The sequence below is a fragment of the Lolium rigidum genome, chromosome 7 (genome assembly GCF_022539505.1).
Source record: "Lolium rigidum isolate FL_2022 chromosome 7, APGP_CSIRO_Lrig_0.1, whole genome shotgun sequence".
NCBI lineage: Eukaryota > Viridiplantae > Streptophyta > Magnoliopsida > Poales > Poaceae > Lolium > Lolium rigidum.
The window spans coordinates 31426808-31540586 of record NC_061514.1 but is presented as its reverse complement, the minus strand read 5'-3'; the positions used below and the strand labels follow the sequence as shown (position 1 = coordinate 31540586).

Sequence of the window (113779 nt, the reverse complement as noted above, 5' to 3'; positions counted from 1 at the left end):
GGTGTAGTTATTATTTGGAACTCCTGTAGTATTGTTATATTGTTTAGGAAAATTAGATTCATAGTTTTGACTCTTCCATGGAGGGTTATAAGGATTTCTTGCTATGGAGTATACTTCCTCGACATTAGAGTTGGTGATGGCATTAAGTTGGGTGATTTCCTTACCCTTCAAAATATTTATAAGCTCATCTACCTTTGAAGTAAGCTCTTCATTGTTACCTTCGGTGATTGCATTCACCTTTCATGATGAGGATGTTTCTACATGCCATTGGGCATGGTTGCTTTGCATATCATCTAAAAGCCTCCTTGCCAGCTCAATTGGCTTGCTCATGAATGTTCCTCCAGCTGCAGTATCAAGCATAGACTTTGACATTGGGTTAAGGGCATTATAAAATAAGTGCAAGATTAACCAATTCTCCATTCATGACTTGGATAGTTCATGGTGGCTTCCTTCATCCTTTCCCATGCAAGCGCTAGTACCTCACGGTCTTCTTGTCTAAAACCTGTAATGTTAGAATGCAGCTGCATAGTCTTTGCTGGTGGAAAAAACTTAGTCATGAATATATTAGTACATTCATCCCATGAAGTTATAGTTCCTTTAGGCAAAGCTAGCCGTCATTTTTTTTTGCTTTTCCTCTTATTGAAAAAGGAAACAAGCGTAATTTTACCGCATTAGGGTCAACATCTTTAATGCGCATCATATCACATATTTGAGTGAATGTATTTAAGTGCATATCTGAGTCCTCAGCGGCCGAGCCTCCAAATTGGTTCTGTTGAACCAAACTCAAAATTTTAGGCTTAATTTCATAGTTCTCCGCTGTAACAATGGGCTGAGTTATGGGTGCACGAATAAAATAAACCATGGGGATATGATACGTTGCAAACGTATCTATAATTTTTGATGCCCCATGCTTGTTTTACACCAATTTCTATATGTTTTGTTCACACATCGTTGCACTTTTATACATTTTCCGGCACTAACCTATTAACAAGATGCCACAGTGTCAGTTCCCTGTTTTCTGCTATTTTGTATTTCAGAAAAGTTATACAGAAAATATTCTCGGAATTGGACGAAACAAAAGTTGAAGTCAATATTTTACCGTAACGAAGACAGAGTCCAGAGGGGGGGGGTGAAGAGGCGCAACCGGGCGGCCAAACCACCCCATGGCGTGGCCAAGGGTGGGCCCGCGCCAAGGGGTGGTTTGGGCCCCCAGGTTGCCACCGACCTTGCCTTTCCGCCTATTTATTCACGATCTCGGGAAAAACCTAAACACCCAAGCCTCCATCCACGAAAAATTCCGTCGCAGCCGCCATCGACCCTAGCTCGGGAGGGTTCTGAAGCTCTTCCTGGCACACTGCCGAAGGGGAAGATCATCACCGGAGGCCTCTACATCGCCATGCCCGCCTCCGAAGTGATGCGTGAGTAGTTCATCCCTGGACTATGGGTCCATAACAGTAGCTAGATGGTTGTTTTCTCCAACTTGTGCTTCATGTATCGATCTTGTGAGCTGCCCTACATGATCAAGATCATCTTTATGCAATCCTCTATGTTTGGTTTGCTGGGATCCGATGAATATTGATTACTATGTTGAGATTGATTATATATTTGTCATATGTTATTTGTGATCTTCCATGCTCTCCGTTGCTAGTAGTTGCTCTGGACAAGTAAATGCTTGTGACTCCAACAACAATGTTTTATCCAAGGGTAAATCTATTGTTTACTTAACACACATTGCTTAATGCGATAATCTGTTGCTTGCAACTTAATACTGGAAGGGGTTCAGACGATAACTGGAAGGTGGATTATTATTCATAGACACAGTTGGATTACGGTCTATGTATTATGTTGTAATGCCCAAACGAATCTCATAGTAATCATCTTGTCATGTATGGTCTTTATTATGTCAATTGCCCAGCTGTAATTTGTTCACCTAGCATATTATTTATCTTTATGGAGAGACACCTCTAGTGAACTGTGGACCCGGTCCTTTCTTCTACACTAATAAATTCATCTACTGCAATCTTGTTCTGTTTACTTACTGCAAGCACTGTTCTCTTTAATTCCACTACAAATATCTCTTTCCACTCGATACGTTTAATCCTTTGTGTTCAGCAAAACCAGTGAGATTGACAACTTCACTGTAAGTTGGCGCAAAGTATTTTGGTTGTGTTGTGTGCAAGTTCCACGTTGTTGCTGACGCTGGTAGTGCACCATGCCACAAGTCAGCTAGCAACACCTTCAGAAGTCACGCCTTTCTCCTACTGGTCGATTAAACCTTGGTTTCTTACTAAGGAAAAACTTGCTGCTGTGCTCATCACACCTTCCTCTTGGGGTTACCCAACAGTGTGAGATCTACTCTACGTAAAGCACCATCAGGATAACATATTCGTGATACGTTGCAAACGTATTGATGTAGTAATTTAGAAGTAGAAATTATCGTATCCACATGGACTAGGCGTCATCAATTTTGCTCAGCTAAATCTAGGTAACATGAAAAGTGGTTTGGGTATTGCAAAGAAATAAATCTAATCTAACCACTGAATTGAAATACATCTTTTTGTATTTTCGTTTTACTAATTAACACTAAACTGAACTATTGTCTAAAGACACACAAGCACTAGCATACATTAGAGATTGAGACAGAAGCAATTTTATGGGAATGAGGCAGAGAACAAAACGACAATACAAATCACATGAACAAATGCACTAGAAAACACTTAAGGTAGGTGAGGAAGCAAAGATTAGGAGATGGAATATATTACGAGGACATGTAACACGGAATGGAACTAAACACGTTCATGCACTTGTGCATGATGCAGAGTGACGAAAATAACCATTACGTACACACATATAATATAACAAGACACAAGGCAAGGCAAGATCAAAGGAAACAGCAAGCGCCTTTGATCTGCACTTTCGCGAGCACTAACAAATATGGTCACTACACAGTACTAACCACAATTCGATTCACCGTACGGCACTAGCTCAAGGGAATTGCAAAAAATAAAGTGGGGAGAAGAATCGATGGAGTCAACCAAGGGTAGGCTTCAGATTGTTGGTGACGAGGATCAGCACGGGAGTCGAAGATCGAGTTCTTCTGGTCGCTCTTGATCACCAGCAAGAGAGTAGAGGTAGTAGAGCAGCAGGGGACGCAGGGGAAGGAGCCGTTCTGGTCGTGGCCGTCTTCATCGTCGACACCGAAGTTGGTGACGAGCAGCGGGGTCGGTGATGCAGGGACGTCGCTGTGGAGGATCGATGGTGTAGTGGTAGATGACGGCGCGGTGGTGGACCGGTGGCTCGCCGCCACGCTTGGTGATACGTCTCAAACGTATCTATAATTTCTTATATTCCATGCTAGTTGTATGACAATACTCACATGTTTTATATACACTTTATATCATTTTGATGCATTTTCCGGCACTAACCTATTAACAAGATGTCGAAGCGCCAGTTCCTGTTTTCTGCTGTTTTTGGTTTCAGAAATCCTACACAGGAAATATTCTCGGAATTGAACGAAACAAAAGCCCACGGTCTTGTTTTGCACGAAGCCTTCCAGAAGTCCGAAGAGGAGACGAGGCGGCCACACCCTAGGGGGGCGCGGCCCCACCCTTGGGCGCGCCGCCCTATGGGGTGGGCCCCTCGAGCGCCTCCCGACTCTGCCCCTTCGCCTATATAATCTCCTCGTCGTGAAAGCCCTATTACCAAGAGCCACGATACGAGAAAAGTTTCAGAGATGCCGCCGCCGCCAATCCCATCTCGGGGGATTCAGGAGATCGCCTCCGGCACCCTGCCGGAGAGGGGAATCATCACCGGAGGGCTCTACATCACCATGGCCGCCTCCGGATTGATGCGTGAGTAGTTCATCCTTGGACTATGGGTCCATAGCAGTAGCTAGATGGTTGTCTTCTCCTCTTGTGCTATCATGTTTAGATCTTGTGAGCTGCCTATCATGATCAAGATCATCTATTTGTAATGCTACATGTTGCGTTTGTTGGGATCCGATGAATATTGAATACTATGTCAAGTTGATTATCAATCTATCATATATGTGTTGTTTATGTTCTTGCATGCTCTCCGTTGCTAGTAGAGGCTCCGGCCAAGTTGATACTTGTAACTCCAAGAGGGAGTATTTATGCTCGATAGTGGGTTCATGCCTCCATTGAATCTGGGACAGTGACAGAAAGTTCTAAGGTTGTGGATGTGCTGTTGCCACTAGAGATAAAACATCGATGATTTGTCTAAGGATATTTGTGTTGATTACATTACGCGTAGTACTTAATGCAATTGTCTGTTGTTTGCAACTTAATACTGGAAGGGGTGCGGATGCTAACCCGAAGGTGGACTTTTTAGGCATAGATGCATGCTGGATAGCGGTTGATACGTCTCCAACGTATCTATAATTTCTTATGTTCCATGCTAGTTTTATGACAATATCTACATGTTTTATTCATACTTTATATCGTTTTGATGCATTTTCCGGCACTAACCTATTAACGAGATGTCGAAGAGCCGATTGTCGTTTTCTCGTCGTTTTTGTTTCAGAAATCCTAGAAAGGAAATATTCTCGGAATCGGACGAAATCAACGCCCAATATCTTTTTTTTCCCGGAAGCTTCCAGAGAACCGAAGAGGAACCAGAGGGGAGCCAGGGGCCCCACCCCACAAGGCGGCGCGGCCAAGGGGGGGGCGCCCCTATGGTCTGGCTGCCCCAGGGCCCCTCCGACTCCGCCTCTTCGCCCATATAAGCCTTCGTGACCTAAAACTTCGAGGAGAATAAGCCACGATACGGAAAACCTTCCGCAGCCGCCGCCATCGCGAAGCCAAGATTCGGGGGACATAATTCTCTGTTCCGGCACGCCGCCGGGACGGGGAATTGCCCCCGGAGTCATCTCCATCGACATCACCGCCATCTTCATCGCCATCGCTGTCTCCCATGATGAGGAGGGAGTAGTTCCCCCTCGAGGCTAAGGGCTGTACCGGTAGCTATGTGGTTCATCTCTCTCTCTCATGTACCTCAATACAATGATCTCATGAACTGCCTTGCACGATGGAGATCCATATGATGAGCTTTGTATCACTATTAATATATGTGCTACTCTATTGATGTTATTAAAGTAGTCTATTCCTCCTTCATGATGTAAAGGTGATGGTGTGTGCATCTTGTAGTTCTTGGCGTAGGTTATGATTGTAATCTCTTGTAGATTATGGAGTTAACTATTACTATGATAGTATTGATGTGATCTATTCCCCCTTTCATAGCTTATTGGTGACGGTGTGTATGATATGTTAGTACTCGGTCTAAATTGCAATGATCTATTATGCTCTAGAGGTTATTTAAATATGAACACCGAATGTTGTGGCGCTTGTTAACTCCGGCTTGAGGGATCTCTTGTAGCCCTACACAATGAATGTTGTTTGTTATCAAACAAGAGTATATGTAGCACAAGTGAGGAGAAGTTATTTATTTGTTATGTGATCAATGTTGAGAGTGTCCACTAGTGAAAGTATGATCCCTAGGCCTTGTTTCCAAATACTGCAAACATCGCTTGTTTACTGTTTTACTGCATCTTTACTTCCTGCAATATTACCACCATCTATACCACCCGTGTTTTACTATCTCTTCGCCGAACTAGTGCACCTATACATCTGACAAGTGTATTAGGTGTGTTGGGGACACAATAGACTTCTTGTATCGTAATTGCAGGGTTGCTTGAGAGGGATATCTCCTCCCTGAGTTCGATAAACCTTGGGTGATTCACTTAAGGGAAACTTGCTGCTGTTCTACAAACCTCTTCTCTTGGAGGCCCAACACTGTCTACAGGAATAGAAGCGTGCGTAGACATCAAGCTATTTTCTGGCGCCGTTGTCGGGGATCTGAAGAAAAGTTACACCACAGAGAATTGCCTCCCACGGCAACAAGCTATTTTCTCGGCGCCGTTGCCGGGAGGTAAGGTAAAAGGTATTCACATCCTCCGACTACTAAGATATTTCCTAGCACTGTTGCCGGTGTGTGAGTGCTCGAAGGTATCTCCTTTAGATCCTGCAATTATATCTTTTTGTTTCTTGTTTTCACTAGTTAGGCTTAATGGAAAACAACAACAAAATGAGAGATCTTTATGAACTTTATCTTGAATTAGGACATGATGTGTTTGAAGAGAGAATTAAAAAACCCATGGAACTTTATATGTATGCTAATGGGAATGTTATTAGTATGAATGCTTTGAACACCATTGTTGCTAATGCTATGGAAAATTCTAAGCTTGGGGAAGCTGGTTTTGATGAGCATGATATTTTTAGTCCCCCAAGTTTTGAGGAGAAAATTTTCTTTGATGATACTTTACCTCCTATTTATGATGATTATAATGATAGTGGTATTTTGGTGCCACCTACTATGGAGGATAAAGGTTATTATGATTATACCATGCCTGCAATTTATGATGATATTTTCAGTCCACCTACTATTGAGGAGAAAATTAATTATGATTACAATATGCCTCCTATATATGATGATTATGGTGATGAGAATAATAATGAAGGCTATCTTATTGAATTTGCTCCCACTACAATTAATAGTAATGATTATGCTTATGTGGAGAGTAATGATACTTTTACGCATGTAGCTCATGATAAGAATGTTTCATGTGATAGTTATATTGTTGAGTTTGTTCATGATGCTACTGAAAGTTATTATGAGAGAGGGAAACATGGTTATATGCATCTTAATAATATTAAGTTTCCCCTCTTTATGTTGAGAATTGTGAAGTTACTCTTGTTTTATCTTGCTATGCTTGTCACTTTGTTCTTCATGAATTTATTTGTGTACAAGATTCCTATGCATAGAAAGTGGGTTAGACTTAAATGTGTTTTGAATTTGCTTCTTGATGCTCTCTTTTACTTCAACTCTTATTTCTTACGCGAGCATCATTAAAATTGCTGAGGCCATCTTAATGGCTATAAAAAAGCACTTCTTGGGAGATAACCCATGTCTTTATTTTGCTACTGTTTCGTTGTGTCTTGGAAGTTGTTACTACTGTAGCAACCTCTCCTTATCTTTATTTTATTGCATTGTTGTGCCAAGTAAAGTCTTTGATAGTAATGTTGATACTAGATTTGGATTACTGCGTAGAAACAGATTTCTTGCTGTCACGAATTTGAGTAGAATTCTCTGTAGGTAACTCAGAAAAATCTGCCAATTTACGTGCGTGATCCTCAGGTATGTACGCAACTTTCATTCAATTTGAGATTTTTCATCTGAGCAAGTTAAGTGCCCCAGAAAAATTCGTCTTTACGGACTGTTCTGTTTTGACAGATTCTCGCCTTTTATTTCGCATTGCCTCTTTTGCTATGTTGAATGGATTTCTTTGTTCCATTAACTTCCAAGTAGCTTTGGGCAATGTCCGAAGTGTTAAGAATGATTGTGTTACCTCTGAACATGTGAATTTTTGATTATTCACTAACCCTCTAATGAGTTTGTTTCGAGTTTGGTGTGGAGGAAGTTTTCAAGGGTCAAGAGAGGAGGATGATATACTATGATCAAGAAGAGTGAAAAGTCTAAGCTTGGGGCCACGTGGTTCATACCTGCATATTTCAAGAAGACTCAAGCATCTAAGCTTGGGGATGCCCAAGGCATCCCCTTCTTCATCGACAACTTATCAGGTCACCTCTAGTGAAACTATATTTTTATTCAGTCACATCTTATGTACTTTACTTGGAGCGTCTGTGTGCTTTTATTTTCGTTTTGTTATTTTCATTCTATGAATAAATTCATGCTTATGTGGGAGAGAGACACGCTCCGCTGTTTCATATGAACACTGGTGTTCTTAGTTCTATCTTTAATGTTCATGGCGGAGTTGAAAACCGCTTCGTTAATTGCTATTTGGTTGGAAACAGGAAATGCTTCATGTGGTAATTGGTATAATGTATTGAATAATTTGATACTTGGAAATTGTTGTGCTCATATAGATCATGTTTAAGCTCTTGCATCATGTACTTTGCACCTATTAATGAAGAACTACATAGAGCTCGTTAAAATTTGGTTTGCATGATTGGTCTCTCTGAGTCTAGATATTTTCTGGTTAAGGTGTTTGAACAACAAGGAAGACAAGTGTAGAGTCTTATAATGCTTGCAATATGTTCTTATGTAAGTTTTGTTGTATCGGTTCATACTTGTGTTTGCTTCAAACAACCTTGCTAGCCAAAGCCTTGTACTGAGAGGCAATACTTCTCGTGCATCCAAAACCTTGAGCCAAAAACTATGCCATTTGTGTCCACCATACCTACCTACTACATGGTATTTTTCTGCCATTCCAAAGTACATTACTTGAGTGCTACCTTTAAAATTTCATTCTTTGTCTTTGCAATACATAGCTCATGGGAAAATAGCCTTAAAAACTATTGTGGTAAATAATATGTAGCTTATGTATCTTATTTCTTATAAGTTGCTTGTTGAGCGATAACCATGTTTCTGGGGACGCCATCAACTTTTACACCTTTGTTGAATATCATGTGAGTTGCTATGCATGTTCGTCTTGTCTGAAGTAAGGGCGATTTTCATGATCAAATGGTTTGAGTATGCATATTGTTAGAGAAGAACATTGAGCCGCTAACTAAAGCCATGGATCATGGTGGAAGTTTCAGTTTGGACACTAATCCTCAATCTCTTATGAGAATATTATCTGTTGTTGAATACTTAAGCATTAAAAGAGGAGTCCATTATCTGTTGTCTATGTTGTCCCGGTATGGATGTCTAAGTTGAGAATAATCAAAAGTGAGAAATCCAATGCGAACTTTCTCCTTAGACCTTTGTACAGGCGGCATAGAGGTACCCCTTTGTGACACTTGGTTGAAACATATGTTATGCAATGATAATCCGTGTTAATCCAAGCTAATTAGGACAAGGTGCGAGCACTATTAGTATTCTATGCATGAGGCTTGCAACTTATAGCATGTCTTATACATAACACATATGAATTATTACTACCGTTGACAAAATTGTTTCTATGTTTTCAAAATGAAAAGCTCTAGCACAAAAATAGTAATCCATGCTTCCCTCGCGAAGGGCCATTCTTTTACTTTATGTTGAGTCAGCTTTACCCACTTCTTTCTATCTTAGAAGCAAACACTTGTGTCAACTGTGTGCATTGATTCTTACATGTTTACCTATTGCACTTGTTATATTGCTTTATGTTGACAATTATCCATGAGATATACATGTTGAAGTTGAAAGCAACCGCTGAAACTTATAGCTTCCTTTGTGTTGCTTCAAAGCTTTCTACTAAGAATTTATTGCTTATGAGTTAACTCTTATGCAAGTCTTATTGATGCTTGTCTTGAAAGTACTATTCATGAAAAGTCTTTGCTATATGATTCAGTTGTTTACTCATTGTATTTACCATTGCTTCGAATCGCTGCATTCATCATATGCTTACAATAGTATTGATCAAGATTATGATAGCATGTCACTTCAGAAATTATCCTTGTTATCGTTTACCTACTCGAGGGCGAGTAGGAACTAAGCTTGGGGATGCTTGATACGTCTCCAAAGTATCTATAATTTCTTATGTTCCATGCTAGTTTTATGACAATATCTACATGTTTTATTCATACTTTATATCGTTTTGATGCATTTTCCGGCACTAACCTATTAACGAGATGCCGAAGAGCCAGTTGCTATTTTCTGCTGTTTTTGGTTTCAAAAATCCTAGAAAGGAAATATTCTCGGAATCGGACGAAATCAACGCCCAATATATTATTTTTCCCGGAAGCTTCCAGAGCACCGAAGAGGGGCCAGAGGGGAGCCAGGGGGGCCCCACCCCACAAGGCGGCGCGGCCAAGGGGGGGGCCTATGGTCTGGCTGCCCCAGGGCCCCTCCGACTCCGCCTCTTCGCCCATATAAGCCTTCGTGACCTAAAAGTTCGAGGAGAATAAGCCACGATATGAAAACCTTCCAGAGCCGCCGCCATCGCGAAGCCAAGATTCGGGGGACAGAAGTCTCTGTTCCGGCACGCCGCCGGGACGGGGAATTGCCCCCGGAGTCATCTCCATCGACATCACCGCCATCTTCATCGCCATCGCTGTCTCCCATGATGAGGAGGGAGTAGTTCTCCCTCGAGGCTAAGGGTTGTACCGGTAGCTATGTGGTTCATCTCTCTCTCTCATGTACCTCAATACAATGATCTCATGAACCGCCTTGCATGATTGAGATCCATATGATGAGCTTTGTATAACTATTAATCTATGTGCTACTCTAGTGATGTTATTAAAGTAGTCTATTCCTCCTTCATGATGTAAAGGTGACGGTGTGTGCATCATGTAGTTCTTGGCGTAGGTTATGATTGTAATCTCTTGTAGATTATGGAGTTAACTATTACTATGATAGTATTGATGTGATCTATTCCCCCTTTCATAGCTTATTGGTGACGGTGTGTATGCTATGTTAGTACTCGGTCTAAATTGCAATGATCTATTATGCTCTAGAGGTTATTTAAATATGAACACCGAATGTTGTGGCGCTTGTTAACTCCGGCTTGAGGGAGCTCTTGTAGCCCTACACAATGAATGGTGTTTGTTATCAAACAAGAGTATATGTAGCACAAGTGAGGAGAAGTTATTTATTTGTTATGTGATCAATGTTGAGAGTGTCCACTAGTGAAAGTATGATCCCTAGGACTTGTTTCCAAATACTGCAAACATCGCTTGTTTCATCGTTTTATCGCATCTTTACTTCCTGCAATATTACCACCATCTATACCACCTGTGTTTTACTATCTCTTCGCCGAACTAGTGCACCTATACATCCGACAAGTGTATTAGGTGTGTTGGGGACACAAGAGACTTCTTGTATCGTAATTGCAGGGGTTGCTTGAGAGGGATATCTCCGACCTCTACCTCCCCGAGTTCGATAAACCTTGGGTGATTCACTTAAGGGAAACTTGCTCGCTGTTCTACAAACCTCTGCTCTTGGAGGCCCAACACTCGTCTACGGTGAATAGAAGCGTGCGTAGACATCGGCGGTCTATGTTATTTGTCGTAATGCCCTAATTAAATCTCATAGTAGTCATCATGATATATGTATGTGCATCTCTATTTGTCAATTGCCCAACCGTAATTTGTTCACCCAACATGCTATTTATCTTATTGGAGAGACACCACTAGTGAACTGTGGACCCCGGTCCATTCTTTTACATCTGAAATACAATCTACTGCAATCTCTGTTCTCTGTTGTTCTTTGCAAATAAACATCATTCTCCACACCATATGTTTAATCCTTTGTTTTTAGCAAGCCGGTGAGATTGACAACCTCACTGTTAAGTTGGGGCAAAGTATTGTGATTGTGTTGTGCAGGTTCCACGTTGGCGCCGGAATCCCTGGTGTTGCACCGCACTACACTCCTCCACCAACAACCTTCACGTGGCCTTCATCTCCTACTGGTTAGATAACCTTGGTTTCTTACTGAGGGAAACTTGCTGTTGTACGCATCACACCTTCCTCTTGGGGTTCCCAACGGACGTGTGCTTCACGCGCCATCAAGAATTTTTCTGGCGCCGTTGCCAGGGATCTGAAGAAAAGTTACACCCCAGGGATTTCCAACTCCCACGACAACAACATTTTTCTGGCGCCGTTGTCGGGGAGATCAAGACACGCTGCAAGGGGAGTCTCTCACATCCAATCTCTTTACTTTGTTTATTGTCTTGCTTTACTTTATTTTATTTTCTGTCTTGTTTGCATTCTTTATATTAAAAACACAAAAAAATTAGTTACTTGTTCTACTTTATTTAATTCGGTTTTGCTTTGTTTATTTTTACTATTGCTAAAATGAGTAATCCTGAAGTTGAAGTTCGTTATTTTAAGCAACAAGGGGGAGAAAGTTTTAAAGATGCTTGGTATAGAATTAGTGATGCTCATCATAGGTGCACTAAGAAACACTCCACTATTATCCTCCTTAGGAACTTTTATGTTGGTATATCTAGCTGGAATAGGTATGTTCTTGATACTCTTTCAGGGGGTAATTTCCTAGGTACTCCTGTTTTAGAAGCTAGTTGCATCATTGAGAGTCTAGTTGGAATACCACCTGCTAATGAAGCTAAAATTGAAATCTCTCTTGAGGATGTCATGAAAAAATTGGAAGCCATAGAGAAAAATCTTCCAAGTGTTGAGACTAAATTGGGAATATTACTTGATAATACTGATAAACTTGATAAATCCCTAGGAGGAATTAATGAAAGAATTGCTATTTTAGAAACATGTGCTATCCATGATAATCAAACCCATATGATTGGTGAACTTGAAGAAGCTATGGGAACCTTGGGTTCAACTTTTTCTTCTCTTAAATTTAAGGAGAAAGCTTATGTGGGTAAGGAGCAAAAATTCATGTATGTCTCTAAGGTGCCTAAGCCAAAGAATTATTATAAGCCTAAAATTGATAAAACCCTTAGTACCACTATGGGAAATTTAGATAATGGAGCATCTAAGGTACCCTCTGCGACAAGTTGTGTTTGTAAGGAAAATTATGATGTTGATGCTTCTTCTCTTGATAATACTTGATTTGCACTTTCTGCGCCTAGTTGAAAGGCGTTAAAGAAAAGCACTTCTTGGGAGATAACCCATGTATGTTTTTATTACTGTTTTGTTGAGTCTTGGAAGTTGTTACTACTGTAGCAACCTCTCCTTATCATATTGTTGTGCCAAGTAAAGTCTCTGATAGTAAAGTTGATACTAGATTTGGATTCCTGCGCGAAACAGCATTTTTACCTGTCACGAATTTGAGTAGATCTCTCTGTAGGAAACTCGTAAAATGCTGAAAAGTTTCATGCGTGATCCTCGGATATGTACGCAACTTTCATTAGTTTTGAGCTTTTTCATCCGAGCCTCGTTAAGTGCCTCTAAAAATTCATCTTTACGGATCGTTCTGTTTTGACAGATTCTGCCTTTTATTTCGCATTGCCTCTTTTGCTATGTTGAGTGGATTTCTTTGTTCCATTAACTTTCAGTAGCTTTGGGTAATGTCCGAAGTGTTAAGAATGATTGTGTCTCCTCTCGAATATGTGAATTTTTGATTATGCACCGACCCTCTAATGAGTTTGTTTTGAGTTTGGTGTGGAGGAAGTTTTCAAGGGTCAAGAGAGGAGGATGATATACTATGATCAAGAAGAGTGAAAAGTCTAAGCTTGGGGATGCCCCCGTGGTTCACCCCTGCATATTTCAAGAAGACTCAAGCATCTAAGCTTGGGGATGCCCAAGGTATCCCCTTCTTCATCGATAACTTATCAGGTCACCTCTAGTGAAACTATATTTTTATTCCGTCACATCTTATGTGCTTTACTTGGAGCGTCTGTTTGTTTTTGTTTTTGTTTATGTTTGAATAAAATCGGATCCTAGCATTCCTTATATTGGAGAAAGACACGCTCCGCTTTTTCATATGAACACTGGTGTTCTTAGTTCTACTTTTAATGTTCATGGCGGAGTTGAAAACCGCTTCGTTGATTGCTATTTGGTTGGAAACAGAAAATGCTTCATGTGGAAAATGGTATATGGTCTTGAATAATTTGATACTTGGCAATTGTTTTGAGCTCTCATAGATCATGTTTAAGCTCTTGCATCATGTAGTTTAAACCTATTAGTGGAGAACTACCGTAGAGCTTGTTGAAATTTGGTTTGCATGATTGGTCTCTCTAAGGTCTAGATATTTTCTGGTAAAAGTGTTTGAGCAACAAGGAGACAGTGTAGAGTATTATAATGCTTGCAATATGTTCTTATCTAAGTTTTGCTGTACCGGTTCATACTTGTGTTTGCTTCAAACAACCTTGCTAGCCAAAGCCTTGTACTGAGAGGAAATGCTTCTCGTGCATCCAAAAACTTTGAGCCAAAACTCATGCCATTTGTGTCCACCATAACTACCTACTATGTGGTATTTCTCTGCCATTCCAAAGTAAATTGCTTGTGTGCTACCTTTAAAATTTCATTCCTTGTCTTTGCAATACATAGCTCATGGGAAAATAGCTAAAAACTATTGTGGTATTGAATATGTCGCTTATGTATCTTATTTCTTATAAGTTGCTTGTTGAGCGGTAACCATGTTTCTGGGGACGCCATCAACTTTTTACACCTTTGTTGAATATCATGTGAGTTTGTATGCATGTTCGTCTTGTCTGAAGTAAGGGTGATTTATCATGATTAAATAGTTTGAGTATGCATATTGTTAGAGAAGAACATTGGGCCGCCAACCAAAGCCATGTATCATGGTGGAAGTTTCAGCTTGGACATTAATCCTCAAATCTCTTATGAGAATATTATCTGTTGTTGAATGCTTAAGCATTAAAGAGGAGTCCATTATCCGTTTTCTATGTTGTCCCGGTATGGATGTCCTCAAGTTGAGATCTATCAAACCGAGAAATCAAATGCGATCTATCTCCTTGGACCTTTGTACAGGCGGCATGGAGGTACCCCTTTGTGACACTTGGTTGAAACATATGTAATGCAATGATAATCCATGTAAATCCGAGCTAATTAGGACAAGGTGCGAGCACTATTGGTATTCGATGCATGAGGCTTGCAACTTATAAGAGGTCTTATGCATAACACATATGAATTATTACTACCGTTGACAAAATTGTTTCCATGTTTTCAAAATAAAAAGCTCTAGCACATGAGTAATCCATGCTTCCCTCTGCGAAGGGCTTTTCTTTTACTTTATGTTGAGTCAGTTTACCTACTTCTTTCTATCTTAGGAGCAAACACTTGTGTCAATGATACGTCTCAAACGTATCTATAATTTCTTATGTTCCATGCTAGTTATATGACAATACTCACATGTTTTATATACACTTTACATCATTTTGATGCATTTTCCGGCACTAACCTATTAACAAGATGCCGAAGCGCCGATCCTCGTTTTCTGCTGTTTTTGGTTTCAGAAATCCTACACAGGAAATATTCTCGGAATTGGACGAAACAAAAGCCGAACTTCCTATTTTCCTCGGAGGGTTCCAGAACACCGAAGGAGAGACAGAGAGGGCCCACGAGGTGGCCACACCACGTGGCGGCGCGGCCAAGAGGGGGGCACGCCGCCCTATGGGGTGGGCCCCTCGGGCGCCTCCCGACTCTGCCCCTTCGCCTATAAATTCCCTCCATCGCGAAAACCCTATTACCGAGAGCCACGATACGAGAAAAGTTCCAGAGACGCCGCTGCCGCCAATCCCATCTCGGGGGATTCAGGAGATCGCCTCCGACACCCTGCCGGAGAGGGGAATCATCACCGGAGGGCTCTACATCACCATGCCCGCCTCCGGACTGATGCGTGAGTAGTTCATCCTAGGACTATGGGTCCATAGCAGTAGCTAGATGGTTATCTTCACCTCTTGTGCTATCATGTTTAGATCTTGTGAGCTGCCTATCATGATCAAGATCATCTATTTGTAATGCTACATGTTGCGTTTGTTGGGATCCGATGAATATTGAATACTATGTCAAGTTGATTATCAATCTATCATATATGTGTTGTTTATATTCTTGGATGCTCTCCGTTGCTAGTAGAGGCTCTGGCCAAGTTGATACTTGTAACTCCAAGAGGGAGTATTTATGCTCGATAGTGGGTTCATGCCTCCATTGAATCTTGGACAGTGACAGAAAGTTCTAAGGTTGTGGATGTGCTATTGCCACTAGGGATAAAACATCGATGCTTTGTCTAAGAATATTTGTGTTGATTACATTACGCGCAGTACTTAATGCAATTGTCTGTTGTTTGCAACTTAATACTGGAAGGGGTGCGGATGCTAACCTGAAGGTGGACTTTTTAGGCATAGATGCATGCTGGATAGCGGTCTATGTTATTTGTCGTAATGCCATAATTAAATCTCATAGTAGTCATCATGATATATGTATGTGCATCTCTATTTGTCAATTGCCCAACTGTAATTTGTTCACCCAACATGCTATTTATCTTATTGGAGAGACACCACTAGTGAACTGTGGACCCCGGTCCATTCTTTTACATCTGAAATACAATCTACTGCAATCTCTGTTCTCTGTTGTTCTTTGCAAACAAACATCATTCTCCACACCATATGTTTAATCCTTTGTTTTCAGCAAGCCGGTGAGATTGACAACTGATACGTCTCCGACGTATCGATAATTTCTTATGTTCCATGCCACATTATTGATGATATCTACATGTTTTATACACATTATATGTCATTATTATGCGTTTTCCGGAACTAACCTATTGACGAGATGCCGAAGTGCCGGTTCTCGTTTTCTGCTGTTTTTGGTTCCGTAAATCCTAGTAAGGAAATATTCTCGAATTGGACGAAATCAACGCCCAGGGTCCTATTTTTCCACGAAGCTTCCAGAAGTCCGAAAGGGAAACGAAGTGGGGCCACGAGGTGGGGACATAGTAGGGCGGCGCGGCCCAAGCCCTGGCCGCGCCGGCCTAGTGTGTGGCCCCACCAGGACTCCATCGACCTTGCCCTTCCGCCTACTTAAAGTCTCCGTCGCGAAAACCCTACCACGTTCGATGAAACCAGAGAAAACCTTCCAGAGCCGCCGCCATCGCGAAGCCAAGATCCGGGGGACAGGAGTCTCTCGTTCCGCACGCCGCCGGGACGGGAAGTGCCCTCGGAAGGCTTCTCCATCGACACCACCGCCATCTTCATCAACGCTGCTGTCTCCCATGAGGAGGGAGTAGTTCTCCATCGAGGCTCGGGGCTGTACCGGTAGCTATGTGGTTCATCTCTCTCCTATGTACTTCAATACAATAATCTCATGAGCTGCCTTACATGATTGAGATTCATATGATGATGCTTGTAATCTAGATGTCATTGTGCTAGTCAAGTGGATTTTACTTATGTGATCTCCGGAGACTCCTTGTCCCACGTGTGTAAAGGTGACAGTGTGTGCACCGTGTGGGTCTCTTAGGCTATATTTCACGTAATACTTATTCACCGTTATGAATGGCATAGTGAAGTGCTTATTTATATCTCTTTATGATTGCAATGTGTTTTGTATCATAATTTATCAGTGTGCTACTCTAGTGATGTTATTAAAGTAGTTTATTCCTCCTGCATGGTGTAATGGTGACAGTGTGTGCATCGTGTAGTACTTGGCGTAGGCTATGATTGTGATCTCTTGTAGATTATGAAGTTAACTATTGCTATGATGGTATTGATGTGATCCAGCCTCCTTTCGTAGTGTGAAGGTGACAGTGTGCATGCTATTTTAGTACTTGGTTTGGTTATGTTGATCTGTTATGCACTCTAAGGTTATTTAAATATGAACATTGAATATTGTGGAGCTTGTTAACTCCGGCATTGAGGGTTCGTGTAATCCTACACAGTTAGTGGTGTTCATCACCCAACAAGAGGGTGTAGAGTCTAGCATCTATCTATTTATTCTGTTATGTGATCAATGTTGAGAGTGTCCACTAGTGAAAGTATGATCCCTAGGCCTTGTTCCTAAATATCGCTATCGCTGTTTGTTTACTTGTTTTACTCGCATCTATACTTCCTGCAATTTTACTACCATCAACTGCACGCCAGCAAGCACTTTTCTGGCGCCGTTACTACAGCTCATATTCATTCATACCACTTGTATTTCACTATCTCTTCGCCGAACTAGTGCACCTATTAGGTGTGTTGGGGACACAAGAGACTTCTTGCTTTGTGGTTGCAGGGTTGCATGAGAGGGATATCTTTGACCTCTTCCTCCCTGAGTTCGATAAACCTTGGGTGATCCACTTAAGGGAAACTTGCTGCTGTTCTACAAACCTCTGCTCTTGGAGGCCCAACACTGTTTACAAGAATAGAAGCACCCGTAGACATCAAGCACTTTTCTGGCGCCGTTGCCGGGGAGGAAAGGTAAACGGCACACACACTCCGGACCCCGGCAACCAAGCTATTTTCTGGTGCCGTTGCCGGGGAGGAAAGGTAAAAGGCACTCATACTCCGGTCCCAGGTAAAGTACTTTTCTGTTGCCGTTGTGTGTGTGCTCGAAGCTATTTCCTTTAGATCCTGCAATTGCATCTTTTTGTTTCTTGTTTACACTAGTTAGGCATAATGGACAACAATGAGCTTCTTATTCTATTTCCTGATTTAAGACATGGATGGTTTGATGTGAAAATTAAAAAACCTATGTTACATATTAGTATGAACGCTTTGAACACCATTGTTGCTAATGATATGGAAAATTCTAAGCTTGGGGAAGCTGCCTTTGATGAGCATGATATTTTTAGTCCCCCAAGCATTGAGGAGAAAATTTACTTTGACGATACTTTGCCTCCTATTTATGATGATTATAATGATATTGGTCTTTTAGTACCGCCTCGTTATGGAGGATAAATTTGATTATGATTACAATATGCCTCCTATATTTGATGATGAGAATAATAATGATAGCTACTTTGTTGAATTTGCTCCCACTACAACTAATAAAATTGATTATGCCTATGTGGAGAGTAATAATTTTATGCATGAGACTCATGATAAGAATGCTTTATGTGATAGTTATATTGTTGAGTTTGCTCATGTTGCTACTGAAAGTTATTATGAGAGAGGAAAATATGGTTGTAGAAATTTTCATGTTACTAAAACACCTCTCTATGTGCTGAAATTTTTGAAGCTACACTTGTTCTATCTTCCTATGCTTGTTACTTTTTTCTTCATGAACTTGTTTATTTACAAAACTCCTATGCATAGGAAGCATGTTAGACTTAAATTTGTTTTGAATTTGCCTCTTGATGCTCTCTTTTACTTCAACTACTATTTCTTGCGAGTGCATCATTAAAACTGCTGAGCCCATCTTAATGGCTATAAAGAAAGCACTTCTTGGGAGATAACCCATGTGTTTATTTTGCTACAGTACTTTTATTTTGTATTTGAGTCTTGGAAGTTGTTACTACTGTAGCAACCTCTCCTTATCTTAGTTTTGTTGCATTGTTGTGCCAAGTAAAGTCTTTGATAGTAAGGTTCATACTAGATTTGGATTACTGCGCAGAAACAGATTTCTTTGCTGTCACGAATCTGGGCCTAATTCTCTGTAGGTAACTCAGAAAAATATGCCAATTTACGTGAGTGATCCTCAGATATGTACGCAACTTTCATTCAATTTGGGCATTTTCATTTGAGCAAGGCTGGTGCCACTTTAAAATTCGTCTTTACGAACTGTTCTGTTTTGACAGATTTTGCCTTTTATTTCGCATTGCCTCTTTTGCTATGTTGGATGAATTCCTTTGATCCATTAATGTCCAGTAGCTTTGTGCAATGTCCAGAAGTCTTAAGAATGATTGTGTCACCTCTGAACATGTGAATTTTTGATTATGCACTAACCCTCTAATGAGTTGTTTTGAGTTTGGTGTGGAGGAAGTTTTCAAGGATCAAGAGAGGAGGATGATATACTATGATCAAGAAGAGTGAAGAGTCTAAGCTTGGGGATGCCCCGGTGGTTCACCCCTGCATATTTCAAGAAGACTCAAGCATCTAAGCTTGGGCATCCCCTTCTTCATCGACAAATTTATCAGGTTCCTCCCCTGAAACTATATTTTTATTCGGTCACATCTTATGTACTTTACTTGGAGCGTCTGTTTGTTTTTGTTTTTGTTTTTGTTTGAATAAATACATGCTTGTGTGGGAGAGAGACACGCTCCACTGGTTCATATGAACACATGTGTTCTTAGCTTTTAATGTTCATGGCGAAGGTTGAAACTGCTTCGTTAATTGTCATATGGTTGGAAACGGGAAATGCTACATGTAGTAATTGATAAAATGTCTTGGATAATTTGATACTTGGCAATTGTTGTGCTCATGTTTAAGCTCTTGCATCATATACTTTGCACCTATTAATGAAGAAATACATAGAGCTTGCTAAAATTTGGTTTGCATAATTGGTCTCTCTAAGGTCTAGATAATTTCTAGTAAAGAGTTTGAACAACAAGGAAGACGGTGTAGAGTCTTATAATGTTTACAATATGTCTTTTATGTGAGTTTTGCTGCACCGGTTCATCCTTGTGTTTGTTTCAAATAAACCTTGCTAGCCTAAACCTTGTATCGAGAGGGAATACTTCTCATGCATCCAAAATCCTTGAGCCGACCACTATGCCATTTGTGTCCACCATACCTACCTACTACATGGTATTTCTCCGCCATTCCAAAGTAAATTGCTTGAGTGCTACCTTTAAATTTCCATCATTCGCCTTTGCAATATATAGCTCATGGGACAAATAGCTTAAAAACTATTGTGGTATTGAATATGTACTTATGCACTTTATCTCTTATTAAGTTGTTTGTTGTGCGATAACCATGCTCCTGGGAACGCCATCAACTCTTTGTTGGATATCATGTGAGTTGCTATGCATGTTCGTCTTGTCTGAAGTAAGGGGGATTTACCACTCATTTAATGGTTAGAGCATGCATATTGTTAGAGAAGAACATTGGGCCGCCAACTAAAGCCATGAATCATGGTGGAAGTTTCAGTTTTGGACATATATCCTCAATCTCATATGAGAACATTAATTGTTGCTACATGCTTATGCATTAAAGAGGAGTCCATTATCTGTTGTCTATGTTGTCCCGGTATGGATGTCTAAGTTGAGAATAATCAAAAGCGAGAAATCCAATGCGAACTTTCTCCTTAGACCTTTGTACATGCGGCATAGAGGTACCCCTTTGTGACACTTGGTTAAAACATGTGTATTGCGATGATAATCCCGGTAATCCAAGCTAATTAGGACAAGGTGCGGGCACTATTAGTATACTATGCATGAGGCTTGCAACTTGTAAGATATAATTTACATGATACATATGCTTTATTACTACCGTTGACAAAATTGTTTCATGTTTTCAAAATAAAAGCTCTAGCACAAATATAGCAATCGATGCTTTCCTCTTTGAAGGACCTTTCTTTTACCTTTTTGTTGAGTCAGTTCACCTATTTCTCTCCACCTCAAGAAGCAAACACTTGTGTGAACTGTGCATTGATTCCTACATACTTGCATATTGCACTTGTTATATTACTTTACATTGACAATATCCATGAGATATACATGTTATAAGTTGAAAGCAACCGCTGAAACTCAATCTTCCTTTGTGTTGCTTCAATACCTTTACTTTGATTTATTGCTTTATGAGTTAACTCTTATGTAAGACTTATTGATGCTTGTCTCGAAAGTACTATTCATGAAAAGTCTTTGCTTTATGATTCATTTGTTTACTCATGTCATTACCATTGTTTTGATCGCTGCATTCATTACATATGCTTACAATAGTATGATCAAGGTTATGATGGCATGTCACTCCGTAAATTATCTTTGTTATCGTTTACCTGCTCGGGACGAGCGAGAACTAAGCTTGGGGATGCCGATACGTCTCCGACGTATCGATAATTTCTTATGTTCCATGCCACATTATTGATGATATCTACATGTTTTATACACATTATATGTCATTATTATGCGTTTTCCGGAACTAACCTATTGACGAGATGCCGAAGTGCCGCTTCTGTTTTCTCGCTGTTTTTGGTTCCGTAAATCCTAGTAAGGAAATATTCTCGGAATTGGACGAAATCAACGCCCAGGGTCCTATTTTTCCACGAAGCTTCCAGAAGTCCGAAAGGGAAACGAAGTGGGGCCACGAGGTGGGGACACAGTAGGGCGGCGCGGCCCAAGCCATGGCCGCGCCGGCCTAGTGTGTGGCCCCACCAGGACTCCACCGACCTTGCCCTTCCGCCTACTTAAAGTCTCCGTCGCGAAAACCCTACCACGTTCGACGAAACCAGAGAAAACCTTCCGCAGCCGCCGCCATCGCGAAGCCAAGATCTAGGGGACAGGAGTCTCCGTTCCGGCACGCCGCCGGGACGGGGAAGTGCCCCGGAAGGCTTCTCCATCGACACCACCACCATCTTCATCAACGCTGCTCGTCTCCCATGAGGAGGGAGTAGTTCTCCATCGAGGCTCGGGGCTGTACCGGTAGCTATGTGGTTCATCTCTCTCCTATGTACTTCAATACAATAATCTCATGAGCTGCCTTACATGATTGAGATTCATATGATGATGCTTGTAATCTAGATGTCATTGTGCTAGTCAAGTGGATTTTACTTATGTGATCTCCGGAGACTCCTTGTCCCACGTGTGTAAAGGTGACAGGTGTGTGCACCGTGTGGGTCTCTTAGGCTATATTTCACGGAATACTTATTCACCGTTATGAATGGCATAGTGAAGTGCTTATTTATATCTCTTTATGATTGCAATGTGTTTTGTATCACAATTTATTTGTGTGCTACTCTAGTGATGTTATTAAAGTAGTTTATTCCTCCCGCACGGTGTAATGGTGACAAGTGTGTGCATCGTGTAGTACTTGGTGTAGGCTATGATTGTGATCTCTTGTAGATTATGAAGTTAACTATTGCTATGATGGTATTGATGTGATCCAGACCTCCTTTCGTAGTGTGAAGGTGACAGGTGTGCATGCTATGTTAGTACTTGGTTTGGTTATGTTGATCTGTTATGCACTCTAAGGTTATTTAAATATGAACATTGAATATTGTGGAGCTTGTTAACTCCGGCATTGAGGGTTCGTGTAATCCTACACGCTTAGTGGTGTTCATCATCCAACAAGAGGGTGTAGAGTCTAGCATCTATCTATTTATTCTGTTATGTGATCAATGTTGAGAGTGTCCACTAGTGAAAGTATGATCCCTAGGCCTTGTTCCTAAATATCGCTATCGCTGTTTGTTTACTCGTTTTACTCGCATCTATACTTCCTGCAATTTTACTACCATCAACCGCACGCCGGCAAGCACTTTTCTGGCGCCGTTACTACTGCTCATATTCATTCATACCACTTGTATTTCACTATCTCTTCGCCGAACTAGTGCACCTATTAGGTGTGTTGGGGACACAAGAGACTTCTTGCTTTGTGGTTGCAGGGTTGCATGAGAGGGATGATACGTCTCCGACGTATCGATAATTTCTTATGTTCCATGCCATATTATTGATGATACCTACATGTTTTATGCACACTTTATGTCATATTCGTGCATTTTCTGGAACTAACCTATTAACAAGATGCCGAAGTGCCGCTTGCTCGTTTTCTGCTGTTTTTGGTTTCGAAATCCTAGTAACGAAATATTCTCGGAATTGGACGAAACAAAGACCCGGGGGCCTATTTCGCCACGAACCTTCCGGAAGACCGAAGAGCATACGAAGTGGGGCCACGAGGTGGCCAAACCACAAGGCGGCGCGGCCAAGGAGGGGCCCGCGCCGCCCGTGGTGTGGGCCCCTCGTCGGCCCCCGACTCGCCCTTCCGCCTACTTAAAGCCTCCGTCGCGAAACCCCCGATGCGAAAAACCACGATACGGAAAACCTTCCGGAGACGCCGCCGCCGCCAATCCCATCTCGGGGATTCTGGAGATCTCCTCCGGCACCCCGCCGGAGAGGGGATTCATCTCCCGGAGGACTCTACACCGCCATGGCCGCCTCCGGAGTGATGAGTGAGTAGTTCACCCCTGGACTATGGGTCCATAGCAGTAGCTAGATGGTTGTCTTCTCCTCATTGTGCTTCATTGTTGGATCTTGTGAGCTGCCTAACATGATCAAGATCATCTATCTGTAATACTCTATGTTGTGTTTGTCGGGATCCGATGGATAGAGAATACCATGTTATGTTAATTATCAAGTTATTACATATGTGTTGTTTATGATCTTGCATGCTCTCCGTTATTAGTAGAGGCTCTGGCCAAGTTTTTGCTCTTAACTCCAAGAGGGAGTATTTATGCTCGATAGTGGGTTCATGCCCGCATTGACACCCGGGACGATGTGACGAAAGTTCTAAGGTTGTGCTGTGTCTGTTGCCACTAGGGATAAAACATTGGCGCTATGTCCGAGGATGTAGTTGTTGATTACATTACGCACCATACTTAATGCAATTGTCTGTTGCTTTGCAACTTAATACCGGAAGGGGTTCGGATGATAACCCGAAGGTGGACTTTTTAGGCATAGATGCGGTTGGATGGCGGTCTATGTACTTTGTCGTAATGCCCAATTAAATCTCACTATACTTATCATGACATGTATGTGCATTGTTATGCCCTCTCTATTTGTCAATTGCCCGACCGTAGTTTGTTCACCCAACATGCTTTTATCTTATGGGAGAGACACCTCTAGTGAACTCGTGGACCCCGGTCCATTCTTTAATACCGAAATACAAATCTGCTGCAATACTTGTTTTACTCGTTTTCTCTCGCAAACAATCATCTTCCACACAATACGGTTAATCCTTTGTTACAGCAAGCCGGTGAGATTGACAACCTCACTGTTTCGTTGGGGCAAAGTACTTTGGTTGTGTTGTGCAGGTTCCACGTTGGCGCCGGAATCCCCGGTGTTGCGCCGCACTACATCCCGCCGCCATCAACCTTCAACGTGCTTCTTGGCTCCTCCTGGTTCGATAAACCTTGGTTTCTTTTCGAGGGAAAACTTGCTGCCGTGCGCATCATACCTTCCTCTTGGGGTTGCCCAACGAACGTGTGAAATACACGCCATCAAGCTCTTTTCTGGCGCCGTTGCCGGGGAGATCAAGACACGCTGCAAGGGGAGTCTCCACTTCTCAATCTTTTTACTTTGTTTTTGTCTTGCTTTATTTTATTTACTACTTTGTTTGCTGCATTTATATCAAAACACAAAAAAATTAGTTGCTAGATTTACTTTATTTACTGTCTTGTTTGCTATATCAAAAACACACAAAAAATTAGTTACTTGCATTTGCTTTACTTATTTCATCATGTTTCCTTTTAATTTTACCACAAAAAACATACCGGTAGGACGCGGGTCTATAATTGGGAGGAACAATTTAGAAGAATTTTCCACCCATGTTAGTACCGTTGAAGATTTTGAAGATAGACACTTGGTAGAACTTGCTCCTACTTATGAAATTGCTGCTGCTGCTTTAGTTCGCATGTTGGAAACTAAATTTGTTAATCTCAATCCTATAATCCAACACATGTTTCTTACACTTGGTGATATGGAAGAGGGGGAAAAGAAAGATTTTGTTTTAGAAACCCTTCTTAGAGAATTTGATGATCTAGCAAGAGAGGCTAGAAAGGTCTTTGCTAAATTTAATATGCTTGGTTCTCATACTAATTTTGTTGGTCTCCTTGAAAAAATGGACATGGATAGAATAAGGTACACTAATAATATTAATGATGGTGGGGAGATCAAAGCACCAATACCATGTAAACTCCTAGCTATGAATGATGCACTAGAACATAACTATGCTTGGCTTGTTCCTGAAAATTTGTTCGATGAGAGTAGCAAGCCCAAGACTAATGAAAAGGGAGACGCTGAAACTTATGTATCCAATATACTATGCATGGTTGAGAAAACTCCAAACCCCGCTGTAGGTGCACCACCCTTTGATAACACTTGATACACTTTCTGCGCCTAGCTGAAAGGCGTTAAAGAAAAGCGCTTATGGGAGACAACCCATGTTTTTACTACAGTATTTTTGTTTTATATTTGAGTCTTGGAAGTTGTTTACTACTGTAGCAACCTCTCCTTATCTTAGTTTTGAGTTTTGTTGTGCCAATTAAAGTCTTTGATAGTAAAGTAAGTACTAGATTTGGATTACTGCGCAGTTCCAGCATTTCTTTGCTGTCACGAATCTGGGTCTACCTCCCTGTAGGTAGCTCAGAAAATTAAGCCAATTTACGTGCATGATCCTCAGATATGTACGCAACTTTCATTCAATTTGAGCATTTTCATTTGAGCAAGTCTGGTGGCCTAATAAAATCCATCTTTACGGACTGTTCTGTTTTGACAGATTCTGCCTTTTATTTCGCATTGCCTCGTTTCCTATGTTGGATGAATTCCTTTGATCCATTAATGTCCAGTAGCTTTATGCAATGTTCAGAAGTGTTAAGAATGATTGTGTCACCTCTGAACATGTTAATTTTTATTGTGCACTAACCCTCTAATGAGTTGTTTCGAGTTTGGTGTGGAGGAAGTTTTCAAGGATCAAGAGAGGAGTATGATGCAATATGATCAAGGAGAGTGAAAGCTCTAAGCTTGGGGATGCCCCGGTGGTTAACCCCTGCATATTCTAAGAAGACTCAAGCGTCTAAGCTTGGGGATGCCCAAGGCATCCCCTTCTTCATCGACAACATTATCAGGTTCCTCCCCTGAAACTATATTTTTATTCCGTCACATCTTATGCACTTTGCTTGGAGCGTTGGTTTGTTTTTGTTTTTTGTTTTGTTTGAATAAAATGGATCCTAGCATTCACTTTATGGGAGAGAGACACGCTCCGCTGTAGCATATGGACAAGTATGTCCTTAGGTTCTACTCATAGTATTCATGGCGAAGTTTCATCTTCGTTAAATTGTTATATGGTTGGAATTGGAAAATACTACATGTAGTAACTCTAAAATGTCTTGAATAATTTGATACTTGGCAATTGTTGTGATCATGTTTAAGCTCTTGCATCATATACTTTGCACCCATTAATGAAGAAACACTTAGAGCTTGCTAATTTGGTTTGCATATTTGGTTTCTCTAGAGTCTAGATAACATCTAGTATTGAGTTTTGAACAACAAGGAAGACGGTGTGAAGTCTTATGATGTTTACAATATGTCTTTTATGTGAGTTTTGCTGCACCGTTCATCCTTGTGTTTGTTTCAAATAACCTTGCTAGCATAAACCTTGTATCGAGAGGGAATACTTCTCATGCATCCAAAATACTTGAGCTAACCAGTATGCCATTTGTGTCCACCATACCTACCTACTACATGGTATTTATCCGCCATTCCAAAGTAAATTGCTTGAGTGCTACCTTTAAAATTCCATCATTCGCCTTTACAATATATAGCTCATGGGACAAATAGCTTAAAAACTATTGTGGTATTGAATATGTACTTATGCACTTTATCTCTTATTAAGTTGCTTGTTGTGCGATAACCATGTTTCCGGGGACGCCATCAACTATTCTTTGTTGAATATCATGTGAGTTGCTATGCATGTCCGTCTTGTCTCAAGTAAGAGAGATCTACCACCTTAATGGTTGGAGCATGCATATTGTTAGAGAAGAACATTGGGCCGCTAACTAAAGCCATGATTCATGGTGGAAGTTTCAGCTTTGGACACACATCCTCAATCTCATATGAGAATAATAATTGTTGCCACATGCTTATGCATTTAAGAGGAGTCCATTATCCGTTGTCCATGTTGTCCCGGTATGGATGTCTAAGTTGAGAATAATCAAAAGCGAGAAATCCGAAATGCGAGCTTTCTCCTTAGACCTTTGTACGAGCGGCATGGAGGTACCCCATTGTGACACTTGGTTAAAACATGTGCATTGCAAAGATCCGGTAGTCCAAGCTAATTAGGACAAGGTGTGGGCACTATTAGTATACTATGCATGAGGCTTGCAACTTGTAAGATATAATTTTCATAACTCATATGCTTTATTACTACCGTTGACAAAATTGTTTCATGTTTTCAAAATAAAAGCTCTAGCACAAATATAGCAATCGATGCTTTCCTCTTTGAAGGACCATTCTCTTTACTTTTATGTTGAGTCAGTTCACCTATCTCTCTCCACCTCAAGAAGCAAACACTTGTGTGAACTGTGCATTGATTCCTACATACTTGCATATTGTACTTGTTATATTACTCTATGTTGACAATTATCCATGAGATATACATGTTACAAGTTGAAAGCAACCGCTGAAACTTAATCTTCCTTTGTGTTGCTTCAATACCTTTACTTTAATTTATTGCTTTATGAGTTAACTCTTATGCAAGACTTATTGATACTCGTCTTGAAGTAGTATTCATGAAAAGTCTTTGCTTTATGATTCACTTGTTTACTCATGTCATTACCATTGTTTTGATCGCTGCATTCATTACATATGTTTACAAATAGTATGATCAAGGTTATGATGGCATGTCACTTCGAAATTATCTTTGTTATCGTTTTACCTGCTCGGGACGAGCGGAACTAAGCTTGGGGATGCTGATACGTCTCCGACGTATCGATAATTTCTTATGTTCCATGCCATATTATTGATGATACCTACATGTTTTATGCACACTTTATGTCATATTCGTGCATTTTCTCGGAACTAACCTATTAACAAGATGCCGAAGTGCCGATTGTCGTTTTCGCTATTTTTGGTTTCAGAAATCCTAGTAACGAAATATTCTCGGAATTGGTCGAAACAAAGACCCGGGGGCCTATTTCGCCACGAACCTTCCGGAAGACCGAAGAGCATACGAAGTGGGGCCACGAGGTGGCCAAACCACAAGGCGGCGCGGCCAAGGAGGGGCCCGCGCCGCCCCATGGTGTGGGCCCCTCGTCAGGCCCCCGACTCTGCCCTTCCGCCTACTTAAAGCCTCCGTCGCGAAACCCCCGATGCGAAAAACCACGATACGGAAAACCTTCCGGAGACGCCGCCGCCGCCAATCCCATCTCGGGGATTCTCGGAGATCTCCTCCGGCACCCTGCCGGAGAGGGGATTCATCTCCCGGAGGACTCTACACCGCCATGGTCGCCTCCGGAGTGATGAGTGAGTAGTTCACCCCTGGACTATGGGTCCATAGCAGTAGCTAGATGGTTGTCTTCTCCTCATTGTGCTTCATTGTTGGATCTTGTGAGCTGCCTAACATGATCAAGATCATCTATCCGTAATACTCTATGTTGTGTTTGTCGGGATCCGATGGATAGAGAATACCATGTTATGTTAATTATCAAGTTATTACATATGTGTTGTTTATGATCTTGCATGCTCTCCGTTATTAGTAGAGGCTCTGGCCAAGTTTTTGCTCTTAACTCCAAGAGGGAGTATTTATGCTCGATAGTGGGTTCATGCCCGCATTGACACCGGGACGATGGACGAAAGTTCTAAGGTTGTGCTGTGTTGTTGCCACTAGGGATAAAACATTGGCGCTATGTCCGAGGATGTAGTTGTTGATTACATTACGCACCATACTTAATGCAATTGTCTCGTTGCTTTGCAACTTAATACCTGGAAGGGGTTCGGATGATAACCTCGAAGGTGGACTTTTTAGGCATAGATGCAGCTTGGATGGCGGTCTATGTACTTTGTCGTAATGCCCAATTAAATCTCACTATACTTATCATGACATGTATGTGCATTGTTATGCCCTCTCTATTTGTCAATTGCCCGACTGTAATTTGTTCACCCAACATGCTTTTATCTTATGGGAGAGACACCTCTAGTGAACTGTGGACCCCGGTCCATTCTTTAATACTCGAAATACAAATCTGCTCGCAATACTTGTTTTACTCGTTTTCTCTGCAAACAATCATCTTCCACACAATACGGTTAATCCTTTGTTACAGACAAGCCGGTGAGATTGACAACCTCACTGTTTCGTTGGGGCAAAGTACTTTGGTTGTGTTGTGCAGGTTCCACGTTGGCGCCGGAATCCCCGGTGTTGCGCCGCACTACATCCCGCCGCCATCAACCTTCAACGTGCTTCTTGGCTCCTCCCGGTTCGATAAACCTTGGTTTCTTTCTCGAGGGAAAACTTGCTACCGTGCGCATCATACCTTCCTCTTGGGGTTGCCCAACGAACGTGTGAAATACACGCCATCGGGGATATCTTTGACCTCTTCCTCCCTGAGTTCGATAAACCTTGGGTGATCCACTTAAGGGAAAGTTGTTGCTGTTCTACAAACCTCTGCTCTTGGAGGCCCAACACTGTCTACAAGAATAGAAGCTCCCGTAGACATCAACAACCTCACTGTTACGTTGGGGCAAAGTACTTTGATTGTGTTGTGCAGGTTCCACGTTGGCGCCGGAATCCCTGGTGTTGCGCCGCACTACACTCCTCCACCAACAACCTTCACGTGGCCTTCATCTCCTACTGGTTCGATAACCTTGGTTTCTTACTGAGGGAAACTTGCTGCTGTATGCATCACACCTTCCTCTTGGGGTTCCCAACGGACGTGTGCTTCACGCGCCATCACTTGGCCTGGCCGCGGCGGCGGCCGGAGGTGAGCATGAGCAAGGGGATTAGGGATAGAAAACCAGGCCTGCCTCGACATGGAGATGCAGTTAGGGATTTGAGGCCCCGATCTGATCTGTTTATTTTGCACGTACGTCCCTCCACTTATCTCTGTTTAGCACAAGTTGATCCATTCCCTTTTCACATCATCCCTTGCTCCACATGAGGTCCATCAACGAGAGCCCTTTTTACTCCAAAGTGCAGAAATGAAGAAGTTTAGAGTGCCTTGACGCACTTTTCTGCAAAATAATACAAACAGACTGTAACTTGTTGTTTCGACAACTTTTAGTATTTTAGCATGCATTTGCACTCGGAATGATGCCCAAAACAAATCTCAAATGCAATATCACTGCTAGAAAATGCTATATATATGATGCTTATCACGTATCTATAATTTTTTATGATCCCTGCTTGTTTTACACTAATTTCTATATGTTTTGTTTACACTTCATTGCACTTTTATACATTTTTTGGAACTAACCTATTGACAAGATGCTACAGTGCCAGTTTCCTATTTTCGTTAATTTTGTATTTTAGAAAAGTTGTACAGGAAATATTTTCGGAATTGGACCAAGCAAAAGTCGAAGTTCCTATTTTCCTGTAACAAAGACGAAGTCCGGAGGAGAGACAAAGATGCGCCCCGAGGCGGCCACACCTGGCCTAGGCGCGGCCCAGGCCCTGGCCGCGCCTATGGATGGTGTGGGCCCCTCGGGAACCCACCGACATCGCCCTTCCGCCTATTTATTCACCTGTTCAGTCGCGGTCGCCATCACCGGCCCTAGCTCTGGAGGGTTCTGAAGCTCTTCCCGGCACCCTGCCGGAGAGGGAGATCATCACCGGAGGCCTCTACATTGCCATGCCTCCCTCCGAAGTGATGCGTGAGTAGTTCATCTCTGGACTACGGGTCCATAGCTGTAGCTAGATGATTGTCTTCTCCAATTAATGCTTCATGTTTAGATCTTGTGAGCTGCCTATCATGATGAAGATCATCTTTATGTAATGCTACATGTTGTGTTTGCTGTGATCCGATGAATATTGAATACTATAGTTGAGATCGATTATATACTTGACATATGTTATTTGTGATCTTGCATGCTCTTCATTGCTAGTAGATGCTCTGGCTAAGTATATGCTTGTAACTACAAGAGGGGTTATTTATGCTTGATAGTGGGTTCATGCCTCTAGTAATCTGGAAGAGTGACAATAACTTCTAAGGTTGTAGATGTGATGTTGCTACTAGGGAGAAAACAACAATGTTTCGTCTAAGGATAATTCTATTGTTTACTTTACACACATTGCTTAATGCGATAATCTGTTGCTTGCAACTTAATACTAAAAGGGGTGCGGATGCTAACCGGAAGGTGGATTATTAGTCATAGACGCAGTTGGATTGCGGTATATGTATTATGTTGTAATGCCAAAATAAATCTCATAGTAATCATCTTATCATGTATGGTCTTTATTCTTTCAATTGCCCAGCTGTAATTTTTACACCCAGCATGTTCGAGGACGAGCAGGAATTAAGTTTGTGGATGCTGATACGTTGCAAACGTATCTATAATTTTAAAAGCTTCATGCTTGTTTTACACCAATATCTATATGTTTTATTTACACTTTTATATATTTTCCAGAACTATTGACAAGATGTCACAGTGCCAGTTCCCTGTTTTCTGCTGTTTTGTATTTCAGAAAAGTTGTACAGGAAATATTCTCGAAATTGGACGAAACAAAAGACGAAGTTCCTATTTTACTGTAACAAACACGGAGTCCGGAGGAGAGACGAAGAGGCTCCACGAGGCGGCCACACCTGGCCTAGGCGCGGCCAAGGCCCTGGCCGCGCCTAGGGGTGGTGTGGACCTCTCGGGCACCCACCGACCTTGCCCTTCTGCCTATTTATCACCTGTTTTGAAAAAACCGAGATATCCGGGCCTCCATCCACGAAAAGTTCCGTCGCGGCCACCATCACTGACCCTAGCTCGGGAGGGTTCTGAAGCTCTTCCCGACACCCAGCCGGAGAGGGAGATCATCACCGGAGGCCTCTACATCACCATGCTCGCCTCCGAAGTGATGCGTGAGTAGTTCATCTGGGACTACGGGTCCATAGCAGTAGCTATATGATTGTCTTCTCCAATTTATGGTTCATGTTTAGATCTTGTGAGCTGCCTATCATGATCAAGATCATCTTTATGTAATGCTACATGTTATGTTTACTGGGATCCGATGAATATTAAATACTATGGTTGAGATCGATTATATACTTGTCATATTTTATTTGTGATCTTGCATGCTCTCCGTTGCTAGTAGATGCTCTTGCCAAGTATATGCTTGTAACTCCAAGATGGAGTATTTATGCTCGATAGTGGGTTCATGCCTCTAGTAATCTGGAAGAGTGACAATAACTTCTAAGGTTGTAGATGTGTTGTTGCTACCTGGGAGAAAACAACAATGTTTTGTCTAAGGATAATTCTATTGTTTACTTTACACATATTGCTTAATGCGATAATCTGTTGCTTGCAACTTAATACTGAAAGAGGTGCGGATGCTAAACGGAAGGTGGATTATTAGTCATAGACGCAGTTGGATTACGATCTATGTATTATGTTGTAATGCACAAATGAGTCTCATAGTAATCATCTTGTCATGTATGGTCTTTATTCTATCAATTGCCCAGGTGTAATTTATTCACCCAGCATGTTATTTATCTTTATGGAGAGACACCTCTAGTGAACTATGGACCCTGGTCCTTTCTTTTACACTGCAAATACATGTTCTTTTATTGCCAACTCCAACAGCAACAAATCTTTTAATGTTCTCTTTAATTTCACTACAAACAAACATCTCTTTCCACACTATACGGTTAATCCTTTGTTTTCAGCAAAACCGGTGAGATTGACAACCTCACCGTAAGTTGGGGCAAAGTATTTTGGTTGTGTTGTGTGCAGGTTCCACGTTGTTGCTGCCGCCGGTAGTGCGCCCTGCCAAAAGTCAGCTGGCAACACCTTCATAAGTCATTCATTTCTCTTACTATTCGATTAAACCTTGGTTTCTTATTAAGGGAAAACTGCTGTGCTCATCATACCTTCCTCTTGGGGTTCCCCAACGGTGTGCAACTACAGAACATTATTTCCCCAAGCTTCTTTTCCACCATAGTGATTATCTTTTTGTATTTTCTTCTATGATTGTAAAAGAATAAGTAACTATTTTTTTTGGGTTTTATAGTAAAGAATAAAACAATAAACTAATAACATTAAATAAAAGTTAAAACTAAAAACAAAATGACTAACAAGGTCTCTAGTAACCTTACTGGAATAGCGAAATTTCTTCCCCGCAACGGCGCGAGAAAAAGGATTGATACCTTGGATCCAGATTACAGATTGTAGTATGATGAGTTTTTTTCCCTAGAAGACCTAGGTTTAATTAAAACTTGGAAAGCACTGCTAAATGGTGTCAAGGAAACGTCTACAAGACTTGCTAGTTTATTTTATTTTCTGTTTACCGGACCTTTCTAGTTTACTTTTAGGGAGGTTGTGTTCAATGAAGAAAATAGGCTAGGGTTAAGGTTTCTCCTGTAGCTATGCATACATATATAATTGAAGCACATATGTGTAACAAATAAAATAGAGATAAGAGATTTGTGAGTAGCACATCCGTAAATACTCTTGCCTCTAAAGCCAGAGGTGACAAGAGCTCTTGGTCCAACCACTTTCTTTACAGCCGCAAGCAATAATAGTTATTAAGTAAATGAATATAGACCAAAACCTTGATGGCTCCCAAGTGTAGGAGATCAAGTGCAGTACTTTTCAATAAAAAAGGTTGTCAAATCCATGCAAAATAACAAGAAATCAATAATAATAAAATGACGTTTTTTTGTTTTGGGTATATAGTTTGCAATAAAAATAAAGTGCGGAAAGTAAATACCAAATAAGTAAATGCTCTCAATGAGAGAAAAGCCCAATCCTCTATGCAGCAAGATGACAAGCTCAAGTGTGTGTCTGCTTATATGAGACAAAGGTTCCCGAGAGCGGCATGGATTCACTACCATCTGAGTTCTAAAAAACATGGTAAATATATTGTCAAGTTTTATTCAATTAGGGGCGGAGCCTTAATTAGGTGTAGCCATAAGCATGAGTAAATACACCCCTTATGATGGGTCCTAGAGCCATTTTTATGTACATAAAGGAATCATTAAAACATAAATGTCCCATCATAGCAATAAGATTTAGGGTCCCCGACATAAACCCCTCTAATGCAACCCATAGTGTTGGAAGACGGTTTTTGTCATTCCGACCCCTCCAACACTAATGCATTACATCAAAGTGCAACCCTATGAGTCCATATAGGTGAAGTAATATCCAGTCGAACTTCACATAAAACCATCATAGAACAACATAAAAGATAGAAAAGTTGACCAAATACTCATTGCACATCATATATAATCATAGCCAGATCATCCTATGCCCTCATGAACGTGGGGAATTACTCACAAGTGAAAAACATAATATGGACCAGAGGCATAATGGTTCCAACATAATCTGAATATATAATCTCCCCACCAAATAATGACAAAGTACCAATCACAAACATGCAACAACACTAATAACAATATTGAGGGTTCAATTCATCACAAACTATAAGGGGGATGATGTCGATCTCGTAGATGGTGATGGTGATGATGATAGTACTGGTGGAGATGTTGATGGAGATGCCTCCTCCAAAGCCAAGGAGGAGTGGGGATGTCGAAGGCGTCGCTTTCCCCTTCACTGGAGGCACCGGTATAGTAGAATCTGTCCTCTCCCGGAGTAGGAGAGGACTTTCGCCTCCGCCGCCGCCTCAATAAATCTTGAGAAAAATATTGCTAGGTTTTTCGGCGAAATGGAGCGTTTGGGATAAAAGAGGGGCCGAAAAGATGTCCGAGTTGCGAACGAGTGTAGGTGGCACGGCCAGGAAGTTGGGCCGGACCACCTGTGCTCGTTTGCACCTCGTGGCCCTTCTCGCTTGTTTCTTTCGCTCACAACCTTCCTTCGAGTGAAAAACTGATCAAGTAATTTTTCCTCGAATTTTGGCGATCCAGAAAGTCCTGAAACAAATAAAATACGAAAAAGGAGGTTTTCCGCCTCCCAGGAATTAAATACCAATGAAGGGGACTTTGTAGGAAAGTCCCGGAAATCATATAAAAATGCATAAATAATAATGTATGAAGCTAATAACAATGAAAACTAACCCTATATATAGCAATAATGATGATGCAAAATGCATGTATCAAGCCTTAAGCTAGATGATTGTGCCATGATCCCGAATGAATCACTAAACATGTACCATTACTTTCCCCTTTCTGTCACTGAGGTTTCACGGTAGCATGCCGTTCTCCACTCATCCCACCTCTTCCCTTGATCGAATCGAATAATATGGGTACCACCAAATCACCGAAACGAGGCAAAGAGACAAGGATACAAGATTGCAAAACTCCTACTCAATCCTTACACATACAATAAGATTATATGCACATAAACACTGCGAGGATTCACCCCAACCCGCAGCCTGTGAGGACTACTCACACATAATATCAAGATCAATGTCAAACATAGAAATCATTGTGCAAAATACTTAGATTAAAATCACAATATTCTTACAATGGTCGCCAATTCTCAAGGAGATCTCTATTACAATGGTGATGACTATGGCTATGGAGGAGATTGGAGATGGGATGGATGAACTATGGTGGTGGATCTCCTTCGAAGTGGTGCAGATGGTTCTGATGGATGGCTGCTTTGTTTGGCGACGAATGACTCTCTGTTTGGCATCGGTCCCTTCATGAAACTTGTAGGGTTTGACCTCGGGAAGGCTGCGGCACAGGTACGGGTGGGGCTTGCCCGTACCGATGCCCGTTAAAACCCCTAGAACCGCCTCTTCGAACATAGTCAACTTTGCTATGCTCCTGACGCGATTTTCTTCCGTAATTGCATGTCCATTTGTCATTATGACGTGATTTCCTGCACAACATCTAAAAATAGAAGAGATTGCACATCTTTGCATTAATTAGTTATTAGTGGCAAGTTGAGAGGTAAACTTAGTCAATTTGTTGACTTAGCTAAGGGTTTAAACGCGAGAAAAATTGGCGTATTTCACAGCCATCAATAATCCTTCCACAAAATCAAGACTGATCTTTGACCACTTGGATTCCGGTATTGGCAGAGGTGTAAGAAGGTCTGGGTAGTGTACCTTTTCAGTCTTGGATACCTAGCATATAGGGCACTTCGCTACTTGTTCTGCAATGTATTGCTTGAGATGAGGCCAAAAGAAGAGACTTTTCAGTCGATGGTGAGTGACTATGTTCCCAGAGTCGCCTCATATAGCCGAGGAATGGAATGCTTTGACGATGCATTGCTTCAAGTCAGTGTTGCTGCCGATGTATAGTCTACCCTTGTATCGCAGAACACCATTTTGCAGAGAATACTTAGGGTTGTTGGTATTGTCAATTGCTAATTCCCGCAGAAGCTTGGTGCAAGTAGCATCTCCTTCATAAGAGGTTGCAATTTCAGAGACCCAAGCTGGAATGGCTTGTGTTAAGGAGGAGCAGGAATCTTCATCATTTTGCTGAAATTGTCTGGAGAGGGCATCTGCAGCAGTATTGTCTATGCCCTTTTTGTACTCAATTGAGTAATAGAAATCCAATTGTTTTAGCATCAGCTTGTGTTGAATGCCCTCGATTAATCTTTCATAATTGTTGGTTGTACATTTACAAAACCCGCTGGTTGTACATTTACAACTCTTCTTCAATTCCAGTATTAGAAGAAGATGCGGTTTTGTCAATCCTTCATTAATTCTCATAATTGGAATAATTGAAAACTAAATCTTTCTTCAAGTATCATAATTAAAATAATTGCCCGTTAAATCCTTATGACTCAAGCATTGCTACATAAATGTAGCCAACCTTTTGAATTTGTCAAAACATATGACAATCATGCTTCATGTCTTTTAACGAACTTTCCATTTCTTCTTCTGAAGAATATTAAATAACACCTTTGCTTAATAAGATCAAGTATCATAATACGTTATAATCTAGAATGTAATTCAATTCAGGATTTCATGACTCTTAAGTCATTTCTCGTACTTGGGTCTACCATCGTTTTCTTGTAGTTTGTAGGTATGTCTTTACTCCAAGACAAGTAAATCAAGAGTATTATTTCGCATCGCATCATAATTAATTATTGAATCCTACTTTCTATTATTAAAACTCAAACTTTAAGATTTCATGATCATTATCATTTAATCTCTCCTTTATAATGGACCTTTGCCTTGAACATGTTCCCAGGGACGGAGACAAGGGGGGACGAGGGGGGGCTCAGCCCCCCCTATGGTTTGGATTTTATGAAGAATACTACTCACTAGAACTGTAATTTCTTGCTGATTTAGCTTACTCTGCCCCCCTCATGAAGTTTACAACACTATTTTGCCCCCCTTAAAGTTGAAAGCTGGCTCCGTCCCTGCATGTTCCATTGCGCAACTCTGATATATGGAGATAATATCAATTACCTTGGCTTAGTTTCACTTTCTCCCATTGTGCATTCGATGAGAAACATGTTTATCTAGAAAGCACCAATTCAGGCAATACAGGTTTTGCTTATTGGAAAGAAATGTATATGCTGGAGACTAGAGACAAGCTACTTAATGTAGTGTTCTGGCATTGACGTCGAGGTCCTGGATTTACTCTCTAAGTTTGGTGAACTCATACGTGTGGAGATTTTGGTTACTATGTGGTGGACTTGGTGGAACAACCGAAACAAAGTTCGTGGGGGTGGTGATGCTCTGACGGCAATTGAGATTACACATCGAGCTCTCGTGCTTGCTGCTGATTCCCTAGAGTTTGGCAAATCGGAGAGGGAAAAATACCCCGATTGATGTTTGCAACAGGGAACCGCCTGGAATCTGATGCTCTTAAACTGAATGTTTATGGTGCTTATAAGCCTGGAGACTGTTTTGCATGCTGGGGCGTGTCATTGCAAGGGACCATGAAGGCCATGCTATTTCAGGAGCTGCAGGGCGTGTCGATGGCATTCGGGATGTCTTCATGCATGGCTGAGCTTAAAGCGGATTTACGCCCAGCTGGTGGCAACCAGTGTGATCATTGAGACTTACGCCCAGCTGGTTATGTTCGCCATGAATAGCATAAAAGCGGGTTTCTCCTCAGCTGCAGGAATTCTAGAAGAATTCAAGCTACAGTGGCGGACATGGTTTTCCAGGTGCTTGGTTATCTATTGCAGGAGAAGTGTCAAAGGTGCTGCTCTGAGCTCGCCAAAATCGCTGCTCTGAGTAATTATATTCCAAACAGAAAGAAATGCAAAGAAAGCATTGTAAAAGTCAACCCGTTTATTTGTGTTTAATCGATCCCCTCAATAAAACTTAGAAACTCCAGACAGACGTGAACCCACATCTTGGCAGCTTTTGTACGGCCAGAAGAGTCTAATATCTTATCCCACGTTCAGATGGCGCCACGATAAACGCTACTAGTAGTTTAATTATCTTCATAACCTCGAGACCTAATGATTGATCCGTTCAGGTTGTGATTATCGCATTACTTTTGTTTTTGAAACGATGGAGCACACACACATTCAGATGGCCAAATTAACACTGCCGACCGATCCCCTTCCCTTAATGCGTGCGACCATTTCTGGCTGCAAGACGTGCATGGCTCAAACAGCCTAGTTCGTCTCCCCTCTTCCCCCTACGTGCCAGGCACCACGCACCACCATGTCGGTCGCGGCCGGCCACTCCTTGATCCACGAACCCCGTATAAAGCCCTGCCAGTCGCGCCGGACTCTCCATCACCACGACCACGGCGACATTGCCCCCTAGAAGAACGAGATAGCCATGGCGCGACTGACGATGGCATCGGCGGCGGTGGCGCTGCTCCTCCTCGCGGCATCGTCGGCGTCGGCCTCGCCGATGGACTACGGCGGCGCGTTCGACAAGTGCCTGCAGTTCTTCGAGGCGCAGCGGTCCGGCAAGCTCCCCGCCGAGCGCGCCGTCAAGTGGCGCGGCGACTCCGGCCTCACCGACGGCTACCTGCAGGGGGTACGCGCGCGCGCACTGCTCCTAATTAACCCGATCGATGGTTTGCCGATTTGCTCATGGAGAATGTGGCAATGTGTGTAGGTTGATCTTGTGGGCGGGTACTACGACGCCGGCGACCACGTGAAGTTCGGGTTCCCGATGGCGTACGCGGTAACCATGCTGTCGTGGGGCGTGCTGGAGTTCGAGAAGGAGATGGTGGCCGCCGACGACCTCAACCGCGCCCTCGACGCCATCCGCTGGGGCACCAACTACTTCCTCAAGGCCCATACCGAGCCCAATGTCCTCTGGGTCCAGGTACCATTACATCACCGCTTCTGAATTAAGCCCAGCCGATCGAGATCATAGCCAGCCCAGAATCACACTTACGTTTTTTTTGAATCAATCAAAGGTGGGCGACGGGGACAGCGACCACCTGTGCTGGGAGCGCGCGGAGGACATGTCGACGCCGAGGACGGCGTTCAAGATCGACGCCAGCCACCCGGGCTCCGAGGTTGCCGGCGAGACGGCCGCCGCGCTCGCCGCAGCCTCCAAGGCATTCCGGCACTACGACTCCATGTACGCGGACCTGCTGCTCATGCACGCCAAGCAGCTCTTCTCCTTCGCCGACACGTTCAGGGGCAGGTACGACGACTCCCTTCAGTGCGCCAAGAAGTTCTACCCCTCCGCCTCCGGGTACCAGGACGAGCTTCTGTGGGCGGCGGTGTGGCTGTACGAGGCCACCGGCGACGAGACCTACCTCGACTACGTCGTCCGGAACGGGGAGTACCTGGGCGGGACCGGGTGGGCCGTGCGCGAGTTCTCCTGGGACAACAAGTACGCCGGCATCCAGGTTCTCCTCTCCAAGGTGCTCCTCGCAGGCGGCGGCGGCGACTACGCCGACACGCTCAAGCAGTTCCAGGCCAAGGCCGAGTTCTTCGTGTGCGCCTGCATCCAGAAGAACGGCGGCAACAACGTCAAGACCACCCCGGGGGGCCTCCTCTACGTCGCCGACTGGAACAACATGCAGTACGTTTCCTCGGCGTCGTTCCTCCTGACCGTCTTCGCCGACTACCTCGCCGAGTCCGGCGACACGCTCAAGTGCCCCGACGGCGAGGTCAAGCCGGCCGAGATCCTCGGGTTCGCGAGGAGCCAGGCGGACTACGTCCTGGGCAAGAACCCGCTGTCGATGAGCTACATGGTGGGCCACGGCGACAAGTTCCCGTCGCACGTGCACCACCGCGGCGCCTCCATCCCGTCGGTCGACGCCGTGAGCGACACCGTCGGGTGCATGGCCGGCTTCGACGCCTACTACAACAGCCCGGGCGCCGACCCCAACGTGCTGCACGGCGCGCTCGTCGGCGGGCCCGACTGCAACGACGGCTTCCTCGACGACCGCTCCAACTACCAGCGCGCCGAACCCACCCTCGTCGCCGCCGCGCCCATGTGCAGCGTCTTGGCCCGCCTCGCTGCCGAACCCGCCTCTTCCGGTGCCGGTGACAGCACCACTGCCTACCAGCCACCGGCGTCGACGTCGCACGAAGGAGGCGCGCCGCTGGAGTTCGTGCACACGGTGACCAACTCGTGGACGACCAACGGCGTGGAGTACTACCGGCACGCCGTGACGGCAAAGAACACGTGCGGGCAGCCCATCACGTACGTGAAACTGCACATCAAGGAGCTCACGGGTGCCATCTATGGTGTCTCCGCCACTCAGGCCAAGGAGATGTACGAGTTCCCGTCGTGGCTCAGCAGGCTCGAGGCCGGCGCCAAGCTCGACATCGTGTACATCCAGGAGGGCGGGCCCCCGGCAAAGATCTCCGTCGTCGACTACAAGACGGGCTGAGATGTCATGGAAGTGCCGTAGGGATCATCGTGACATGTTCTTTTTATTTTCTTTCTTTACCTTTTCCGGTTTTATTTTGCGCCCACCTTTTCCTCTCTGTCTGTACCATTATATGAGGTTGAAATCGAGAAGAACATCTTCGAACTGTTTGCGTTTTACCGTTTGATTTAAGAATTAAGACGAGTGCTAATGACAGGATTGCATTTTTATGCCGGATGCAAATTTTATGTTTGTCGAGAAGACATAAAAAAAGGAGGTGATGTGATAGGTGAACTAGTACTTGCGTGAAGTGGTTAATGGCGTGTAAGACACACGTCCGTTGGGAACCCCAAGTGGAAGGTGTGATGCGCACAGCAGCAAGTTTTTCCTCAGTAAGAAACCAAGGTTATCGAACCAGTAGGAGTCAAAGAACACGTGAAGGTTGTTGGTGGCGGAGTGTAGTGCGGCGCAACACCAGGGATTCCGGCGCCAACGTGGAACCTGCACAACACAATCAAAGTACTTTGCCCCAACGTAACAGTGAGGTTGTCAATCTCACCGGCTTGGTGTAAACAAAGGATTAGATGTATAGTGTGGATGATGATGTTTGTTTGCGAAGAACAGTAAACAACAATTGCAGTAGATTGTATTTCAGATGTAAAGAATGGACCGGGGTCCATAGTTCACTAGTGGTGTCTCTCCCATAAGATAAATAGCATGTTGGGTGAACAAATTACAGTTGGGCAATTGATAAATAAAGAAGGCATAACAATGCACATACATATATCATGATGAGTACTATGAGATTTAATCGGAGCATTACGACAAAGTACATAGACCGCTATCCAGCATGTATCTATGCCTAAAAAGTCCACCTTCAGGTTATCATCCGAACCCCTTCCAGTATTAAGTTGCAAACAACAGACAATTGCATTAAGTATGGTGCGTAGTGTAATCAACACAAATATCCTTAGACAAAGCATCGATATTTTATCCCTAGTGGCAACAGCACATCCACAACCTTAGAACTTTCATCGCATCGTTCCGGATTCAATGGAGGCATGAACCCACTATCAAGCATAAATACGCCTCTTGGAGTCACAAGTATCAACTTGGCCGAGCCTCTACTAGCAACGGAGAGCATGCAAGAACATAAACAACATATGATAGATTGATAATCAACTTGACATAGTATTCAATATTCATCGGATCCCAACAAACACAACATGTAGCATTACAAATAGATGATCTTGATCATGATAGGCAGCTCACAAGATCTAACATGATAGCACAATGAGGAGAAAACAACCATCTAGCTACTGCTATGGACCCATAGTCCAGGGGTGAACTACTCACACATCGATCCGGAGGCGATCATGGCGATGAAGAGCCCTCCGGGAGATGATTCCCCTCTCCGGCAGGGTGCCAGAGGCGATCTCCTGAATACCCCGATATGGGATTGGCGGCGGCGGTGTCTCTGAAAGGTTTTCCGTATCGTGGCTCTCGGTACTGGGGGTTTCGCGACGAAGGCTTTAAGTAGGCGGAAGGGTAGGTTTAGGGGCGGCACGAGGGCCCCACACAACAGGGCGGCGCGGCCCCAACCTTGGCCGCACGGCCCTGGCGTGGCGGCGCCTCGTCGCCCTTTCGATTTTCTGGAAGCTTCGTGGAAAAATAAGACCCTGGGCGTTGATTTCGTCCAATTCCGAGAATATTTTCTTTGTAGGATTTCTGAAACAAAAAACAGCATAAAACAGCAACTGGCTCTTCGGCATCTCGTCAATAGGTTAGTGCCGGAAAATGCATAAATATGACATATAATGTGTATAAAACATGTGAGTATCATCATAAAAGTAGCATGGAACATAAGAAATTATAGATACGTTTGAGACGTATTAAGCATCCCCAAGCTTAGTTCCTACTCGCCCTCGAGTAGGTAAACGATAACAAGGATAATTTCTGAAGTGACATGCTATCATAATCTTGATCAATACTATTGTAAAGCATATGAGATGAATGCAGCGATTCGAAGCAATGGTGAAGATAATGAGTAAACAAATGAATCATATAGCAAAGACTTTTCATGAATAATACTTTCAAGACAAGCATCAATAAGATTTGCATAAGAGTTACTCATAAAGCAATAAATTCTTAGTAGAAAGCTTTGAAACAACACAAAGGAAGATATAAGTTTCAGCAATTGCTTTCAACTTCAACATATTTATCTCATGGATAATTGTCAACGCAAAGTAATATAAGAAGTGCAATAGGTAAACATGTAAGAATCAATACACACAGTTGATACAAGTGTTTGCTTCTAAGATAGAAGTAAGAGGTAAACTGACTCAACAATAAAATAGAAGAATGGCCCTTCGCAGAGGGAAGCATGGATTACTATTTTTGTGCTAGAGCTTTTCATTTTGAAAACATAGAAACAATTTTGTCAACGGTAGTAATAAATCATATGTGTTATGTATAAGATATCCTATAAGTTGCAAGCCTCATGCATAGTATACCAATAGTGCTCGCACCTTGTCCTAATTAGTTTGGATTAACATGGATTATCATTGCATAGCATATGTTTCAACCAAGTGTCACAAAGGGGTACCTCTATGCCGCCCGTACAAAGGTCTAAGGAGAAAGTTCGCATTGGATTTCTCGCTTTTGATTATTCTCAACTTAGAAATCCATACCGGGACAACATAGACAACAGATAATGGACTCCTCTTTAATGCATAAGCATTCAACAACAGATAATATTCTCATAAGAGATTGAGGATTAATTGTCCAAACTGAAACTTCCACCATAATTCATGGCTTTAGTTAGCGGCCCAATGTTCTTCTCTAACAATATGCATACTCAAACCATTTGATCTAGAAAATCGCCCTTACTTCAGACAAGACGAACATGCATAGCAACTCACATGATATTCAACAAAGGTGTAAAAGTTGATGGCGTCCCCAGAAGCATGGTTACCGCTCAACAAGCAACTTATTAAGAAATAAGATACATAAGTACATATTCTTCACCACAATAGTGTTTAAGGCTATTTTTCCCATGAGCTATATATTGCAAAGACAAAGGATAGAATTTTTAAAGGTAGCACTCAAGTAATGTACTTTGGAATGGCAGAGAAATACCATGTAGTAGGTAGGTATGGTGGACACAAATGGTATAGTTTTTGGCGCAAGGATTTGGATGCACGAGAAGAATTCCTCTCAATACAAGGCTAGGCTAGCAAGGTTGTTTGAAGCAAACTCAAGTATAAAAGGTGCAGCAAAGCTCACATATGAACATATTGTAAGTATTATAAGACTTTACATCGTCTCCTTGTTGTTCAAACACCTTAACCAGAAAATATCTAGACTCTAGAGAGATCAATCATGCAAACCAAATTTTAACAAGCTCTATGTAGTTATTCATTAATAGGTGCAAATTACATGATGCAAGAGCTTAAACATGATCTATATAAGCACAACAATTGCCAAGTATCAAATTATTCAAGACATTATACCAATTACCACATGCAGCATTTTCTGTTTCCAACCATATAACAATGAACACAGCAGTTTCAACCTTCGCCATGAATATTAAGAATAAAGCTAAGAACATATGTGTTCATACGAAACAGCGGAGCGTGTATCTCTCCCAAACAAGGAATGCTAGGATCCGATTTTATTCAAACAAAAACAAAAACAAAAACAAACAGACGCTCCAAGTAAAGCACATAAGATGTGACGGAATAAAAATATAGTTTCACTAGAGGTGACCTGATAAGTTGTCGATGAAGAAGGGATGCCTTGGGCATCCCCAAGCTTAGATGCTTGAGTCTTCTGTGAGGCAAAACTTTGCGAAGGTAAGACCCCAGATCCATTCTGTGAGGCGTGGCGCCGTCTCTGACGTCGGTTTGCTACTTTTATCCGTATCAACAGATACGAAGAAAAATCCTAACGGACGCGTTAGGTACCCGATAAATATGACCGGGACTCGACGGAATGGTAAGACCTTAAACGGCACCTGTCGAAGTTTACACTGAATCCCGAAATCATGTCCGGGGACGTGATTTTGAAGTAGGTTTTTGCGGATTGCCACTAGAGCGATTAACTAGTACCTGATCCGTCAGATGAACTAGCCCCAACTACCATTATCCCTGTACAATATAGAAATTTATGTAAAGAAATATAGACAAGTTTTAAGTTGTCGAGTAAAAATAAACAGTGGAGATTTTCCCTGATTCTACGATTCAAGCAAAATCTCGGGGGCTACTGACATAGGCATCCCCAATGGGCCTGCCGAAGATAGTACCCGGGGTTTACTGAAGGCCCACTACCCGAAGAATAAGAAGATTCGGAAGCCCAAGATATTATTAAGGAAAACTAGAGTTGTAATAAGAAGCAGTATTTGTAATCTTGCGGGAGGAGTTAGAAACCTTCCCGGACTCTGTAACTTGTACAATACGAATCCCTCGGCTCCACCTCCTATATAAGGGGGAGTCGAGGGACAAAGAAAGCATCGAATCGTTGTTTCTAAAACCTTAGTTTCATAATCTTCGAGTACTTTTCGGCTGAAACCTTCGAGATCTACTTGCCCTCTACTTCCAACTAAACCCTAGTCTACAACCCGTAGGCATTGATAAGTTAATCCCTTGTCACCAGGACAACATAGACAACAAATAATGGACTCCTCTTTAATGCATAAGAATTCGACAACAGTTAATATTCTCATAAGAGATTGAGGATTAATTGTCCACACTGAAACTTCCACCATGAATCATAGCTTTAGTTAGCGGCCCAATGTTCTTCTCTAACAGTATGCATACTCAAACCATTTGATTGTGAGAACCGCCCTTACTTCAGACAAGACGAACATGCATAGCAACTCACATGATATTCAACAAAGGTAAAAGTTGATGGCGTCCCCAGAAACATGGTTACCGCTCAACAAGCAACTTATTAATAAATAAGACACATAAGTACATATTCTTCACCACAATAGTTTTTAAGCTATTTGTCCCATGAGCTATATATTGCAAAGACAAAGAATAGAATTTTAAAGGTAGCACTCAAGTAATGTACTTTGGAATGGCGGAGAAATACCATGTGGTAGGTAGGTATGGTGGACACAAATGGCATGGTTATTGGCTCAAGGATTTGGATGCACGAGAAGAATTCCTCTCAATACAAGACTAGGCTAGCAAGGTTGTTTGAAGCAAACTCAAGTATAAAAGGTGCAGCAAAACTCACATGCGAACATATTGTAACTATGATAGGACTTTACATTGTCTCCTTGTTGTTCAAACACCTCAACCAGAAAATATCTAGACTCTAGATAACAATTATGCAAACCAAATTTTAACAAGCTCTATGTAGTTATTCATTAATGGGTACAAGGTACATGATGCAAGAGCTTAAACATGATCTATATGAGCACAACAATTGCCAAGTATAAAATTATTCAAGACATTATACCAATTACCACATGCGGCATTTTCCGTTTCCAACCATATAACAATGAACGAAGCAGTTTCAACCTTCGCCATGAATACTAAAAGATAAAGCGAAGAACACAAGTGTTCATATGAACCAGCGGAGCGTGTATCTCTCCCACACAAGCATGAATTTATTCAGAGAATGAAAATAACAAAACGAAAATAAAAGCACACAGACGCTCCAAGTAAAGTACATAAGATGTGACCGAATAAAAATATAGTTTCAAGAGAAGTGACCTGATAAGTTGTCGATGAAGAAGGGGATGCCTTGGGCATCCCCAAGCTTAGATGCTTGAGTCTTCTTGAAATATGTAGGGATGAACCAGGGGGCATCCCCAATCTTAGACTTTTCACTCTTCTTGATCATAGTATATCATCCTCCTCTCTTGACCCTTGAAAACTTCCTCCACACCAAACTCGAAACAAACTCATTAGAGGGTTAGTGCATAATCAAAAATTCACATATTCAGAGGTGACACAATCATTGTTAACACTTCTTGACATTGCTCAAAGCTACTGGAAGGTAATGGAACAAATAAATCCATCCAACACAGCAAAAGAGGCAATGCGAAATAAAAGGCAGAATCTGTCAAAACAGAACAGTCTGTAAAGACGAATTTTAAAGAGGCACCAGACTTACTCAGATGAAAATGCTCAAATTTAATGAAAGTTGCGTACATATCTGAGGATCATGCACGTAAATTGGCAGATTTTTATGAGTTACCTACAGAGAGGTAGATCGAAATTCGTTACAGCAAGAAATCTGTTTCTGCGCAGTAATCCAAATCTAGTATTGACTTTACTATCAAAGACTTTACTTGGCACAACAATGCAATAAAATAAAGATAAGGAGAGGTTGCTACAGTAGTAACAACTTCCAAGACTCAAATATAAAACAAAAGTACCGTAGTAAAATAAACACATGGGTTATCTCCTAAGAAGTGCTTTCTTTATAGCCATTAAGATGGGCTCAGCAGTTTTAATGATGCACTCGCAAGAAATAAGAGTTGAAGCAAAAGAGAGCATCAAGAAGCAAATTCAAAACAAATTTAAGCCTAACATGCTTCCTATGCATAGGAATCTTGTAAATAAACAAATTCATGAAGCATGATGCAACAAGCATAGAAAGATAAAACAAGTGTAACTTCAAAAATTTCAGCATATAGAGAGGTGTTTTAGTAACATGAAAATTTCTACAACCATATTTTCCTCTCTCATAATAACTTTCAGTAGCATCATGAGAAAAATCAACAATATAACTATCAAATGAAACATTCTTATCATGAGTCTCATGCATAAAATTATTACTCTCCACATAAGCATAATCAATTTTATTAGTTGTAGTGGGAGCAAATTCAACAAAGTAGCTATCATTATTATTCTCATCATCAAATATAGGAGGCATAGTATAATCACAATAAAATTCACTCTCCAAAGTAGGCGGCACCAAAAGACCACTATCATTATAATCATCATATATGGGAGGCATATCATAATCAACATAAACTTTCTCCTCAATACCCGGAGGGCTAAAGAGATCATTTTCATCAAAACCGACCTCCCCAAGCTTAGAATTTTCTATATCATTAGCAACAATGGTGTTCAAAGCGTTCATACTAATATCATTGCTACTAGCATGCAAATAAGGTTCCATAGATTTTTTAATTTTTGCATTAAACCATTCATGTCTTGACTCAGGAAATAGTGTAAAAAGCTCACAGATGTTTTCCATTATGCCTTACTAGTGTAAAACAAGAAACAAAAAGATGCAATTGCAGGATCTAAAGGAAATATCTTCGAACACTCACACAATGGCGCCAGAAAAGTACTTATTACCTGGGACCGGAGTATGAGTGCCTTTTACCTTTCCTCCCCGGCAACGGCGCCATAAAAGTGCTTGATGTCTACGGGTGCTTCTATTCTTGTAGACAGTGTTGGGCCTCCAAGAGCAGAGATTTGTAGAACAGCAGCAAGTTTCCCTTAAGTGGATCACCCAAGGTTTATCGAACTCAGGGAGGAAGAGGACAAAGATATCCCTCTCAAGCAACCCTGCGATCACAATACAAGAAGTCTCTTGTGTCCCCAACTCACCTAATACACTTGTCAGATGTATAGGTGCACTAGTTCGGCAAAGAGATAGTGAAATACAAGTGGTATGAATGAATATGAGCAGTAGTAACGGCGCCAGAAAAGTGCTTGCTGGCGTGCAATTGATGGTAGTAATATTGCAGGAAGTAAAGATGCAGTAAAACAGTAAACAAGCGATGATTGCAGTATTTGGAAACAAGGCCTAGGGATCATACTTTCACTAGTGGACACTCTCAACATTGATCACATAAATAAATAAGTTCTCTTCCTTTGTGCTACATATACTCTTGTTTGATAATGAACACCATTCGTTGTGTAGGGCTACAAGTGCACCTCAATGCCGGAGTTAACAAGCTCCACAACATTTGACATTCATATTTAAGTAACCTTTAGAGCATAATAGATCTTTGCAATTTAAACCGAGTACTAACATAGCATGCACAATGTCACCATCACACTACGAAGGGGGAATAAATCACATCAATACTATCATAGTAATAATTAACTCCATAACCTACAATAGATTATGATCATAGCCTACGCCAAGTACTACACGATGCACACACTGTCACCAATACACCGTGAAGGAGGAATAGACTACTTTAATAAAATCACAAGAGTAGCACATAGACTAATAGTGATACAAAACTCATATGAATCTCAATCATGTAAGGCAGCTCATGAGATCATTGTATTGAAGTACATAGGAGAGAGATTAACCACATAGCTACCGGTACAGCCCCGAGCCTCGATGGAGAACTACTCCCTCCTCATGGGAGACAGCAGCGTTGATGAAGATGGCGGTGGTGTCGATGGAGAAGCCTTCCGGGGGCACTTCCCCGTCCCGGCGGCGTGCCGGAACAGAGACTCCTGTCCCCCAGATCTTGGCTTCACGATGGCGACGGCTCTGGAAGGTTTCTCGTACCGTGGCTTTTCCGTGTCGAAGATTTAGGTCAGGGACCTTTAAATAGGCGAAGAGGTGGAGTCGGAAGGCTGACGGGGCGACGACATAGTAGGGGGGCGCGGGCCCTAGCCTGGCCGCGCCGCCCTATCATCTGGGCCCACCAGGGCTCCCCTCTGGTGGCTCTCGGGTGTTCTGGAAGCTTCGTGGAAAAATAGGATGCTGGGCGTTGATTTCGTCCGATTCCGAGAATATTTCCTTACTAGGATTTCCGAAACCAAAAACAGCAGAAAACAAGAATCGGCCCTTCGGCATCTCGTCAATAGGTTAGTTCCGGAAAACGCATAATTATGACATATAATGTGTATAAAACATGTAAGTATCATCATAAAAGTAGCATGGAACATAAGAAATTATAGATACGTTTGGGACGTATCACCCGACGCTGTAGGCGTTCTCGGGTTCTCGTCCATTCAGAAGTGCACCGCCGCCATGAGGATGCTTGCATACGGAGCACCTGCCGATACACAGGACGACTACCTTCGCATGAGTGAGTCTACTGCCATTGAGTGCATGTACAAGTTTTGCCGAGTTGTGGTGGGAAAGTTTGGCAAATACTACTTGAGAGGGCCAAGCGAGGAAGAGATCGCAAGGATCATGGCACAAAATGCTGCCAGAGGATTTCCTGGAATGCTTGGAAGCATCGATTGCATGCACTGGGCATGGAAGAACTACCCTTTTGCTTGGCAAGGTATATACAAAGGGCGTCATGGATATTGCAGTGTGGTGCTTTAAGCTGTGGCAGATTATGACCTGTGGATTTGGCATTCTTTCTTTGGCATGGCGGGATCACACAATGACATCAACGTGTTGCAGCGGTCTCTGGTGTTCAGCAGACTAGTGGAAGGGCATTCTCCACCATGCAACTATGAGATCAATGGACACCAATATACCAAAGGCTATTATCTAGCCGATGGTATATATCCAAAATGGGCCACTTTTTTCAAAACAATCTCGAATCCATCAGGTCTGAAGAATTCCCACTTTGCTACACGACAGGAGGCTTGCATGAAGGATGTCGAGCGGGCATTTGGTGTGCTTCAAGCATAATTTGCCATTGTCCGGTACCCTGCTCTAAGCTGGTCTCACGACCAAATGTGGGAGGTGATGCAGGCTTGTGTGATCATGCACAACATGATCATCGAGGATGACCGCAAGAATCATGTTAGGTCACATGTTGGTCCCTATGAGTGTCAAGGCCCTCTTGCGGAGGTTGATCATGAGTTGCCTGCAGATTTTGATGATTTTCTCGCCATGCACGCAGAGATCCGTGACAGCAATGTGCATGAGCAACTTCAAGCTGATCTCGTTGAGCATTTGTGGAGGATCAAAGGAAATACTGTGGCACCTTGATGTATCATCTAGCCCTATTTATTATATTTGATTACTCGTTTTATTGTTTGTTGTAATTTAATTTGAAAACAATCCTCGCAAACATTTTTATTCATATGCTACATTTGATAAATGGTTTATTATGTGTTAAAAAAGTATTTTAAATGTTTGTGGGCGGCGTTTGGGGGACGCGAATGGGGAGCGACGTCCCCCAAAGGCGGCACGAACAAAACACGTCCCCCAAACGCTCAATCCGGCGCGGTTTGGGGGACGGTTTGGGGGACGCGACTGGAGATGCTCTTACCTCCTCCCCGCGCATCTCCCTCAAGTAGCGCATGTGCCTCTCCTGAGAGCAAGCCGGCCGCGCGGCCCGCGCCCCCGCACCGCGTCCCGCGCGCATGGCCACACCCGCGAACTCCTCTTCCGCGCCAGCGGCCGCCGCCCCGCGTCGCTCTCCGCGACCTCCTCGCCCCCCTACTGCGCCCTACTGCCGCTCCTCACGATGGGCGGCGCTTCCGCGAGGTTGCCCGCACGCCGCCCTGCCTGCGTCTGGTCCAGCACGCCCGCAGCAGCTTCCTGCGGCCGCTCATCTCCCGCGCATGGCCGGGCGACTCCCGCGCTCGCGTCCCAGCTTCCGCACGTTGGGCTTCCTCGTTCTCGCCATGTTGCCTCCCGTGCGAGCACCCGTCTGTTCTCGTCATGCGCCCGTCGGCCTCGGGGCTACATCCTCTGCCCCTCGCAAGGTTGCGGCTCCCGCGTGCGCCCCTGCAAGTGCCTCCTCTGGCTTCAGCCCGCCGCTCCCTCGAGCGAGCCTCGTCTTGTATTTTCCTCGACATGCGTTGCCCCGCGCGCCCATGTCCGTGAAGACGCCGCCCGCGCCGCCCCCTCCGGACCAGCGCCATATGCGTCCCGCGACGCCCTTCGAACCTGCAGCGCGTAGCCGTGCAAAGTACCGCACCCGTGCTCCTCGCTCCCCTGTGCACCAAGGCCGCGCGCCCACCGCTGGCGCCCCGCTCGCGGTGTTCGGCCCCACACCACGAGTTCTGCATCTCTGCTGGTTCGGCCACGCACGCGCCCAAGGCTGCCGCTCCGCCCACTCCTCGCCCGGCGCCGCCTCGCGTTCCATGGCCCTGCCGCTGTCCTGCTCCCGCGCCCTCCGGCTGCTCCGCATGCTCCACACCAAACTCCGGCTTCGGCGCACCCCGTCGCTCTGCTTGCGCCTCCTACTCCCGCGCCGGTCCTCGATGCGCCCGACTGCTCCGCCTTGTTGTGCCCACTAGCTCCGGCGCTTGCTGGAGCCGGCTCACGGCCCTCGGCCTGGCCGCTCCCCTCACGCCATGCTCGACCGGCCGACCTCCAGAGATAGGCAGAGAGAAGGATCCTTTCATCATCTGGCACCAGCGCCATGATTCTGCTCACCATTCCAATATATTTGTGAGGAAAAAGAATAGGAGCGGGCCACTGCGATGGGAGGAATAGAGCAAAAAGTTTGTTTGGGTTGTGGATTCTTCTGGTTGCAACGCATCGTGAAGTATCGGTCTATTTAATTGTCTCATCAATCGGTGGTGGTGGGGCCATCAGCACCGCTTTGACCAAAACGGTTGGAAACCTCAATCGCCGGAAGAAACCTCATCAATCTATGCATGAAAGAAGGAGAAGGGCCGGTAACCGGTTGCCCACCAGACCAAAAAAAAGAAAACAAAAATTACCAAGCGCTGAACCAGGTAAGAAAGAGAAGAGGAGGATGTAAGTGTCTATAGTTAATTGGAGATAAATAGCTGGTGAATAGTAGCCAGGGCAAAGAAAGTGCTCTAAATCAGCCACCCTTTATATAGGGTATAATAGATTAGGTATAGATATATATGTATAGAATAGGAATACATATATATAGATATAGATAGATATTTTATTAAATCTTATGAAAATTTTATTATAAATGTAGCCAACAATGTTGACTCCTCTGCTACGTGTAGGCCGCATCTCCTTGGCTAGGTTTTGAATTTGCTTATTTATAACCAACATTAATTGTTGACTCCTCTGCATATACTACATATCTTGTATTATTATTATTATCAAATTTACGATCTATACGTGTAAGCTCTATAAACTGCGACGGAGGGAGTAGAACCCATCTCTTTGGCTAGGTTCCGGAGCACGTACTTTTGTATTTTACCGGTGGATGTCTTGGGCAGGTCGTCGCGAAACACGACGGTCTTTGGCACCATATACCCCGCCATGCGCTCCCGACTCCACGCGATGAGGTCGGCCGCGGTCACCTCCGCCCCCTCCTTGAGGCTCACGAACGCACACGGCGTCTCCCCCCAGAACTCGTCGGGCCGCGCCACCACCGCCGCCTCGTCCACCGCCGGGTGGCAGTAGAGCACCGACTCCACCTCGACGCTGCTGATGTTCTCCCCGCCGCTGATAACCACGTCCTTGGACCGGTCCCGGATCTCCAGGTACCCGTCCGGGTGCATCACCCCCACGTCCCCCGTGTAGAACCACCCGTCTTCCCGGATCGCCGCCCTAGTCGCCTCGCCGTCTTTCAGGTAGCCGAGCATGACGCTCCCACCGCGGAGCACGATCTCGCCCATCGTGGCGCCGTCCCGCGGCACGCTGCGGCCGGTCTCGCCGTCCAGGATGTCCACCTCTGCCATGAAGGGCATGCGCACGCCCTGCCTCGCCTTGAGCCGCGCGCGCTCCGAGGACGGCAGCCTGTTCCACTCGCCCTTCCACGCGCACGACAACACCAGCCCCGCCGTCTCCGTCAGCCCGTACGCGTGGCTCACGTCGAAGCCGAGGGCCTCCGTGCGGTGCAGCACGGCGGCCGGCGGGGGCGCGCCGGCCGTGAGGATGCGCACCTTCCCCGGGAGCGGCTTCCGCACGCCCTCCGGCGCGTTGGCCAGCATGTTCAGCACGACCGGTGCGCCGCAGAGGTGCGTGACTCTGTGGCCCGCGATGGTGTCGTAGACCTCGCCGGCGTCGACGCGCCGGAGGCAGACGTTGGTGCCGCCCACCACGGCCACCCCCCACGGGAAGCTCCACCCGTTGGCGTGGAACATGGGCAGCGTCCACAGGTACGTCGGCCGCTCCGGCACCGCCCAGCCGACCAACGTATTCAGAGTCACCACGAAGATGCCGCGGTGGCAGTGCACGACCCCCTTGGGCGCCGACGTGGTGCCGGAGGTGTAGTTGAGTATCATGGGGTCCCACTCGCTCGCCGGCCGCACCCACGCGAACTCCGGGTCGCCCATCTCAAGCAGCCTCTCGTACGTAAAAGCCGGCGCCGGCGCAGGGCGGAACTCCCTCTCGTGGGGGTCCTCGACGAGCACGATGCTCGGGGCCGGGTGGCCCGGCGGGAGGAGGCGGAGCGCATCGTCGAGGATGGAGAGCATTGCAGGGTCGACGAGGACTATCTTGGAGCCGGAGTGGCGGAGCTGGACCGACACCGTGCGCGCGTCGAGGCGCGTGTTGATGCTGTTGAGCACGGCGCCGCTCATCGGCACCCCGAAGTGCGCCTCGTACATGGCCGGCACGTTCGGCAGCAGCACCGACACCTGGGGGAATCAAAACAATGATCACCGACGAAATTCGAGTTCACTCCTGATCCTGTCCTGCCGCCGCGAAGAATAGAAGAGTACATGCAGAGTCGATCGACGGAAGTAACTAATGTCAGGGATATATGTGTGCTTACGACGTCGCGGCGGGAGACGCCGAGGGAGACGAGGGCGGAGGCGAGGCGGAGGCAGCGGCGGTAGGTCTGGGACCAGGTGAAGACGGTGCCGTGGTAGACGACGGAAGGGCAGTCGCCGTACACGGTGGCGGCGCGCTCCAAGAAGCCAAGCGGCGTGAGAGGGCTCGAGTTGGCCGGGTTCGCGCCGAGCTTGTCCATGGCCGAGTTGGCTGAGCAAGTGAAGTGACGAGAGGCTCGTCTCCCGCCATAAAAGAAGGGGAAGCGAAGCACTACACGATCGAGCCGCCGCTGAGTAGTTTCTAGTACGCTGATGTACACGTACATGATCACCGACTTAGCCATAGAGCCTATGCCATTTCGTCTGGGATGCCAAACTCGACTTTCAATTGTGCTCGGGTGCTTCACCTTTTTTGGACGTGTGTGCTTTATTCATTAGCAGAGACGACCGGCTCTCGCGTAGCACCTTCATCGTCCGGCGGCGCCGGCCGTCGTCGGATCTTAGCCAACCCCAACAGGTTTCAACATACACGACGTAGGACGGTAGTTAGTTAGTTGGGATGATTACCTGGTCACATGATATTTTTTTTCTAACTCGATGTATAAATACCGTATGTATATAGACGTGTATATGGATATGCATGGGTTGAATATATGTTTTAACGGGCCTAAGGTAGGAAAAAACTCAAATATAACCCCTTAACTTTTCGGGCCCGTTTCCAGCCTTTCCTTGAACTTTCTCATGGGTTGTAATACGGTTGTGTGCCGACCTGGTCAGCAGCAACCAGGCGCCGCACACCCCTCAGTGTTTGGGCCGGCCCACTATTCCTCTGATCTACTTTTTTTTTGTTTTTTTTGTTTTCTCCTTTTGTTTTCTTTATATGTTTTTCAAAAGCAAAAAAAAACTAGAATTTTCGGAAATCGGAAAGTTTTAAAAAATTCTGAAATTTTCAAAATCTAAATATTTTAAATTTTGAACATTTTTTAAGTTGTATTTTTTTTCCAAATTTTGAACTATTCTTCAAAATTTGAACTTTTTTTTGAATGTGAACATATTTTAAATTTGATCATTTTTTGAAATCGATTAATTTTTACATTTGAACGTATGTCAAATTTGAACATTTTTAAATTTAAATTTAAACATTGTTAAATTTCAACTATTTTTTATTTTGAACTTTTCAAATTTAAAAAATAGAAACGGTGTAAAAACAAAAAATAAAAAGAAACATAAAAGAAAAATGAAAAAGAAAGAAAAAGAAAAAACGAAAAAAAGGAAAAAAATGAAAAAGAAACAGAAAACAGAAATAACTGCAAGTTGGGCCGACCAGACCGGCTCATACAGCGCGTGGGGGTGTGCGGCGCACGGTAACGATCGACCTGGTCGGTGTATAGGAATTGCCTTGTAATCATGCCCCTACAAATCTGATGGAAAACCAAGACGAGATTTCCCCAAACAGCAGCCGCCGCTTAGCACTCCATCATTTGTCCTCTCCCCTAGTTTCTTCGTCCTCCCAGCCCCCAATCCCTAGGCTCCGCGCTGCTACTATCCATCTCAACCGTCCTTTCCCTCCTCCCTTTTCTGTCGGGTACGGGAGCAGACGATGGCATCAGGTAGATGGCGTGAGTGTGCGGTAGCAACACCGGCCCTCATCCTCATCAAAGGGGAGGGGTGGAGGGATCGAGTGCCGCTGTTGTTCTGACTAGCCTTCCTCTTTGGCGTCCGCACACCTCCTTCCTCTTCTAGCTTGGAATCCGGTGACCATGGTATACATGTATAGCTCCGCAGCAAGACCATTAATCACGAGGTGATTTTGCGAGCATGGCCACATTGAAGTTCCTAAAAGCTCTAGGTGAGTTTTTTTTGTTGGAGATATGCCCAAGAGGCAATAATAACGTGGTTATTATAATATCTTTGTGTTTATGATAAATGTTTGCATACCATGCTATAATTGTATTAAGCGAAACATTGATACATGTGTGTTATGTAAACAACAAGAAGTCCCTAGTAAGCCTCTTGTATAAGTAGCTTGTTGATTAATGGATGATCATGGTTTCGTGATCATGAACATTGGATGTTATTAATGACAAGGTTGTGTCATTAGTTGAATGATATAATGGACACACACCCAAATAAGCGTAGCATAAGATCAAGTCATTAAGTTCAATTTTCTATAAGCTTTCGATACATAGTTGCCTAAGTCCTTCGACCATGAGATCATGTAAATCACTTACATCGGAAGGGTAATTTGATTACATCAAACGCCATTACGTAAATGGGTGGTTATAAAGATGTGATTAAGTATTCGGAAAGTGTGAGTTGAGGCATATGGATCAATAGTGGGATTTGTCCATTCTAATGACGGATAGATACACTCTAGGCCCTCTCGGTGGCACGTCGTCTGAATAGCTTGCAAGCATGTGATTAAGATCACAAGAGATGACATACCACGGTACGAGTAAAGAGTACTTGTCGGTAACGAGGTTGAACAAGGTATGGAGATACCGATGATCGAACCTCTGACAAGTAAAGTATCGCGTGACAAAGGGAATCAGTATCATATGTAAATGGTTCAATCGATCACTAAGTTATCGTTGAATATGTGGGAGCCATTATGGATCTCCAGATCCATCTATTGGTTATTGCTCGGAGAATAGTCTCGACCATGTCTGCATAGTTCACGAACCGTACGGTGACACGCTTAAGGTTCGATGTCGCATAAGTAGATTCAGAATATGAAATGGAGACCGAAGTTTGTTCGGAGTCTCGGATGGGATCCAGGACATCACGAAGAGGTCCGGAATGGTCCGGAGAATAAGATTCATATATGGGAAGTCATTTTCCGGGGTTCGGGAAAGTTCCGGTATTTTGACCGGAGCTTCTAGAATGTTCTAGAAGGGTCACTAGTGGGCCCACCACCCCGGGAGAGGCCACATAGGCGCCACATGGCATGGTGGGTCCTGCCCACTATGACATGTGGGCCCAGGCCGCCCCACCCCTAGAGATAGAATCTATCTCTAATTTAAATGGTTCAAATTTAGAGATAGAATCTATCTCAAGATTAAAGTGTTTAAATGAAGAGATAAAGGGGAAGACTTGGGGGGAAGACTTCCCCCCTCATGCGCCGGCCAAGGAAGAGGTAGGGCCAGGGGAAACCCTAGGCCGACCCCTCCCCCTATATAAAGAGGGGAGGGGGTGGCCGGCCACCACACCCATCCTTCCAACCCTAGCCGCCCCCCTCTCTTCCTCCTCCATACGCTGCTGAGGCTTAGGTGAAGCCATGCAGTATTTCTTCTCCACCACCACCACCACGCCGTCGTGCAGCTGGGATTCCGTGGAGATCTACCACACCTCCGCTGCCCGGGAGAGGACGGGCTTCATCGACACCGTACGCGCGACCGAGTACGGAAGTGCTGCCGGATTGCAGCACCAGGACGATCGTCTACACCAACAACGAGATTAATCTCGTAGGCTTTGGAATTTTCGAGGGTTAGTCTCATCTCCATCTCGTTGCTCCGATCTTGTAGATTAGATCTTGGATTTTTCATAGATTAGATCTTGGATTTATTCGTCTTTGCGGTAGGAAATTTTTTGTTTTCCATGCAACGAACCCATCAGTGGTATCAGAGCCATGTCTATGCATAGTCGTGTTTGTGTCGTTTTTTTCTAATTAGGCTGGAGGATTCAATGACGACGTGCGTAGAGGCTGAATGTATAGGGTGGGCCTGGTGGGTTGTGGCCTACTCAAAAAAAATTAAAAATTCTACCTCTATTTTAGGAAATATTGACTACATGCATTACTTATTTTATTTGGATTTTTTTATCACAATTGAGGAGCCCAAAAATGTAGAGATGTGCCCCCTCCTAACTATTTTCTGTGTCCGCCACTGCTTGCGGACAAGATGAGCCCCACAAGGCCACAACCCACAAGTACAGGGTGTCCATCTCGTACCGGTTGGTTAGTACTACCTCCGTTTCAAGTAATAAGGCGCACGCGTATTCTAAGACGAAGTTTTACCATAAAAATTGAGCAGCAAAATTTTGATTATATTATATGTAATTAGTATCGTTGGATTCGTATTGAAAAACACTTTTTAATGATATTAATTTCATATAAATATTTTTTATCTATTTGAAGTAATACTTGGTCAAACAAAAAACACGTAAAACGAGGACGCCTTATTCCTTAAAACGGAGGTCCATGCATGAATCGTTACTGAATTCAACACAAACAAGTAAGACAATTATAGAATTCAATTTTCAAATGCCAACTCCTAACATTTGTTTACACCTGTCTCACTGTAAACTGAAAAAAAATGGTGTTTGTCTAGTTATCCGGTATGAGAAGTATTGACCCGGAGGTCTTCCTGGCCTCGAGGTCAGCGTGTGCACGGGCCGCTTCGGACAACGGGTATGTGTGATTCATGCGGATGCGCAGCACCCCACTTGCCACGTTTGCGAACACCTCGCCGGCCGACTGGAGCAGCTCGTCGCGGGTGCCAGTGTAGCTCGATATGCCAGGCCTAGTTAGGTATAATGACTTGGGAGCCAGGTCGCTGATCGAGATGGGATCGGGCGAGCCAGAGGACTGCCCGAACAAAACCATGTAACCGTGGGAAGCCAAGGAGTCTAGAGAAGCCTGCAGATAGAAAGAAATAGGCTGCGTGTCATTCCTCGAATCAGGATGATATTGTGAATCTGTAGATTCGCACGGAGACAAAAGAATGTGCAACACTAATCAAGGCCTAGGAAAACAGCCTTACCTTGTATGTATCTTTTCCGACAGAGTCGTAGACCACATTGACACCTTTTCCATCTGTGATCTCTTTGACTCTCGTTGCGACATCTTCTTTGGTGTACAAGATCACATGGTGACACCCATCTTGAGTCGCATGCCCGGCTTTCTCTTCGTTTGAGACGGTTCCGATGACAGTGGCTCCAAGGGCATTTGCCCACTGGCAGAGGAGAGAACCAACTCCACCTGCAGCGGCGTGGACAAGAACAGTATGGCCGACCTCGACCTGCAGGGTAACCAAAATGTAGTCAACCTACCTGTCATGGAAATGGGTACTTTCCTGAAGTACTGTTAAAACAGCCTGACAATCTACCATGCATTTCAGCAGCTTAAATAGTTTATTAGGGCTTCAACAAGTAACATGTAGCCAATAGCTATCATGTCATTAGATGTTCTGATGGACCTATGCACAATTCTTAACTTCAGGAATTTAGTGTGCCAAGAAAACAATCCGCCGGCTCGGTCTTCCGGAGGTGCTCATAGGGGTAGGGTGCGCGTGTGTGCGTTCATAGGGGTGAGTGTATGCGCGTGTATGTGAACGCCTGCGTTTGTACTGTGTTTCTCAAAAAAAAAAACAGATAGTACCAATGAAGGTAAAAGTAGAATTGGAGGCTAGATACTATCAGAAAGCACACTGAGACACCGATACTGTAAGCTAGATGATGAGGAGAGTGCTATCTGTAAAAGGACATCTGCACCTTGTTGGATTGCCAAGCAGACAAAATGAAGGATATGTGGAACCTCAGACAGTAAAGGGACTGAAACGCAAGGAAAGAGCAAGATGGAATTTACCTTGAATACACGGCGCAGTAAAACATGGGCAGTCATTCCCTTGAGCATGATAGCGGCTGCCGTCTTATGATCTATCGAAGGCGGGATAGGGACGGCGACATTGGCTGGAAGAATCTGCTCTTCGGCATAAGAACCCATAGGCATGCCTGCATATGCGACGACATCCCCAACTTTCCTGCCAGTCAGACCTGGCCCTACGGCGGTCACCACGCCAACAGCTTCCATGCCTGGAGACAGATGGGCGCAGATCATCTAGCTAGACGAAGTAGTAGTGTGATAAAAATCGTAGTGGTAGTACACGCCGGCCCATGGATACAAGGATACTCCGTTATTATATGTCACCGGATAGCACAATAGAGCGCCAATTTTGAACAGTCAATCAAAAAATAAATCCGGTCTTATGATCAGTATTCAGTTCAGTTCATCAGCAGCTTACTATCAACAATCTAGTCGAAATTGTGCTCGTTCTAGTAAGAGTGATACAAGAGGTGGATCGATTTCCCGATTCAAAAGAGGTGGATCGATTAACTGGATGCCGTACCGGGTGTGAAGGGAAGTGGGGCGGAGTAGACACCCTTGCGGAAGTAGACGTCGATGAAGTTGACGCCGATGGCGGTGTTCTTCACCCGGATCTCGCCGTCCTTGGGCGCCCCCACCTCCAACTCCTCCCATCGCATCGCCTCGGGCCCGCCAAGCTCATGGACCCTGATCGCCTTCACCATGTCCGGCGTGTCGGCGGTGGAGCAGCAGCGGCGGCCGATGTCAGGAGGAGCAGGAGGGCGCGAGTTGAAGCGGTTTGTGGTGGTCAGAGGTGGGGCAGGAGCCTGGTGGGGAGAAGAAGGGGAGTGGGAATGGTGGTTGAGTGTGATGGGAGCAGGGCACCAAACTTCAGGCATCTTTGCCTCGATCGTTTGTGCACCAGACTTCAGGGCATCTTTGCCTCGATGGTTTGTTTGGAGCGCGAAGCTTGGAGATGTCTACCTTTGGACCTCGTTTAATTAGTTTTTCTCTTTGCTCTTGTAGTGGTTTAGGTTTACTTTCCCTGCATGCTTTAGCTTTGTATTTGAACTTTGTAAGGCTTCTTTTCCTATGAAACGGAGCTGGAGAGAGAGAGGGTTGCTCCGGTGCTCCCCCCTAAATAAAGTTGAAGAGTCATAGTTGGATTTTTTTTTCTATGTTGGGTTCGCCGAAACCCATATCCAACCAATGTATATCCGTCTATTGATACGGTATGTGTACGTCGCGTAAGAAAAAGAGAGAGGTCACGTGAGCAAGATCTTTATAGGATCTTTCTATTTTTGCACACACACGTGACTGTAGATACGTACAAAAACAAGGTACACCACAACACGGGCCATACGGGCCTGTACAGGGTTGTACGGACGGTGCACATACACTAAAATTATAATCGTGCCCTCGCTTATGAACATGTATGGCAAGATCTCCATCGTTATTGTGTTTGATGGGCCTAAAAAAATTTCAGGGGAGGAGCACCGGAGCAGAAGTGGGAGAGAGAGGTCAAAAAAGAAAAATCTTTGCATCGATGGGATCCGAACACGAAATCAAGCTCCGACACGTGGACTGGTTTTGTTCACACACCCGAAATGCCTCCAAAACTCATTGGTCGTCCGACTTCGTTTTGTTTCGTTTGGGTTTGGCCATGAAGTCGAGATTGGCATGATGCATTTTACACTTGCACGTTTATTTTGTGACGGGAAATAGCTTTCATGAAACCTTTTCATCACAGATGGATAAAAAAGAGGGAGTACATAATTCATTCATCATATGGATTGAAAAACCTAGTACGCAGTGAAGGTTGCATCGTCGGAGTCGATTGGGTTGGGCGCACGTGCCACCAGAGGCCACCGACAGCCGCCTATTCTTCCTCTTCGGAATCGAGGGCGACAATGCCGTCCTCTGTAGCCGACTGAATGAATGATACATGTTGGGCGTTCTCGATGGTGTCTTGACGGTGTGACCAGGCATTGACTAGAACCATGTCCGCTAGTCTTTGTTCTTCTCCGATGGTGGATGGTCAAAGGTGAAGCAAATTAGTGGTGCCTCCGTTCCTTGTAAAAAAAAGCGTCCACCAGTAGTCGCTATCATCATCACACTTTGGATCGAGCCATAACGCGTCCTTATGTGTGTGGCGGAAGAAATTGTGGACGTCCTTGCATGCAGACAATGGAGGCACGTGAATTCCACCCAAGCTGATGGCCCGACTACTCGGCACGCTTTTGGCGGACTGAGGATGCCATATTTGGTGATCTCAGTGGTCTCGTGCCAGTCCAGACAGTTCATGTCCATGGCGACTGTGAGGTGCAATTTTCGCAAAAAAAGAAGACATAGATTTATGTAAATTCAAATATATTGAGACACTATACATCGAAATTTAGGCAAATCAGCGGTAATTTTTTTGGGACCGGAGTACTAAATAAAAGCCCTCCCTCCCGTGAGGCTGAGCCGGGCCACACCGGAGCGCCCCAGATCTGGCCAGCCTCATGCCCCCACCCGTCTCCCCTGCCTTCGCCGCTAGCTGGTCGTCATCGGGGAAAGCCCTGGCGGCGCGGTGGAGGTGGGGCGCCCTCCTACGCGCGGGATCTGGCGGCCCGGCTTCGGCGCCCTTTTTTGGCTGTTGCGGCTCGGGGGCTGGCCGGACGGCGGTGGCACGAGGCGGCGCGGCTGCTGCGTGTGGTGGCTGCTCCGGTGGTCTCCTCCGTAGAGGGTGGTGGGGGCTCTCGGGCGGCGACCCACGGTGGGTGTTGGTGGTGGCGGCCGGCGTGGCTGTGTCGGGCAGGTCGGGAGGTGCTGTTGCCTTGGTGTGGTGCTCCTGCCAGCATGGTGCTGGCGGAGCCGCCGTCTCTGATGTGGTTTGCCTCCACGTGGTGTGGTGGTGCTGGTTCGGATCGTCGAGCTCTCCATGGGGCTGGCGGGTGCCGTGGTTTCGCAGTGGCGGACACAGTGGTGACATGCTTCCCACCCGAGGGGCGTCGTGGGTAGGTGTGGAGCCCCTATCAGTGGCGGACGCTGCTTCCGTCTGCTCTGGTGTGCCCCATGGTTATGCAGATGGCGTCCATGGGTGCGGTCTCCCCTTCGATATGAGGTGAGCCGTGGCAGTGGTGGTGGTGGCGTTTTATTGCCGGTTGCTGGGCTTCGGTGTCGGGTCCTTGGTTGGGGATCTTGGACGCGCGGCGGGTGCTCCATGCGAGAGTAATCTATGAGTGTCTCTGCCTTTTGATGCCCTTCGCCTCCAGCCGGTTGCGCACATGCGCCGTGGCGTCGTCTCGGTCGCGTGCGACCTTTCGGCCACACCCTCGACACAGGTGGTGTCGGTGCGTAGTGCGGTCTCGGATGCGCGCTGCCCTTCGATTACGTCGATGGTGCACTGCTGGTGCTGGGTCTCGGTGGACCAAGGCCGTTCGACTACTCCGGCGAGTCCTCGAGCTGGTTTGTCGCTCCTTCGTGTCCTTGGGGCTCTTCCTCGTGATTGTTGTGCCTAGGTCGCGATGAGAATTCTCATCGGCCAACTGTCCCCTTGATTGAGGGGTGGCCACTTTGTTTTTCTTTCTTTAGTCTTGTGTGTAGGTGGTGTGCTTTTTTATCATTTCTTCTTCTCCTTGGTAACCTTACTCTGGTTCATTTAAACCTATCTTGTAGAGCCTGAAAAGCTTCATAAGTAACTTAGCTGAATATATGGCTCACGTCCGCCATAGTTATAGTTAAAGAAAGTAATAAATAAAATATGAGCTACCAATAAAACAATTATGAACGGACTAAGAGTTAACAACCACGCGCTGCACGAGATTAGGATGGCTGGTACCCTAGCCCTTTCCCCGAAAAATATATAAGGGATGGTTTGGGGCGGCTAATAATTTATTTATTACCGATCGTTCATATCCTACCGATCGTTCATATCTTCGAGCTTTGCCGTAGCTTACACAAAACCTGGTGCCAATCAAGTACTTTATGCATGCTCCCCCTTGAACACATATACCCGTGAGGTGCTCTATTAATTGACTCCCTTGGCCTGCACACTGAGCTGAAAAAGTCTACAACTAGTATAGCGCACACAAGTGAAAAAACTAGCTAGCTTCCCTCCCGGCCAACCATGCATGAACTGCTCTCCTTCTTGCTGCCCTTGATGCTAGTCGTCCTCATCGTCATCCTGCTGCATGCGCCACAAGCGCCCAGCAAGCTGATGCACACCGTCAGGTCTGTTCTAGTTCGGAGGCTGTCGCAACCTGTTGTCGTTGTCAGGGACCGCGTGACCGCGCACCATCTTCTAGTCCGTGGCAGTGCAGGGGGCTTCTTCTCCGATCGTCCGGCCTCCACCGTGGCCAGCGCTGTCCTCTCACGCCGGCGCTACCACAACCTAAACTCGGCACCCTACGGTCCGCTCTGGCGCGCTATACGCCGCAACATCACCTCCGACGTCCTCCACCCTCTGCGCCTCCACCGCTATGCGTCCTCACGCCGCCGCGCGCTGTTAGGTCTCGTCTCGGACCTTAGCCAGCAGCGCAAGTCCAGACCCAACGGAGTAGTCCTCGCGGCGGAGAGTATTCGCTCGGCCATGTTCGGCCTGCTCGCGAACATGTGTTTCGGCGACGGTGTGGACGAGGAGCGCATCCGCGCCATGGCCGACGCCCAGAACGACCTCGTCCAACTCTTTCCCGAGCTGCGTGTCTTCTCACTGCGTCAAGTACCCAGATTGCCGGCACAAAAAAGTGCCGGCAAAGGTACAAAAAGTGCCGGCAAAGATTTTTCAAGGCACAAAAAAAAGTGCTGCGTTTATTCCAGTCGAGGTAGGTCTTTGCCGGCATTTTTAGAAAAGTGCCGTTAATTATATTTTAAGGCATTTCCAAAAATGCCGCTAGTTAGCATTGCCGGCACTTTTGAAAGATGCCATGGAATCTTTTTGTTGGCACTTTCCGAAAATGCCATAGAATTTTTTTGCCGGCACTTTTCGAAAAATGTCACGAAATCTTTTTACTGGCACTTTTCTAGGGATACCATCTAAACTTTTTGCCGGCACTTTTAAAGGATGCCTACAATTACTTTTTTAGGCTTTTAATTCTGGTGTCGCTGATTATTTTCTTAGCCATTTTTAAGGTTGCTATACTGCCTGCAAACATTCAAGCAATCTACAATCAAGCATACATCACACTCAAGAAGTCAAGCAATGTTTAAAACCAATATTTCCAAGCAATCTAGGTTTGAAACCAACATTTTGAAACATTCAAGGATTCACAATCCAGGCATCTAACTTACATGACCAACAGGGTTCATCTCCACATCATGAACAACATGGTTTGAAACCATTAGATAAAATACACAACAGGGTTGATCTCCTCATCATGAACAACAGGGTTCATCTGCCGCCGAGGAAGAAAGTTGTCATGGAGTTTGGGCCCTGCCTCGCACGCTGCGCGGCCAGATGCCTCGTCGTGCGGCCAGAGGAAGTTAAGTTGCGCCAGCTGCGCCAGCTGCGCCATGCATCCGACGCCACAGCCAGGTTCACGTCCCCGACGCCAAGCCCTCTTCATCGTCGAGCATGATGCCAGAGCACCGGTGAGCGCGCCCTCCGCCCTCCACCCACCCTCCTGCAGTTCACTGAAAATGTTCCAAGTCCTTCATTCTTTTGATAGTAAATATGAAGATAAAACACCCACGGAATAACTGTGCTTGGATCTGCCTCAATGGAGCGTGCAAGAAGTAAAAGAGCCTACAGAATGTATGTTCCGAATTAGAGGTAAGTTGAGTAGCTGAGAACACAATAAATCCAATTCATGTTTGATTGTGTAACCGTAACATGTCCCTAAGCAGTAAGCAATACAATGATCACCTTTAGCCTGTCAGGTTTGTTTACTTTTCCATAATATAAACCAAGTGCAGCCTTTAAGAATAGTTCTCCCTATACAATCTTATTCTACACAACAAAAGGTTAAATAAAAACTAATCAAAATATAAGCAGATCAGAGAGCAATGAACTAGTACAAGATTCAAAGGAAAGTGTCATGTCATTAAATGTGAAAAGAAATGCAAGTGAATAAGACTGGACATCGTCGACAAGCAGGTTGAATGTTTTTTGTCAACCGTTGATTAACTCGTCCAAAGAATTTCAATTGCCAATCTTTTTTTGTAGGGGGTAGCATGAAAAGGGTGTGATATAAGCAAGCAAGTATTCCTGTGTTCCCTATTAATTGACTCTGATTTAGTAAAAAGTTGTAATAAATCGAGTCGGTTAATAGGGAACGGAGGGAGTACAGTAATAAGAGCTAATTCAACATTCTACATGGGAACACAAGAAAGTGATGAGCAGCAAACTTCTAAGAGTAAGTTTACTGTTTGGAACCAGATACTGATATATATGGTAAACTTCTAAAATTTATGGGAGTGTGTTATGATATGGCCCCAGCCGGATTTCAATATGTGCGTGGCACTGGATGAAGGACCTCCAAGTCAGTATGATGTACTATCTAACTAAGAGGATATACCAAAAACATATTTTTTGTAAAAACCAATATATTAGGATGCACTACCTATGTTCTTCAACAACCATGTACCTAAGTGGCAACAACACAAAAACTTAGCAGCTTAGAATAGGCAATGAAATACGAACTGGTGTTTTGTCTTTTTTTCCTACATACTTAGCAGTCCATTAGTTAACATTCACCAAGAAATAATAAGAACAAAAAAAGAGCACATCACTCGGCAGTTCATAAACCTTTGAAAGGCTACATAAATATATTTTCTAATTTCTAATGCAAATAATGGCTAGATAACATTTTACATCACTAATACATATATTCAGCAGGGCTTAGTTCAATGCAGCAATCAACTTGTAGTACGATACTCCTGTTGCATATGCTCAACTAAATGTATTGTGAGCTAGCCATGCATAACAGCAAGCTAATATTACCGTATAAAGTACCGCATATAGAAATTTGGAGCACTACTGCCAATAATCAAGGAATTGTGTACTCCTCGAATATCTTCGCCTTGGTGAGGCGTTGGTAGAGCCGATCCACAAAATAATAATACTGGGGCATTTAGCTCAACCTCCGGCCTTCAGATCCAGCACTTGGAGAGCGTCATCCCCACCCTCCCCCGCCACCCGTAACAAACAGAACTTGCGGATAAAAGAAAGAAAAAACATTATCACCAATACGAGATATAATTTCATCAGCGTGCGGACTCAGCTATCATCAGTGTGCCTCTGTTTACATTCCAAAATCTCAAACACAAGGGAACTACATAGAATCGACTAGCCAAGCCCGTAAAGCTACAGTTAAATTTCTTAGCAAACAGCAGAGATTTTTCACAAATTCAGATAACTCACTTTACATATACCAAATTAACAAGTTTATGGCATCACTTTTGTAGGTGGACTAATCATGTGATCTATTATAATATAGTGCTAACTATGCAACAGGAATCTCTCCTCTCAACCATGGAGTAACAATGATCCGCAAAATCCACCAATCATATACAATGTACTTGCAATAGCGAGCAAAAATTTCAAAAGAACTTTAATCCATGATGTTGGTGATGCTAATAAAGAAGCACGGGCTCAGCGAGTAAAATAGGCCGGACATACTAACCTCAGGCTGCAACTCCACAATATTATTGAAGTCGGCGCCATGAGCTAGTTCATCGGCGTTCTTCGGCCGGATCCTTCCCGCGACCCTTACTCGCACACATCTGAGAAGCGCACCCTTTATCAATTCCGAAAACGATCTAGAAATTGTAAATGGTAGTAATAAGAACAGTAATGTGCCAGCTATCATGATGTAACTAATTCGCAAAAAAAAGGTATCATGATGTAACTGAAGAACACGGATTGACAGCCTAACGGTAATATATGCAAATATATTCAGGTAACAGTGATTAATTAGTAGTATCATCGAGCTGCCACTGATGCGGTGCGCGTCTAACCTATGGCATTCCGGTTACCAGAAAATATCCCCTTTCTAGCAGCAGAACTCTACTGCCGCTTCCAGCATCTCCTCTGTCTTTGCGAATTAGTTACTATTGGTATGAGTACCATCAAATGTTGACAGTAGGTTGACAGTATAGTTCTCACACTAATTCAAGATGTGGTATTCGAATTCAAGTGAACAACCTATACACAAATTGCTCTAGCCTCTTTGAAGAAGAAGCCGAGAATAAGGCTGTTTGGCAAACGCCTCAGCTCTTTTTGTGTCTATTGTCTAAAGATATTGGCACATGCACAGACAGTATATGTATATGTCAATTTCAAATTAATGAACTTGGAACTGTCTATGATGTACTTTTACTGATAGAAAACTGAAGCTCCTTGGGCAGCGAAACCAGATACTATAGTCTTCGGAACATAGTTTGTGTGTCCCACTAAGGTACAATAAGAGGCTTGTATGTTGTGAAGATCATAGCAGTAATCTTGTGATCTGCTGAGTCAATTGCAATGGAGCGAGCGCAATCAGGTTGATATTGTACAGAGTAGACATTTACCATTGCTTTGACAGTGCCAACACTACCAACCTACAGAGTGCATCGGAAAATGTTACTACAATGTAGGGCAAAATTACCACCATCACATGCAAGCTCGATAACCACATTGTCATAATTCAAAAGTTGGCATACAGACAAGTGTAATAATAGAATTGCCTGATTCATATTCCACAGCGAACCATCAGCACTCCCACTAACCAATTTGGTTGGATCTGCAAGTGAAAAGTCTACTGATCACACTCATGTTCCCTTATTTTAGTTAGATGGTTACGTACACAAGAACCATAAATTCGTTCAAACCTGATACTGCAAGAAGCGATGGACCACGCAGCTAGCAACATACTACATTTGTGCTTCCTGGTGGTAAAGTTTGAAAATGATTCCATCAGCATACTGCATAGATATTAAGATGGAATCATAGACACAATTAAATGATTCCAAATTTAATTCTTAAAAAAATAATCTACTGAAACAAATTTAAGGTGAAGAAGAGCAGCAAGAAAATCTATATTTGGAAATCAGAGCTTCTAAAAATCAAAATTAGACGAGCCCTTGAGCAGCAAATGAACCAAGAAAGCATATATACATGAAGATCGTCTTTGCAACAAGATGATGTGTCTGTGATTTGAATTGCCTACAGATATATTTGCACGTCACTGCTGGGGATCGCCATGGCGTGCGTCTTATAGCGTAATTACATAAGTAGGGGAACACATGATAGAAAGCATACATGATGTAAAAAAAATGAATCCTGCTTGACAAAACATTGTAGTGGTGACCAGGAATTTTGTGGATAGGTTCAGGGTTACTTACCATAAGAGGTTGTCTGGTCATGTCCAGGAATGACCTTCTTGGCAGAAAAATAGTGTTGTATTTTAAAATGTATATACATGTTAATAACCTAGGTTGACCACCGATTTTCTTTCCATATTTTCTAATAACAAAAAAATCCATTTTCCCATGTGTTTGTAATAACCTCACTCATAATGGAACATGAATGGGCACCAAGCGATCAGCACTTCAAGAACTAAGTTAGCAAAAGAGAAAATCTGGAGTATCTTAAATTCATATTGTATAATCTCCTGACGAAGAAGACTCATTAATATCAATGGCGTGATCAAATACATGAACATTCAGGGAAGAAATCTGATATACTTATACTTAAAAGTTAAAAAAAGGACATCAGGAGCAAGCCTGTGACTGCTGTCCTCCCCGTCCATTAGCAAGCTTGTGGCTGCAGAAAAGTGCCCAGCTTAGATGATAGCATCACGAGATCTGGACACCACACATTGTGAATTTGGTAGTATAACAGAAAACATCAATCTACCGAGCCCACCCAAGGTGCATCTACTGAAACTTATTGTTAGGCATCAAAGCATGGAAACGACATTCATATGAGAGCCACTATCTGAAGATGAGGGGATGAGAGGTCTCACCAGCTAAGTGGGTGGTCTGGTCGGCGATGCTCGATACGAACCGCTGGTTGTCAACGATTAGGCCTTGATTGTCGTGGTCCCTGGCGATGTTGCGGTCCTCGAGGGCGCCCACGGCGGGGTACAGCGCAGGACCCCGCGTGGGATGGGGACGATGGCGGTCGTGTGAGGGCTCGTCGCAGCCGGCGCCAAGCCACATGGCAAAAAGACGGAGGAGCAGGAGCACGCGGTCGGGGGCGGGGGCGAGAATCATGCCGCGTATGTGGTAGGGGAGAAGCACGAGGCGTGGCGGCGCGGGAACCGCGGCGGCGACCGTGCCGAACCATTGCTAGGGTTAGCCGTGGCGTCCCTCTCGAGGTGCGTAACGGCGGGGCGCGAGTCGGGATCCAGTGGAGGGGCACAAGACGCAGTTCGCTCAGTGAGTAGAGGCGGTGGACGCGGCCGGCGTCGGACGGCACGGCGGCGGCGCATCGTGGACGGAAGAGAGAGAGGTGGGTGGGGGAGAGTACGGAGGGGAGAGGAGTGTGAGAGAATTGGGTCGGGTCACGGGTGGGATGTCTGTTCGTTTTTGCATTTAGACCCTAAAATTTTCGGAAAATAATGCCGGCACTTCGATAAATGCCAGTAATAATCAAGCACTGACGGCAACGTCCAAAAAGTGCCGCTAATTAGGTAGTAATCTAAGGCACTCACCAAAAAGTGCCCCTAATCAGTAGCATTGAAGGCATATTTCTAAACTGCCGGCAAGAAAGTGCCGGTAATCCGGACACGTGCTGCCAGGCGGCATTGCTAGGATAATGTACCGTGAACGGTGGAACAAGCTAGTCACGCTGCGGCAGAAGCAGGAGGAGATGTACCTTCCGCTCATCGACGCCCGTCGCGGCCGGCGCCACCATTCTGGCGAGCCGCCGGCGTATGTGGACACACTAATTGGCCTCCGGGTTCCAGGCGAGCACAGCCAAACTTACTCCGGCGGAAAAGCTCGCACGCGAAGGAGGGTCCTGGCGGACGGGGAACTCGTAGGCATGTGCTCCGAGTTCCTTGGTGCTGGCACAGAAGCCGTAGCTGCTGAAGTGCAGTGGATCATGGCGCACCTTGTGAAGCGTCCAGACATGCAGGAGGCCGTCCGGAGAGAGATCGCCGCTGCTGTGATCTCTGATGCCGAGGAAGTCGCCGAGGGAGTTCTTGGGAAGCTGGAATATCTGAACGCCGTCGTTTTGGAGGCGCTCCGGCTACATCCCACCGTGCCCTCGGTGTTCAGGCAGGTAACTAGACTGACCCCAGAACCCTCAAAAAACAAAAAAAAGAACCCTCAAAAAACTAGACTGACCCCGAACAGCAGCTGCTATTAATTAAACTAATTAATGGGCCTCGCGTGTTTAACTTATCTCATCTCTCTTGTGCTGACAAGGTGATGGAACGTGACCACGTCATTGTTGACGGCCGACGTATTCCGGCGGGCACGGTGGTGGTCTTCCCGCCGGGCACTCTAGCGCGAGACAAGACAGCCTGGGCGGACCCCAATGAGTTCAATCCAGAACGGTTCCTGGCGAGCGGTGGTGGAGAGAAGATGAGCCTCTTGGCTGCGGCAGGGAGCGCAGGGGAGATCACGATGATGCCGTTCGGTGCCGGCCGCCGCATGTGCCCCGGTATGGCCGTTTCGATCCTCCACATGGTGTACTTCATTGCAAACCTCGTGAGGGAGTTCGAGTGGAGGGAGGCGGAGGGGGAGCTCGCCGTGGATCTCAAGCCGCATGTCGGGTTCTTCACTGTCATGAAGCGACCGCTGCGTGCTCACCTTGTCCTTCGTCGGGAGGACGACAAGAATTAATTCCGTGAGATCTTGTATTAGTACGGCAACCCTGAATAAATTGTAGACGTGACTACAAAGTTGTTACGGTTTTGCTATGTCTCAGTTAAGTCTAAGTCACTTACAAAAATATGCTTTGAGTTGCACTTTTCTGTTTAAAAAGTGCAATTGCACTTTTCTGACAGAAATGTGCAACTGAACCAAGTTACACTTTTTTTTAACTGTAGTTACACTTTTATGAGTTGACTGAGACTTAAAAAAATCTCAGTCAACTGAGACATAGGCACACCCAAGTTGTTAACCACCTTGTTACCTTACAGTGTATGAACATGTAGCCGTCCGGGTACCCGTCCGGGTGCATCACGCCCACATCGCCCCTGTAGTCTCCCTGAGCCTACTTTTCAGAAGTTGGATCGTGTCCTTACGGATTTTAACTAGGAATCTAAATACACAATGGTTTCTGTACGGGTAATCCCACAAGTTGAGGCTTTGTCGGATCTTGCTCCCACTAATCTGCACTGGATTGCATAGATTCCCGAGTATACGTGGTTCGATCAAGTTTTAACTTGGATGGCTCCAGAGGGATGGTTTTGCAGACTTACTGTGAACGGTGAGGGGGCTAAGACTAGTCACAATGGGAAGTATCATACACTAGTATCATGTACACGATACTAGTTTATGATACTACCTCCACAATGCATAGTATCATAATATAGTATCATACTTATATCATATTTAATGTTTTGTAGAATCTCAATATAAATGTGTGTACATGATGTATTTGTCATGAAGTTTTCTAGGTTTATGTGTCATGATACGGTATCATATTATGATACTACTCTCATCTCTACCTCATTAATTGATGTGACACATCAGATTTTTACCAACATGACATGTATGATACTACTTATAATACTCCTATTGGGGCTAGTCTGAAGCCCATTGCTAGTCAGACTCTCATCCAAAGATAGAATAATAAACTATGTGCCAAGCGTAGATTCCTAGGTGGATAGGTGAGACACATGTAACTAAAAAAATAGAATCTCGACCTATCATGCACTACTGATAATTTAGAGCCAATCACGAAGGTGAGACCGTTAACAACACAAGAAATTGAACTGAAAGGTCAATCAAATGCAAAGTTGGCGGGCTGAGAAGAGGAACTCAAATGGTACCAACGATCTAAAGCCCTATTCATGTTAGAAGCATATGCGAATACGAGATATTTCCATAGTGTCACAAATGGCAAACACAGGAAGAAACTCATTCATTCTCTTACACAGGATAAGGGTACAACCGTACAATCAAAGGACATGAGCTGCTTACGCCATACATTATAAGTTATTACGAAGGTTTTTTTGGGTATTCTGTGGAGAGTAATCTATCGATGGATGAATCCAGGGTTGACGATATTTCTCAGGTTTCACATGAGGTAAACGCCGTTCTTACGTACCCCTACTCCGAGGATGAGGTTAAGAAGTCTGTTTTCCAAATGGAACATAATAAAGCCTCATACCCGGATGGTTTCTCAGCAGAGTTCTATCGTAACTTCTGGGAGATCATCAAAGAAGATCTCATAGAGCTTTTCTCCATGCTACATGTGGGTCAGCTGGAGCTTTTTCATATTAACTTTGGTGAAATATTCAGAAAGGATTCAGTGGTACAGACTCATATGTCTCTTAAATGTTAGTTTTAATATTTACAAAAGTTATTAGCAGTTAGGCTGAATTCAGTCTTCAACCATGTGGTTCATATACTCACCCGACTTTTATGCAAGGAAGATATATCCTAGATGGATTATTCACCTTGCATGAAACGATTCATGAGTTGCATTGTAAAAAGATGAATGTCGTAATCCTAAAAATTGATTTTGAAAAATCCTATGATAAAGTTAAATGGTATTTCCTTCAGCAAACACTCTGGATGAAAGGTTTTTCATAGAGTGGCGCGCTCTAATAAATAAATTTGTTTTTGGGGGAAGTGTCGCCATCAATGTCAATGATGACGTGATGCCCACAAGTATAGGAGATCGCTGAAATCTTCTATGTGAAGTATTACCCAAATTTATAGTTCTACTAAAGGGGAGCATAAGAATACCAATAAGACATTAGCAATTGAGACTCTCAATCACTTCTGTATATCAATAAACTCACGAAGAGAGTGGTGATTTTATAGCAGTTTATTCAAAGCAGTAAAAGAAAATAGTAAATAAAAGCAGCAGATTTCCAGTTTTCACCGGAAGAAGTATTGTGAAACTTTTAGTGGCTAAAAGCGTAGGCATGAGGCAGCAATGGCGTAATGTATGGATGCTATTGATCATGTAATGTAATCCAACTAACATAGCACTCATCTATAATTCAGTTGTGTGTAGATGTGTGATCCAAATATAGTTATGCATACGAACTAAGAGAATTTGCATAACATCGTTTTGTCCTGCTTGCCCATTTCACCGGGGCCAACTTGGAACTACAGGAAATTAAGGTGTACCCTTTCAAATGGACTTGAACAAAGCATTAAGATTCATGAACACACATAACCCTCGAATTATCACATCGTCCCTTTGTTTTTCCCCATCTGTCACCTTAGGGATTCGCAGGGTCAGCATAATAACAAGTAATACACTTTACAGATAAATACCGACCTCATATATATGATAAAGCAATATAGGTTCAGTACTGAAATCATGTCACTCGGGCCCTAGTAATAAGCATTAATCATAGCAAATGTGTACCAACACTCATACAAGAATATCTTCAAGACAAACACCTAAAATCTCGATACATATGGAGGATTACATGATCAATCTCATCCAAAACCAATGTTAAGGAAATCGGTAATCGTTAACTGCTCGGTTGACTTGGGAGCAGCGATTAATCGGAATTCGGATGATTAACTGATTTAATCGGTCGGCTATTAGTCGGTGCAAAATACACAAATTAGCACTTAAAATAGTTTATATAAGAAAAATAATAGTATATGAGCCTCTATATGCCCGACCCTACTTGTCTAGAGCTTAAAATCTCAGAAAAACATGTACTCTTCTCCTCCGTGACCTAATCTTCAAGGCCACGAGCGCATCAGGATCCACTAGCTGAAGTTGACATAGGCATCCCAAATGGGCCTGCCAAAGATAGTACCCGAGGTTTATCGAAGGCCCACTACCCGAAGAATAAGAAGGTTCGAGAGCCCAAGATATGTTAAGGAAAGTAGAATTGTAATAGGAAATGTTGTTTGTAAATCGGCGGGATGAGTTAGAAACCGTCCCGGACTCTGTAACTTGTACAAAACGAAACCCTCGGCTCCACCTCTTATATAAAGGGGGAGTCGAGGGACGAGGAGATCATCGAATCATTGTCTACAAACCCTAGTTTTCATAATCGTCGAGTACTTTTCTAGCTGAAACCTTCGAGATCTACTTGCCCTCTACTTCTAACTAAACCCTAGCCTACAATCCATAGGCATTGATAAGTTAATCCCTTGTCAATTGGCGCCGTCTGTGGGAATTAGAGGCGTAAGGATCTGATCTCGATGGCACGTTCAAGATCTTCGACATCGTCAACCGGAAGCAACACTATGGATCGAGGTAAACAGATCGCTACTGGTCTTGTTGATTTTGTGCCTCACCCACCCTCCCGTTTGGATGCATATGCGTATCTGGCGGAGCCCTTGGAGATGACGTTCGGAAGGTTCCACTTTCGCGTCGAGAAAGAAGGATCGTATCGTGTCGAAATTCCGATTTCGTCGGGATCGTCGGCGGTCGATTCTGATTTTTCAAGCTATGCATCGTCAACCGAGTCGAAGAAGAAACTTCGGCAACACGTTACGTCAGCATCAGGACAAGAGAGAAACTCGCCAAGATCTTCAGCGACACATCGTTTGAGTCATCTCACGGACTCATATATAAGCGATGGCTCAAGCGATGTCGACAGTTACGACTTCATCGACAAATCCATCACAGTGGGCAAGGTCTCCATCAATCTCAACAATGATGTCACCAAACCCAAGATAGATCTGAGTACCAAATATCATCAGATTTATGCTACCGAAAATCAAGAGGAAACATCGGAGGCTTTCGACGAGTTGGGTAATCCTTTTGTCGATCCCTCAGATTTAAGGAGAGGTATGGGCACCAAATATGTCGGGCCCACACCACGCGTTAGAGTTCAACTTCCACAGGCAGCCTGGGATAGAGCGGCAAAAGCCCTAGATGGTTCGGAGCCAATGACGACAACAGCTACAGCTCAAGAACTGCAAGCTTATCAATATAGGCTCGCACGAACTGCTCGAGAAATAGAAAAACAGATGACCTGAGTTGAACAGAGAAAGGAGGCAGCCTTCGCATCCAGCAGGAGAAGGGCAGATCTAAGTGGACAATCTAGAGTTTCGGGTGATAGCCACAGGGAGGCTCGGAACAGAGGAAGATCAAGGTTACAACACATACCCGAAGCGGAAAGAGAGCACTTGGTTCAAAACCTCGACATGTCCTTTATGTCGATAGATACAAGAGGAAATATTATCCCTAAGACACCGTAAGCTGGGTATATGGCGACACAAGCTTACATCCTCGCATCCGTACCACCCCGAGAGATCCAAGGGAAACATTATACAACATGGCGTTAGCAGGGGTTGGAGCTATGGGGACAGCGTTCGTAGCAACGCCTCCCGAAGGAGCGGCAAGGCAAAATAGTCCACGACCTGCGGCAGCAACGGCGGCAGTTCCTGAAGGACCAAGTGGAGCAAGAGATACAGGAGCACAAGCAAGGGTCGATAGAGCGAGGCAAAGCAGAAGGGATCATCGGCAGTCCCCGGAGCTTAATGACGAGGATATGTGCGGTCTACCGTGCTTCACAAGGAGAGTACGAAAAACTCGAGTCCCGTCGGGATTTAAGTTACCCGATCACTTCAAAAAGTTCGACGGCCTGCAAGATCCAGAGGACTGGCTAATTGATTACCTCGAGACAGTAAAACTAACTGGAGGAACTAGAGCAACAGCCATGCAAAGTATTCAGGTGCACTTAAGTGGAGCCGCACGATCTTGGATCAAAAAACTTCCGCCAGGATCCATCGACAGCTGGGAAAGTTTCGAAGACGTATTCGTCAAGAACTTCAGGTCCACGTGCAAAAACCTGCGTCGTTAGAAGAGCTAAGGGCATGTCGACAAAAGCCGGATGAGTCAATGAGAAAATATATCCAAAGGTGGAACATCATAAAAAACTCTGCAGAAAATATATCCGACGAGAGAGCAATAGATGCGTTTGTCACAGGAATTAGGCGTGGAGATTTTGTCGAGGACTTGGGAAGGACCAATCCAAAAACAAGATCCGCGTTGATGGAGATAGCAAATAGATGGGCAGACGGAGAAGACGCTGTCCACAATAAACGACACGTATCGCCGAGAGGAGGACCGTGGTCGAAATTATCAATCGAGGCGACGATTTCCTCGGCAGCACTCGTAACTACGACGCTCCAGTGGCAAATTTCGGCTGGATTCCGAGCCAGCGCAGGAGGAAATAATAAAGATGATTATCGCAGAAGTAATGAGCAGAGAAGCGATAACGTAGACGACTCCCGCAATAGACAAAATAGTGGGCCGAGGTTTCCAAGACCTTTCGTGTCCCCCGAATAAATGCCGAACGGACCGTGCCGATGCACTTCTTCCTCGACAACGAACGGGAAAAGACAGTCAGTGGCACCTGCAGAAAGACTGTCGAAATTTTCAGGCAATGTTCAGATACGCAGAAAATGCACACGCTCGAGCAGCACAGAGAAATCCTCGGGAGCCCAGGAGTGAAGTCCACCTACCGCCACCTCCCGCGATTACAGACGACAATCGGCACCAGCTCAGAATAGCGGCAGCACCCCCACCACCACCTTATGTTGATCCTAACTCAAACGGAGCAGTGTCGATGATTCAGAAGGGAAGGCCGTCCAACAGAACTCAAAAAGTAATCTCGAGACAGGTGTTCATGGCAGAGAAAATGCCTCCACCAACAGCTTGAGTACCTCAATTGGTCGTGGCAAGACATCGGCTTCACCATAGCGGACCACCCACAAGCAAGTTCCTCGACTAGTAGGGCCAAGCACTTATTCTCGCCAAGCAGTTATTGCGGGCTTTGATGTTTCTCGAGTATTCATAGATGGTGGCAGCAGCTTAAACCTTATGTATGCAGATACATTGAGGAAGATGAACATATCCTTAGCAAACTTGAAGCCAACGGACACAAGGTTCCACGGCATCACACCGGAGAAACCAAGTTACCCATTGGGAAAGATCAACCTCGACGTTCAGTCCGGAACCCGAGAAAATTATAGAATCGAGAAACCGGAGTTTGAAGTCGTGGATTTTCCATCACGCATCAAGCTTTGTTGGGACGACCAGCATACGCTAGATTCATGGCAGGACCACACTATACATACCTGTTATGGAGATTGCCCGGACCCAAGGGACCAATCACGGTCAAAGGGAGTTTCGCCTTAGCCGATAAGTGCGACAAGGATTTCCATCGGTTATCGAAACCTTCGGGATGCAAGCTGAATACTTGGCGTCGAAAAGCATGACCGATTACGACGTACCGCCGTACGTTGGAAGGCCAAATAAAGAATCAACTTTCAACACAGAGAAAAATTCTAAGGAGGTGCGTATTCACCCGACAGATCCAAAAAGACGACATCCATTGCAAACAACATGGATATCGCATAGGAAAGCGCGCTCGTCGAGTTCCTCCGTGAGAATTGGGAAATCTTCGCATGGTGTCCAGCTGACATGCCAGGAGTACCCAGGGAACTTGTCGAGCACCACCTAAATTTGGATCCAACAGCGAGACCAATCAAACAACCTTTGCGGCGTTTTTCGGAACCAAACCGTAAAGCTATGCTGTCAGAAATCAATCGGCTACAAGAAGCTGGTTTCATCAAAGAGATATTCACAGAAGCCACATGGGTAGCAAATCCCGTGATGGTGCCAAAGAAAAACACTAAGGTCCTTCGCATGTGCGTCGACTTTACGTGTCTCAATAAACATTGTCCAAAGGATCACTTCCCCCTCCCGAGGATCGATCAAATTATCGACTCCACGGCTGGATGCGAACGTCTTTCCTTCCCGGATGCATATTCTCGGTTACAACCAGATCAGGTTAAAAGAAGAAGATGAAGTAAAGACCGCGTTCATTACACCTTATGGCGTGTTTTGTTACAAAACGATGCCCTTTGGTCTGAAAAACGCGGGAGCAACATATCAGAGGATGATGCAGAAGTGTTTGGCGACACAGATTGGGAAAAACGTGCAAGTATACATCGACGATGTCGTCATTACATCAAAAGAAGGAGAAACACTGATAAAGGACCTCAAGGAAACGTTCGACAACCTCAACAAATTTTGCCTGAAGTTGAACCCGACGAAGTGTTCCTTTGGGGTCCCAGCAGGAGAACTCTTGGGGTTTCTAGTCTCAGCAAGAGGGATTGAGGCAAATCCCGATAAAATACAAGCTATTGTAACAATGCGAAAGCCAACAAAGTTGAAAGAGATACAACAGTTAACTGGGCGAGTCGCAGCTTTAAGCAGTGTTCGTCGCCAAGTTAGGAGAAAAAGCGTTACCATTTTACGCTTTGATAAAACAAGGAGATAAGTTCCAAGTGGAACGAAGAAGCCGACGAGCTTTCGAAGATTTGAAGCGCAAAATCTCGACACCACCAATCTTGGTGGCACCGAAGGAAAAGGAACCTCTCCTCGTTATATATCGCAGCCACGCCCCAAGTGGTAAGCACGGCGCCGGTTGTCGAAAGAGAAGAAGAAGGAAAACTCCACTGAGTACAGAGGCCGACCTACTTCGTCGTTGAAGTTTTATCGCCGTCAAAACAAAGGTACCCTCAGCACTCGAAGCTAGCATACGGAGTGTTCACAACAGCACGAAAATTGCGCCACTATTTTTTGGCACACCCGATCATAGTGGTCAATGAGGCTCCTTTGTCAAATATACTAAACAATCCAGAAGCTACGGGTCGTGTCTCCCTTTGGGGAATAGAACTTTCCCCTCGGGACATCACGTATGAAAAAAGAAAAGCAATCAAGTCGCAAGTTCTGCCGGACTTCATCGCAGAGTGGATGGAGCTGCAAAACACAGGACCCCCAGACCTGTCGAGAACCTGGACTATGAATTTTGACAGGTCCAAAAGAGTAGAAGGAGCTGGAGCAGGAGTCGTACTTATATCACCTGAAGGCGACAAATTGAAGTATATCCTTCGGATGACTTTCCCTAACGCATCTAACAATGAAGCAGAATATGAAGCCCTCATACACGGGATGAGGATGGCGAAAGCGTGCGGTGCAACTCGACTAAAAATCTTTGGCGACTCACAATTGGTGGCCCAGCAAGTTATGAACCAATGTGATGCAGTCAATGATAGCATGATAGCATATAAGGAGGTGTACAATGAACTCGAGAAGCTATTCGATGGATGCGAGGTAAACCACATCGTAGATTGAGCAACGATGAAGCCGACGTCCTCGCAAACATCGGGTCGCAGTGTCTCCCAGTCCCGCCAGGAGTGTTTTGGGAAGAAATATCGGAGAGATCTACAAAGTCAAAAAAGGTGCAGAGAAAAGAAAAAACCTCGCCACCCCTCGCAGAAACCATGGAGGATGAAGATGAACAAGAACTTGTGATGATGGTACAGGTTCCTTGGATGCAAGCATATGTATCATACATCCTCAGGAAAGAAACACCCGACAATCCAGTTGAAGCAAGGCGAGTAATTCGACGGTCTAAAGCCTTCACGGTGGTCAAAGGAGAACTATACAAGCGAAGTATTTCAGGTGTTCTGCAAAGGTGTGTAACACCCGAAGAAGGAAGAGTAATTCTGAAGGACGTGCACGAAGGAATATGCGGCCACCACGCGAGTAGTCGAGCTATCGCGGCCAAGGTTTTTCGGGCAGGCTTCTACTGGTTGACAGCAATCGAGGACGCCAAAGAAATAGTAAGGACTTGTGATGCATGTCAAAGGTTCGCCGCAAAACCTCACTCTCCAGCAGCAGAACTAGCACCAATACCTTTGTCGTGGCCCTTTGCACAATGGGGACTCGATATGGTGGGCAAGTTACACAAATCATGGCCAGGAGGAAAGGAATACATGTAGTAGCTGTCGACAAATTTACAAAGTGGATAGAAGTGAAGCCGATAAATTCGCCAGACGGAGCATCCGCAGTAAAATTAATAAAAGGCCTCGTCTTCAGATTTGGAGTGCCTCATAGCATCGTCACGGACAATGACAGTAACTTCACATCCAACGAATTCAAGGATTACTGCAAAGAAGTGGGTATCAAGCTGCACTTTGCGTCAGTTGCACATCCTCAAACCAATGGGCAGGTCGAGAAAGCCAATGGCATTATCTGCAATGGCATCAAGAAACGTCTGTTGGGACCTTTAGAAAAAGCTCGACATACCTGGCCTGAAGAACTACCAAGTGTGCTGTGGAGCATCCGAACAACACCAAATACGGCGACACAAGAAACCCCGTTTTTCCTAGTCCATGGCGCGGAAGCAGTACTTCCAATAGAAATAGAGCACGACTCCCCTAGAGTCACAGAGATATGATGAAGAAGCGTCAAAGACAGCATTGGAAGACGATGTAGACGCACTCGATGAAGCTCGAGACGAAGTATTATCAAGGGTCACCAAATATCAACAGGACTTGAAGAATTACCACAGTCGACGTTTGCGGCCAAGATCTTTTCAAGTGGGGGACTTAGTTCTTCGGCTCACGCAAAAAAGTCATGAAAAACTCGAGTCACCATGGCTTGGTCCCTATATCGTCACAGAAGTAATTGGAGGAAGAGCATACAGAATAAAGGACAAGAAGACAGGGGTGGAGGAGCAAAACCCCTGGAACGTGGCGCAACTCAGGCGGTTCTACGCCTAGAGCTAAAATATAGTCCTTGAAAAAAAAAACTTCAATGTACTGAAACGCCCACGAGTTTTCAGACGCACTCTTTTCCTTTTTCGGGGCACCGAGTGGGGCCGGGAAAGGTTTTTAATGAGGCGGGCTCGTGGTGCTGCAATATAATAAAGATAGTGGAGATATACTTCTTATTGTTCGACACGCTCGGGGGCTCAACGCCCAAGTCTCAAAATACATACAATATAGATTCACTGAAATATTTCGCCTTGGTACCTTAATACCTCGCTAAATATAACAAAATCGAAAGCCAGCAATCATAAATATAGTGTACACATCAAAAATCGTAAGTGCCTTGGTTTAAAAACCTCGCCCTGTAAACATAGAACTTCGACATCAAAGATACTCGAAGATTGGCAATCCATCCAAGGGACAAACAAGGATGTCTTATTACAACAGAAAAGATAGATTTCAAGGAGGGAAAACAATGCAACCTTCGCTCAGTTAGGCTCGGGGGCTTCAACAATATAAAGGACCTCAGCAATATACAATAAATTCCTTCGGAAATATAAAAAAAAGAGGAGGGAAAACAAAAAGAGTAAGATACAAAGTTTCCAATATAATACAAGTCAGTTAAATCCCAAGATAGTATCTACGGACAAACCCCTGGTTGTCTTATGTTCAGCATAAGAACCCTTGGTAAAAAACTCCGAGTCCATCCGAAGAAGTTCATCTATCATCGATTCAGCTACAGGAGCTACCATTGCATCGATTGAGTCAATATCATTTTTTCGACGCGTCTTCTTGGCCAGGCAACCAGCAACAATCTTCGTCAGGTCCAACTTTGGATAACAAATGTTTATCATAATCATAGAAAATCTCGCTCCAGCAGTGAGTTGAGCCCGCACAAAGTTATGGATACGAGGAGCATCTCTGAATACCTCCAATAATTCGGGAAGAGTTTTTGGAACCTCGTTTCGCGGAAATAGATTCCTATAGACAAGGGTTAATGTCGCCGTGCAAAACCGAGAAAATCGCGCACTCGACAAGCACGATCTTGGAATCTAACAATTTGTTGGGTTCGCTCGAGAGTGGACCGTAACAAACACCCATGATTAAGGGAGAGATTAACAAGAAGATTTGTCCTCTCATTTACTCTCTGATCTTCGGCAGCAGAATCAAGAACTGAGCCTGTTAAAAGCGACATGACAAGAAATTGGAAGAAAGGCACAGCAAGATAAAGAGGAGGCATCCAAAGAAAGCAAAAACGTACCTAGCATATCTGTGCTAGCTTCCAAAGATTAGCTCAAGCATACTATTTTCTCGGGTTGTGGCTCCCTTTGCTTCCAAGATACAGAAGATCCCTAGCAGCTATAGCTTCTTTGGCTTGATGAAGAGCAAGTTTTTCTCCTTCAGAGGCTCTCCGAGATTGTTCCATCATGGTCAAAGTTTGTTTCTTCATAGATTGAAGTTGTTGTCGAAGTTCTTGCAAATCTTCCGACAGATGTCCGCTTGATGAACTCTCGAGGAGATTATGATCGACTAGTACTTTCTTCGAGAAGGAAGATGCAGGTGAAGCAGCGGCAGAACGAGGAGGGGTTGAGTAGTTATCAAATATTAACTGGAAAAGAAAGGCCCAGGATCAATGAAAAGCACGAAGAGAAATTTCATTCCTTGCTAGAAAATTTACACAGATATTACAAAAGAAAGTTTTCCAGGGGGACTAAGAGGGTAATTGTCGCCAAGGCTAAAATGGCGACAAGAGCAAAAGAAACAGAAAAAGAAACAAGGAGGCATGCAACTAGACCTCCGGCCTCGAGGAGCTAGGAGTCGAAGATGGCTTGATCCCGAGATACGCCAAGATCTTCTTCGTGTTGGGCTTGGCCGCCTTGATCAGCGACCTCCATCTCGACTGCTCTATCTGATCGGTGTCGCCAACCTTCATCCAATCAAGCGTCTGTTGGCTGTCAGCAACCAGGGCAACAGTATTCTCGACAGCAACCTTCATATTCTCCTGACGCATCTTCAGTCCAAGGTCTTCCGACGAATTGAAAAGCTTGGCAAGGGCGAGGAAAGTCGAAGGTTCCTCTTTCTTCGGGAAGAAGTAGGGGAACAACGCCGACAAACCCGCACTGGCATTGGCCACGCCTTCACGAATTTCGCGCCCATGGAACTCCAGAAGAGAAAGTGCGTCAAGGAGAGGGTCATTGACGGGATTCTCCAGATCAAAATCTTGGTTAGTTTGGGCTGCCACACGAGACAAAACATTAGTCGAAAACCAAGAAACAAGAAATACAATAAAATAGAAGGGACGGGTGATATTACTCAGCGTACGTCGACTTTGCGATTTCAAACGCTTGATGATCCCTTGCTCTCGAGAAGCTTGTGCAGCTTTCTGCTCGTCTAAAGCAGATTCAGCATCTTTGAGCCTTCTCTGCAGTTCCTCGACACTAGCGGCCTTTGCTTTGGCATCATCGGCCTCAGCTCTAGCTTCGCTAGCAGCAAGTTCGGCTTTCTCGCGAGCCGCCTCACTATGCTCTAGTTTGTGAGCAAGAGCGTCGGCACGCTTGTTGGCCTCTGCAAGTTTCTCTATCAAGATAAAAAAGGGGAAAGAAAGATCAAAAAATAGCGACAAACAAAAAGGAGCAAAACTCAGGAAGGACAGTAAGTATAAAAGTTACTACCTTCGGCTCTGCTGGCATACTCGCGGTACCCAATAAATTGGGACCCGATGCGGATAAGATCCTTGATCATAGGCTGTCAAAGAAGAAGAAAGAAGGGGAAAACATCGGCATTAAAAAAAGTAAGGGTCCACAAAAGCAAAATAGAAGAAATATAGACATCGACAAACTTACATCATCCAAGAGCTGCGACGAAGAGCTGCTCAATTGAGGAGGTGGCTCAACGATCATTTCAACCCTTGCCCTTTTTGGCGAAGGGACAAGGGGGCTTGAAGGAGGAGTAGATGTATCAACATCTCTGTTGAGGAGGCGACGATTCTTCTCCTTCAACAGGTTTCTCTGAAATAACTAAAGTGTGTGACGTGCTCGTCCGAGGAGCTACGTCACGAGCTGGTACTTCTTCCTCGTCATCACTGCGAGTAAGGATCAATAGCATAAAAAGCAAGACAAGAAAAGACTTCGATTACAGAAATAAAGAGGAAGCCGAGGAACTTACGAGCTGACGAGGGATGCAACATAAGGATCATAAGTTGCCTTCGGAGGAGAAGGAACAACTTCTTCGGCTTTGGAAGTGCCGGAATCTTCGACATCGTTCCTCTTCCTTTTCCTTTGTGGGGAAACAGCGGGAGGAGGAGATTGGATCGACGTGGTGTCCTCGGAAGATCCCGCAGACTTTCGAGAATCCACGGGATCATTCACAAAGGACGGAGCTTGATTGTCGTCAGTAACAACGCCCATTTCTTCGACTTCTCCATCCTCAGGAAGAGGAGGAAGGGACGCCATAGTAGGGTGATTCTACAAGAAAATAGCGACAAAGGGAAAAATAGAGAGATATCAATGCAATGAGATGCAGGGAAAATTCAGAACAAGATAAAATTCGAGAAGACAAAATACCTCAGGGAGAGGATTGGTGGAGCTGTAGGGTCCCACGCGACAAGAGGAAGGAATAGGATCCTTCTTACTCAGCGAGGTAATTCTTCGAATAAGCTTCTCCAAGTCCTTCACAGAAAGATCATTGGAGAGCCTATTGGCGTCATTGGCACCAGAGTACGTCCAAAGGGGATTTTTGCGAGCCCGAAGAGGCTGCACTCTAATCCTAAGAAAATAGGCAGTGATTTGGACACCAGATAACTCTTTGCCTCGAGTATTTTGAAGCCGATGAATACGAGACATAAGAGCTTCGTCGCCTTTTTCTCTTCTTCGGAAGCTTCGGCGTCCCAGGAATAGCGGCGTTGAATTTTTGCGTTTCCGTCGAAAGGAACTATGTTGTGTTCCACGGAATTGGCGCTTTCTTCATGTATATAGAGCCACCTTTTGCGCCATCCTTGGACAGAGTCAGGAAATTTGACGTCGAAATAATTCGACATCGGTTCGGACACAGATAACTACGCCACCTATGTTGTAGGTGGCGTTGTGAGCGCCATTGCGGCGAAGGCAGAAAATGCGCTTCCAGAGAGCCCAATTGGGAGCAACTCCAAGAAAGCATTCGCAAAGTGTGATAAAAATAGAAATGTGAAGGATGGAATTGGGGGTCAGCCGGTGCAGCTGAATCCCATAGACAAAGAGAAGACCGCGGAGGAAATCATGGATTGGGGTAGAGAGACCGCGGATGAGATGATCAACGAAACTAACCCGATACTCCATTGGAGGATTGGGGTAGCTTTCTTCGCTAGGAAAGCGGATGGCGTCTTCCTTCTTCATCAGGCCGAGCCTCTTCAGCATATTGACATCTTGGTTGGAGATTTTGGATCTCTCCCATTCAAGATCTTCAGCGGCCATCTTGGATTCCGGAGTGCTGTGGCGAGTCAGACGCGCACGCGGTGGCATCAACGGCAATGGGCAGAGCAATGTATGCGAGTGCGGAAAATTCGAGAGAGTTGGGCGCAGGGGAAGATTTGCGAAGAGGAACAGGTGAGCGGCGCAAGCGAGGGGATGAACGGAGGTTGAAGACAGGTTTATATAAGAATTGGGTGAAGCAGTGGGCCGTTGGATGAAGAAATCGTGTGGTGAGAATAGATCTTATAGATACAAGGGCAAAAAAGTATTTTTACTGAGATAGGCGTTACCGTACGTGCGCCAGAAAAAGCGGAGGACGTGTGTCCCCCACTTGCACGACGTGTCAACATGGTAGGAACAATGGTCCCACAAGGCAGAAAAATTTCGACTATTAACAGAGCTGAAGAGAATTTGACAAAGTAAAATATGTCGACAAGGAAAATAAAAGGAGAATGGCGACAGGAGAAGTTATTTGAATATTTCGGGAGCCTTTGGTCAGAAACAAGTTTTTGCCCAAATGCTCTGGGGCTACTTCGAGAAAAGTAAAATTTCGATCGTGGCAAATATAGAAATTGTGGGAGCCTACAACCAAGGACAAGTTCTTGGCTGTAGCCTCGGGGCTACTCCCATCGGGAGCGCTGTTCGCGCACCCGAGAGATAAAAAAAAAGAAGAAAAGAGAGAGAAAGAATATCGGGAGATAATGGCAATACAGCGACAAGGTGGACTAAAATGTTGAGCCTACAACCAAGCACAAGTTCTTGGTTGTAGCCTCGGGGGCTACTCCCATCGGGAACGCTGTTCGCGTGCCCGATGAAATATAAAAAGGAAAAAGAAAGAAAGATAGAAAAGCAAGAGAGTATATTTCGAGTTATAATTAACTCTACATATACTCCCATCGGGAAATTAATATAATTCATATTTGACTCGATAAAATGTGCCATTCCAACAGCCGGAAAAGCACTCGACAATATATTCTCAGAACGCCAAAGTTGCGATCAATTTCTGAATGCCGCGAATTTGCGAAGGTAAGACCCCAGATCTATTCTGGCCGGGCGTGGCATCGCCGAAGATCGCGCTCGCTACTTTTATCCGTATCAACGGATACGAAGAAAAATCCTAACGGACGCGTTAGGTACTCGATAAATTTGACCGGGACTCGACGTAATGGTAAGACCTTAAGCGGCACTCCGTCGAAGTTTGCACCGAGATCCCGAGATCATGTCCAGGGACGTGATCTTGAAGTAGGTTTTTGCGGATTGCCACTAGAGCAGCTTAACTAGTACCTGATCCGTCGGATGAACTAGCCCCAACTACCAATATCCCCGTGCAATATAGAAATTTATATAAAGAAATATAGAAAAGTTTAAATTGTGGAATAAGAATAGCAGTGGAGATTTTCCCTGATTCTACGATTCAAGCAAAATCTCGGGGCTACTGACATAGGCATCCCAAATGGGCCTGCCAAAGATAGTACCCGAGGTTTATCGAAGGCCCACTACCCGAAGAATAAGAAGGTTCGAGAGCCCAAGATATGTTAAGGAAAGTAGAATTGTAATAGGAAATGTTGTTTGTAAATCTGGCGGGATGAGTTAGAAACCGTCCCGGACTCTGTAATTTGTACAAAACGAAACCCTCGGCTCCACCTCTTATATAAAGGGGGAGTCGAGGGACGAGGAGATCATCGAATCATTGTCTGCAAACCCTAGTTTTCATAATCGTCGAGTACTTCTCGGCTGAAACCTTCGAGATCTACTTGCCCTCTACTTCTAACTAAACCCTAGCCTACAATCCATAGGCATTGATAAGTTAATCCCTTGTCAGAAGTCGCGTTCCTTCCTTCCACTTCTTCTCCTCTCACCTCTGAAGTTTGTCTTCAACCACCACCTACCTAGGGTACGATCTCTCTTACACCTATTGAAGGCATCCTCGAGCTCCTGCATGAGCTCCTGTATCTGAGGTCTGGACAACTGCAAGTAACTGGTCTAGGAGGGAAAGTACCTAGTTGGAGATAGTGGAAATCGAGTTGCTGGAGGCTGCAATCAAGCGGGAGCTTCACAAAACCTAATTTATTGGGGAGGGGTAGCACCTATACTAGCAATATGCATTGAAAATTTTATAATTTTTTTTACCAAGTGTAGCAGCTTAATCGGGAACATACCTAGTAATCGGACTTTCGGTATGATTAATCAGACTAAAGGATTAACACAAGAGATTAATGGTAATCGACACGGTCATGCCCCTAGTAGCGATTAATCGGCCTAGTAATCGCTGAATCGGCCTAGTTTTTGAACAGTGTCCAAAACCCATCCACCTCTTAAGCCTACAGAGAACCACTCACTCATGGTGATGGAGAGTGAGTCCATGATGGTTGGTGATGATGTCGGTGGTGGTAATGATGAAGAGGTCCTCGAAATCCCTCTCTCCGGGGTGGAGAGCAGGATCAATCTGACCCCCGAAACGAAGATCGTGGTCTTGGCGGAGCTTTGTTTCGTCAAACGTCGTGTCCTTCCAGTGGGATAAATTTTTAGGGTATATAAGGCACCTCACGAAAGGGGAGGTGAGACGACGACCGAGGGCCGAATGGGCCTGGGTGGCGCGCCCAAAGAAGTAGGACGCACCACCTGGCCTCGTCCGGGCCTCGTGGCTCCCCTCTCGTGATCCAAAGCTCCAGGTCCCTTATTTTGGTGAAAAACTTTCGTGGTATTTTCCCCGATTTTATTTCCTGTGAAAACTTGAGTCTAAAAATAGTATCAGATCCAGCAGTTTTTATCCAAGTATAGTGAGATTCCGGAGTAAATCATTGAGCAAAGTACTTGTAAAAGTAGATACATTTGAGATGTATCATGACGTTTCTAAATACTTCCAGATGGAAAAAGGTTTAAGGCCAGGCGACCCATCATCACCAATGTTATTTAACACCGTGGCTCGTATGGTAGCTATCATTATAGCGCGTGCAAAATCTGATGGACAAATTGAAGGGGTGTTCCCCTATCTGATTCATGGTGGACTATCTATTCTATAGTATGCTGATACATTTTTTATGGAACATGACCTAGAGAAAGCAAGAAATCTGAAATTAATCTTATCAACGTTAGAGAAATTTTCAAGGTTAAAAATTAACTTCGAGAAAAGTAAATTGTTCTGCTTTAGCGAGGGCCAGGACGACGCCGACCTATATGGTCAGCTTTTCGGCTGTGGGATTAGCCAGTTTCCGATAAGCTACATAGGTATCTCGATTCATTTTCGCCGAATGGAAACGTTGAGGAAAGACTCCAGAAGGGACTTAGCGGCTCGTAAGGCAAATTGCTACCTCTAGATGAAATATTGGTTCTCATTAATTATGTACTAACGAATTTGGTACTGTACATGATATATTCTTCTAGTTGCCTAATGGAGAGACCGGGGTGTAATGCTTACCTTTTAAGTAATAAAATGTTAATTATTAAAAAAAACTAATGTACAACATTGACTTGGACCTGAAACCCAAGCAAGGTGAGGAGAAAGTGAGACAAGCACGTGTATCAGGGGTGGCAGTATAATCTCATGATTGGTTCATAGCCATCTTCGGAGTTCACCGCCTTCATGTTGCCTTTTTGTTTCTTTTAAACTTTTGGTGAATGGTTTGTGTGTGTTTGCGTCCTGATTATGCAGAGATCGGGGTGTAATGCCTACCTTTTAAGTAATAAAACGTTTATTATTAAATAAAAAACTAAAGTACATCGTTGACTTAGACCTGAACCCAAGCAAAATGAGGAGAAAGACAAGGACGTATATTAACCTTCTAGATTTCCTATTCAGTCAGTCGGAGGGGGGGCGCGCGCACACACAGATATTAGCAATTCATAACTATGATTGAAGAAGCATGTGTATCACAATAGTAAGTATTGTTTTCCCCATGATCAGCAGGGCGACAGGCATCATGCACAAAACTGAATCTTGCATTTGCAGCAGACTTGCAGATCTCAAGAACAGATATGCCAATGCCAACTACGACGACAACAACCCTGTCTGAATTAAGAAGGAAATCCAATCGCAAGCAGAGGACGACCTAGTCACAATCTACATCTTGCTGCTGCTGACGCCCCGGCGAGTTGGTCCCATCTCCTTGGCGAGGTTCCGGAGCACGTACTTCTGAATCTTGCCGGTCGACGTCTTGGGCAGCTCGGCGCGGAACACGACCGTCTTGGGCACCATGTACCCGGCCATGCGCTCCCGGCTCCACGCGATCACCTCCGCCGCGCTCACCTTCCCCGCCGACCCGTCCTTGAGGCTCACGAACGCGCACGGCGTCTCGCCCCAGAACTCGTCGGGCCGCGCCACCACCGCCGCCTCGTTCACCGCCGGGTGCCCGTACAGCACCGACTCCACCTCCACGCTGCTGATGTTCTCGCCGCCGCTGATGATCACGTCCTTGGACCGGTCCCGGATCTCCAGGTACCCGTCCGGGTGCATCACGCCCACGTCGCCCGTGTAGAACCAGCCGTCGTCCCGGATGGCCGCCCTCGTCGCCTCCTCGTCCTTGAAGTACCCCATGGTGACGCAGCCGCCGCGGAGCACGATCTCGCCCATGGTGGCGCCGTCCCGCGGCACGCTGCGGCCGGTGTCGCCGTCCACGATGTCCACCTCCGCCATGCCGGGCGTGCGCACGCCCTGCCTCGCCTTGAGCCGCGCGCGCTCTGCTGCGGGGAGCCGGTTCCATTCGCCCTTCCACGCGCACATCAGAACCAGACCCGCCGTCTCCGTCAAACCGTACCCGTGGCTCACGTCGAAGCCTATCGCCTCCGTGCGGTGCAGCACGGCGGCCGGGGGCGGCGCGCCGGCCGTGAGGATCTGTACCTTCCCCGGGAGAGGCTTTCGCACGCCCTCCGGCGCGTTGGCAAGCATGTTGAGCACGACCGGCGCGCCGCAGAGGTGCGTGACTTTGTTGCGCGCGATGGTGTCGTAGACCTCACCGGCGAGGACGCGCCGGAGGCAGACGTTGGTGCCGCCCACCACGGCCATCCCCCACGGGAAGCTCCACCCGTTGGCGTGGAACAGGGGCAGCGTCCACAGGTACGTCGGCTGCTCCGGCACCGCCCAGCTGACCAAAGAATCCATGGTCACCACGAAGATGCCGCGGTGGCAGTGCACGACGCCCTTGGGCGCCGACGTGGTGCCGGAGGTGTAGTTGAGTATCATCGGGTCCCACTCGCTCGCCGGCCGCACCCACTTGAACTCCGGGTCGCCCCTCTCCAGGAGCCTCTCGTACGTCAGAGCCGCCGCTGGCGCCGGAGGGAACTCCTTCTCGTGCGGGTCCTCGACGAGCACCACGCGCGGGGCCGGGTGGCCCGGCGGGAGGAGGCGGAGCGCGTCGGCGAGGACCGGGAGCAGAGCAGGGTCAACGAGGATGAGCTTGGAGCCGGAGTGGCGGAGCAGGACGGACACGGTGCGCGCGTCGAGGCGCGTGTTGATGCTGTTGAGCACGGCGCCGCTCATCGGCACCCCGAACTGCGCCTCGTACATGGCCGGCACGTTCGGCAGCAGCACGGACACCTGGCCAAGTTCACGCCATCGATGACCAAATCAAAATTCGATTTCACTCCGGCAACTCAATTCAATACGCGGGATCGGCGGAGGTGTGGCAACTTACGACGTCGCGGCGGGAGACGCCGAGAGCGACGAGGGCGGAGGCGAGGCGGAGGCAGCGGCGGTAGGTCTGGGACCAGGTGAAGACGGTGTCGTGGTAGACGACGGAGGGGCAGTCGCCGTACACGGTGGCGGCGCGCTCCAGGAAGCCCAGCGGCGTGAGCGGGCTCGAGTTGGCCGGGTTCGCGCCGAGCTTGTCCATGGCCGCCGGCAGGGATCGATCCGGCCTAGGGAGGCTCCCGCGCGCGCGCGACGACTTCACCTACGACCACGGGCACTCACTCGTGGCTGGTGAGGGGACAGAGCACACTCACAAGATCAGACAGAGCAAGTGAAGTGACACAAGTCTCCTCTCCCGCCGTACAAGAAGGGGAGCGGGGCACTGCAGGAGCCGCTCGATGGGGAATCAACGGTTGCTGCCAGGATCCTCTTTTGATTTCTGCCACATTGATTCCACTACGATTATTTGAAAATCTAATATTAATAGGAGACATAATTCATACAGATATATCCATTCTTTCTTAGCAGATGCTGGAGCAGTTTCTATTGCAAAACCATATCTTCTCCGGCCTCTGGATAAACATATCTATCTTTATCCATATCTATACGTAATAAAAGTAATAAAATGTTTTTCTAAAATTTATCAGTTTCTAGAGCAAAGCCATATCTTTTGTGATCTCTGGATCTCTGCGAGGCCCTGCTTAGTCAGTGGATATATACTCGTATACCTTCGAAATAAGTGGTTCATCTTTATCTGGATATGGATATATCTTTTCTTTCACGCTAAGATATGAATATACCTATATATATCTTACCTCAATAAATTTTAGCCATTTATTTCGAATCAGAGAGGGTATTTTGCCACTTAGAGCACGTGATCACTCACAATCAGATTAGCACTTAGTTGGATTCCGCCAACTTGGCACGTGCCATTTTATCTAGGATGCGGAACTTGACTTTTTCTTTCGTGGTGACATTTCAACATTTAAGATAGACCATGTTAGACTATAATGATCGGTCCTCAGTTTAGTTCAGATTTTTAGCAGTGTTGGCTAGTGCATGAATGTTCATATGGTATAATAGCTTAGGGTGTCGAGTTTGAGTATTTGTTCTCGCAATTTATTCTATGAATTTTTGTAGCCCTCCTCTTTGTACACGTATTGGCCTAATCATTCATATGTGCGATTGTTCTTCTTCTATTCATGTATCAACTTTCTCTTCTCTCCTTCTGTGGAGAAAGGCAAAGTTGCGAAGTGTATAAGTGAATCACACTATCCAAGTGGCAAAATACCGAAGTTCAAAGTTTAATATCCAAGTCACGCAATGAAAATATGTTGGGGCATGTCCCCATTTATACTGAACACATCAAGACACAAAAATAAAACATAGACGTGAGAGAAGTACAATGGCCACTCTCTCAGTTCGGGCTTGTGGTTATACGTTGGCTAATGCATGAAGACTCAAAAAAAAGGAGCGTAGACATTCATGAAGCTTGATAATCCAACATCTCTTTTGTCCCGTAGATACTACCTCCTTCCTATTTAGTAGAATGTACTCCGTATATTAGTTTTGGTCAAAGTCAAATTTCATTAAATTTGGAAGGAGGGAGTATATTGACATCAGCTACCACCTCGTCTTCATTTTTCGAATACTGATGACCTCATTTTTTATCTCTCTAAAAGGCGTTTTATTACTTAAATACATTACTTTATAGGGTGCAAATAATACTTTTCAATATCTAACTACCGACACATACATGAGTAATTATCTTGAAATTTAGTACTTTTGGTGAATTCATTATACTACTATTAAGAAACCAGGATCTACAATTCTCGAAAAAAAGAAACTTGTGATTGAGTGTGCTGATATCCATACGGTTTATGAGGTACGCTGCTGTCATCACTGCCTCACTCGAGAAATTCTTTGGCACATTTATCTAAAACATAAGTGACCGTGCCACCTCCTGCAGATGTCGGTTCTTCCTTTCCCTTTATCTATCCAACCCGAGCTCTATTGGTCATGTCTAAACTCTTCTTCCCAGGCTCATTGTTATAGGACAACTTCTAGTGAAGCTGAGAGGGAATTGGAACCTTCATTGCACATATAAATAAGAACCTTTAGTCCTCCACTCACTTTAATTGGAATTTTTTTTCTTGGCGGAGTGGGCTTATGTTGTGATGGAACTACGCATTTTTAGCTTGGGCAAGACAAAAAATATCAGGGTAGAAAATATCCTAAAATTTCTCATAGATTTGAACTTTCTATGACCTCGAGACGATTCCCCTTTGACGACATGATTGACAAGTGGCGATTGGTGTGGTTGTCTTATAACTGTTTTATGGATTGGTAGTGTTTGGATTCTAGTGAAATTTGTGACACATAAAGTTATCTTCTATTATTCGGTTTTGCTATCTCTCAATCCCTTGGAAATTTATCAGGCATTTGTGGGCGCCAAGAACCGTCATTTACTGCAATACAAGAACAAATTTGTCATATGGTATCGTAAATATGTTATTTTGGATGTGTGTAAACTAATATTTCAAATCTTGAGTAATTTTTTGAAATGTATGAGCAAATTACTGTTAAATAACACTGTGAGTATTCTATTTGATATGTATATATAAATAAATGTTTCAAATCAAACTAGAATTAGCAAATCATTAGTAAGCGGATCAGCTGACAATAGTACATTTCTTGTGCTGGATGAACAAAATAATGCAATCGGTGAAATTTTCTCATACTCGATGTTACGCAAAACGAACTTCAAAAGACGTTTCTTTTTTGTTTCTCCTTTTCCCTTTCTAATAGATGGTCATGAGTTCATGACAGGCAGTACCAGTCTAAGGGATGAGCTCTATCCAGTACTTAGGATCAACCAGACACGTCTCGGCCACGACGTGCCATGCCTATCGCCCTATCGGGGGCACATGATGCACGGAAGTGTTGCTTTCGGAGTTCCGTGAGTTGGGATCTTCGTCGTTTTTGCTAATTCTTTCTGTAGCTATCTTCGTCTCGCCGTCAGATTGTGCAGATAATAATGGGAGAATCATGCTTCGTCCGACACCTGCCGCTGAGTAGTAATCTGTGCTGGTTGGAGGCGTGGAATTCACGAGGGTCGGCGTCGTGTGGTCTAGGTCGTCCATCGCCGCAACGGCAGGAGACGAGGAGGAAGAAGACACGGAGTTGCTGTATTGTGGCGAGCAGGAACGCGCAGCGTCCTTGTCATTTGCAGTTCAGGCCGACAGCGATCGAGGCTCGTGTTTCCAGCTGTCGGGTCGATCGAGGAGTACACTGGAGCCGAATTGAATTTTCCTTTCCGGAATCGCTACTGTGGTAATTATTAAGTAGCCCTGTTTTGTATTTTCGAGTTGGTTTATATCAGTTGGCATGTGGATTGTAATGCGAACCTCGAGAGGCAGCTGATTATTGTTGGTCGCAGATTGGATTGCAATGCGATTTGCAACTTCTCGTCCGACGAAACTGAGGCTCCTCCCCCTCGCTGGTTAGGTAGTCTTCTGATCGGAGAAGAGCAAAAGCGTGACTTCAGTTCCCTTGCGGTCTTCGATTCTGTTCTGTAGAAGCTTCTCGTTCCGGCTTCAGTCCTTAAATGGATTTTTTTTCTCACGTCAGTCGTAGCTTTGCAAGGTCGAATTTGGAGAGATCGTCCTGATTAATATCTGACTTATGGTTCCTCACGGTCTTCATTTGACATTCTAGAACGCGGAGGCTTTTTTTTTTCCCTTTCAGCATCAGTTCTGAATTTCTGTCTAATAACAAAAGGCAGGCCGGTGAAATGTATCTAGTCATGCATTTCCCACTCGATCAGGCCACGCGCGGTGGGAACGCGATTGACCGCCCTCACTTCCAGACTTTGTTGACCAACAACTTTAGCAAACAATTCAACGATGCATGTTCATCTCAATTTCTAATAGACCAATAGGCTCCCCGCGTCGCTCCCTAGGGAGGCGCTAGGGGAGAAACCCTAGTCGGCGTTAAAGCTTCCTCCTCACGACGTGTCCCCGTCTGCCGCTGCCATTGGCGCTCCACAATGGTAGTGGCGGGTTCGGCGCGAAAGATGCCCGGCCTGGAGGCTTGCGACAACAGCTCTTGGGCATCGCTGTGGCGATTCCCGTGGAAGGGTTGTGTGCAATAGTCGAGGAGGAGCATCCTAGCTGTGCACGATGGCGGCCCACCACATGGTTGGCGGTGTCTGATGTCTGGTGGTGAATGGAGTTGACAGCCTTCATGCGCATATTTGTCGTCAATATGGTCCATGGTGGGTCAACACCGCGTGGAGGGGGTGGTGAGGGGCTATTGGAGCCTTGTCGGTTCCCGCGGTTATGTTCACCTTCGGGGTGCGGCACTACATGGGTCCAACTGGTTGCGACTTGGGAAGGCGAGACAGCAAGTGAAAACAAAGCTCTGACATAGGTCATGGTGTGCGATGGCGGCATCTTCAGACCGTTACCTTTTTGAAGGCATCATCATTGTAACCTATCATCTCCTCGCTTGGGTTGCTCCTAGGTCTCTCAAATCGGACGATGGCGACATGTGGCGTTGTTCTCCCTCCTGTGAGCATCGACTTGGGAGCATGTGTTGTCTAGAAGGCTCACGAGGTGGATCGGTGTGGTTTCTTTCGCGTCAAAGATAATGAGTCTCGGTTGCGTGGCACAACAGGTCTTGGTGGCGGTGGACGCGTGATGATGGGAGTGCGAAGGTTGGTGGCGTTGTTTGTCATCGTGTTGGCGTCGACAGTAGGTCTAGCAACAAATATGGGGATCTCTTCCCTAAAGATTGCTCCACCATTAGATAGCGGTGACGACTTCAAAAGCATGTGCGCTAGGTGCTCGTTGATGGTCTGTTTGACCGAATATATGCTCCCAGTTTGTCATAGAGTGACTCGGTGATGACATCGGTACCTAGCTAAGGCGTTTGTGTTTTAACGGTATAAGGCCGTGATGGCACGATCTTTACCCATTATCCGTAAGTAGGTGTTGAATGGTGTCTTCTGAGCATTTTAATATGTGTTTTTCTCGTACCTACGTTTTTTGATAATTAATATCACATATATTCATAATAACAAATAGTACATGGTATAGATACATGAGCTGTCTCCAACGATTACAAAATAGTTTAAAAGATACTAGCAAATTTTTAAGGTCTTCAAACTCTTTTTTCTTCCAAGACACAATCTTGTACTTTTCTGAAGGCAACCAAAAATAGATAATAAACCATAGACCAGTAAATACCAATGAAAATTCTCCCATAATTTTCAATGCAGAGGCGGGAGCCGAGAGGTCTTAGCATCCTGTTTGAAAAAAAAAAGTAGAACAAGCAAGCGGGTGGGGCAGGGAAGAAAAAAGTGGGTGAAAACACAGCCGTAGCTGGTGCATCTCCTAGATCTATCTACCGCACCGCGGATCACGGGAAGCAATTATTCATCACTGTGGTGACCGAGCGAGAGCGATGTGATCCTTCTGTCGTATTTGAACAAAATAAGATTACAGAAGCAAATTGTACAAACCATTTGTTATTGATGCCTTGCACAAGCTATTCATTTTACGTGTATCATTTTTTCCGATAAAAAGCATAAATTAATACTTTACGCACAAAAAGATACCTTATGTGTAATCTGTACATAGGTCTAAATCTGGGGTCGTTATGCTGTTTAACAAGAAATATGATGGCTAGGGTTCACAAGTCAGTGATGATGTGACGTCCATGGTCACCAACTTGCCTTTTTTTCAATTTTTTTTTTTTTTTTGAGAAACACAGTATAAACGGAGATACTCACATACACGTGGATACACACCTCTATGAACGCACACACGTACACATTACCCCTATGAGCACATTCGAAAAACTGAACCAGCGAATTGGATCTTGAAATTGACGAAGTCACCACAGGCGCCTCGTTGTCAATGGAAACATCGCATTCCACTGAATGAATATTTCGCCTTTATGAGACACACAAATGTAAAATCTGGGGTTTGAACTCTGTTGGGCTAGGGTACAACCATCATCCTAACCACCCAACCTCCGATTAGTTCTTATTTTTTCAAATATATTCAAAAATATAAAAAATCTTAGTAATTAAGAAAATATTAACTAACAAATCTGAAAATTGTTTGAAACAATCTACAGCATCCTTTATAATATTTATTATATTTACGAGGTTCTGCCAAATATGTATGACATGTGGATGCCACATCATCGTTGGCTTGTGGGTCTTGGCTATCAGATTTGTTGTTAAAAGGTTTAGTCTTAGAATTTGAACCTCTTTGCAACCGATTACAAATATAATTATTAATTCATACAAAACAGTAACGCAACACCAGGATAGTTATCGTGCTTTCGTGACGATGAACAATTGATTTCCAAACAAAGCAATAAAAATCCCTTAGTTCCATGGAGGAGAACCGACTGTTTTTTAGGAAAGAAAGGCAAGATTCGACCAAACCAAAGCCTTTAGGGCTCGGCGGAGAGGAATGATAGAGGAAAAGTAGGTAATGAAAAAAAAATGTAAATTGTATTGGGTAGTATCGGTTGGCTAGGCTTGGCTGGGCTCTTTCAATCGTCCGTTCGCCTATTTATATGGGGCGCTAACTGCACTTTGCGTAGGATTAAAACTGAAACGGCGTATGATTTTCTGGCTCGATTCAGTTCCATATATGAATCAAACCTGCCTAATCTATTTGTTAGGGCATGTATAATGGTAGAGAAGACATGCCTTTCCTTACCCCGCCACATTAGCTAGAGAAAGCATTAGATATAAGTCATACAATGTATTATCTCTTACAACAATCTCTAGCAATTAATCTGAATAATTAAATTTTGGTAGAAAATTTGTTGCTAATGGAAGACATATGTGATACAATGGAGAAAATGAAAATAATCTTTCCTTATTTCCGAAGAGATGATCCCGTAGCTAAGGGAAGGCAACATTCTCTCTTTCCATTCTCTCTCCTCCAACTAAGCAAATATCAGACGTGGCATCTCTAAGGGAAGGCTGACATCATCCCATTGTATGTGTCCTTACCAGACTTAACAAAGGCAAACAAGGTCTTACAACAAACATGCCTAATCTATTCATAACTGATTTGATGGTATTGCTTGAGTGCTTTCAGAAAGGTGACCTACCTTGTATAAATTGAATTTTGGAGTGATTACTCTACTCCCTAAAAAGGAAAATGCGACTTAAATTCAGCAATATAGGTCAATTTGCCTGCTTAATGTAAGTTTTAAAATGTTCAGTAAAGTTGCGACAAACCGTATTTCTAATGTAACTCATAAAGTGATTAGACCTACACAAACAACTTTTATTCCTGGGAATACATATTTTAGGAGTGGTAGTCCTTCATGAGACGATACACGAAATGCATAGGAAAATTTTTGATGGGGTGATTTTTAAAATAGATTTTGAAAAGACGTGTGATAAGGTGAAATGGCCCTTTCTGCTACAAATTCTACGTATGAAGGGTTTTGATCCTATTTGGTGTGATAGAATAAAACAATTTGTGCAAGGTGAGAGTGTGGGAATAAGGGTTAATGATGTTACTAGTCATAATTTCCAAACTAGAAAAGGACTACGTCAGGGTGATCCTCTATCTCCGATTTTTTTTAATATTGTCGCTGATATGTTAGCGATTCTTATTGCCCGTGCTAAAGATGAGGGTAAAGTGGGGAGTTTGTTACCACATTTGATTGACGGGGGATCTCCATTCTTCAATACGCGGACGATACAATATTATTTTTGGAATATGATATTGCTAAGACCGTTAATATGAAACTTATCCTACGCATTTTTGAACAGTTACCGGGTTTAAAAATTAACTTTCACAAGAGTGATTTTTTTTTGCTTTGGTAAGGCAAAGGATATGGAGGACCAATATAGAAATATTTTTGAGTGTGAATCTAGATCCTTACTGTAAGGGTACATTGCCCCTATGTGTGGTTTTGGTAATTAATGACAACCCCTATGGACTAATATTTTCATTGAGTTTATATGAAGGAATATTCCATAGGTTCTACTTGCTCTCCATGTGTTGGATTCAAGTATGGATGTCATGAAGATAAAGGTATACCTTGTGTGTTGGCATCAAGATCATCGGTATGAAGATATGATCAAGAAGAAGAAATGAAGATGGAGTTCTTATGTGGAACTCAATATTAGCCATGCTCTATCTTATGTGAGTATGAGAAGATACAAGGTTGAGTTGGGCAAGTTCAAGATGAGCATCTTGAGTGAATCACATGCTTGAAGCTTGCCGTCCATTTGGTGATAATGGACATGTGAAGATGTGCATCAATGGAGCTTTCCCATCATAGTGTATGGGGGAGTATTTGTGAGTCTTCACGAAGCAACATTGATCAAGTGAGGCATTCCGGCTTGAGTAAAGCTTGAAGAGTTATCATCAAGATCAAGCGGGATGCGCAAGGCAAAGGTATGGACTTGCTAGGTTTTCCTTTTACCGGTCTCAAGGTGGATGTTGGGAGACCGGATTATAGGATAGATAGCCGCACTATTAAGAGGGGCTTTCGGTTAAGTAACTTGATCACATCGTCTTAGGGAGCTCAATCCTTTGCATACTTTGCATATCCTTATTGCTTCTTGGTGTTTCTCTCGTGTGAGGTTCTTGAGCTTGTTGCTAGCTTTACAACAAGCCCAAGTTCATCGAAAACGGAATCCGCATGCATCTTCTATTGCGTTTTCGAGTTTGGACGTCTTCACCGTTTCTTGACGGTGGGAGACTCCCTCTCTAAAAATCATCTAAAATGTTCTTTGAGGAGTCTCCATATTTGTCGTTATCTTTCCAACAAAATTGGTTTCATGTTAATCGGAGTTCGGGAGCAATAGTTATTAAAGAAAAGGTAAAAGAAGAAAAAGAAAAAGAAAAGAAAAAAAAGGGGACGGCTGCCCGGTTTCCGACCGGTCGACCGGACCGCACGCCGGCCCACCCGGTCGACCGGGCGGCCACCGGCCCACCAGCCGGGCAGCCCAGCTTGCCCTCCGGTCCGACCGGACTTTAACCGGGCCGCCGCCTCCCCCGGCCCAGGCGCCGGTTTCCTACCGGGCCGCTCGGCGGCCACTCCGGCCGGACCGGCCTCCTGGCCGGACTGGGCCTCTCCGCTCTGACAGCCCACCCCGCGGCCTGGCCCTTCCCCCCGCGCGGCCTAAGGCGTTTCTGCCGCCCAGCGCGCCTCTGCCCAGCCCCGGTCGGTGGGCCGGTCCGACCGGGCAGGCCACCGGCCTCTCCGGCCCAGGCTCCGGTCGACCGGCCTGCTGGCCGGCTGGGCTGTCTTTTTTAGCCGTTTTCTGCCCGTTTTTCTTGTCTTTTTCTCCCCAACAGTTTTATTTGCTCCCATGCTATAAATAGCTCTTCTTCCACCTTGAGCAACTACTTCTTCCCCATTCTCTCACCTCCATTGTTGCATTTGAAGAAGTTGCTCTCTCTCTTGTTCCCCGGCCCCCATGATTCTTGCTCATATTTGAGGATTTGAGAGAGGAAATCTAGATCTACACTTCCACCAAACCAATTCTTCTCTAAGTGAGGGAATCTCTTGGGATCTAGATCTTGGAGTCTTTAGTTGACTTTCCCCCTTGTTCTTCCTCTCCAATCTCATCCTAGCATTCGTTGCTTTGGTGGGATTTGAGTGTGAAGGACTTGAACACCTCCGGTGTTCTTGCTTTGCATCATTGCATAGTGTTGAGCTCTCCACCACGATTAGTTCGAGTGAGAGACCGTGAGCTTGTTACTCTTGGAGGGAAACCTCCTAGTTGGCTTGGCGGTTGGTGCTCCGGTGATCTCTTCAAGAAGATTGTGAAGAGGCCCGGGCTTCTCCTTCGTGGAGCTTGTGAAGTGGTTGTGGAGCTTGCCATCTCCGGAGCGGAGGAAAAGCTAACCATAAGGAAAGGGCCATTATCCTTCGTGGGTGTGGTTCGGAGAATAGGGTGAGCCTTCGTAGCGCGGGGAATCCTTCGTGGGACCTCCACTCCTCCAAACGTGACGTACCTTGTTGCAAAGCAAGGGAACACGGGAATACATCCTCGTCTCCGCGTGCCTCGGTTATTTCTATACCCGAGCTCTCTTTCCTTGTGATAGCCATCGTGCTTGAAGTACATATATCTTGCTATCACTTGTGCTACATATATCTTGTGCCTATCTTGCTTAGCTCTAGTTGCCATTGTCACACTTAGTTGAGCTTAGCATATTTAGGGTTTGTGCTTGTAAACTAAACATTAGTTTAATTCCGCATTCTTACAAGACAAATCCGCAAGAGTTTGTAATTGCCTATTCACCCCCCCCCCTCTAGGCGACATCTCGATCTTTACCTTTCAAGTATCTGGGTATTCCTATACATTATAGGACACTTCGGAATGCGGAGTGGAAACTGTAAGGGTACATTGCCCCTATGTGTGGTTATGGTAATTAATGACAACCCCTATGGACTAATGTTTTCATTGAGTTTATATGAAGGAATATTCCATAGGTACTACTTGCTCTCCATGTGTTGGATTCAAGTATGGATGCCATGAAGATAAAGATATACCTTGTGATTTGGCATCAAGATCATCGGTATGAAGATATATTTGTGATATGATCAAGAAGAAGAAATGAAGATGGAGTTCTTATGTGGAACTCAATATTAGCCATGCTCTATCTCAAGTGAGTATGAGAAGATACAAGGTTGAGTTGGGCAAGTTCAAGATGAGCATCTTGAGTGGATCACATGCTTGAAGCTTGCCGTCCATTTGGTGATAGTGGACATGTGAAGATGTGCATCAATGTAGCTTTCCCATCATTGTGTATGGGGGAGCATTTGTGAGTATACACGAAGCGACAATGATCAAGTGATGGGATGCGCAAGGCAAAGGTATGACCTTGATAGGTTTTCCTTTTACCGGTCTCGAGGTGGTTGATGGGAGACCGGATTATAGGATAGATAGCCGCACTATCAAGAGGGGCTTTCGGTTGGGTAACTTGATCACATCGTCTTAGGGAGCTCAATCCTTGCATGCGTTGCATATTCTTATTTCTTCTTGGTATTTCTCGGTGTGAGGTTCTTGAGCTTGTTGCTAGCTTTACAACAAGCCCAAGTTCATCGAAAACGGAGTTCACATGCATCTTCTATTGCGTTTTCGAGGTTGGGTGATTTTACCGGTTATTCATGATATAAGGTTCTACCTTTTATATTCATGATAAAATCCCCTCCTACAGATTCTTGGGTTTTCACTTTCTATAAGATAGCATTTGTTGTTATCTTCCAAACAAAATTGGTTTCATGCGATTCGGAGTTCGGGAGCATTAGTTATTAAAGAAAAGGAGAAAAGAAGAAAAAGAAAGAAAAAAAGGGGAAGGACCCAGCCGGCCGGACCGGGCCAGGCGCCGGCCCACCCGGTCGAAAACCGGCCTGGGAACCGGTGCCATCCGGGCTGATCCAGTGGCCTTTGGGCCCGTGTCCGGTCGCAGGCCCGGTGGCCGACCGGCCCGCCCGGCGCGCTTCCCGGTCCGACCGGGCGCCTCTCCTGGGCCGCCTCGCGCCGCTCGCCCCCGCGCGGCCTGAAGCCTCCGCGCCGCCGTGCGCAACTGGGCCGTTGGCTCCGCCGGCCCACCCGCGCGCCCTTGGCTGGCTAGCCTCCTGGCCGGTGCTGGGCCTCACCACTCCGCCGGCCCAGCCGCGGCCTGGCTTCCCCGCGCGGCCTCAGGCCTGTCCGCCGCCCAGTGCGCCTCCGGCCGCTCCCGGTTGCTGGGCCGGTCGGACCGGGCCACCGACCGGGCTCCTCGGCCCAAGCCGGTCGGCCGGCCCGGCAACCGGCCGGGCTCTTTCTCGGGCGTTTTTTATGCGATTTGCACACAGTTTTTTCTCCAACGGTTATATTTTCTCCCATGCTATAAATAGACCCTTCTTCCACCTTGAGCAACTAGTTCTTCCCATTCTCTCTCCTCCATTGCTACTATTTTAAGAACTTGCTCTCCCCCTGATTCCTCCAATCATTCTTGCTCATATTTGAGGATTTGAGAGAGGAGATCTAGATCTACACTTCCACCAGATCGATTTCTTCTCTAAGTGAGGGAAACTCTTGGGATCTAGATCTTGGAGTCTTTGGTTGACTTTCCCCTTGTTCTTCCTCTCCAATCTCATCCTAGCATTCGTTGCTTTGGTGGGATTTGAGTGTGAAGGACTTGAACACCTCCGGTGTTCTTGCTTTGCATCATTGCATAGTGTTGAGCTCTCCACCACGATTTGTTCGAGTGAGAGACCGTGAGCTTGTTACTCTTGGAGGGTGACCTCCTAGTTGGCTTGGTGATTGGTGCTCCGGTGATCTCTTCAAGAAGATTGTGAAGAGGCCCGGGCTTCTCCTTCGTGGAGCTTGTGAAGTGGTTGTGGAGCTTGCCATCTCCGGAGCGGAGGAAAAGCTAACCATAAGGAAAGGGCCATTATCCTTCGTGGGTGTGGTTCGGAGAATAGGGTGAGCCTTCGTGGCGCGGGGAATCCTTCGTGGGACCTCCACTCCTCCAAACGTGACGTACCTTGTTGCAAAGCAAGGGAACACGGGAATACATCCTCGTCTCCGCGTGCCTCGGTTATTTCTATACCCGAGCTCTCTTTCCTTGTGATAGCCATCGTGCTTGAAGTACATATATCTTGCTATCACTTGTGCTACATATATCTTGTGCCTATCTTGCTTAGCTCTAGTTGCTATTGTTACACTTAGTTGAGCTTAGCATATTTAGGGTTTGTGCTTGTAAACTAAACGATAGTTTAATTCCGCACTCATACAAGACAAATCCGCAAGAGTTTGTAATTGCCTATTCACCCCCCCCCTCTAGGCGACATCTCGATCTTTCAATTGGTATCAGAGCAAGGTCTCTCCTTGTTTTAGGCTTCACCGCCTTGAGAGTAAAGATGTCGGCTAGTAATAGTGCACAATGACACAATTTTCTTTGTTGGCACAAATTATCTTTTGTGGCGAAATTGCTTGCTTTGCAAACTTCGGACCTTGTGTCCAAACATTGAGCAATTTCTAGATGTAGGTTTTTCTCCTCCGATGGACCCTCAAAATCTATCTTTAGAGGATGAGAAAAACTTACATCTTGAAGCTCAAGTATCTAATGAGCTTGTATTCTCTTTGAGACCAGATTTTCATAGGTTCTTGATAAAAATAAAGCGAAAATCGTCTCATGAGATGTGGATCAAGCTCAAGGAAATGTTTGGTGGATCCACTTCTAAATTGGTCGGTGGTGACTCCGAGGAGCTCTCTTCCCCTTCACATCATGAAGAGCTCCAAGTTGCTTCCACCTCCGGCCATGATGAGTTCTCATCTTCTTCCACTTCACCAACGTGTAGAAAGACACGAGGTAATGATATGGTAAGTGGTGAGGAAAATTGCAATGATGATATTGTGCTCAATAGTGATGATTCTTCATCTATATCCCATTGCATTGTTTCTTCTTTGGACTTGAACACATATAGCACTAAAAACAATCTACATGCTTGTGTTGATAGTCCTTGCATATCATGTGTGAATTGCTTGCATAAATCCCATGATGATATGCTTACTTTGTCTTCTTGCCATGAACAAAATGCTTCTATTTCCTCTAGTTGCTTGTTGTCTAACAATGTAGAGGAAATTGAACAATATATGAGGCATAAGACTCTCATGAATGAAGATTCCGAAACATCTTCATCGTCATCCTCCGGTATGCACATGTGCCTTATGGCAAAGGGACCAAAGGTAACTCCTACCTTGAATCCCAACACATCTTCTAATGATGAGAGTGATGATGATGAACAAGAAGAAGTTGCTAGGCTTAAGGAACTCTTTAATGTTAGATGCACTCTTCGTGGTAATGCTCTTGTCAAATTCGATTACTTGATGGACACACTCAAAGAAAAAAATGAGTCCATTGAGGAGTTGGAATCTCATATTGAAAATGAGCAACGGAGATTCAATCTCCTTAGACAAGAGCTGAAAGACGAAAGGTGCATAACTCATGGTCTTAAGCAAGAAATGGAATCTTATGTGCATGAAAATGAGAAAACTATTATTGATGCTTGTGCTACTAACTCTAATTCTTGTGAAGCATCTATCTTAAAGGAGAATGTTGAGTTGAGGGCTCATACTTGAGTTGCTAACTAGCAATTATAGGGAATTGGAAGAAAGTCATAAAAAGCTCTCGGGCTCTCATGATGACCTTCTAATTTCCTATGATGGGCTAAAGTTAGCTCATGAGGCTAGCATCACTAAGGTAACATCTTGTGAGCCTCATGTGGACATTAGCACAATCTCTACTACAAATGCTATATTGCCATGTGCTAGTCCTTGTAATCCATCTAGTCAAACTAGTGATACACCTTGTGTTGGATTACTTGCCTTGCCTTGTTGCTCTAACAATGAAGCTTCTACTTCCTCTAGTACTTGTATTTCTACTAACCATGTAGAGGAAATAAAAGAGCTCGAGGCCCAAGTCCTTTCTTTGAAGAAAGACTTGGAAAAGCGTCATGAAGGGAAATCCACACTTGACAAGATGCTAAGTGTGCAACAATCCCCCAATGACAAGAGTGGACTTGGATTCAACTCCAATAACAAGAACAAGTCCAAGAGCAAGAACAACAAGAAGAAGGGCCAAGACAAAGTCAAGGATTCGGCCAAGTTGGTTTGCTTCAAGTGCAAGGTTGAAGGGCATCATGTTAGATCATGCCCATTGAAGAAGAAGAAGCACTTGAGTGAGAAACAACAAGGGAAACGGCCACAAGGTCAAGGTCAAGCTCATGCTCGACCTCAAGTTGAAGATAGGCCACTTCCCAAGAAGAATCAAGATAATGTTCCCCAAGAGAAGAAATCAATAAAGAAGAGAAAGGGGAACACTTGCTACTTATGCCGTGAGAAGGGGCACTTTGCTTCTTCTTGCTTAGGTGGTACCTTATCTAACCCTATAATTGTTGATGATGATTATTCTCTAGGGAAGGATAAGGATGGCAATGTGTTTGCCAAGTTTGTTGGAACTCAAAGTGGTTTCAAGAAAAGAACCATTTGGGTTGCCAAGCCTATTGTGACTAATCTCTTAGGACCCAACTTGGTTGGGGACCAACAATCTCAAACTTGATCAATAGGTACAACTGGAGGGCATTGGAGACTTGGCTACTTCATGAAGAATTAAGGGATCTTCATATATTATATTTTTACCAAGCCAAGTCGTATGGATTATCATCTATATCTTATATCCAATGTTCCTCTTTGCGGTAACTTATACTTCAACTCTTCATGTTTATTGTAAGTTACTTGCCCCTTTGCATGTTTGGTTTTGTACCAAATATGTGTATGTATGTGTTGTGTCTTACTTGCTTATCTTGTGTATTCAAGTATGTTTGTTTGACTCACCATATACTTGTGTATTGTTTTGAGCCTAATGCACCTTGATGATATCTTATTTGGCTCTCTTTGAAGTGGTTAATGGAACATCCCATTTTGGGGGAGTGATATGCTTTATGCATCTCTCTTTCTTTAAAATGTGTGTACATGGGTACCACCACTTAGTATTGATATTGCAAGATTATCTAGTCACTATGTGGTGTGCCATACTCATGAGAAATTCAAATTCTAAATATCCATTAATCATCTCTAGTTGAATTTTAGTTGCCTCTTATTTAAAAGAAATGTTTTATCACATTATGGGGGAGTAATATGTTTTGTACATATCACAAGCCTAGAAAATGTGAACATATGAGGTTATGCCACTTAGAGTTGATGCTCTTAATTATCTTGCTCCTAGGTGACATGTTTGCTCAAACAAGCTCCATTCCTAATAAAAATATTTTATTACTCATCTTGTGGGCTCTTGTTTGAATATGAAATTCTTGGTGCGGTTTTTCCTCAAATACATATCTCTATATCTTATTTGGGACACCGTTTGCTTCAAGTTATTCTAATCATTGCCGTGCGTGATTGTGTGACTAGTTGAAGTTATCAAGAATCTTCATCCGTGCATAGTGCATAATTCTATATACTTACCCTATGCCTTTTATTGTGAAGTTGATCCTTACTATCATTGTCAATACTCCACCGGAAATTATTTCCAATATACTCATTGTCTTTGACAATTGATAACCTTGTATGTGGTTGAATTTTTGGATCATCCTCACCTTGGATTGTTTCTTACTTCCTTATTTTATTCCAAGAAATCTTTATAACTCCCATATGTCTTCCTTGTTCCTTTGGAAAATCTTTTGATAAATCCCCTTGATTCATATCAAGTGTTTGTTTTGGAATACATACCTTTTCCTTACAGTACATTGTGCCATTGTGAAAAGTGAGGGTTTGGTTTATTTGTTCGAACCTTGCTCTTTTGGGGAGTTTGCTATCTCATTCCTTCTTACATATTTTATTAGCTTGAATGAGATAAATCTTTGAGCATGTTTGCTTTATTTCATCCTCTATGCTCAATGGTTTCTTCTTAGTTCACTTGTTGAACTTTGTTGAACAAATCTTTTGTGATTTGCTTCTTAGATATAATTTGGACAACAAATTTGTTTTGTGACACCTCTATGCCTTATTTAATTCTTTTGGTGTTTTGTCCAAAGTATATCTTTCTTGGATCTTTAAAAGTTTTGGTGCATGCTTATATGTAATTTGTTTATGCTTGTAGCATGCTTGCTTTCTTTCGATCCATTATGTAGGATATACTCCATCAAATCCTAAATGGCTAAGATGTGCATGAAATTCGAATTTCATCTAAATATGCACATGTTTATATGGAGTGTGTTCTATATATTGTGGTTAGTCTAACCATGTTGGACCCAATAAGTTTGGGGACCAAGATGTACTTGAATGATGTTTTAGGTACATTGGAGATGCAATGGAGGCTTGTCTCATCTATAAGGAAGGTGTTGTCACCATATGAGGATTGGAGTCAAGCTAGGATGATCGATGAACTCTTATCCACTACATCAAGCCATTGCCATCTCGGTAACAAGTATCTTATTCATGCACTCTCATATAGCATCCAACCTCTTGTAGGTTGTATCTTGGCATGAAATTATTTATTTCGAAAATATTGCGGTTCTTGAAAAACCCTTTTAAAGTAAAACTTCTTATTGAACACTTGAGTAATTTGAGAAGATGCATATGATAGGTTATATATATATATATCATATTTTATGATTCACCTATCACAAATATGCCCTCTAGCAATTTATTGCATATCAATTCCTCAAAGAGCTCTTGTGTACAATATTGATGAAATTGTGAAATAATTCCGTATTTGTGATACTTGTTGCCTCTCTCAAAACATTCCAACTAGCTTTACTTCCCTTATTGTTAGTTGTGATGTTTTTGAGATTTTCTTGGTTGAAGCTCATTCATATACCACAAGTGTGTAAATTGGAGCCATAGGCTATAATATGCTTTTTAAGCAAACATCCTTGGTATATTTTATGACTTCATCTTGGATATCATGTCTTATTTATTTTGTTAACCTCTTGTGTGTGCATGTTTCTTTATGGATCACTATATCCACTTTAGAAACTTATATACATGAGAGCGTTAATCCATCAACTTGATATCCTTGTTCCTTGCCAATCATCTTTTACCCTTTTGCTTTTAGTGGTGTTGGTAAAGAAGATTTATGAGTGCTTGGTTTACTTGTTTTTCTTCATGCACTCATATCTCGTAATTGTTGGACTCAAGTTATTCTTGATAAGCATTTTATTTTTATCTTGGGTATGTTCTAAATAATATAGAGGGAGTGAGGATTCCATGTTTGTGCATATTGTATTCAAATGCAAACATTATAAATTGTGCACGAACCTTGGGGAGCTTTCTTATTTTATTAAGAGCACTATATCTCTCTTATCATGATATCTTTGTTTGTCCAATTGGATCTTTGATTGCTTGCTTTACTTGTTGAAGCTCACTTCACCATGCTATCTTTATGCAATCTTTGATCCTCAATATAGTTTGATTTCCTTCAAGTATTCATCATTGGATATGTGCACTTGATTCCACTCAAATTATGAGAAGTGCACACTTTGGGGAGGAACTCACATTATATTGGCCTTCTAAATTTTTCACCCATTTTGACAATCGATGCCAATGGGGGAGAAGTTTAGAGGGTTTAAGGGAATGGTTTTATACCTAAGTTTGGTTTGTGCTTAAGTGTTTTGCCTCTCATGCATTCCATATTTATATGTCTTGCATGGTTGTATATATATAGTGGAAACTATCCCAAAGGTTAATCTTGACAATGTATGCAATGAATTCATGTTCATCACACGTGCATACATTGTGGGGGAGCTTTCTCTATATATATTGGTTCTACTCACATCCGTTGCATTTGTTGTAGTTGTGTGAGTAGAGCCGGTTTTGATATGGGCTAGTAGCTTTGTGTTACTTGACCATATCAAATACAACCTCTTGTATACAACTTATTCTCGGATAAGTTGCGTACTTGTCACTAATATTCATTATATAAACCCTCTTATTGTGGTTGTCATCAATTACCAAAATGGGGGAGATTGTAAGGGTACATTGCCCCTATGTGTGGTTATGGTAATTAATGACAACCCCTATGGACTAATGTTTTCATTGAGTTTATATGAAGGAATATTCCATAGGTACTACTTGCTCTCCATGTGTTGGATTCAAGTATGGATGCCATGAAGATAAAGATATACCTTGTGATTTGGCATCAAGATCATCGGTATGAAGATATATTTGTGATATGATCAAGAAGAAGAAATGAAGATGGAGTTCTTATGTGGAACTCAATATTAGCCATGCTCTATCTCAAGTGAGTATGAGAAGATACAAGGTTGAGTTGGGCAAGTTCAAGATGAGCATCTTGAGTGGATCACATGCTTGAAGCTTGCCGTCCATTTGGTGATAGTGGACATGTGAAGATGTGCATCAATGAAGCTTTCCCATCATTGTGTATGGGGGAGCATTTGTGAGTATACACGAAGCGACAATGATCAAGTGATGGGATGCGCAAGGCAAAGGTATGACCTTGATAGGTTTTCCTTTTACCGGTCTCGAGGTGGTTGATGGGAGACCGGATTATAGGATAGATAGCCGCACTATCAAGAGGGGCTTTCGGTTGGGTAACTTGATCACATCGTCTTAGGGAGCTCAATCCTTGCATGCGTTTCATATTCTTATTGCTTCTTGGTATTTCTCGGTGTGAGGTTCTTGAGCTTGTTGCTAGCTTTACAACAAGCCCAAGTTCATCGAAAACGGAGTTCACATGCATCTTCTATTGCGTTTTCGAGGTTGGGTGATTTTACCGGTTATTCATGATATAAGGTTCTAACTTTTATATTCATGATAAAATCCCCTCCTACAGATTCTTGGGTTTTCACTTTCTATAAGATAGCATTTGTTGTTATCTTCCAAACAAAATTGGTTTCATGCGATTCGGAGTTCGGGAGCATTAGTTATTAAAGAAAAGGAGAAAAGAAGAAAAAGAAAGAAAAAAAGGGGAAGAAGCCAGCCGGCCGGACCGGGCCAGGCGCCGGCCCACCCGGTCGAAAACCGGCCTGGGAACCGGTGCCATCCGGGCTGATCCAGTGGCCTTTGGGCCCGTGTCCGGTCGCAGGCCCGGTGGCCGACCGGCCCGCCCGCGCGCTCCCGGTCCGACCGGGCGCCTCACCGGGCCGCCTCGCGCCGCTCGGTCCACGCGGCCGCTCGCCCCCGCGCGGCCTGAAGCCTCCGCGCCGCCGTGCGCAACTGGGCCGTTGGCTCCGCCGGCCCACCCGCGCGCCCTTGGCTGGCTAGCCTCCTGGCCGGTCTCGGGCCTCACCACCCCGCCGGCCCAGCCGCGGCCTGGCTCCCCGCGCGGCCTCAGGCCTGTCCGCCGCCCAGTGCGCCTCCGGCCGCTCCCGGTTGCTGGGCCGGTCGGACCGGGCCACCGACCGGGCTCCTCAGTGCCCAGGCCGGTCGGCCGGCCTGGCAACCGGCTGGGCTCTTTCTCAGGGCGTTTTTTATGCGATTTGCACACAGTTTTTTCTCCAACGGTTATATTTTCTCCCATGCTATAAATAGACCCTTCTTCCACCTTGAGCAACTAGTTCTTCCCATTCTCTCTCCTCCATTGCTACTATTTGAAGAACTTGCTCTCCCCCTTGATTCCTCCAATCATTCTTGCTCATATTTGAGGATTTGAGAGAGGAGATCTAGATCTACACTTCCACCGATCGATTTCTTCTCTAAGTGAGGGAAACTCTTGGGATCTAGATCTTGGAGTCTTTGGTTGACTTTCCCCCTTGTTCTTCCTCTCCAATCTCATCCTAGCATTCGTTGCTTTGGTGGGATTTGAGTGTGAAGGACTTGAACACCTCCGGTGTTCTTGCTTTGCATCATTGCATAGTGTTGAGCTCTCCACCACGATTTGTTCGAGTGAGAGACCGTGAGCTTGTTACTCTTGGAGGGTGACCTCCTAGTTGGCTTGGTGATTGGTGCTCCGGTGATCTCTTCAAGAAGATTGTGAAGAGGCCCGGGCTTCTCCTTCGTGGAGCTTGTGAAGTGGTTGTGGAGCTTGCCATCTCCGGAGCGGAGGAAAAGCTAACCATAAGGAAAGGGCCATTATCCTTCGTGGGTGTGGTTCGGAGAATAGGGTGAGCCTTCGTGGCGCGGGGAATCCTTCGTGGGACCTCCACTCCTCCAAACGTGACGTACCTTGTTGCAAAGCAAGGGAACACGGGAATACATCCTCGTCTCCGCGTGCCTCGGTTATTTCTATACCCGAGCTCTCTTTCCTTGTGATAGCCATCGTGCTTGAAGTACATATATCTTGCTATCACTTATGCTACATATATCTTGTGCCTATCTTGCTTAGCTCTAGTTGCTATTGTTACACTTAGTTGAGCTTAGCATATTTAGGGTTTGTGCTTGTAAACTAAACGATAGTTTAATTCCGCATTCATGCAAGACAAATCCGCAAGAGTTTGTAATTGCCTATTCCCCCCCCCCCTCTAGGCGACATCTCGATCTTTCAGAAACCCATTGAGAATCGGTTTGCATCCAAGTTAGGTGCTGGCAGAGCAAAGTGCTGTCTTATGGAGATAGGCTGGTTCCGATTAATTCAGTTCTTACAAGTCTTCCTATGTTTATGCTCTTTTTTGGAAATCCCAATTGGGATGAGGAAGAGGTTAGACTATTATAGATTAAATTTTTTCTGGCAATCTGATGAGAATAAGAAGAAATATAGGCCTAAGGATCAAGGTGGGTTAGGAATTGAGATGCTGGAATTAAAAAAAACAAATGTTTACTTACTAAATGGTTGTTTAAACTCCTTTTAGAGGAAGGTATGTGGCAGCAACTGAAGTCTACCCCTTTAGTCCCGGTTGCTTACGAACCGGGACTAAATGTCCATCCACGTGGGCTGCATGCATCTGGGCAAAAATGCCTCCAGGTGAAAAAAATTATTTTATTTTTTCTAAATTTTTTTCACTTTTTTTCTATTATTTCAGAATTTCTATTATTTCAGTTATTTGCATAGTTTAGTCTCTAACTACACTTATCTCTAGTCAAATTACTTACTCGTTGTCAAACTTTCCGCTCGGTCACCTATCCTCCCACTACTCTAGCACTAGCACGCTTAACTTCGGAGTTCCATCCCGTCCGCATCCAAGTGCTTCTTGCGCATGTATGTGTTACTACTATCATATCAATCATATTAACATGTTGGTCGATGTCATATTTCTTTATTGTTTGAAATTAAAATAATTCTTTTAATATACAAAAGTAATGATGTAATAATAATCTTAAATAAATAAATAAACAATAACTTTTTTTTTAAACGGAGGCAAAAGCCTTTGCCTCATCCATTAATAAAGAAGAAAGTGCATAGTTTTTAGGAGAAACTATGGGAGGAGCCGACACGGGAGAAACTATGGGAGAAAACCATGCGAAAACCATACAAATACACCACGGGGCCAAGGCCACACTCGCCACGCCACAAGAACAAACCCACTCGAACACACTGTTGATACAAGCAGACGACGACACACTCGCCAAGACTAGTTTGCCATCCAACCAAACCGGGCGAAGACGT

The 113779-nt window shown here is 44.6% G+C and overlaps 5 protein-coding genes and 1 long non-coding RNA gene across 6 annotated transcripts; 2 read left to right on the top strand and 4 right to left on the bottom strand.

Moving 5' to 3' along the window:
- Positions 1-37902: 37902 nt before the first annotated feature.
- Positions 37903-40898, top strand: LOC124671126 (endoglucanase 13). Its single transcript, XM_047207548.1, has 5 exons — positions 37903-38055; positions 38170-38244; positions 38858-39076; positions 39158-39370; positions 39465-40898. The coding sequence occupies exons 1-5, from the start codon at positions 37903-37905 to the stop codon at positions 40896-40898; spliced, it is 2094 nt and encodes a 697-aa protein (XP_047063504.1).
- An 11924-nt stretch (positions 40899-52822) lies between these two features.
- On the bottom strand, positions 52823-54636 carry LOC124671125 (2-methylpropanoate--CoA ligase CCL4-like). The gene is made up of 2 exons (XM_047207547.1): positions 54439-54636; positions 52823-54301 (listed from the first exon to the last, which is right to left on the bottom strand). The coding sequence occupies exons 1-2, from the start codon at positions 54634-54636 to the stop codon at positions 52823-52825; spliced, it is 1677 nt and encodes a 558-aa protein (XP_047063503.1).
- A 3954-nt stretch (positions 54637-58590) lies between these two features.
- LOC124674569 (quinone oxidoreductase-like) lies at positions 58591-60954 on the bottom strand. The gene is made up of 4 exons (XM_047210614.1): positions 60562-60954; positions 60021-60247; positions 59197-59454; positions 58591-59072 (listed from the first exon to the last, which is right to left on the bottom strand). Exons 1-4 carry the CDS (start codon positions 60914-60916, stop codon positions 58761-58763), a joined length of 1152 nt encoding a protein of 383 aa, XP_047066570.1. The 5' UTR covers positions 60917-60954; the 3' UTR covers positions 58591-58760.
- A 3174-nt stretch (positions 60955-64128) lies between these two features.
- On the top strand, positions 64129-71774 carry LOC124671124 (cytochrome P450 89A9-like). The gene is made up of 3 exons (XM_047207546.1): positions 64129-64714; positions 70724-71208; positions 71355-71774. Exons 1-3 carry the CDS (start codon positions 64129-64131, stop codon positions 71772-71774), a joined length of 1491 nt encoding a protein of 496 aa, XP_047063502.1.
- LOC124674570 lies at positions 69549-70074 on the bottom strand. Its single transcript, XR_006993053.1, has 2 exons — positions 69947-70074; positions 69549-69744 (listed from the first exon to the last, which is right to left on the bottom strand). It is a non-coding gene; the product is annotated as an uncharacterized LOC124674570 (long non-coding RNA).
- An 18160-nt stretch (positions 71775-89934) lies between the features above and the next one.
- On the bottom strand, positions 89935-92136 carry LOC124674942 (2-methylpropanoate--CoA ligase CCL4-like). Its single transcript, XM_047210994.1, has 2 exons — positions 91732-92136; positions 89935-91634 (listed from the first exon to the last, which is right to left on the bottom strand). Exons 1-2 carry the CDS (start codon positions 91927-91929, stop codon positions 90162-90164), a joined length of 1671 nt encoding a protein of 556 aa, XP_047066950.1. The 5' UTR covers positions 91930-92136; the 3' UTR covers positions 89935-90161.
- Between the last annotated feature and the right edge of the window lie 21643 nt (positions 92137-113779).

What these genes read in the sequence shown, in the direction of transcription:
- LOC124671126 (XM_047207548.1), top strand. Translation starts at nt 37,903, where the DNA reads ATGTTTGCAACAGGGAACCGCCTGGAATCTGATGCTCTTAAACTGAAT. An exon ending in AGCTGCAGGGCGTGTCGATG is followed by an intron (nt 38,056 to 38,169) that starts GCATTCGGGATG and finishes CGCCATGAATAG; the next exon opens with CATAAAAGCGGGTTTCTCCT. An exon ending in CCGACGGCTACCTGCAGGGG is followed by an intron (nt 39,077 to 39,157) that starts GTACGCGCGCGC and finishes CAATGTGTGTAG; the next exon opens with GTTGATCTTGTGGGCGGGTA.
- LOC124671125 (XM_047207547.1), bottom strand. Translation starts at nt 54,636, where the DNA reads ATGGACAAGCTCGGCGCGAACCCGGCCAACTCGAGCCCTCTCACGCCG. An exon ending in GCGTCTCCCGCCGCGACGTC is followed by an intron (nt 54,302 to 54,438) that starts GTAAGCACACAT and finishes TGATTCCCCCAG; the next exon opens with GTGTCGGTGCTGCTGCCGAA.
- LOC124674569 (XM_047210614.1), bottom strand. Translation starts at nt 60,916, where the DNA reads ATGCCTGAAGTTTGGTGCCCTGCTCCCATCACACTCAACCACCATTCC. An exon ending in CCCACTTCCCTTCACACCCG is followed by an intron (nt 60,248 to 60,561) that starts GTACGGCATCCA and finishes ATCTGTCTCCAG; the next exon opens with GCATGGAAGCTGTTGGCGTG. An exon ending in TCGGAAAAGATACATACAAG is followed by an intron (nt 59,073 to 59,196) that starts GTAAGGCTGTTT and finishes TTCTATCTGCAG; the next exon opens with GCTTCTCTAGACTCCTTGGC.
- LOC124671124 (XM_047207546.1), top strand. Translation starts at nt 64,129, where the DNA reads ATGCATGAACTGCTCTCCTTCTTGCTGCCCTTGATGCTAGTCGTCCTC. An exon ending in GCTGCGTGTCTTCTCACTGC is followed by an intron (nt 64,715 to 70,723) that starts GTCAAGTACCCA and finishes ACGTGCTGCCAG; the next exon opens with GCGGCATTGCTAGGATAATG. An exon ending in TGCCCTCGGTGTTCAGGCAG is followed by an intron (nt 71,209 to 71,354) that starts GTAACTAGACTG and finishes TGTGCTGACAAG; the next exon opens with GTGATGGAACGTGACCACGT.
- LOC124674942 (XM_047210994.1), bottom strand. Translation starts at nt 91,929, where the DNA reads ATGGACAAGCTCGGCGCGAACCCGGCCAACTCGAGCCCGCTCACGCCG. An exon ending in GCGTCTCCCGCCGCGACGTC is followed by an intron (nt 91,635 to 91,731) that starts GTAAGTTGCCAC and finishes GAACTTGGCCAG; the next exon opens with GTGTCCGTGCTGCTGCCGAA.